Source organism: Plasmodium vivax, chromosome 5 (assembly GCF_000002415.2).
Source record: "Plasmodium vivax chromosome 5, whole genome shotgun sequence".
Classification (NCBI taxonomy): domain Eukaryota; phylum Apicomplexa; class Aconoidasida; order Haemosporida; family Plasmodiidae; genus Plasmodium; species Plasmodium vivax.
In genome coordinates, this window is record NC_009910.1 from 627,821 (window position 1) to 749,661 (window position 121,841).

Here is a 121,841-nt window from a genome sequence, read left to right on the forward strand (position 1 = left end):
GTCCAGAAGGCGAAAATGAATGAACATCATAATGTAGGAAAAGGGCCAAGCATTTTCCCCACGTGCCTACTTATGCAATCTGAAGGGGCATAAAATAATACGCGTGCACAGGTTAAGGCACCCCTGTGGATGGCTCACGCATGTACGTACGCGCGGTGACTTGGCAAATTTGCCTGCACACGGAAAGAAAAAAAACGCAACCTCGGTAGGTACATCTGTAGGTGCAGGTAGGCACATGTAGGTGCTGGTACGCGCATGTAGGCACGGGTAGGCCCAGGTATGTGCACATGGGGGCAGGTAGGCACATGTAGGCAGCTGCCCACGACCCTTTCGCGCGGAGCTTCCACCGGCACACGGTCATGGCACAGCGCGGCGCCCCCAAACCGGCGTGCATATCTGCCGCGTCTGTGCATGTCCGGCGTCCTCACGAGGCTGCCCACGTTGGCTTTCTTCCCCCGGGCGTTAAACTCACTTCCAGCTGGGTTGCGTTGCATTTGAACCGAGTTGGCGTTAAAGCTAACGTTAAAGCGAACGTTAAAGTTAAGTTGAATTTGCCTCCCCCACCCCCCTGTGTGTTTTTTTTTTTTTTTTTTTCCCAATCCGTACAGGTATATGGTTACGCTTGTGCACGCATACACTTCCTCCCCCCACGAGCATTTCAATTTTTTTTAAAAATTAAACTGCATAGTACAGTTAATGACCCCTCGTGTGAATATTAAAAGGAAATTTCCTTCCCATCCCTATCATTTTGTTTCCCTTTTATTTTCCCCTTTCTTCCTCCCTTTATTTTTTCCCCTTTTTTTCCATTTTCCACACAACTTCCACATTTTAAATCCTCACTTGGAACTTCCGAACGGGAAAAAACAAACACAGGAATTAGCAACTGTAACGACGAAGCAGATGGTAAAAAAATGACATAAAACGACAAACCCGTATGTGAGTCACTTCGCCAGTGTTGCTCACTTCCATTTATGCTTCCCCCATGCTTTGCCAAAGCTGCCTGCATCCTTCCTACATGCCCGCTGTTGCTTCCTTCCATATGAACGAAGGCGGCCAGCAGCTCCGTGGCCTACTTGATGAACGTCACCTATATATGTAGGCCCAGCTGCTTATGCGTATGGGGTACCCCTCCCTCCTGATGACCCCTCTTTGTTGTCACCCCCACGTGTAGAATTATTGTACATATATTAATTTCCCATCTACATACGCCTGTCCCCTTTCCTTGCATGTTACATTTGCCATTTAGTACTGCCCTCACCCGAACGGTGTTTCTTTCCTCCCCCCTGTTTATTTCTCGCGTTCGTCCGAGAGACACCCCTCTACGTTGCATCGCATGTCACATGAATATGTCTTCCCGCCATTCTTACTCCTCCGCGTGTGCACGAGTTAACACCCGCAACGGAACGCGCAGCATTACGTAGACATGTGTAACCGTTGCCGCCACGTTATGTTAGCATGTTTGTCACATTGTTACGGTGTTATGCTGCTACGCTGCTACATTGCTACGTTGCTTCTTTTTTTTTTTTTTTTCACCTTGCCGTTCATACGTTTCAGCTAGCCATTGTCTACGCCCGTCAGCGTTGCACTGGGCTGGAGGACAAAGAAATATTTTCCCCACACACACAAATGCAAACATAAGAATTGTGCTTGTTTTTTTTTTCCGCTTCACATTGTGTCTCCTTTACGAAGCATAACTGACGCGTCTGTTTTTTCTCACTTTGCTGTACTTCCCTACCGTTGCAACTTTTTTCACGTCAACGTATCTCGTAATGTGATAACTGCTGTGTTTGTTTATTTCCCCCTTTTATTTTTTTTTGCCTGCACGTTCAGGCAAAAGTGACCAAATATTTTTGCTCACCATTGTTTTTTTTTTTTTTTTTGTGCTGCTCCTTTGTGTTGCTTCCTTTTCTTATGGCATCTGCTCATTTGGTTCCCCTCTTTTGTTCCCCCCCCAACGCAGAGTAACAAAATGGCCGCCAAATCTCAAAAGAAAGTCTTAAAAAAGCAAAATAAAAGGAAAAAGAAGGACCCCTTAGCTCCAAAGAGAGCCTTGTCAGCCTACATGTTCTATGTCAAGGACAAGAGGCTCGAATTAATCAAAGAGAGACCAGAGCTCGCCAAAGATGTTGCGCAAGTGGGCAAGTTGGTTGGAGAGGCCTGGGGGCAGTTAAGCGCCGCCCAGAAGACTCCGTACGAAAAGAAGGCGCAGTTGGACAAAGTCAGGTACTCCAAGGAGATAGAGGAATACAGGAAGACAAAAAAGGAGTAGAAGCCGCCTGCCGGGGGCGCCTTACGTAATCATCCACGCGAAAACTCATCCACACATGTACCCACCCACACGCACATGCACCTGTTTTTACCCCGGCGCATACGTATGCAAAACGCGTACGCATGCCCCTGCACGAGGGGAAATTCTTTTTGCAGGCAGCGCGTGCATGCGAAGGGACAACTCTTTTTTTTATCATTCCTGCTACGTTGCAAGGAGGCAGCGCTGCAGTGTACTTTTCGCGTGTGCCTCTATGTGCATATGTACGGGCATATGTATGTATTATATATCTGCGCGCATGTAGCAGCTCCCCTGAGAACCGCCCAATGCACACATACACACACGCGAACAGCTCACGGGCTGGTATGTTTGTAACCCCCTCACGTACGTTCACTTGTGCGCGTGCCTCACTGCATATGTTTACGCTCGTAGTCCACGTATGTGTACACACATATGCATGACTATACTATATATGTCGACTGCTGCGTTTAGCAATTTTTTTTTTTTTCATAACTCACTATTGTAGAAATATTCGCAACTCTCTTTTTTTTTTTTTCTCTTACGAAGAATGAAAAAAAAAAAAAAGGCTAAGTCACTGGGGAGGTAGGCCACACACAAAAAAAAATTCTTAAAAAGGATCCATTATCGCGCATGTAACGCAAACATAGTCGAATTAGTTTCCATAAATTGTTCGATTTGCGCTCTTCACAATGGCAGATGGGTCAGTTGATCCATTTCGCGATGGCCCGCGGGCCGGAGAGTAATAGGCACATGCGCGTATTCCCATGTGGCGCAATAACACGCATATAAACTTTGCTGCTGTGCCGAGCTTGGCACTCGCCTAGGGGCTGACGAGGCAACGAAAAGGAGTAAAGAAGGAACGCGCAGAAAAATTATACACAAAAACCAAGCTGACAGCAAATTTTGGCACAAAATCGCCTGAACAGGACAGGTGAAAGCGGGCCATTTATCGAGCCAACAAGCTTTTTCTATAGATAAATTATGAACGAGTCATATATTTTTTTTTTTTTTTCATGATCAAAAAAGTGGCACTCACAATTCTGGCGATGCTCAAAAAAGAAGGAGAAAGGAACTGCATCTTACAGCACTCGCAAAAGGCATACCTTCGGGGGACAGTGTACGCGTACGCAGTAATTCGTTTAATAAATATGTGGCGTGCGCGCACCTAAGTCATACAGGAGCACATAACGGAAGAGTAAGCATATGCATTGGTTACGTTGGTATCCCAGTTTTTTTCGCCTGCCAAATGTGAAACCTTTTACTACGTTACAAAGGAGAGAAGGCAAAAAAAGGGGAATTCACGGGAATTCATTTTCGGTTAAAAGAGTTCGCAACGCGCTCCTTTCTGCGAAGTGGGTATGCACGTAAAAATGACAAAAAAGGGGGAAGAATCCTCGCGGAAAGTATCCTCCCTGAAAGCACCCATGCGATAATTTTTCCAGCATGGGAACAGCTTGGAGTGTGCGTCTCCCCCGCCACGAAATTGTAACCTCAGTCTGTTCACTAAACTGAGCAAACACGGAGGGTGATTTACACAGGGTGGGACAACAGAAGGGGGATCATTCCTATCAACCCCTAATAGGTATATTAATTTTTACTTTTTCTTATTTTTTTTAATTTTCCTCTCCATGTGGGTGCTTATGAACAACCTGTTTGTTTCGAAGGAGTGCACACTGGTGTTTACGCGGACATGGGGGAGACCATTCCCCTGTGTATTTAAAAATAACATCGTTCGCTGCCTCGCTAACTAAATTTGCCGCAGCACAGCTCATCCGTTCGCGCACAAGTTACAGTGGAGTTGTACGTGCACACCGGCATGAAGCTATTTACTTAAAAAAAAAAAAAAAAAAAAACATTTTTATGTGCTCCTCATGGTTGGGTAAAATCTGCGCGCTGTGTAATTCAAGAGAGGAGGGGTGCTCACCGTATGGACATGGGGCAAAATCATCCGTAAGTATTCTCACGCTGGGTGTCAATGCGCATATGCACGCAGGTAGATACACAGACACACGGGTGCCCCCCCTGAGCAAAGGGGTGTTCCCCCCATGTTGGCGTTCCTGGCACGTTTTTATTTTACATTATTTTTTCTGCGGCCGAGTTGCACATGGCGACAACGGAGTTTCGCAATCGTTAAAGATGATCACTGTGTTGGTTACTTCTTCTCTTTATTCAGCTGGGGGGGAAAAAAAAAATATATTTTACAAAAAAATATTTTATAAAAAAGATATTACCAAATAAAAGAGATGTATCAATCGGAGCATCGACGGATGGACATGCTCCAGCGCTGCGTCTTTAACGCCACCAAAAGTTATTTTACCATGTCGTTCACGCGGTAGTACATGAAGATGGCGCCCGGTTTGAGGAAGAGGTCGTAGGAGGAGTACGCGGCCTCCACGGCTAGGAAGGCCAGCAGGGCTCTTCGGATAACAGGCAGGCACACCGTTCCACAGGCGTACGACATTTTTGCAGAGTTCCGATGGGGGGGGAGGAAGTGTATTTGCTTATGAGGATGGAAGGACTGCCTCCTCGTTTGGTAAGAATAACCCTTTGCCGCAAAAAAAAAGGATAAGCACTCGTTACGCTCGTGGACGATGTGTGTGTGTGTGTGGCACTGGAGTAGCTGCTTCCTTCAATTTGAGTTCCTTTGGAGCGACGGGCATGTAACATGAAGCGTAGGAACAACTCAGTTGGGTGGAGTTCCTCCAATGAGTGGCTTATTCGGGGGTTGGTCGAGCGGGCGACGGCCTCACTGGCTCATTGGCCGATTCACAGGTCCTTCCTTATGGCGCGCGCGTGCGAAAGTTGTTGCCGCGTTGGTGGGGGAAATTGGCCATTTGGGGGAGTCGCAAATCGGATGATATGTCAACTTGTGCTCTTCCCTTTGCGCAGTTTTAACGTAGCGTAGCGTAGCATCGCTTAATTTAACATAATATAATATAACTTAATTTAATTTGATTTAATTTTTTTTTTTTTTTTTCTTCACCCACGCGGCGCCATTTTCCCGCTTTCCTCTTGCCGCTCACCGCTCACCGCTCAACAGCAGTGCCGCTTTTTTTTTTAACTACACATGGTTCCCACGGGGATAATTGGGCCTCCCAAAAAGGGTAAAAAAAAAGGGGAGCTGCAGAAATGGGTCTTGACCGCATGGTGCATCTCCACTTTGGAAAAAAAAAACCAAACAGAGCAGCAGCAATTTATGCAGAGGGTACTTGCCCCCCTCAGAATTGCTAAGCGAGTCAATTATGGAAGGGGAGGGGGAGTATCCGTTTGGCGCAGCATATCCGTGGGATGAAAATGGACTGCCCGCTTGGCAGGTTGCCAGACAGAAGAGAAGGAGCGCCCAGCATTCCCCCCCGCATTGTGCCACTCGGTGTGGAAACGTGAAAGAACTTTTGGGATGCCACTCTCGCGGCAGGAAGGATGAAAATGCAGACAGGTGTGTCCCATTTGGATGGGGAAATTTCTCCTCCGTCCATGGAGACACGTAACTCGAAAAGTGGTTCATAGAAAGGGCCGCTGAGGATGGGGTGCCCCCAAGTGCATACCGTTTTGTAAAAAAAAATTGGGGGGAGGAGGGAGGTATATTCACCCCCTGTTTGGTTAAACTGGCGTTAAAGTGGGAAAAGAAAAGAAAAAAAAAAATACATAAATACATAAAACTGACCGGGGGATCCCCACCCCGGGGAGTACGTCTGACGGATGCACATCCCCATGTGCCAAACACATGTATGCACGTGCATCGGCAAAGCTGTCTGCCCAGCTGCGCGGTGTGAAAAGTTGCATGCTCGGCGTCCCTGCGCGCGAGTGTGCGCGCACTTCCCCTGTGCAGGGGTTGCGAAATTGTTCTGCGCCGGGGTGGTCCGCCCATGCGGCTAGCGCGGTCACTGCTGGGAGCACCAACTGGCAAAAGAAAAAAAAAAAAAAAAAAGACGCAAAAGAATGTTGCAAAGGAATGACCGACGAATAGGCCAAACAGACGAACGAGGCCAACTTGGTGGACAACGCACAGACGCATTCTCCGATCGCGCATCGCCATTGCACAACTGCTCAGCCCAGGAGTGGTACAGCAGAAACGCGAAAAAAAAGAAACGAACTGGTGCGCTTAGGAAGTGGAATAAGCGAAATACTCTGCGTAGGTTGAATAAGCGAAGGAAAAAAAAAAAAAAAAAAAAAAAAAAAGTTGCCCACGTCTGTGTGCACACTCGTGTAGAGAAAAGAGGCAGCCACGATTGGTCTGGAAGTGACGAAACGGAAAATTAAGCGAGTGAACACCTCAATGCATGTACGTGCCTACGGATGTTCACACTCGAAGAAGTGTTCACCTCTGCACAGACGCAACCAGCGGTTCAGTTCGACTGACCGGTAGAGGTCCCTTCCTCATAAACGCCTGACCTGCCGCATACGCATCTTGCAAATAGGCTAAGCGGGAAGAAGCAGGCATGTGTGCACGTACACACGAGGATACATAAACACTCATACATTCACCTGCAACCACCCAATATAACACACCCACGTCTGTAAGACCTCCCCCACTCGCCGCATTTCGTAAAACCATTGCCCACAATGCTGAAGTACGTGCTACTCCTGTGCGCGACCCTCGCGTACGTCCCCGTGGAAATAGAAAGTAAGCCGCAGAATGGAGCGAGAGACGGCATAATATGAGCAGCTATACAGATAGCAACGCCTCAACATACATACCCTAAACAATGAACCCTAAACCTAAAGCCTAAATCATACACTTTAAACATAAACCATCAACCCTAACCCTAAACCACCAACCCTAACCCTAAACCACCAACCCTAACCCTAAACCACCAACCCTAACCCTAAACCATCAACCCTAACCCTAAATCATTAACCCTAAACCCTAACCGCCTATCCGCCTACCCGCCAAACCCCTTTTCAGGCAGATTCTTCGAAAATATGATCACGCCCAAGTTGCATGTCGGGCGGCACCCAATAAAGAAAAATTTAAAAAAGGGGAAGGAAAACATAAGTAAGTTGCCCCGACGAGGAATCGAAGTGGGCGGAGAGAGAGAAGCCCCCAAAGCGCTCCCTACTAATCGCGTCTCTCAGTGCGCTGCTTACCACTGAGTGGTATTCCACCTGACGCATTCCCACCTGCACATGTGCAGGTCTGGACAAGCTCGAAAAGAATATCATGAAAAATGTGGACTCCATCAACGTAATGTTCGACCCCAAGGATAAAAAATTCGTCCCGTCCAAGTCGAAGAAGGCCCACATAGTTGGTTCGTTCGAGGGGAGCCCAGCGTCGCCCGCTAGGAGCGTGACGAGCGTGGTCCTATCATAGTGCATAGCATGGCGAACGACCTGCAGATGCGCACTTCCAACCCTTCGGGGGGATCTCCTCGGGGATGTGATAGCGCCACGTTAACTCTCTCTCCCTCTCCCCCCCTTTTTTTTTTTTTTCCGCCGCTCCCCCTCGCAGGAGGCTTCAGCCAGAACACGTCCGACCCGTCAGGTACGCAGGAGGGGCAGTCCCCCGGGCAGCAAAATGGTGCCGCAAAACGGGGGAAGCAGCCAAGTGCGAACCGTACAGAGCATGTTCCTCCCCTTCCATTTGAAGCAACCCCTTTGAATTAGCACCCCCAATTGTGTCCCATCCATCCCTCCAACACCCTCTTCACACCTTCCCACTCCGTGCACGCAAACCACCACAGATGTCGAAAGGAGCAAATACGAGAAGGGTAACTCGCCGCGGGAAAGACAAAACAGCAGAGCGGAAAGGAACGCCGAGTTCGCTCCCCTCTGCAGCGCCACCACCCAAAGATGAACGTGTAACCGCTGCTAAAACCACCGCTACCTCTCCTACCCCTCCCGTGACAGCCCTCCGCTTTCTCGAAAAAATGAACAACGAGATGATCGTGTACTCCACCAAAATTACTCGAGAGCTTGATAGCCAAGAGTACAAGACGCTCAGCAACTTCAAGCGCGCCTCCGCCCTACTGAAGGAGAGCCTGGCCACCATGCACTCCCTCGACGTCATTAAGAATGACAAGACTGTGGATTTTACCAGTGAGTTGAACGTTCCTATGAAGGGGGGGCAATCAAGAAGCATTCCATCTATCGGGCAGTCCTACACCCCCCTAATTTGAGCACTCCTAAACCTGAACCCTAACCCTAAATCTGAACCCTAAACCTAACCTGTCACCGCATTAACCCCCTTGTAGAATACAACCTGGAGTGGTACGCCAAGGCATCCCTCAAGGAGAAATACGAAACTGAGAAGTGTAAGATGATAAGGGAGGAAAGAGAAAGGATCAACGGATTGGTGGCACAACGTAGCCTCTTCAAGTGGGGCGAGTCGCTCCTTTACGCGGAGAAGTGGTGCCTAACGAGTCTCTTTGCTTCGCCTATCCCCCCTGCAGACATCCACAGGCTCATGAACAAGATGTTTAAGACGGCGGGCAAGAAGAAAAAAAACGTTCAGAAGAAGAAAATAGGTACGTCCCTGATGAGCGGCTGCCTCGAATCGCGGCTCCTGCTCGGTGCACCGCCTAATCATCTAATCACCTATTCGCTCGCCCCCCCCCCCCCCGCAGATGAGAACATCGAGCAGCTGGAAAACGACCTGCTGATGCAGCGATTCGTGAGCGAGAACATTAACGGTACGAGAGAGGGGCGCCCCAGCTTGTGTTACGTGCCTCCCTTTAGATGTGTAGGAGAGGCGCACAAATGATTGTAGGCACGACGGCATGCACATCTGCGCGCAGTCGTGGAGCTGCTCCACCGCCGATGTGTTCTACCCTCCTTCACTTCACCCCCCCCGCAGTGAGCAAACTGCTGAAGGAGCACGAAGGGAAGTCCCCGAATTACATTTCCCCTATGCACTCGGATGTCTGTGGGCAGTTGGGTTAGTCACGAAGGGAGCGACCGACTGCTCTCACCTGGAGGTGCAGCCTCAACGTGGTGCCAACGCAGTTGTGCTGACACCCCCTCTCCTCCCCCTCTTTAGGAAGTACCTTCCTCAGCTTCATGTTTGAGAAGCTATATAAGAGTGCCATGAGCCACGACCTCCCCCATTTCAAGCAGTACCTGCCTCGCCTCAAGCAGAGGATTCACCAGATGATCCACAAGGGTATCCTCTACGTCTCCCCCACGTTTAGCTGAGTAGACGTGTGGGGGGGAGACCGCACGAGGGGGTGCGAAGGGGACGTTCCCCCATCGATGGCACAACACGGTGATGTCTTTTTCTCCCCCATCGATTGCACAACATAGTGATGCCTTTTTTTTACCCCACCACAGGCACGCTCATACTGCTGGAGAAGGGCCTCGACGACGCCCTGCACACCTTCAAGCTCAAGGTGGCGGAGCTCATGCAGAAAAGTAAGGCGGCAGGGGGGAGGCAGAGAGGCAGCGAGGGGAGAGCTGCTAACATGCGCCCCTGCAAATTTGCAGATTCGCCGCCACACTGATGAGCAGACTGCCCAGCGGAGAGCTCCCCCATGGAGGCCCACCCCCATGGTGTCACCTCCCTATACCCCTTTCCCCCCCCTCAGAATTCGGGTTCGTGGACATGTGCTCAAACAAGTGCATCGCCGAGACGGTCAACGCCAGCTACGACTTGGAGGAGTACCAAAATGAGTTCAAGCCGACGAACACCTCCCAGAGGCGAGCCGACAGTAAGGAGGGTGCAAGGGCAGCGAGGAGGGGGACCCCCCCCGTTGGCCCCGCGCCTGTTGGAAGTGCCCCATGGCGACCACTCATTGTGGACGCTTCGCCTCTCCACCGCTTTACCGCTTCACCGCTTCACCGCTCCCCCCCCACAGTGGTGAAGATGCTCATGTACTACTACCGGGACAAGCTGAATAACATCGAGACGACGGCGGACTTCGTGCTGATCATGCTGCTTTACCTGAATTCGGCCACCGAGCACACGGAGAAGGGCTTCATCGACGTGAGCTCCATCAGCACCAGCGACAAATTCAACCTCCTCAACACGACCATTGACAAGCGCAAGAAGGTCAGCCATCTATCCGTTAAGCGGCGTGGAAGCGGAGCGGAAGCGCGTTGAGCGGCGTTAAGCTGCGTCGAAGTGCTAATCGGCCACACCGCCATACCGCTAACCCTGTAGGTGAAGAAGAACAAGCGGAAGAGCTTCCTGAAGATCGCCCCCTTCAACTTCTTCCGGGAAGAGCCGGACGAGAGATACGGAAACGAGTCCATTTTCGCCATCGACGATATCATAAAAACGTGCTTGCTGGCGAAGAAGTCCCAGAATTTCAGCTCGCTCTACGAGACGACGAAGGAAGTGTGGAACAGCATCCAGAGCATCTACTCCGCGTCCTACGGATTCGTTGCTGGGAAGAAGCTAAAGACAAAGAGCTTCATCGCCTCCAGAATTAGGAACGTGGGCTTCGTCTTCAACTGGTTTAACTACAATGCCAAGGCCTCGCCCCACGTGAACTTCCTCGTGCACAACTTCTCGCCCCTCCTCTCAGTGAGCCTGCAGCTGAGTAAGTACAGCGGCGCGAGCGGAGTGAGCGGCGTCAGCGAAGCGAGCAGAGCGAGCGGCCTCAGCGGTGTGTCAGCGGCGTCAGTGTAGTGAGCGTGCGGGGGATACACTCGGCTGGGAGAGGCCCCCGAATGGGCTGTCCCCCCTCCACCGCTACCCCCGCTAACCACTCCACCGCTCAACCCCCCCGCAGCCTTCTTCATCAGCACCATGATCGAGCAGTACGAGGCGAGCTTCCTGAGCAACTTCTCCTCCACGCTGAAGAAGATATTCACGCTGGGGGCGAGCTCGGCGCACCCCAGGAACTACGCAGATCTGGTGAGCTTCTCCGAAACGGACTACCTCCTGAGGCATTCGAAGGCAGACAAGGCGCAGCGGATAATCACGCAGACGGTGAAGATGCTCAAAAAGAAGTTCCTGTCGCTGCCCTACACCCCCACGCTCCTGGCCCAGTACATCTCCCTCTTCCTCTCCCTGTGGGTCTTCGAAAATGAGAGGAACATAAGCTTAGAGAACCCCAACGTCACTCGGTTTAAGAAGCTCTTCTTCCTCTCCTACTTTGTGCACAGTAAGTTGGAGGCGATTAGGGGTGGTGAAAGAGAGGCGGTGAAAGAGAGGCGGTGAAAGAGAGGCGGTGAAAGAGAGGCGGTGAAAGAGGGGCGGTGAAAGAGGGGCGGTGAAAGAGAAGCCCTGCGAGGTGGTGAGAGGTCACTTCTTATTGGCTTCGCCGTGGCTGCCCGCCTGAACCGCTCTCGTCAACGCTTTTGCGCCCCCCCGCAGACTCCGGCCCAGCCGAAAAGGCAGTCGAAATTATCTACGACAGGTGCAGAGGCAAAACGGACAAGATAGTCCTGGGGTGCATACACGACTATGGGGGAGCCAAGCAAAAGAAGCTCCTCGGAATTATTAACAAACAGTGCAAGCCCACGAAGATCCCCATCCGAAAGAGGAGCATCCGAAAGGTTATTAAAACCCTCATGTCGTCGTTGACCGACCCAGTGGACATTCTGAAGATTGCCGTGGACACTGCCACTCGATGCGACCACTTCAGCCGCAGTGCCTCCATGGACAATAACAAGAAGAGCAGAAATAAAATTAACTACGACCTGTTTGTGAAATCTGAGCTCTCCTTCCGTTACATCTGCGCCGACGTCACGAGTAAGTTGGGCGCCCACCCCATGAGCGGCTCACGTACTTCTAAGAAAGCGGCCCACGTGCTTCTAAGAAAGCGGCCCACGTGGTTTTCCCCAAACCGATCGCGCGCTTCTAACAAACCGCTTCCCCCCCGCAGAGAAAGTGGTGAAGAAGATCATCCGGGACGTCTCTCGGCTGAAGAACATGAGCGAAGCCCAGGAGCTAATCGACCAGTCGCTCAACAGCGTGCAGTACCTGAAGATAAGGAACTACCGAGACAAGGAGAGCAGCACGAGCATCTTCTGCCCCTTCATGGAGGCCAACGACAAGCACATCCGCGACTTGGAGCGAAAGCAAATTTCAATCTTCGTTCACAGTAAGCGGGACGAGCGGCGCGAGCGCAGGCCAGCGGCGTGAGCGGCGGTCAGGCTGGCCTATTAGACTAACCGCCACCCCTCAGACTAACCGCCACCCATCAGACTAACCGCTACCCATCAGACTAACCTCTACCCATCACCGCTCCCCCCCCGCAGAGAATGTGGGCATCCTGAACCTGCTCAAGGGGAAGGTCGCCAACGTTTTTAAGAAGTCGATCAACATCCGGGAAGGTAGCACCTCGACGCCTGCATGCGAAGTGTGGACCTGCGTGTGTCTCTCTCCCCGGTGCAGAAGCACATCCTTCCTCACCCCCCCTCAACGCAGGCATCAAAACGGACAGCCCCATTTCGATCAAAGTTGGAAGTAATCTTTCCGGAGAGGGAGAAGGGGCGATCGCCCTGTGGAGTTGTGTGTGCGCAGGGCCGTAGCATTTTAACACTTTAACACTTCAATGTTTTTTTTTTTTTTTTTTCTTCTTTCCTTCAGTGCGAAAGTTCAACGGGTTTCTCTTCACTGGAGGTAACGTCGGAGAGGGCAGGCCGGTCGACCGTGTGCTACGGGGGGTCCTGCAGGGATTCCATCATCGATCTGTCCATCTGTCGAGCTATCGAGCCATCGCTTTGCCACATTACCGGTTCACCGCCTCACCACCTCACCGCTTAACCGCAGGATACCAGCTAAACATGGACAGCTTTGAACGTACGGACAGGAGGGCCCTGATCGGAGATGCTCCCACATGGACGAGTGCCCCGCGGGGGAAAGCAGCCGTTGTGTTAATTTCACTTCGGGGGGATGCAAACTTTGTGTGAATTCCCCTGCACATGTTCATACGTTCATTCATCCATTCATTCGTTTTTTCTTTTTTTTTTTTTTCTTTTCTTTCCATCTGTCCGCTCCCCCCCCTTGACAGAAGAGAACACACTGCACATTGGCCTGTCAAAGTCAAGTACGTTTCGCACCCCTGTGGAAGACCACCTCACGAGCACCCCCACTGGGATATAAAGAGGCATCCACATGCGGGTGGGCACCTGCTCATTTATGTGTATGCTGATGTGTGTATCTTTCTTTTCCTCCTCCTCAGGGAAGGTCTACGACGGGCGACAGTTCGTCGACGAGTTGGAGATCCTCAAGGCAGATGGTAGGGAAGCGTTTCATGAGGAGTCACTCGAAGGGGGTGGCTGGTCCACCGCGCGTAGCTTCATCCACCTGTTTGCAGATTCATCCACTTACGTGCAGCTTCACCCACCTGCTTGCTGCTTCACCCCCCCTGCAGGCGTCAAGCGGATCGAAATGAAGGGAATCGACGAGGACAACGAGAGTAACTACGCGAATATGAGAAGGAGCGCCGACACTGCCTTTAATCGCTTCTCCTTTTCCATCTGTCTGTCTGCCTGTCTGTCTTTCTGCCCTTTTTGGCTCTCCCTACACTCTCCCCTCCCCTCCTCTCTTTGTAGGGTTTTACGTCCTGCAGGATAAAACCAAAGTTCCTGAGTTTGAATACGCCATCCTTTACCCAAGCGGTGAGACTTAATCTGTGAAAGGGGGGGGGGCAGCCTCTTTGATGTGCTCTCCCCCTCCCAGCGATGAATGAGCAACAGGAAACGTATTCCCACATGTTTGCTTTGCACTTGTGGGGTTCTTTTCCCCTCCCGTATGACCCTCCCATATGGCGCTTTCTTTTTTTTCCCCCCAGCGGACATCATCATTTTTGACGGCAACAACTACGTCTCGTCCTCCGCCCTTCGGGACATGGGCCTGGAATATGAAAGTAGGGCGCTGCGCGGAGAAGCGGCTTACTGCATGGAGGTGGTGCTTCCCCCGTTTGATACCTTCCCCGTTTGCTTTCCTTCCCCATTTGCTTCCCCCCCGCAGGAATCGTCTGGGCCGGAAACACCGTGGGCTGGGTGGCCGAGTTCGCCCTGGGGACCATATCAGAAAATCCACGTAACTTTCAAAAAAAAAAAAAAAATAAAATAAAATAAATAAATAAATATTTCCACAGTGGGGACGGCCAATATGTGTACACCAACATGTGCGCAGCGGCACCTTCAAGGGAAACCACCTGGTGATGTTCACTTTGGCACATTTTTTTTTCTTTTTTTTTTTTTCTTTTTTTCCCTCTGCGCAGTCCCCATTTTCGACGGCCACGCGTGGGTGCTGCTGGACAAGTTGAGCGTCAAGAGCATTTTAGGTGAGGAGAGGCTCAACCATGCCGCTCAACCATGCCGCTCTACGATGCCGCACAACCATACCGCGCCCACCCCCGCAGGCGAGTTCCTACCCCGGGACGTGCGCGGCAGCCTGCTCGCGAGCACCGTCAACTTCATCATCCTCAACAAGGAAGGCCGCCAAATCCTGAAGAACACCACCCGTAGGAAGCGAGGATAGAAGCGCGAGTGGAAGCGCAATTGGAGTGGGGCCTCTCCCCATGGGGCCCTGCTCACGAGAGCTCACACCTACTCACCCCTACTCATGAGAGCGAACTCGACTGCAACTATCCCAAACGTGTGTCCCTTACACAACTGTCCCCCCTCGCAGCGGTCGTGAGCCTCAAGCACGCCACCTTCACCCTGAGCGGAATATTAAACTTTGTCATCCGGGCGGAAAAGGGAAAGGGGAACGAAATCATCGTGCACACGAGGATACCCTAAGGGAGGGAAGAGGACCCCCAACCGATCAGCCGATCAGCCGACCGATCAGCAGACCAACTAACCGTGGAAGATGCACACGTGGAGGTCGGGGCCAAGGGCGGAACGGACCACCTCAAGTCGAGGGAACAGAAGTTGCGGTGAAGCACTCAGGGGGGTTCCCCCCCCACCGCAGTTGGCACTTCCAATAAATGTTTCTTCCCCGGCAGCTGCACCTGTTCTTGAGGGTGCACATGCTGCCCTCGCGTAAGTGGGTGGCGTCTATCCGAGGAGTGTTGCCATTTGGCTATCTCGTTTTTCGTTTTTCAGTTTTTTTGTTTTTTTTTGTTTTTTAATTTTTAGTTTTTTCCCCCGTCGCCGCATCCCTTTGCAACTGTGTTGTTGCGTTTGTTGCTGCGCTTTTCCTTTTCTTTTCCTTTTTTTTTTTCTTTTTTTTTTCTTTTTTTTGCGCCTTCGCGTACCTGCGTTCCCGTTAAAGTCCACCCTTTTTTTCAACTGGCACTTTTTTTTTTATAAACAGCCACGCCGTGGGGTCATTTCCTTTTGCTCTACGTCTGCGTCTGCGTCCTCCCCTGCTGAGGGGCAACACAGGGACGAGCGCGAAGTCTCGCGAATGGCAATTGGCGAAGAGGAGAAGTAGCCTCCTCAGTGAAGTCGTGAAATCAATTGGGTCATTCCATCCGTGTGGGTGGGTAGCGTAGGTGAGTAAAGTGCGGGTTTCCCCTTAACAGGTACCTCCCCATCCACGTGTAGGCAGATCGTTACACGTACATTTGTGTATTTACCTGTCTGCAAGTGGCATCACGAACGTACCTGCGTGGTTGCTCTTCCTCCGCGCATTTCCCATTGTGCCAATAGCGTGATGTTTTTTTTTTTTTTTTTTCCCTCCTGTGTGCATATATTTACCCAGTTGTATATCTTTTTTTTTTTTTTTTTTTATTTTTTTTTTTTTTTTTTTTTTTTCCGAACTGGGAATAACACTTCCATTTTGTTCATCTGTGTGGTGAGTCCATTGCGGACGTTCTGTTTTGTTTTTTTGTCTTGTGCTGCGCGGTTGCCTGGCGCACGCGAAGGGAAGGGGGAAAAAAAGGAAAATTGGAAAATTGGAAAGTGAAAAAGTGAAACAGCGGAAAAGTTGTAACCAACTCGCCTTCCGCGCATGCGCCTTTTTCGTTGTCCTGTCGTAGGGGTGTTCTGCCCGATGCGTAAGCAGAAATAGAGCGTTTTATTTTATTGTTTTTTTTTTTTTTTTTATTTTATTTTTTTTTTTTTCCACGTTTAACCACACCTTGGGAACTCCCCCCTGGTGTGCACGTGGCTGCCTCGTCTGCCCCTGTCACTCCATTTCGCAGTTCGATCGTAGCGCCGCCTACACCAGCGCCGCTTCCGTCACCACCGCTGAATCCGCTGAATCTGCTGCCCCAGATGAGCGCGAAGCCGCCCCCAGCGTTTCTCAAGAAGGGGGGGCCGCCTCTCCCCAAATCGGTGAAGCCCTTTGGCAAACCCCCCGTCAAACCGCCCTTCCTGCTGAAGCACAAGGGGAAGCCCCCAGGTACCCGCGAGTGGAGCGTCCCTGCGTGTGTAGGACACACCTTAGCGGGACCATGCCAATCTCGCTTCCCACTCACTTCCTAACATCGCTTCCCCCCCGCAGCGGCGCTCCTGAAGGGAAAGTCCGAGGAGACAGTCGACAGTGCCCCGAGTGGACGGAGTAGCCTAAGTGAACAGAATGCACCGGGCGGTGAGGACCCCCCGAAAGAGAACGCACTGGAGATAAGGAGCAAAGCAATCAAGCCGAAAATAAAAGTCCCCGAACTGAAGTTTAAGTGGAAGGAGGGGAAGGCAAAGGTGAAGCCTCCCCCCAAGGTTACCCCGCTGGGGGGGAAAGCGGCTGCACTGAGCGACGCTCAATCGGAGGAAGACTCCCCTCTGAGTGAGGCCCACTTGGTGAAGCCAGCCAAGCCAATGATGAAGCCATCCAAGCTGATGATGAAGCCGTCCAAGCCGATGATGAAGCCGGCCAAGACGATGGTGAAGCCATCCCAGCCGATCAAATCTGGCGCGCTAGAATTCGTTAAGGCACCCAAAGGGGTGAAGCCCAAAGTGAGCCTCTCAGATTTGAAGCTCAAAGGATTAGGCGAGAAGGGTAAAGCGGAAAAGGGGGAGACTGGAAGGAGCTCCATCCCTGTGGGGTTGGCTTCCCAATCAGGGGTAGAAGCAACGGGGGTGGAAGAAGCGGAGCAGACAGAGATAGGCAAAGGCGAACCGAATGATAGTGGCTCCCTCGGGGGAAGAGACGAAACGGGAAGAATCAAAAGGGTGATGCACATGAGCAAGTACATTGACAGTGGCAACGTTGTTAATCAGTTGAGAGGCCAAGGTGGGAATGCAACGCAGGTAGTGAAGGTCAAAGGCGGGGGGGGACCCACTGGTTCATCCCCCGGGGATGCTGGGAAAGGGAAGCTCCCCCCACCTTCCTTTGCAAAGTACAAGGAAAAGAAATCCAATTCGATTGCAAAAGAAGAGAACGAAGAGGTGGTGCAGAAGTGCAGCGCGTCCTTCTCGGGTGAAGTGACCAAAGGGGGAGGACGCACGCTCAAGGGGTTGCCTGCAAAGGGGTTACCTCTAAAAGGGTTGCCTTTAAAAGAATCGCCGTCAAAGGGATCCCCCCCAAAGGGGTTACCTCTAAAAGGGTTGCCTTTAAAAGGATCACCCCCAAACGGGCCACCCCCCAGCAGCACCGCGAACGCCCCCAAGGAGGGGGAACCAAACAAACCAGCAGACACACACGAGCGTACGCACGAGCGCACAGATGGCCCCCGCGTGATGGTTGGCGTGTCCGACGCAGCCGGCAAACAAACGGTGGGCCCCCTGTCGACGTCCAGAACAAGCACACTCATGCAGGACACCCATTATCTAAATGCCTTTTCCAGGCTAGACGGGAACTACGTGGGCAAGGTCACCGGGCCGGCATCACCGATTGATTGCAGCGATAAGAAGCCCCAACGTCGTGGGGGGCAGAAGGACTTGGAGCAGATGACACCGAGAGGAGGGAGGCCACCTAGTGTGTACCCCCCCTCAGCAGCGGTTGGAGAGTACCCCCACGGTGGAAACTTCCTTCCTTTCTTTAACTATAACAGTGAGGTATTTCGAGGAGGGATGGGGACTGGCTGCCCTATGTTCTTCCCTCCTGGGTGGTACTACCTCCCCATGGGCACACATGGCGACTCCGGTTGGGTGGGCCCAGCAGAAGTGGCAGCAGGTCAAGTGGACGCAGATCGGCTCACCACCTATGGGGAACAAACGGGGAGAGCAAATGAAAGGGGGAAGAAGAAGAGAGGCAGTCGAGCAGGTAACCCAACAGTGGGAGGGGGAAGAAGGCAAAGCGATACGCTTATCGCTGCTGGGCACTTGAAGCCGCTGCAGTTTAGGGAGGGAGTCGAATGGAGCAGCGAGGAGGAGAAGTACCTCAACGCAGATGTAACTATGGAGGAGGAGCGTCGAGAGAGGAAGAAGAAGGAGAGGAGGGGAAGGGGCAGGGGGGTCGGCGGCTCCATTGGGGATTCCAAGTGGTACGAAATTGAGCGTCGCCTGAACAACTGCCGGGGGGTCATCCAGGAGAGCGAGGCGGAAGGCGAAGCGGAAGACGAAGCGGAATATGAAGCAGGAGCGGGGCAGGAAGACGAGGCGAACCCTAGCTACTACACAGACTGCAGCGAGGCCGCGGACAGCTGCGGTGAGGACACGAAGTACGTCGACGGGGTGCGCAGCGAGGGCCACTACGAGGGGGATACCGACTGTGGGGAGGAAGCGGGTGGGAAGAGGAGCCTCACAAAAAACGGTCAGCGGAGGGATGACCAGCGGAGGAACGGCCGGAGGAGGACCCCCCTGGAGGAAAGCCACCCCTTTGACGACGACAGCATTTATAAGAATTACAAAGTAGGGTACCTGCGGGAGGGGCGGAAGTGGGCAAACGAGGGTCTGCGCCGGGGGGGTGGGGAGGCCCCCTTTAAGAAGACCCCCCATGAAGAGGTCCCCCGTGAGACCCCCCTTAAGAAAACGCACAGAGAACGCCTGAACCGCATCGCCCACCTGTTCCTCCCAAAAAATAAAAAGCACGAAAATGCATTTGACCTCTCCTTGAGCTTCTCCCAAATATCCGAAGGAGACAAAGACGACATAATTCGGATGCTTTTTGCATGCAGAGATTTGGAGAGGCTAATAGAAGAGCAGCACTGCGTTTTGGATATGCTGGAAAATGACTTACGAGAGGTGAATGCCTCGTTGAAAATGCCACCCTCGTGGAGTAACTTCAACCATTTTGAGGTACTCCAGGAGAGCATCCTCCAGTCGGAAGGCGGTCAAGGTGTACCACTAAATAACACTCCTTTTTTTATTAAGGGGAAAGTGGCCTTGATTCCCAAAAATTTGGACTCCTTCTTCGACAAGGCGGCGGTGGCGGCGACGAAGGCGAACGCGGCGAAAGCGGCGAACGCAGCCAACGCGGCCAATGTGGCGGGCGCCCCCCCTTCCGGTGCCTACTCGCAGCCCGAGGGCCCCCCCTCCAACAGCAAGTACATGCCCAAGTTCGCCAAGGCCAAGGTGAAGCCGAAGGTGTCGCTGCTGCTGAAGAGGGGCGCGTGAGGCGCGCGGCTGGTTGGCAGCGTTGTGCAGCGCGCTCAACTGTTTTTGCGGGGCGGAAAGAAATTGGCCCCGCCAGTTCGTTCGTTTGTTACATTCATGTTCGTTCGTTTGCTACTTTCATGTTTGTCTTTCGCTTTATTGTTGCTGGTCCCGCTTGGGGCCGAACGGGGGAGTCCACTCAGCCCCTGGAAAAAAAAGAAAAAAAAAAAAAAAAAAAAAAGAACTCCAAATGTTCAAAACGGTAAAAGGAAGTGAAGCACCCGAATGTGTGCAGCGGGGTGGTAAGACAGTTTCTCCATTTGGGAGAAGAGGGGGAGGGGGCACATGGGTATGCCTTCTCGAGGGGGCAGAAGTGTACCATCTCGTGAAGGCGGAGGGGTACCTTCAGGAGGGAGCTCTCCCAAGTGATCTACCCTGTGTAGGTGCAGACGGGCTTGCTACTATACTTCGACGGGACCACCTCTTCGCTCCTCATCCGGGGGGCCACTTCATCTGCCGCTTGGCCAGGATGTGCAGGTGCAGGTAGTACACGGACTGGCAGGCCTCGGGCCCGTTGTTGACGACCAGGCGGAAGTCGCCCAGGTTGTTTTTCTTCACAATTTCGGAGACCTTCCAGGGGGGTAGGCGGTGCGTCGGTAGGTGTGGGTAATAGGTGGGCAATAAGTGGGAGGGGAGGCCACACAGGGAGGCCACACAGAGGGGTTATACAGAGGGACCTCGTGGGTGGCTGCGCGCTGCCTTACCGCCCACATCATGTGGCCCAGGATCTCCTTGTGCCTCTCCTCCGCCTTGCTGAGCCTCGTCAGCCCATCTCTCATTTTGGGGATCACGAGGATGTGCACGGGTGCCTGCGGGTTGATGTCGTTAAAGGCGAGGACCTGCGGGGGGGAAGCGGTGGAGGGGGAGGATCGGCGAAGCAGCGATGATGGGGACGTCGCTTCTGCGTCTGCTGTGCAAGGCGGGGGTGGGGGAGGGTACCTTGTCGTCTTCGTACACGAGGTCAACCTTCACTTCCTTCCTCGCGATTTTTCCTGCAGGGAAGGTGGGTCAATTGACGCGACTTGGTCGTTCAGTTGACGCGGCGTGGTGGCTCAGATGACGCGGCTTGGTCGTTCAGTTCACCCGCGTGGTGGCTGCGCATTCCCGTCGCCCCCGCCGACTTACCAAAAATTGAGTCTCCGTTTTCGTCCTTCCCCGCGGCCGCAAGGGCTTTCTCTTCCTCGTCCGCCATTTTGCCCAGTCGTCTGTTTATGGCTCGTCTGCAGGGGGGCACGCGTGAGGAGCGCCACATGTGAGGGGTGCCACATGTGAAGTGTGCCGTTTGTGAGGGTCCTATTGCGTCAGACGGTGCTGACGTGAGACGCGGAGTGGTGCTGCCGACAGGGGAGCCCCCCATCAGTGGCAAGTCCCCCGCTTTGTAATGCAGTCACAGAGGGGGGCCAGTGGCACGTTGAGCCGGCTTGGCCTCTCTCATGGCGGGCCTTACGTGAGGTACTTGTTGCTGTAGGCTATCTTGGTGAAACAGTTAAAGGCGAAATTTCGAAAGCCACATCTGATGGCTCCACCGGAGGGGTTCATAAAGAGCAGGGGAACTGCGCGGGGTGGGCAGAGGAAAGGGGATGTGATAAACGGCAGAGGAAACGGGATGGGTTCCCCGGCTTAGGTTTCCGGCTGGCCTCCCCCTCTCTCCAGCTCGCAGCAAAACGAAAAGGGGGTCCTTACTGAGGCATGAAAGCAGCGGCGGGAAGTACATGTAGCTGCGGGGGGTGGTGTGCGCTGGGGGGTGCTACGCGTTTGGGAGGGTGCTACTCTTTTGCGGGGTACTACACCTTTGGGGGATCACTGCCTGTCAGTTGCTGGGCAGTCACTACATTGGGAGCTTCTCCTCACCCTTGCGCAGTTGCGAAGTTGTGCATTTTATTTTTTTTATTTTTATTTATTTTTTTCTTTTTTACCATTTCATTTGCGGCTCTTCTTTGTTGCTCCTCGGAGGATTTCCCCCACCGGGTAGAGCACCGCATGAGCGCACCGCGTGAGAGCACTCGTGAGCGCCTCGCGCGGGGAGAGGGTCGCTCGAAGGACTCCCCACTGGGTGCCACTGCTCTACGTTAGCAAATACAGGGGGGGGGGGGGGGGGAAGCCACTCCTCATCGAAACACACTAGTGGTTACCCCTCTTCTTTTGCCCATCAACTCACCTGCTCGTTTTTTTCCCCGTTGTGGGTGCGACCGGAAGGACAGCGGGGGAGTTGGCTTAACGTTGGGGGTGGTGTTCACTGCACGGAGGGTGGCGCGATCGCCCCCCTTTCGATGGCAACATTAACGAAGCGAACTTTTCGATGACAAGACTAACCGCTTAACCGTTTCCTCTTTTGCCGCTCCCTTTTCCCCAAATGGCAGCAGCGACGGGAAGGGCGGCCGAGCAGGCGAGTCGGACGCCACGCCTGAAGCGCGCCCTCTGTGTTAAGTACTTAACCTTTTTAAGCCACATAAAAAGAATTAACGTGAAGAGGCCCTGGAACAGGCACTACTGCTGCGTATTTCGGACGGAAGGACCAGAGGTGGTAACCATGAGGGGGTTGATAGGAAGCATTGTAGCTCCCCATAGAGGGAGGCACCCCCGAAATAAAGACTCGCTACTCTCTACGCTGCTAAGCCATATGCTCTCCAAGCCAGTGAGAATCGCCTCCTTGGATTTGGATGGCACGTTGATCAACCCCACAGGAGAGAAGCACCCCAACAGTATCCTAATAAACTCGGAAGCAATGCAAAGCATCATCGCCATAACAAAAATGCGTCAGTATCAGGTGGTTATTTTTTCCAATCAGACGAGTGTCTCTTCCCCTGTGTGTGACGCTGCTCATGTGGAGCGGAACAAGCTGCCGCCCCTCTTCACTAAGGTGCGTCGGTTAACAGACGCGCTCAGGTACTTTTACGCGCTTTGTGGGGGGCACATAGGGGGGAGGAACAAATTGGGGAGGAAGGATAAACTGGGGAGGCGGCTGCATGCAGGTGGGAACCCTCCGATCGAGAGACCACATGGGAGGGCCCCCCCCCGTGACACCCCAAATGGCACTACCCACAGAAGCAACTGCGGCGTGAGCGCCTTCTTTGCCGTGGGAAAAGGAAACATAGAAGCGTTAGACCCCTATCCGAAGCCCAGCGAGGGGCAGTACTGCCTGTTCATCTGCCTGGAGGGGATCAAATATGCCCTCATGCTAATGAGTTATTTTGCAAAAGAGAGCAGGACCCTCCTCGAGGGGGAACTAATCATGCAGAAGGGGAAACCTTTGGGGGAGTTCCTCCGCCTCGTGGTCGACATGTGCGAAATTCCCTTTTTGCACACCCTGGTGAAGCGGCTCCGGAGGGGTCCATTTCACCTGAACAAGGTCAGGCTGCTTGTGCTGGATGTGTACCTAAACGCCCTGTTGCGGAAAATGGAGTTCTACGTTCGCTTTGGAAGGGAGCACCCGGGGTATGCGGCGCACGTGCAGTTCTTTTTGAGCGACGCGGGTTGGGGTGGCTCTCTTGGCGGTGCTGGCGAAGGTGGCCATGCTGACCGCTCTGACCTCGCTGGGGTGCCGCCCCCACCGGAGCTGCTGCGCGACGAGCTCTTTCTGGCGCACCTCGTCCGCTGCCTGGCGTGCAAAAACGAAGTGATGAAGCGGCTTGCGACCACCTTCTCCAGGGCGCTCTTCAATTCAGAGCAGAGCTTCTACGCAGGGGACAACGTCGGCCGGGACTTTGACCATTCGGACGTGGATTTGCAGGTAGGGTCCAGCGGCGCCATAAGCAGTTGGCATTTGGCAGTTGGAGGTTGGAGGTTGGGAAGTTTGGCACGCGTCAGCAGTTTGAGTAGCTTCCTCGCTTCTTCACCTTCTAACCTTTTCACCCTCTCGCTTTATCGCCCACACCCGTGCAGCCACACGTACACTTATATGTGCTCCCATGCATGCACCCATGCGCGTCCCCTTCTCCCCCCCTTCATCTGCCCTCTTAGTTTGCCGCGCGCGCTGGGATGAGACTCCTGGATGATGGCCAGGTGCGCCAGTTGGGTGACCCCCAAAAGGGAAGCGAATGGTTGGGACGTTTCCGCTTCCCTTCCGCGTGCACGTCCAATTGCACGTCCAATTGCACGTCCAATTGCACATCTGATTGCACATCTGATTGCACATCTGATTGCACATCTGATTGCACATCTGATTGCACATCCGATTGTTAATTTTTTTTTTTTTTTTTTTTTTTTTTTTTTTGTAATGCACCAAACTTCACCTTGTGGAAAAAGCAGTTTCACCTGCAACGCTGAACCGGTGGCTTTATCCCCGGCGGAGAAAGGCACCTGTTCCACGTATGCGTAGCGGACACGGGGTGCATACCTCCCCCAACAGTGTTGAGGGGGGAAGGCGGCTTGCCAAAAGGAAGACGGGTGCTTCCCCTTTGGCGCAGAGGAACGGAATGCCCTTCGAGTTGGTGTCACTCTACTGTAAAAGAGTGTGGCTTGCTGTCCTGGTGACTCCTCCCCTTTGCCGCTTCCCCCCTTTGCCGCTTCCCCCCTTTGCCGCTTCCCCCCTTTGCCGCTTCTCCCCCACCGTGCATGCGCCCTCGACACGTGGGACCCAGCTGAGCATCCCACATCTGCATGCATATGAGAGTAACAACTTGGGAGAGCCCCGTAAAGAAACGAAGTAGCGAGATAGCCAGAGGGCACGACTTCCCACCTGCATGCATACACCCTTGCGGAGTTACAAACGTACCTGGTGGAGAGCACCACGTGGGTGTCGATTACACGTGTACGCTCCGGTTGCAGTGGCTCTCTCTTCGGGAGGTGATCGATATGGAGGTCCGTCGGCACTTATGAAGGGAAGAAGCAAACGAGGGGTGAAGCCCCATTCTGCTCAACCGGTTAGCCAATCCGACGGGCTACCCACCTGCACAGCTGATTCCATTTCGTTGGAGAGGTATCTCAAGTGCACTCTCCTTGCGAAAAAAAAAAAAATAAATATCCGTTTGAGTAACTAGCAACTTGCGTGAGCTTTCCCTTTTCGACGCTGGAGGGGGGAGAGGTACCGAGGAGCAAACCTCCCTGCATGTGTGCGCTCCGACTGGACCTTTGCCCGCACGAGGTCCCACGCCTCCTTTTAATTTTCCCCAAACGGGAAATGGTTCTGGCCCTCGTGCGGGTGCTTCGCAGGGGGCCATCCCATGGATGCCAGTTGTGCATGCGAATGTAAGTGAAAATGAAAATGCAAATGTAAGTGAAAATGTAAATGAAAATGCAAATGCAAATATAAATGCATATGTAAATTTAAATGTTTTTTTTTTTTTTTTTTTTTTTTTTTTGCACACCTTGCTATCTTCTCCCCCGCCTCCGTTACTTTAACGGGGCAAAAAAAAAAAAATAAAATGAAATGAAGGCGCCTCGGGGAATGCACCCCGAGAATGCCCCCCTTAATGCACCCGATAGTGCACCCCTATATATTGCACTAACGCTCACGGTGCAAGTCGAAAAGAGGCCGAGTTGATCTTATGTATGTGTGAGTGGCCCTTCCGGGTGGGTACTCTCCCTGTGTGTATGCCCCCAGCTCGAGAGGGTAGATCGATCTGGTATGCGCTTGGCGGGAGGGGGGGGAGAAAAGGAAGCAGAAGTTTCTTCCGCGTGAGGTGTAAACTCTCCCCTTTGTTGGCCTCTTTATCGGCCCCTTTCTACCCACTTCCCCTCCCTCCCTGTGGAGGCCTGCTCCTTTATCGTTTGATGGAAGCCCCCGAGCTGACGCCCTCTTGGCATGTGCACCACTTAGAAGGGGTTCACTCGCTGCTCGACCGGCCGGCTAGTCAGCCCGTCGACCCGACAAGCATCCTCCCCATTCTGCTTCCCTCCCCCCCAGCATAATCACAACCCACTTGCGTTTTAAGACTACCCCTGTGTGGACACCCCCCATTCGAGAGCGAATCGCGTGTGTGTGCTTTTGCATGTGTGCATCTGAACGTCCATGCTATTTTCTCCCCCCCTTGGGATTCGCTCCTCGAGGGCGTTGCGAAGTCGTGCTGTTCGCAAGAGAGAGAGTGAGTCTACCTGTGGGTGACCCTCCAGGGTTCATCTGCTCGGCGTGCGTTTTTTTTTCCCCCCGCGCTTCGGCCAACCGGGGATGGTCTCTAACGCCTCCTTCGCAAAGGCTGATTACTTGCGAAGCTGGTTGGGCCGTCAGCAGGGGGGGGGTAGCCGGGTAGGTCGATGGGCAGCTCACTCAGCAGGTCGATGGGCAGCTCACTCAGCAGGTCGATGGGCAGACCGATGGGCAGACCGATGAGCAGACCGATGGGCAGACCGATGGGCAGACCGATGGGCAGACCGATGGGCAGACCGATGAGCGAACCACCCAGCGAACCACCCAGCGAACCACCCAGCGAACCACCCAGCGAACCACCCAGCACGCTTCTCAACCACACCCACTTCTTTACACACATAGATGCATCAACTTGGCAAAAAAAAAAAAAAAAATTAACCAAGTTACCCCGCGAGGCATAGTAGTATGGCCTTGGCAAAAGAACCACCCGTCGTGTGCCTAATTTCGCTGCGACTATAAAAATAATTAAGTGAAAGTGCAGAGCTGCATGACATCGTGGTGTACCTGCACCGGCGCTCCTGCCAGTGCTCACATAAATATGGCGAGGCTTTCTTTTTTATAAAATTATTTTTTCGCTTGCTTCACCTTTTCATTTGCTTTTCCTTTTCACTTGCTTTACCTTTTCTTTTTTTTTAACGTGTCTCCCCCCTGGGGGCACATCTGAGATGCGCCCTCCCTCCGTCTATTGTTCTCTCCTGCCTCGTGGAACAATTGCATGCATGCAGGGAGGGGGGTGAAAAGCAGTGTGCCCATTCGTCGCGGGGCATGACGTTGTCTCGCCTGCGGGGTGACTCCACCAGTTGCTGCGAAGCCACCTCCTCGCTGCTGCAAAGCCATCTCATCGCTGCTACAAACCACCTCCTCACTGCTACCCCTTCCGTTTAGCACACGTGCATGCCCCACTTCACCATTGCGTATGATCATCTGGAAGCCCCTTCCCCTTTGCAGCTAGCCTCAAAAAAAAAAAAAAAAAAAACACATGCACATACGGTTATACGTATGCTTCTACGTATGATCACCCTTATGCCTGGGTAGTGGTCCCACATATAACGTTCGGCGAACTCGCCTTGAGGTGACTCCCCTCGAAGGAGTTGCCACGCCGGCATTGCGTAGTGTGCCTACGAGTGCATGCTACCCCTTCGCACCCACATAAACGGAAGAGAATAAACAGAGCAGCGACGTGGAGGCGCCTTTCCTGCGGGTGCCACCTCCCGTTGAGTCGTCTGCCCGCCCTTCCGTTTGTTCGCTCACTTTGGGGAAGGGCTCCTCCACGATGATGCAGCTTCCAGTGGAGAAGAGCTCGCGCGAGGGGGACGACAGCGGCGGTGGAAGCGATAGCAACCATTGTTGCGATGCCGCAGACGAAGTGAGACGAAGAGTCGTCCACACGGTGGGAAGCGAAAGAGGAAAGGATCACGCAGATGTGAGGGGAAGCGGACCCATGGGGCCTTTGTATCCCCCAGGTGGAGCGAACGGGCAAAAGGCTGACGATATGGGGAAAGACGTGAAAGTGTACGTGGGCAGCAGGGCGGTGGAGACGAAAGAGGAAGTTGCAGAACCGTCACGTGGAAGAAACGCAGCTGAAGAACCGTCACGTGGAACCAACCCGGGAAGCGTCTTCTCACCCGGGGAGGAGGACCTCCTGCTGAGTCTGCTCAAGATGAAGGACCTAGTCGCAGAGCAAATGTTACGGAGGCGAAGTGCAAAGTGGCGGGTGGACCAGATGAAGCAAGCGAAGAGCTATTTGGAGCAAAAGCTGAAGGAGAGCAGCAGAGGGGACTCCACAGGAATGCTCCCATGTGCCTCAGAGTACAATGGGTATTCCCAATTACTGAATTTAGGGTTAACGTTTATGCAGGTGAACGTAGTAAATGGGGTGATGGTACACACCTTCAAATGTTTGGAGCATGCTGAGTGCCTCGGGGAGGCATATGTGCTGAAAGGGGAGAAACTAGTAGACAGCGAAATATTTATTAAGGGTCGTCTCTGCATAGGAAAGAGGGAAGCCATGTTTCCAAGAAGCTATTGCGGGGCCCAACGGTACCGATGGATTTTCTTCGATGACTGCTACAGTGTGCGGTCTGGAAGGAACCGAGCCATTGCCATGGGATACAAATATTTCAACAGCAGCAAGAGTGCAAAGAGGTATGTTCGCAACTTCATCTGCAGCATGAAGGAGAGGTGCGCCAGTCGACTGAGGGTGGTCAACTACAGGGGCACGAAGAGCACGTGGATCGAGCTTAACTCTATTTACCATGAAAGGGGCTGCCTCTTTTACAGGCCATGGGAGTGGGGTAATGGCAGCCTGGATAGGGGTAATGGCAGCCATTCGGCCGTTAGGGGAGCAAACAAAACGGTCTTGATTGGCAGTCAGGTCACTCCCACCAATAGGGGAGTTTCCAGTCGGGAGAGCTCCCCCCAAGCAGACTTACCAATTAACGATTCACTCTTAAACGCAACGTGCAACTGGGGAGGCGACGAAGGTGTGGTGGCTCACCTTGCTGGTCAGGTTCATCACAGGGGAGCTGCCCCTCGGAACGGTGTCCTGGCAATGCCTCCCAGTTTGGGTCTCCACAGGGGAGGTCTTCCAAACGGAAAGGATGCACTTGAGGAGGTTCCCCTCAAAAGGGGCAACCATCAAGGGGGAGAAGAAGCCCTAGGGGAGCATGACCCAAGTGGCACTACGGGGAGGCATCGCATCGACGTTGCAGTGGACACCGCGAAGATGCTATCCCCCTCAAAGGGGAACAACCCAGAGGAAGACCCCTCCATGTGTGCGGCCGCCTCCCAGGGAGAGGTGAACCCCAGCGGGGGTAAACGCGCGAGCAGTGGCGCCGCCAAGGAGAGACAACGCAGTGCGGGCGTAAAGGGGCGGGAAAAAAAAATGAAAACTGCAGTGCAGGGGGGGCGAGAAGAGGGAGAAGCGGGGGAAGGGGTAGAAGCGGCAGAAACGGTAGAAGCGGTAGAAGCGGTCTTAACGAACAGACGGGGCAGAAGTAACCCCTTAAAACCGCGAACCGGAGCGAGCCCCCACCTGGCATATCCCGCGCAGCAGAGCCGGAGTGGAAACAACGCGCACACCCATGGAGCGGCCACTGTGCGTAGAAGAAGCGCGTGTGCAATTGCAGCGAATGGGTTAAGGGGGGAGGAGCCCCCGCAGTTGTCCCCCGCTCAACGTGTGAGACAGAACAGGACCAAGCGGGAACTGGCGGGTGTGGATGCCACCCATTTATTTGGTAATCGTGTTCACCACCCCATCGACCCTTCCAATGGAGGAAAAAGCGTTTGTGTGAAAACGATGGAGGTCTCCTCTCAACCCCCCCAGCTGGAGAAGCCACCCCCCTCTGTAAGGCACCAACCGGATGAAGTGAACGCCACACATGATGGAGACCCCCCCAATGGAGAGCAACGCAGCAAACGCAACTACGTTGATGCGATTTATAGAAAGGATGTGACTCACCAAATGGAGGTGGGTTCACTTAGCGAAGGGGAGAAAAGCAATACGCCCCCCTGCAGCTGTAGGGTAAATCCAGAGGAGGAGGAGCAACACACTGGTGGGAGCAAAATGGAGAGTAACTACTCAAATGATGATGGCAGTGAAGGAAGAGGGAACATCATTCCCCCAGATGAGGAGAGCCTATCAAATGGCATTAAAGAAAAACAGGGAGACCAGCTCATGGAGACGCTTTACCCTAATGAGGAAGAAAAAGCAGATGAGTCCCCCGAGAGCGATAGACAATGTGTGTCTCCCCCTCACTTGGTGAAATGCGAAAGGAGGTACTCATCCGAGGGGGGAATCGGAATGGGCCACAGAAGTGTGGACAGCGGTGTGGGCAGCGGTGTAGACAGCAGTGTAGACAGCAGTGGGGACTTCTCCATCCTGCACAATGAATCCATCAACGAGGTCCAGTGCGATCCGCATGAACAGAACAGCAGCCAGGCAAACCGTGCGAACAGTGCCAACGACGGAAATGCGCAGAAGCTGGGGGGCAACAGCTCCGAAGCGGAAACGGAAAGTGGGAACTGTTCGACGTGCTGCCAAAGTGAGGAGGGGGAGAAACTCCAAAAGGGCTAGACCGGGCCGCGGGGGACGCGCCTCTCTTCCGCCGCGTCGGCGATTCCCCAGATAGAGAGATTTGCCAAGTGAGCTGCACCCCTACCAACACATGCAAGCAGAACGCCGGTGGGGCGGATGTTACGACGCTTTAACACAGCACACCTTTAAATTGCAGCAATGGAAACGAGGAAGCAAATCACAATACCCCCAACATGATGAATAACATTTGCGTGGGAAATAGCTACCCGCTCGGTTACCCCCCACTGCAGCGACCAATTGAACAGCTTACGAAAGAAAAATAATTCATTTGACATACTTATGCATTTTTTAAGTGTAGAAAAGTCCATGCCTCGGAGGAACAGCGGATGGAAAGACCATCCCCCGAATGTATATCGATGTGGAGGTGACACCCACATGTGTAGCTTCACAGGCAGTCATTTCCCCAATGAGGGAACACGTTCGCCAATCGCAAAAAGGGGGAGCCCTTTTAACATAACGCAGCCCCTTCGCACAATGATGAAAGCAACGGGAGGTGCCGCTACTACAATGACTGTGCCGACCGGTGAGAATGGCCCGTGTGTCACGAAGCGAAACAGCGTGGGGGTGACCTACGTCCTGAATTAGCAGATCGCAGCGTTGCCTCAGCTAGCCATTTTGCAGTGAAGAGAGGAGAAAAAGAAGAAAAAAAGGGAAAAATCATGAACAGGAGGTAAACAGCGAAGAAAAAGAAGAAAATTGCCTGAACAGGGGGTAAAAAAAAAAAAAAAACCCTAATAGGGTATAAAAAAAAAAAAAAAAAAAAACACCTAAATAGGGTATAATACAAAAAAATCACCTGAACAGGACATAAAAAATAAAAAATCACCTGAACAGGAAAAAAAAAAAAAAAAAAATATTCACCTACATGTACCCACCTAAACACACACATCACATACATGCCCACAATTCGTGTAAACTGATTGTTACACGACAACCGTGCTGCAACCCACATGCGCGAGCTCACGTGTGAGTAGCGATTTCGCCTCGCTTAACCACACAAATGAATTTTCCCCAGCTTGCATTCACAGCGCATAGGTTGGTGGGGATAATTAAAACCCTGATTTATTGTTAGACGCGCGAGTAGTGCTTCTTTCCGCTTGCGTCTGCGCAATCGATGGTGGTGTCTACATGTGCGTTCAACGACGCTCACGGTAATTCAGCAGTTGCTTTGTTTTTCCTAGCATAGCGTAGCGTAGTGTTGTTTTTTTATTTTATTTATTTTTTTTTTTTTTCCACTTTCCCAAATGAGTGTTGTAGAAAGGCCTAACTAAGCATGCCTGATGTTTGTGACATAGCCGCCTTTCGCACGACTCTCCCCATGGCCACGTTGCTTTTCAACACCCGTACTTCTTCTCCCCCCCACGCGTGATAACCAGTTCGCTCCTATGCAGGGCTTACTGATTTATGTCCCTCATAAGGCCTTTCTGGTCACTGCACGATTATGTTGTCTGCACAGGGGGGTATGGGGCGCCTTGAATGTAAGCATCCACCGCTTTGTTAACACGTTTCACCCCAACGTAGTTGGACGCGGTGACATTAAAGCAGCTGCATGCGCATGCTACACTTGTGTTGGACTTTGGTAAGTGGTTGGGGGAGAAAGCCCTGCCATTCCTTTTCTTTCAAATCAGTGGTGTTTTTTTTTTTTTTTTTTTTTTTTTTTTTTTTTTTTTCCATCCACTGAGCAAAACTTACGAGCGCAACGCTAACGTAAACGCATTTGGAATTAAAATGAGAAGAGGTACCCGGTCATCAGTGTGCGTCTCCCCTGCGCATGTGCAAAGTTGTAACGTCGCTCTCCCGTAGGTGGTCTGTCAGCAGTTGGCGGGTTCCAAAAGGAGCTTTTCACAAATTGCAGACGTTGCACCCTTTGCAGCCGCTCCAACCGGGGTTGTGCTGACTCGTTCAGGTCCTTTTTGTTTCGCGCAAGGGGAGCATCGCCATAGGCTGCGCATGGGCGGCACATTTACCGCCCCTTCACCGGTGTGCGTTCCCGTACACCTGGGTGATGGGCCACACGCATGATACTAAGCAGCGCTCCTCTGAACACACTTGGGGGATTCCCCCCCCTCGCTAAGGTGTCTCACCATTTTCGTAGCACTTCCCCGCCACGTGGATCACCACTTCGCGTAAAATATATTCACCGCGTATGTTTTGCAATTTTTTTTTTTATTTTTTTCCCATCGTGTTGTGTGTTTTGTTTCTCGCCAACTTGTGGTGGCACTGAACGGATTGACAAAGTTACCCATGGGGGGGCAAGTTCGTGATCGAGTTCGGGTGGGCGCGCAGACTGGGAGCTGCTTCGACAGACCTTTCGCTTTTCTTTTTCACAACGGAGTGTGTCCCATTTGAGAGGCATGCAAGAACAAACCTGGGCAATATTCTTTGCCGTTTCCGTCCGTCCCACCTGCGTGAATGCCTGTTTGACGCGGCACACCTGGGGAAGGCATATACATATGCGTATTCATATGCATATGCATAGGCAGATATGCGCGTACGCAAAAGCTGCTGCGTCGTTATGTTCGCCGTGGAGCTTGAAGCGCATCCACCACGCTCAGGGGGAAGCAGCCAAGTCAGTCACGCCGTTAGTCTCACAGGTTGGGATTCGGCATGGCAAGGAGAAGGCGAAAGGAAAGCGAAAGCGAAAGGAAAGTGAAACGGAATTTTGCTATCTTGTCATTTTATTACTTGTTTGCTTTCCCATTTTCTTATTTTCATTTTCATATTTTTTTTTTTTTTTTTTTTTTTTGCCGCATGCAGGGGGCCGCTGCGCGCAATATTTTTTTCGCATGTGCGTTTTGGCCTCACCGCTTGAGGTTTGCCTTCCCTTTTGCGTTAAATTGGCACCTCAGTTTGCTTCTTGCTGCTGCATAATTTAATTTGAGCTTCCGTTGGGACTTAACCTTTTGTGGGATTTTGTTTTCAGCAAAGCGCAGCCCTTTGTAGGTTTTTTTTTTTTTTTTTTTTTTTTTTTTGTGAGTCATTTTTCCATCCGAGCATGCGACTTCAGCGAGTGAAGTGACGTCGTGTTGCCTTTTTTTCGCATGTCGTTCTGCCTCTTTCTCGTTCGCCGTGCTTCCCCCATCACGCGTTGCACGTCCCACCTGCCCCCAGACCTGCGTGAGGATGCCACTGTGGTGAATAAGAAGAAAAGGAGCATTACGCATTTCGCTTTTTCTTTTTTTTGGAAAAGGCAGCACAGTCAGGAGGGTAGCAGCAGGTGAGCGGAACGGTGAGCGGAACGGTGAGCGGAACGGGTGAGCGGAACGGTGAGCGGAACGGGTGAGCGGAACGGGTGAGCGGAGGTGGCACCTGGAGGAGACACCCCAAGACGCCCCTCCACGCCGCTCCTTCGCGTAAACGGTAAACGCGAACTGCTGAGGAAAGGCAGCTGTCGGCACTTCTCCCCTTGAGAGGAGCACCAGCGGAGGAGTGAGCCAAGTCGAGTGGGAACCCCTCATGTGGTGAAGCGGCGAAACGGTGAAATGATGTTTGGGGGGAGATCCTTTTTTGTGGCGGTTAAAGGGTTTCCCTCTTAGCTACGCAGCGCAGCGGCACGGCTGGTCGCACGTGTGCAGGTTAGAGGAAGCCCGCCCCGTCACCCCACACAAACACCGAGAGATATAACCGAAGAGAGGAAGAAGAGGGCGACCCCCCCTAACGTGACCACCCCTGACGGACCCCCCCTTGTGAGCAAAATGAAGAGGAGCCTCTTTAGGGTGAGGTGCGCAGCAAGGATGTACGCTCGCGGGGGAGAGGCGAAAGGGGGGAAGGCGAACGATGGGAAGGCGAACGATGGGGGTTCTCCCGTGGGAGGTACTGCTTTGGGAGGTACTCCCGTGAGAAGCACCCCCGTGAGAAGCACTGCTGGCCATGAGGTGTTCCCCCCCCCTAGCGAAGGCAACTCGTGCAGCGCCCCCCCGACACGGGGGCGGGGGATAGCGTCCCCACCCATGGGGAGCGTCACCCCCAATTCGATTTGGTTACAGCAGGTGAGAAGGTACCAAAGCGGGAAGATCAAAGGGAATGAAGTTCCCCCCCCGAGTGGCATGACAGAAAGGGGAAAGGGAGGACAGAAGAGAAGGTCAGCTCCTATGAGAAGGTCAGCTCCTATGAGAAGGTCCACCCCCACGAGAAGGTCCTTTGTGTACCCCCCCATTGGAAGCCACCCCCCCCAGATGAATGAAATGCTGGCCGTGCTGGAGAAGTACCATAGAGACGTGTCCTTCATCAAGTACCTCTTTTTGGCTAACTGCGTAGTCGTGGCGATTCTACTGATGGGTTCTGTGCATCTACTGTGGGGTGATTCCACGAATAAGCTCATTTTGCAAAAATTTGAGAAGCTCCTTGCAGAGGTGAGGAACTCGTCGAAGGTGCAAACAACCATCAAGGGGATGCTAAAGGATCTGTTCCAAGGCGCCGTGCAAGATGAGGAGAACAAAAGGGCCACCCAGGAGTTCTTCTTAAACATCCTACAGAACTCGAAGAGTCCATTGGGGAGTGTATTTACAGACGTTTTGCAAACGGAGCATGTGAGGAACAGTCTGAAGGATACCCTTTTGGATGTCTCTACTTACCTGTGTAACAACGAACAGGTGCAAATGAAAGTGTATCACCTCCTGTCGGAGGCCATCCACCTCCCCATCGCAGTCAACACGTCGAAGAAGTGGCTAAACGATCTACTCAAATCCGATAGCGTAACGAATAACGTCCGGGAGGTTTTACGGGATGAAATTTTTAAAAACGAGGAGGTCCTCAACGACTCCGTTGCGTTCGTGCAGAATGCTCTCCTGAGTGCCATTAGAGATAAGAAGACAAAGGAGATGAGCAAATTGTTTTTCGCCTCCGTCCTTTCTAACCCCGAGATTCAACAGCAGATTTCGGGGAACCTCTGGAAAATCATAAAGTTGGCTGTTTCCCCCAAGTGGATGACTTACGAGGGGGACGAGTTGCACTTGGAGGTGGAGAGCCAGTCGCCTTCCGCGCGGGGGGGGGCCCGCGGGGAAGATCCCCTCCTGGACGCGGGCAGGGCCCACGTGGGAACGATCAGCTGCGATGTGTGCGAAGTTAGCGATGTGCGCCACGTAGGGGGCCACCTGGGGGAGGGTCCTCCGGAGAGGGGGGAGCTGCTGCCCCTGGGGAGGAACAGGGGAGGCGCGGACGAAGAGGAGCGAGTCGTTAGCGAAAGGGGGGCAGCAGCGGACGAAGAGGAGCGAGTCGCAAACCAAACGGGAGACGCCGCAAACGAAAGTGCCGAAACCGCAAACCAAATGAGACGCGTGATTACCCTCTTCGAGCGCGCAGACACGAATGACGAGCACGCCGACGTGACTGCGTGTGAGCAGACGTACGTCGGGCAGCCATTCCAAATTGCCAAGGGAGGGAGCTTCCCACATGTGGGCGTGGAACACCTGGGGGAGCTACGAAGCTTCCTCCTTCCTCCCCACCCAAGTGGGAACATCTCCCCCCCCCTGAAGGTCATCCCGATGAGTAAATTTAGAAGCCTTAGGGAAGGAGCAGGCCACTTGACAAGTTTGCGGAGAGATCACGGTGCGAGCGGTTCCAGCGGTGCTAACGGGAGTAGTGGGGCCACCCCCCCAGGGACGGCGTCGCACAGTAGTGATGTGCCCAACGCCGCGCCGCTGAACTGCGCTCCGCTGAACTCCGCGCCGCTTAACCCCGCTTGCGGAATGAGGGAGCAAATGAAGTTCTTCCTGCTGGACGCGTACAGGTTCTACGCGCAAAAGTATTATTTTTACTACTACTACGTGGAGCGGGTCAAGGCGGTCCTGCAGAAGGCGCTGGGGGTGAAGTTCTTCTGAGGCTTTGGGGGGGGCTGCCACGCCCTGCTTCTCTGTGCCGCTTCTACACCTTTGCAATGGCGGGAGGAGCTACTTGCCCACGCAGAAGGTCTCCAGAATCTCGTTGAGTATTCGCGCCTGGCTGAACCCGCCAATGATGGCGTTGAGGGCCGCAACCGCCAGCCGTAGCTCCTCCGCGATGATGTCAAACGTTAGGAGGTGGCGGTGCCGCTTTATAAAGAGCAGGTGCTTCAGTGCCCGCCGCAGGTGGGTCTTGTGCCTCTCGAACGGGAGGAACGCGGGGGGGCGGTCTCCCCCGCCAACCCCGTTAACCGCGCCGCTTTTCCCGCCGCTAACCGCGCCACACCGCATCGCCTCGTTGAGGCCCCGCAACAGCGCGCCCACGTTGCGCCCCTCCTTGGAGGAAACGAAAAAAATGGTCCGCCAGACGTTTCGGTGGATCCTTCGCAACCGATGAGTCTTCAACTTCCTCTTTAGAATCTCCTTAATGTTCCTCCTCACCTCTGTGCGGCTCTCACGAATGGCTAAGTCGCACTTATTCACGCAGATGATGAGTTGGGGCAAGGGGGTTGTCTTCTCTCCCCCGGAGGATTCCCTCTCCCCCAATTGGCTGCTCAAAATGGAAAGGGCAAGCTTCAACTCGTCTGCGTACTTCCTCACGTTGAGGACGATCAGCACGCAGGCACTTTTAAGAAGGTGCTTGAGGGTTTTCCTTACCCCCATGCGTTCGAGTGCCCTATGTGGAAGGTGCTTGAGGGGTTTCTTCACCCCCATGCGTTCGAGTGCCCTATGCGGGTTGCTCTCTCCAGTGGGGGAGCCCCCTTTAGAGTCATCCCTACGTAGGAGCTGCTCCTCCCTGAGGACCCTCGCGCTAACCCCTGCTGAATCGCAGAAATTGTATGGCCGCCCCTCAACGGTCACCCCCTTCTGCACGACGTCTATGGTGCTGCCCTGAATCCTCGTCACGATGGAGACGTCACTACGACAGATGCGATTCATGAGGGTGCTCTTTCCAGAATTGACTTGCCCGAAGAGGAGGACATCCAGGGGGGTACTTAAATCTTCTACATTTGGCTGCCTTAATATTTTTCTAATGCTTCCTATTGCGTTGCTCAGGTGGCGCTGGATAAATCGATTGATGGAGCTTCTCTCCTCATCGGATGACAAGTGCTCATCCTCCAGATCAATTTTCACCTGTGTGTACAGCAGCAGCTTCTTCATATCGTTTCGCAGCGTTGCGTATATTTTCTTTGCTTTTCCATTTAAATAATTTAATGCAATTTTTTTTTGCTCCTTCTTCGAGCACCAAAGTAACTCCTTCAGCCCCTCCACTTGAAGCAAATTCATCTTCCCATTTTGGAAGGCCCTTCTGGTGAATTCCCCCCTCCTGCTTGGCCTTATTTTGCTAAAAAAGGCATCATTTCTTGTGTTTACTAATTTGTTCCAAATTTCTTCTGAACATGTGCAGGTGAAATTGTCATTTTTACCAATTTGGCTTAAGAAGTACTTCTCCTTTTCACTTTTTAATATATTGGCGAAAAGGCTATTTAACTTTTCTATCTCCTCCATAATTTCGTTCACAATTAGGGGAGATCCATGGCAGTAGATCTCAACGACATCCTCTCCTGTATACGATTTGGGACTTTTAAAAAATGAGTAGACTACCTGGTCGATCTGTTCGTGGCAGTTATTGTAGATTCCTCCGGAGCACATCTTCCTTTCTTCGAGGTCCCTCCTCAGTTGCATCACCTCCTCCAGGGTGTACTCCGTCTTTCTCTTCATGGCGCGGCCGTCCGGGGGGGGCTCACCATTTGGTTGGTTGTCCCGTTTACGTTTCGCCTCGCCACCCCGATTACTTTTCGCGCCGCTACCCTTATGACTGCCCGTTTCGCCACCCCTCTCACTGCTCGCCTCGCCGCTAACCCCCCCGTGCAGCAGCACCTCCAGCACGACCCTGCTCAGGGGGCCCGACATGCGCACCACCGCTATCGCGCTCACGCCCCCGCCCGAGCTCAGCGCGTAGATCGTGTCTCCCTCGCCCAGCACCCTCGCAAGGTACTCCCCCCGCGGGGAGGGCAGCGCGGTGGCCGCGGTAGCCGCGGTAGCGGCATTGGCGGCGTTAGCGGTAGTGGCGGTGTCAGCCGTATTGAAGTTACTCACCGCGAAGCCTCCTCCCTTGCTGCTCCCACAACTCCTCCCCCTACGCAGCGCATTCCTTTGGCAAAAGGAACCACTCCGGGGGATGAAGCAAAGGGGCGCTTCCCCTCTGCGGGTGCTTCTCTTCAAACTTGTGCAGGGGCTGACAAGGTGAGTCACAACAATGAACCCTATCAGTTTGGAGAAAGTTACATACATGGGGAGTGTCACTCGTCCGGCGAGAAGGTCCCCTCACCCAACGAGCACACCTTCACTAGTGTACTCACGTGCCGATTCATCAAAAGGTTGTCACTCCTGTGTACCTCCGCAGAGGGGGTTAAAATGGGCCACCCCAGGGGAGAAAAAAAAAAAAAAAAAAAAAAAAATATGACCGTTCAGGTGAAAGCTGTTCCAAATGGCGACAAAAAAAAAAAAAAAAAAAAAAACCGCGGGGCTGCCGCTGAGCGGTCAAATGGCGAACGCGCATTTTGGGAGCACTTCCCCATGACTTGACTTCCCCACCGACTCGGCTTCTCGACCAACTTCTCCACTAACTGCTCACTCCACGTCGAGGAGGAAGACGAAGCTGGGCGCGCCGCCCGCCTGCACATTCAAGTAGTCGCGCTCGCGCAGCTCGCCCCTGTCCAGGAGCTGCGCGAAGGTGGCGCTGAGCCTCCGCTCGTAGCCCCTCCCCACAAGGCACCCTGCCGCGAAGAACAAAATGGCGGACTCGGTGGAAACGCTGATGCGGTCAACGCCGTAGTCCCTCCGAATGCATCTAACAAGCTGACCGAACGTATCGCTTCGCTTAAAAGTAATATGAATCCGTTTCCTACTACATATGATGCACTGTGGGTTCTTAAACATCTTGTAATGTAGAAGGTAGAACCCCTTTTCCCCCACATAGAGGACGTCGCTGTGATGGTGTGTGCGGGGGGACACCTCTTGTAGCTCTCCTCTACCCATTTGCGAAGCAACGGTGTGCATTTCGGTGGTCATTATAGAAGATGTAACCATCAACGTGCTGATTGTTGTGGGGATGGTGTTCTGCACAATCTGTCTCGTCACGTGATAGTCCTCGTGGTCGATCCGATATTGGGTAGCTCTCTTTTTGGCTTCCTCGTGAATCCACAGCACGTGGGTCCTGTCGCTTACGTTGGGTTTTTTCCCCCTGAGTTGCTCGAATGCCACGTGCATGGAGTGAAGGACGCAGTGGGTGAAGTTCGTTGGCCGTCCCGCGATGGAGCACACGGGTAGGGGCACGCCGTCACCGTCTACGTCGCCCTCGCGCTGCCCCCCTGGCTGCTCTCCCCCTGTGGCGTAGTTCCCCAAGGTGCACTGCACACAGGCGAAGTGGCTGCACCGGTCCACGACCTTTACGCTCCCCCGAAGACCCTCCACTCCCCCATCGATGTAAATGACATCCCTCCTCAAAGTGAAAACCAAATTATTTAGGAACATCCGACTGCTTATGTTGTCTAGGCACCCCATTATGTAATCGAAGCTTTCAAAAAAATGAATGTCAAATGATTCCACGTCTTTCACAAAGGAAGTGATGCTCATGTGGGGGTACCTCTCCTTTACCTTCTCCTCAATCACCACTGCTTTGCTTCTTCCAATGTCCTCATGAGAGAAAAAGAACTGCCTGCTTATGTTGCTCAGCTCAACTGTGTCGTGGTCCACGAGGGTAATGTCTTTTACATTTTGGTAGATGAGATTTTTCACAACTTCGTTCCCCAGCCCCCCGCAGCCGACCACGAGCACTTTCGCCGCGCCCATGTGGGGGACTCCCCAGCAGAGGGGGGATTTGCGTGGAGGCGTCTCGAAATGGGAAAATGGGTAAGATGGGTGAAAATGCGCAAAATGGTCACTTTTTTTTCTTCTTTTTTTGGGGGGAACTACCTGGACTGCTCTTCACCGCAGGCCGAGGGAGCGCTTCCCCTCCGGCTACCCCCTCTTGGGAAGAGTCAACGGTGTGCACCTCACCCCTTTGAGGACTGACCCCGCTGTACCGTTTAGGCACTTCGGTGTGGAAGCGGGGTGTGCTGCTGACCCGAGGCCATCACAAATATGAGGCCTGGAGAACCGCCCCTCCATGCGCGCACCGTAATGTGTCATCACCGCAAAGGTGGGGAGTTCTCTTTGGCGACGAGGCGGCTTCCACCGCACTCCACCTGCAGCGGCGTATATGATGGTAATCAAAATGGTGGAAGTTGGGGGGATGGTGTGCCCTTCCGCCGGAGTGGTCAGCAAAAGGCGCCCCCCGATGGAGAGTCAAACGTGCGTCAGTGGTAGATGGGAATTTTTTTTTTTTTTTTTTTCTGCCATTCATGGGCTTGCCCCGATACACTTGCCGCTTCTTTACCGCTCCCTCCCCAGTTGGAAGTGCTTCCCCCATGTGCAGGTCGAACGAGCGGCTGCTTTAAGGTGTAAGTCCCATTCGCCTCCCCTCCTCTTCGCCTTCCCGCGGGCGCTAACGCGTAGGACAAATTTTCACCCCTTCATAGAGCGGCTGATGGGGTGGCTCTGTCCGGCGGTTCGAGCTGCTACACAGTTCGCATCAAGGTGAGTCCCCGAGTGGGAAAAAAAATAAAATAAATATGTAAAGTAAAAAAACAAAACGATCACTGGAACTAACCATGGGACGGTCACCCAAATGGGCGCGCGTACCATCTTGGAAGGGGAGAAACGCACGTGAGGTGCACATCTCTCCTGCGTAGAGTGGTCGCAGTGGGGAGGCTTCCTCAACGGAGGAGACCCTCACTCGCTCATTCACTCGCTCGCTCCCCCCGCATCTATAATGGCGCATATCTGCGCGAAGGTCTCTTCGATGGACCCATTCCCGTCCACACTCCGGTAGACCGTCGGAAAAAGGGAAACGATTTTCTCCTGACTCTGTTCATATAAATGAAACCTCTTCAGAAAGGTAGCCTCGTCATCATCGGCTCTTCTGGCCAACCTGGCAAGGACTTCGTCCGTTACATTTTTAAATGCATCCCCTTGAGAGGATAGCAGCAGTTCCTCTTCTGGAGTTAGTTGCACCCCTTTCTTCTTTTTCATGATGACTTCCACCCCCTTGGCGTTGTAATTCATATGGGTGAGTGGGTCGGCCATTCTGTTACTAACTCGACTCATTAAGGTCTCCTTCTTCACCTGTATGTGAATGAAACTTGCAACTTGGGTGCCATTCTTTGCAAAGAGAAGTGCCTGTTCGTATGACCTTGGGAAGCCATTAACTAAAATGCCTGCACAGGGTTCCTCTCCATTTATATATTTTTCCAAACGGTGCATAAACACTTTTATAACAGTGTCGTCCGACACTAGCGACCCATCGTTCATACACTTTTTTATTCTTTCAATCGATTCGTTATCTTCACTTGGACGGGTACCCCCTCCTGTCTCCTCACTCTCCAAAATGTACTCCTTCAACAGCGCGCTGATGGTGATTACTGCAAAGTGGTACTTCTCTGCGACGAGCGTGCACTGGGTGTCTTTGCCCGACCCCGCCGCGCCGCTCAGGATGAAAATCGGGGGTTCCTTCTGCTTCGCCATTTGGGGGTTCAGCGACGAGGTGGGGCGTAGTGCGCATATGCCTATGCCTATGCGTATGTGTGTGTATGCCTATGCGTATCTGCGTATGTGTGCTCGCGTGGGTGTCCTTTCTGCTTCTACACTGCGTTGCCCTCGTGCGAGTTTCACGCGCCGCGAGAATCGCATGCTCGAAAGAGGCGCGCTTCTCAATTTGTTTTACTCCCGTGAGGGTGGCCCGCGTAATGTGCTATGCTCTGCTTTGCTTTATTTGGGGGTATTTTTTTCCCTTTTTTTTTGCCACTTTTTCGCCGCGCGGTGCGTGTATAAAACGGAGCGGCCGCCATCCAGTGTGCCTTTCGATGCCCCTTCGTTACGCCCTCCCCGCTCATTCGTTTTTTTTTTTTTTCCCCTCCCCCCATTTCTTCTCCTTTTACGGTTTGCTATTCCGCTTTGTAATGTGCATTTTTGGGGAAGGGTTGACCAGCTATTCCTCCCTTCGTGGAAGGCCAAAAAGGGGTGTAACTTGGGGGGATAGTAAGACGCGCATGGGGAAGGCAAGAAGGCCTGGCGCACACAGCTACGCGGTTTTTTGTAGACCCAGCGGCGTTCAAAGTGACCCTTTCCGAGAAGTGCATCACAAGCAGGAGGTACAACCGATTTATGATTACTATTTTTTGTTTTTTTTATACAATTGGATATGCTCCTGTTGGGAGACTTTTCACCCATTTAGCTAGCCATTTTTTTTTTTTTTTTTTTCCACTTTATTTTCCCTTGTTAGGGAACTTTTTACCTGACCAGGCAAGGTCATTTTGACGTCTTTTTTTTTTTTTTTACATCCCTTTCGCTTTCACACGTTTGATTTTTTTTTTAGTAAAATCTGTGACATTTACACAAAAGGTGGTCTTATGGTGGGTCGAAAAGGGACAGGCCATAGAAGGGGCGTCAGTCAACAAGGCTTTCCATCGTTGCATACCCGTTTTGACGAAAGCGTCACCGAGTGGTGTTCCCCCTTTGACGACGGCTTACACTGTTAAGTCTACTTGTGAGGTGTCTGCAAAGGGAAAAAAAGGCTCAACTGTCACCCCCCCTTGAGGTGCAAAATGTGTGTAAAAAAAAAAAAAAAAAAATGTAAAAACAGATCAACCCGGTTAGGGAAGATTCCCCTACGTACGTATCCCTCACCAATGGGCGCAAAACGGCTTATCTGTATCTGCACCATTGCGAGGTGGAAAAAAGGGCGAAAAAAAAAATGTACAATTCTGCACCTTCCTTAATTTGTCTGTTTTCTTCTTTTTTGCAAAAGACCCGCTGCGCATAGCAGGTGTACAGTCGGTAGAGTTTAAGCGCAGCCCTGCGGTGTATGCGGGCGGCGTCACGGTTGTTCTATTATTTTTTTTATTATTTTTTTTTTTTGTGGCGAGGATCAGTGAACGTACACCGCTACTGCTCGAGCGGAAGAAACGCGAGCAAGCGAAATAAAGCAGACATAAAGTGCGCAAATTGCTAAAAATGCCAAGAGCGCGACGCTGCAAACGGGTTTGTAAAAATAATTGCCTTCTCTTTCCAAACAAACAGGAATGCATTTTTGTTGTTGCGTTTTAGCAGTGCATCGGCGTGTCCCCCACAACAGCGAGACATTAAAGCATCTCGGCGGCGATTCGCTCGCAGAACTTTTTCCAAGCAGACGAAACGGTGATTGACGCTTTAGCTTTTCCTTCCCGTCCAACTCTGCGGCGTTGTCTTCCCTTGTGTGTGAGAGTGCCTGTGCGGTTGCATTTCAAATTGGATTTGTTCCCCTCCACGTGTGTTCCTCCATACCTTTTTTTTGTTCCCCTCCACGTGCGAACATAGATGCACCGCCCCTCACGAGAGCGATTCACATTTTTGTCCGTTCAAAAGAACAGCGCCTCTCCCAAAAATTCCCTTCCGAGAAGTGTCCCCACACAAGCGCACTTTTCACCTTGCCTGTTCATAATTTTTTCCCCTTTTTGGGATTTTTTTTTTTTTTTTTTTTTTTTCCTGGTTTGTTCAAAAATGGCTACCTTACCGTCGAGCAAGTCAACCAGCAAGGTTGCCGCGACGACCGAAATGGAGGAGGAAGTCACAAAAGAGCATCAGTTCCAGGAAATCGTAAAGAGGAAAATGTCGCTTATGTGCTGTGGGGGCGCGGCGTGGCACACTCTGTCCAGCTTTGCCCTCCTCTTTTCTGCCCCATTTTACTCCCCCTTTGTCCTCCTCTTTTTCTGCCGCATTTTACTCCCCCTTTAGGAAAAGCTGCAAGACCTGGGCATCAACGCAGCAGACATAAACAAGTTGAAGGGCAGCGGCTACTGCACGATACTCTCCCTGATCCAGACGACGAAGAAGGAGCTGTGCAACGTCAAGGGAATTTCGGAAGCAAAGGTAGAAAAAATTCTGGAGGTGGCATCCAAAATAGAAAACTGCTCCGGCTTCATAACAGCTCATCAGTTGGTTCATAAGAGAAGCAAAGTTTTGAAGATCACAACGGGGAGCTCCACGCTAGACAAAACATTGGGAGGAGGGATAGAGAGCATGTCCATCACGGAGCTGTTTGGGGAAAACCGCTGCGGGAAAACGCAGATCTGTCACACGCTGGCGGTCTCGGCTCAGTTGCCCAGGAGTGTGGGCGGGGGCAACGGCAAGGTACGCCCAGGGGTGCACCACTGTCCTTCCGTTGAACGAGCGTCCTCCCGTTGTGCGTGCGTCCCCCTTTGTGGGATTACCCTCCCTTTGTTGGATTACCCCCCTCCGCAGGTATGCTACATCGACACCGAAGGCACCTTCAGGCCAGAAAAAATCTGCAAAATAGCCGAACGTTACGGAATCGATGGAGAAGATGTGCTGGACAACATCTTATACGCGAGGGCATTCACACACGAGCATTTGTATCAGCTGCTTGCAGTGTCGGCGGCGAAGGTATGTCTGGTGAATGGCTTCTCCTTTTCCTCTGCGTGAGTGGTTGCTCAGTAGGGGTGGCCAGCAAAGAGGGAAGCGCAACTGGCAACTGGGCGGGGTTCATTTGGGGCCACCTTGGTGGATGGCCCCATTGCAAAAGTGCGCTCGAGGGGGTGAGGCGCCCTCCCACCACATCATTAGCTTTGTTATGTTATCCGCATCACCAAATTTGTTACGTTTTGTTATGTTATGTTATGTTTATTTTTTTTTTTTTTTTTTGCATCTCCCCTTTGCCGCCAACCCCGAAGATGTGCGAAGAGCCCTTCGCTCTGCTCGTGGTGGACTCCATCATCTCCCTCTTCCGAGTTGACTTCAGCGGACGAGGTAGCTTCGCGGAGGAGCAGTGGAGCGGCTCGCCGGGGTGCCCTTGCGTGTCCCCCTCAGCACGCTCAGTTGCATAACGCCTCTCCGTTGATATGTCTCCCCCGAACGACGTCTCCCCGAATGACGTCTCCCCGAACGACTTCTCCCCCCCCCTCAGGCGAACTCTCCGAGCGGCAGCAGAAGCTCAACAAGACCATGTCCATCCTGAGCAAGCTGGGCGAGCAATTCAACATCGCCGTTTTGATAACCAACCAGGTGATGTCCGATCCGGGGGCTACGATGACTTTCATTGCCAACCCGATGAAGCCAGGTTCGCTCGACGGAGGCGCCAGCGCCGGTTGGCGGTACACCCGTTGGCGGTACACCCGTTGGCGGTACACCCGTTGGCGGCACATCCGTTGGCGGTTCATCCGTTGGCGGCTCATCCTGCCGTTCATCTTGCCACTCATTTCGCGCTAATTTCACTCCCCCCCGCGGGCCAGTCGGCGGGCACGTCATCGGCCACGCCTCCACCACCAGGCTGTCGCTGAGAAAGGGCAAAGGAGACCAGCGGGTGTGCAAAGTCTACGACGCCCCCAACCTTCCCGAAGTGGACTGCATCTTCCAGCTGTAAGGGGGAGGGCGCGCGCAAAAGGGGGAGCGGCGGGCGCGGCAAAAGGGATGAGCAATCGATCAGCAAAGATGAGCAATCGATCAGCAAAGATGAGCAAACGATGAACAAACGATGACCAAACGATGTGTTGCGCCACGCGTGGGCATCCGCCTGTCCTCCCCGTCCGCGGCCCCCTACCCGATTTATTTTACCTTACTTTGTTTTGTTTTGTTTCGTTTTATTATTTTATTTTTTTTTTTTTTCCGTTCAGGTCGGACGGCGGCGTGATCGACGCAACTGACTGAGCAAGTGTGCGCTGTTGGGCGGTAGGAAAAAATGGAAAAAAAAAGGCTACGCAAAGCATAGCAGAGCAACGCGGCGAAACGCTACGCGGAAGCAGAGCACAGATTGGCCGCACGCCGGGGGTCCACCGCCGACAGGTGAGCCCCCATCAAGGGGTCCAACTTAGGACGTCTCTATCAGCTTCTCTGGAAAAAAAAAAAAAAAAAAAAAAAAATAAATAAATAAAAAAGCTGTGCAATGTGTGTGCCACATGGGGAGAGGCCCCTCAGCATCGTCGCGGGGGGAAGCGCCCACAAATGGGGACTCCACTTTTTTCTTTCCTTTCTTTCCTTTCTTCCCCCTTGTTCAAACGAATGAATTACTAATTTTTTTTGCAAAGGCGTCGCTCTCCAAGCGGTCCGCGTAGAAGGGGTTGCACACTGCGTCCACGTAGATTTGGTGTAGCTTTAGGAAAATCTGGGAGGGGGGGGTGCGCCATAAATGTGTTTGGCGGAAGGGCACGTGGAGATGCTGTGTAGAAATGCCCCGCCGGGACGCTCGCTTCTATCACTCACCGACTTGAGCATATCATCGGTGTATTTATTTTTGCTGTCGTCTAAGGTGAGGATGATTTTGAGGCCGATGGCCTTGACGACGTAGGCGTAGTTTTTATAGGCGCTGAAGAGGGAGAGGTTAACTCCGATGCATCCGACGTAGGGCTCGGTCTTCTTCTCGCTCGACTGGGCTGTGCAGGGGGTGGGGGAAAGGGTGCAAGCGGTTTGAGGGGAGCGGCGACATGTGCCACTTCTGCAAAGGTGCACGTGGTTTGAGGGGAGCGGCGACATGTGCTCTCTTCTGCAAAGGTGCACGTGGTTTGAGGGGAGCGGCGACATGTGCTCTCTTCTGCAAAGGTGCACGCGCAGCTGGAAGTGGGCCCACTTGCAGGGACTTCCCCCTTTTCCCCCTACTGAGCTTCTTCAAATTGTCGAGGGCAGCAAAAACGGAGAAGCGAGAACTCAGCTCGTCGCTCTTCTCCGTTGAGTAGAAAAATAAAATGTCGTCGTCCTCCCCCAGGTAGCAAAGACTCTTTATGGCCATTTTGTCCCTTCAGGATGRAAAAAAAAAAAAAAAAAAAAAAAAAAAAAAAAGAGGAAAGGAGGGGGGACGCTTCAGACGGGTGGAATGACGTCGATTCGTAGAGTCACCTCTGAGTTGGCAGCAGAGGTGTGGCGGGCAACTCACGTATTGTTCATTCGCTTTCTGGGGATGGCACTGCAGGGGAAGCAACCATGTGGACGTGCATGCGTATATGGGAGGAAAAGCATCCGCTGGGCTACATTCACGCGAAGAGCGGGGGGGAAGCAGATAAGAGCCCCTACGCTGTGGAGGAAACCCTGGGGAAGTTCCACCCTTTTAGCGGCGAGGAATACACACGGGGGAAAGAAGCAAAAAAAAAAAAAAAAAAAATAAAATAAAAAAATAATAAAATAATAAAAGTCGCTACGGAGTGGAAGAATATGTTTAGTTGCTCTCCATCTGGTTTGTAACTCCGCACGAGTTGCCAAGCTTCTTTTTTTTTTTTTTCTCGCGGTCGCCTCCACATGATGGGCACCCGTCGACTGTTCATCGAGCGAGGAAGAGGGAAAAAAAAAAAAAAAGCATCCCATTTTTTTTCTTTCCAAAAGGAGGAAGTTGACTTGTTCTGCAGCAGTGCATCTCTCCTTCTCACCCCTTACATGCCGTAGAGGGGAAAAAAGAGAAAAAAAAAAGGCAGCTCGGAAGGAACCCCAGCAAAGGCCCCTGCGTGTGGTGTGACGAATTGTAGAGCGGAAGGGAGAAGAGTTACATAGCCACAGAGCGGTAGAGCGGTAGAGCGGCACAGCGGCACAGCGGCAGAGCCATCGTAGAGCCGCGATCGCGAGCCGCGCGGAGGGTCGCCCATCGCCGGCCTTATGCGGAGCAGCGCGCGACGTGGCGGGAGAGGCGGCGGTCGTTGCTCTTCCCCTGTGTAGAATGCAACCAGCGCGTGCCGAGGGGCGCAGCTACATGCGCGTGCAGCCCCACTGGCACCTGCGCCCTCCCCGGCAAAACGGCAGAGCGGTGTAGCGGCAGAGCGGCAAACGGTGTAGCGTTGTAGCGGTGTGGCGGAGGACAAAATGCGCCGAGCGAGGGAGGGAACCGCCTGCCTGCTCCTCTTCCTGATTGGCAGCCTTTTCATTTGGGGGGAACGCAGTGGCAAGCGCGTGAGCTCCTTTTCGGGGGCGTCCCCCCTGGGGGGGAGGCGCGCCCTCTTCCTCGGCGGGCCCCTGCAGAGGGAGGACCGGGGGAGGGGGAGCGGCGCCCAGCGCAGCAGACAGCCCCTCGAGGGGGCGCCGAAAGCGCGCTTCCAGGAGGAGAGGGCGGTGGGCAGCCGGCGGGGCGCCGCGAGTGGCAGGCTGTTCTACAGCGTGGGGGGGCCCCCCGGGGGGGGAAACAGTGAGAGGCAAAGTGTGCACCCTGATGAGCGGAGAGGAGTGCACCCCCCTCCGCGGCGAGGGGATCGTCTAGCTGCGCGAGTGGCGCCCCTCCGCATGAGCGACGAGGAGTACACTATCAACTCGGACGACTACACGGAGAAGGCCTGGGAGGCGATAAGCACGCTGAACAAAATAGGGGAGAAATACGAATCTGCGTATGTCGAAGCGGAGATGCTTCTGCTCGCTCTGCTGAAGGACGGACCGGAGGGACTGGCTCAGAGGATCCTAAAGGAGAGTGGCATAGACACAGAGCTGCTAATACAAGAGGTAGATGAGTACCTGAAGAAGCAACCGAAAATGCCGAGCGGGTTTGGAGAGCAAAAAATTTTAGGAAGAACATTACAAGCAGTACTAGGAACAAGCAAGAGGTTGAAAAAGGAGTTTCACGATGAGTATATATCTATAGAGCATCTCCTCTTGGGGATCGTTGCAGAGGATTCTAAATTCACTCGACCGTGGCTTCTAAAATATAATGTTAATTATGAGAAGGTGAAGAAGGCTACGGAGAGGGTTCGTGGGAAGAAGAAGGTAACTTCCAAAACGCCAGAGATGACTTACCAAGCGTTGGAAAAATACAGCCGAGATCTCACTGCCTTGGCAAGAGCAGGGAAGCTAGATCCTGTTATTGGGAGAGACACAGAAATTAGGAGAGCCATCCAGATCTTGTCCCGAAGAACAAAGAACAATCCCATTCTTTTGGGAGACCCTGGGGTTGGAAAGACGGCCATCGTCGAAGGATTGGCCATCAAAATTGTCCAGGGGGATGTGCCAGATTCGTTAAAGGGGCGCAAGTTAGTATCTCTAGATCTGTCCTCTCTCATCGCGGGAGCGAAGTACAGAGGAGATTTTGAAGAGAGACTGAAATCCATTTTGAAAGAAGTGCAAGACGCAGAAGGACAAGTCGTCATGTTTATCGATGAGATTCACACTGTAGTCGGGGCAGGTGCAGTGGCTGAAGGGGCACTAGATGCAGGGAACATCCTCAAACCTATGCTCGCAAGAGGAGAGCTCAGATGCATCGGGGCAACGACTGTAAGTGAGTATAGGCAGTTTATAGAGAAGGACAAAGCCCTGGAGAGGAGGTTCCAACAAATACTAGTGGAACAACCAAGTGTTGATGAAACGATTAGCATTTTAAGAGGACTGAAGGAACGATACGAGGTGCACCACGGGGTGCGTATCTTAGATTCTGCACTCATCCAAGCAGCTGTCCTATCGGATCGCTACATCAGTTATAGGTTTCTCCCAGATAAGGCCATAGACCTAATCGACGAGGCAGCCTCCAATTTGAAGATCCAGCTGTCCAGCAAGCCCATTCAGCTGGACCACATCGAGAAGCAGCTCGTCCAGTTGGAGATGGAGAAGATCTCCATCCTGGGGGATAGTCCGCTGGGGGGGGGGGCCAAGCACACCAATCCGCTTAACACACCGCTGAACGCCGCCCCCCCAGAGGAGCCACCCGTGGACTACTCGCAAAGCCCCAACTTTTTAAAAAAGAAAATCAACGAGAAGGAGATCGCCCGGCTGAAGATGATCGACCACCTCATGAGCCAGCTGAGGAAGGAGCAGAGGAGCATCCTGGAGTCCTGGTCGTCCGAAAAGAGCTACGTAGACAACATCCGAGCTGTGAAGGAACGAATTGATGTGGTCAAAATAGAAATAGAAAAAGCGGAGAGGTACTTTGACCTTAATAGAGCTGCTGAGCTCAGATTTGAGACCCTACCGGATCTAGAGAAGCAGCTGAAAAAGGCAGAAGACAACTACCTAAATGACATTCCAGAAAGGAATAGAATGCTCAAGGATGAAGTGACTAGCGAGGATATTATGCACATCATAAGTCTCTCCACGGGCATTCGATTGAATAAGCTCCAGAAATCAGAGAAGGAGAAGATCCTAAATTTAGACAAAGAACTGCATAAGAAGATCGTCGGGCAGGATGATGCCGTACGGATTGTTTCCAAAGCGGTGCAGAGGTCTAGAGTGGGCATGAATGACCCCAAGAGGCCGATAGCTTCGCTGATGTTCCTCGGCCCTACAGGAGTTGGGAAGACAGAACTCTCAAAAGTACTTGCGGACGTCCTGTTTGACACCCCAGATGCTGTGATCCACTTTGACATGTCCGAGTACATGGAGAAGCACTCCATCAGCAAACTCATTGGAGCGGCCCCGGGCTACGTTGGCTACGAACAGGGGGGACTCCTAACAGACGCCGTGAGGAAGAAGCCCTACTCTATTATCCTCTTCGATGAAATTGAAAAGGCACACCCAGATGTGTATAACCTACTCCTCCGTGTAATTGAAGAAGGGAAGCTCTCAGACACAAAGGGAAACCTTGCAAACTTTAGAAACACCATCATCATCTTCACCTCCAATTTGGGAAGCCAAAGCATCCTCGATCTTGCCAATGACCCAAACAAAAAGGAGAAAATAAAACAGCAGGTGATGAAATCCGTAAGGGAAACCTTCAGACCAGAGTTCTATAACCGAATAGATGATCACGTCATCTTTGATAGTCTCTCCAAAAAAGAACTGAAGCAAATAGCAAACATTGAAATTGAGAAGGTCGCCAATAGGCTGATAGACAAGAATTTTAAGATCTCCATTGATGATGCTGTTTTTTCCTACATCGTCGATAAGGCCTACGACCCTGCCTTCGGCGCCAGGCCACTCAAGAGGGTCATACAGTCCGAAATCGAGACGGAGATCGCCGTCCGCATTCTGAACGAGACCTTCGTGGAGAACGACACCATCCGGGTGACGCTCAGGGACGGCGCGCTGCACTTCGCCAAGGGGTAGAGCGGCGCGGCAGATGGGCAGTTGGGCAGTTGGTGAGATGGGCAGCTGGACGAGTTCCCCCAGTTAGCCCATAAACATGCGCTTCTTCCCATAAACATGCTCTCCCCTGCGGCACCCACTTGTTTGTTCCCCCCTGTTTATCACCTGTACGACTAACCCCTTCCCCTTTGACCCCCTACTCGTTAACGCTTCTTTTTTTTTAATTACCCCTCGAGAAAACATTAAACATCTGTTTAGCAAAACTGCCCAACGCGACGAAAGGGATGCGCGTGCGTGTCTCCTTTCCCCGTTAGTCTCTTTACATTTGCGAAAAGGTAAAAAAAAGAGGAAGTGCAAGTGGAGGAGGAAGCGGCGGTCTCCGTGTGACCCCTCCACTGTGCCACTGCCTGGACGGGTTCCACGCGTACGTCCATGCGCCGACGAGAAGGCTCACCGGTGCGGAAAAAAGGAAAAAAAAAAAAAGCAGGAGCAACCATTCGGGTGAGTCTAACTCATACACACACAAAAAAAAAAAAAAAAAAAAAAAGAAATCCACTTCGGTGTCTCAACTTGGCAATCGTGCAACCTCCATTCGGGTGGACGCAGATGGTTCTTCCTGTCTTCCCCTGGGAAGCGGTTTACGCGCTTATTCGCCTTGACGTGCTAGCTGTGGTGGTCGAATTGGCTTCTTCTTTTCTTTTCTTTTCTTTTCTTTTCTTTTCTTTTTTTTTTTTTTTTTCCCATCTGGCTCCTACGCATCATGTATTTCTACCTTGTGCATGTAGGAGAACTGTTTGCACTCCATTTTTATCTCGAGGATTCCTGTGGGGGTGAGCGATGGGGTTGAGCGATGGGGTTGAGCGATGGGGTTTAGGGTTAGGGTTAGGGTTAAGGATTAGGGTTAGGGTTAAGGATTAGGGTTAGGGTTTAGATTTAGGGTTTAGATTTAGGGTTAGGGTTAGGGTTAAGATTTAGGGTTAGGGTTAAGATTTAGGGTTGGGGTTATGATTTAGGGTTATGGTTATGATTTAGGTTTAGGGTTCAGGGTTCAGGGTTTAGGGTTAGGGTTAAGATTTAGGGTTAAGGTTATGGATTAGGGTTAGGGTTATTATTTTGGGTTAGGGTTAATTTTTAGGGTTAGCTTTATGGTTAATTTATCGCAATGGTGTTACAGACGGGCTTCTTGTGGCATGCAGCCCATTTCCCCCCGCTAATCGCTCACCGTTCTTGTAGACGGCCTGCGCCGTGTCGTCGAGGATGTTGTGCGGGAGCTTGAAGATCCGTTTGAAGTAACCCACTTCTCGCTCCTTCGCATGCAAGATTAAGTTATCCCCGTAGGTCTCGAACAGCTCCGTCTGGGACCTGGGCCCCGACACAGTGAGCATTCCCTCTCCGATTTCGACGTCGATGTCTTCAATTTTAAACCCCGGAATGTCGAGCACCAGGATGGCTTGGCACTTCTCAGAGTCGTACATGATGTCGACCTTGGGTCGGAAGGTGATTTGCTTTTTTAGGTTTTTGTCTGGCTCTATTTCGAGGATGGTGTTCGGGCTGACCAGCGTGTTCTTCTTCTTGGGGATCGAGGGCTTCTCCTTCTGTGAGGATGGGCGATTTGAGTGACGTTAGCGATGTACACCGTGTTGGCGGTGCGCACCGTGCTGGAGATGCACCCCGTGGTGGCAAACTTACGATGTCCATCCGGTGGTCTGGCACCAACTTCACTTCCCCCTTGTCGGAGCAGCCGGCACACAAGCAATTCATCGTGGCGAAGTGCGGGCAGGTACGGCAGAGGAACGGGCAAAAAAAGAAACGAAAAAAAAATAAAAGAGCGAACAAGCAAGGGGACAACAAATGAGCAAGTAAACAGACAGCAGAGTGGCGGAGCGAGCGAGGGGGTGACTGCAACGACAAAGGCGCGTCCTCCGAAGGATCCCCTTTCGTTCTTCTTTGTTTGTTTCGCTCTTCTTAACGCGATTAGCAGTTGCAAAAGGGTGGCATTCACCTGATGGAGGCACAGTCAACGGGGGGAAATTAAAAATAGACAAACAGGGCGGTCAGAAAAATGTCGCGTAACAAGGGGATGTGTTTGGGGGGGGTTAACTGGTGAGTTAAATGGTTTAAAAGGGGGCCAAATGGGAAACAAAGGAAAAAAAAGAAAAAAAAAAAGAAAAAAAGACCCAAAAAGATAAAAAAGGAAAAACAAAGAAGAAAAAGATAAAAAAGACAAAAAAGAAATGAAACAAAGCAAAACGAAATAAAAAGAAAACACCGTTGCGCAAGCGGTTAAGGGACAACCAAGTGTGCAGTTTAGTCGCACAGCAGAGCTGAACGTTCCCGTCTATCCAATTCTGCGTGCCACTCAGACGGAAAGGCACTACGCAGGAATGAGCAGAAGCTGCAGAGGGGTGAAAGACGCAGTCGGGCGGCAACAGGCGGGGGCTTAAAAAAAGGCAAAAAAAATGGGAACAAATGGGAACGTAAAAAATCACAAGTGGGAACGTAAAAAAACACAACAGGTGGAAACTTAAAAAAACGCAACAAGTGGAAACTTAAAAAAACACAACAGGTGGAAACTTAAAAACAGCAGAAAGAGGGACAGAAACTGGTAGGAAGGAAACACGTGCAGAAAACTAAGTTGCTACAGAAACAAATTTATGAAAACGTTTTTCAGGCCTCTTCCTTTTTCAAGCTTAACAAAAAAAAAAAAAAAAATCCTGCGCCAAATTGAAACGCAAACATGCCGCTGCAACTGCTGTAAATGCTGTTGTTTTTTTTTTTTTTATGAGCTGTTCATATTTTTTTTTTTTTTCCGCTATTTGTTCATATATTTTTTTTTTTTCCGCTATTTGTTCATATATTTTTTTTTTCCTGCTATTTGTTCATACTTTTTTTTTCCCCTTTAGCAACTTTTAAAAATTCTATGAAGTAACGAGCGACGGGACAGCAAACGATGTGTGTGCACAAATGCTATGCCAGCAAGTGGACGGGGTGGGATACTCACCGAGCAGCCATATTGGGGCACACCCGTTTAAGTTATCGAACAGGGGTGTAAAGAAGAAAAATACCTGCAGAGGGGTAAAATGGATTTATTTGCAGTGGGGCCAAATGGGCTTACTTCCGCGTGCATCCTTTTGGACGGATGCGGGAACATTCCTACAACTGCGTGTGCACGTAGCCACAAAGCGGCCGCTTGAACAAAACCACCGCTCCCTTAACACGGGGAGTTCCTACAAGCTCGTTGCGCGTAACCCTATCAGAACGTGGAGCATGTAATTTTTTTTGCCTGCACGTAATGGCTAGCAGTGTAGAACTGCCCGAACGGCAATACTTTTTTTCCAGGTAGCTACAAATTTGGAGGTAGGAAAAGGTGTTTTACCACCTTGCCTGGTCATAATTTTTTTTTTTTTTTTTTTTTTAAGAGGAATGCAAATCAAATAAGTTAGCTAGCAGGGGTTCCTTCCTGCTGTACTTAAAAAAACGAAAGGCCCATAAATATCTCGTGTCTACACAGTTGCAGAGGATGCGCTCGCAGAAATGCACTAGCAGAAATGCGCTTAGAATTGACGCTCTGTTGAATTACGTCCTTTCACTTGCGGCCAAAAAAAAAAGAAGCAAACTGGTGATTTAGAGGCGCATAGGCATATGCCAAATGGGGGAAAGGTCAGTCTACACATGGCACATAGTTGTGTAAAAAAAAAAAAAAAAATCCTACGAATTGCAGTACTTTTATGCCCGTGGCACTGAGTTCATTCTGTGAAAAATAGCCCCTTCGCATGTGATGGCATGAAGGAAGATACTACCCATATGTGCGTTTCTTCCTCTTTGATCTTTCCAAATGTGGAGGTACTACTTCTTCCCGAGCCACTGAAGGGGAGGTGTGTGTGAGGGGGGAAATAAAAAGTATTTTCAGTGGGCGTAATCCAGACGGTGGCACCAAAATGGCCGCTACGGATGCGTGCTAATTGTTAAAAGCACCAAGTACGCGACTAGCATTTCTTTTCTTTTCTTTCCTTTTTTTTTTATTTTTTTTCTTTTTTTCTCTCCTTGCGCACCGCCAGGAAGTCCTCCAAGTCGAGCGCGCCGTCTTTGTTAAAGTCCATGGCGTTGAACAGCCTCCGTGAGTCCGTGTGCGTGACGCACGTGAACTCCTTGTCTTTGAGCATCTGCATGAGCTTGGTCAGGGGGATGACCTGTTTGTTCTCTTCCTTTTCGGTGACTGCGTGGGGGGGGAAAAGTGGTGCAAGAAAAGATGAGCAGCGGATTAGACGCTCCAGTTTGCCGCTCTGCAATTGCGCTCCGAATTAGCCGCTCCCTATTGCCGCGCTGCAATTGCGCTCCTTATCGCCGCTCCCCCCTTACTGGCGTACTTCTGGAACTCCAGCTCGATGTCGATCTTGCTAAACCCCTGGAAGAAGTTCTTAAAGTGCTGCGTGTCGATGTCGGTGACGGCCTGAATGAACTCCCCGAAGTCGATGAGGTTGTTCTGGTCCATGTCGTAATTCTGGAACAAATTATATTTTTCCAAGCTCCAATCACTTTTCTGCAAATCTGCATGCGAAATGAAATTATCGTTGTCTCGGTCCATTTTGTTGAAAGCTTCTCTCCAGATGGTCAGGTCCTTGTCGTCGTATTCGTTTAGAATTGGGAACTGCTCTCTCCACTCGTTGATTTTTGAGTCGTGTATTTTCTTTTTCGTGCTTTCGGCCCAGTACCTCGTTAGGTGCCGTTTCTCCACTGGGAAGCAGCCCCTACCGGGGAAGCAACCTCTACCGAGGAAGCAACCGCTGCCGAGGAAGCAACCACTGCTGGGGGGGGCTACCACGCGGGCGTCCCCCTTCGCATAGCCATTCCCATAGCCCTCCGTATAGCCCTTCCCACACCCCTTCGTGTACCCCTTCACCCAGGAGGAGAAGTTCCCCCCTCTGGAGAGGCCCCCTAAAACGYTACGCCACGCCGCTCCCCCACACGTCTGTGCGCGTAGCACCCTCTGTAGACCACTCTGCATGGTCCACCGTGGAGGCTCTCTCTTTCAAGGGGAGGGGGAAATACACTGGTGAGGGATACAGGGGGAGGTGGGGAATATTTGTATCACGCCAGGGATGGGAGGAAGGCTTCCCCCCTTGCGTTTCTCAGCGGGAAGGACGTGTGGAAGGCAGAGTACCCTGGGATACTTCCAATTCTTTTGAGGGGGTGCGTCCGTTCGGGGGCATTCCTCCTGGGTGTTCTTTCCTTTTCAATCACGTTAACCGTTTGGTGGTTCCACTTCTCCACACCTGCCAGCAGTCGATCGGTGGAATGGGCGAAAGGAAGGGGAGAAAAGGGGGGGGAAAAAAGGAGGAAAAGCGAGGAAAAAAAAAGGGAAAACACGTGGAAAAAACATAACTCCCTTGGAGAAACCCATTTGCATCTCCCGCGCAGATAACCCTGCAGGATGGTCATTTTTTTTTTCCCGTTTTGTTTACCCCCCCTGGGGCGTTACCGGCTTGGCGTTACCTCCGTTTCACTTGCGCTGCTCTGAGCTACTACCCCCGCGCGTGGCTTGGCAAAAAAAAAAAAAAAAAAAAAAAAAAAGGCAGCCCCGCTTTCGACTGATTAGCACTTTTGGGGAAGGAAAAGAGGAGAGGTGTAAATTGAAGAAGGAAGGGAGGAGGCATTTTTCCCGTGGCGCTTCCCAAATTCCTGGGTGTGTAGCTTTCATCGTGTTGCGGCCGTGGCTAAGTTCGTTCGTGCGCTTTGCCGCCATCGCGCCATCGCGCGGGGGTACAACGGGTCAGGCGGAGTGACCGGTCACCTCCCCCCATTTGAGCAGATACACACATGTGTGTAGAGACAATGGAGGAGTCCTTCACATAGAGGGGTACCCCCGTTTGGCGCAGCCACGGGGATTCACCCATAACCCACGGTCGCTACCCCATCAGAATTACACAACATAAAAAGGGAGCAATATTCGGAGGCGAAATGACAACGTCGCGGAGGTAGCTATGACTGTTGTGCATTTTTTTTTTTTTTTTTTCCTTTTCCCCCTTTTGCTACCCAACTTGCATATACACACAAATGTAAATGCGAACGGTGGCGACTTGGCCGATGAGCCTTCTGCGCTGAGAATACGCACGTGTCTCCTCACAACATCCCCGTGACTACACACCGCTTTGAGGGGATCCTCTTCGCCATCTCCCCGATCGGTTTAACCCACCAAACAGTCATACACATGTATTGCTCGTTAAGGTAAAATGAAAAGAAAAGATTGGTGTGTCTTTCGCGTTGTTCTCCCGGGGGGGGGGGGGGGAGGAGGAGGAGGAGTGAGAGGACTCCTCCAAGGGTATTCACCATGAGGAGAAGACAAACTGTGTAAGCGGACGGAGTGAAAGTTAACACATATGTGTTCAGTTACGTGTCAAAGGCCCTGGCCATACGCCCCTATGTGTGCGCGGAGGATCCGCTCTCTTATCTTCTCCCTTTTGGGGGGGAAAAAATAAATTTGCGAGAAAGACGAGGAGGCGAAAAAAAAAAAAAAAGGACCCCGCGTCGTTGACAGAAATGCCTTTTTTTTCTCTCTGCTAAATGTGCGCACATCTATGGGCTGACATGCGGGTTGTTTTTTTTTTTTTTTTTTTTTGGGGAAAGGGCCTGCATCCCGTGAGGGAGAAGATCCTCAAAGGCCCCGCTGTGGAGTTTGCCCCGTCCGTCTGCCCGCCTACCCGCCTACTCTATCCGCCTGCCCTCTCCGCCTGCCCTCTCCGCCTGCCCTCTCCGCCTGCCCTCTCCGCCTGCCCTCTCCGCCTGCCCTCTCCGCCTGCCCTCTCCGCCTGCCCTCTCCGCCTGCCCTCTCCGCCTGCCCTCTCCGCTTCCCTTACCCCCCTTCGCGAAAGACGCGCACTCATGGGGGGAGCGGGCCTGCGGGCGGCTGTCCTTTTCCTTCTTCTTCACCTGGGCGCGTCGCGCACGACTGGCGATGGGGAGCCGCCGGGCGGACCCAACACCTACTCCCTCCAGTTTAACAATGTCAAAAGGAGAAAAAAAAAAAAAAAAAAAAAGAGGCAGCACAAACGAGCAGATGAGACGAACAAATGAGACGACAAGACGGACGGGCAAAGCAACCCGTTGTTGTGCAGTGTCGTCTGCCTCTCCGCCGCGTCACCCTTCGCCTACCACTTCACGGCGGCTCTCGCTTCTCCCCCCTCCACGCCACAGAAGCAAAGATACGTAGTTCGCAGGGACGCGGGATCACCCTACAAAAGCTTCTTCCTTTACGTGGAGGAGGTCCACAAGACGTCCGTCGTCTACCCCCTGAGATACGTCAACGTGAGTTCGGCGTGGCATGGCAATCGCGCAGAGGGTCCACCAGAGGGGTGCGACGTTCACCAGCGCCGCTACCCGCCATGCTATCCACCACGCTAACCGCTATCCAAGCTAAGCAAGCTAACTGTGTAACCGCCCCCCCCCTGAAGGACCCCCCGAGCAAACACTCCGCACAAATTGTCACTTACACGCGGAGGGAAACAAAGGGGAAGAATTTAAAGCAATTTTGCGAAGAGAAGAAAAATCTCCACCAGAATTTGGAGAGTGGGGAGGTCTGCTTCTGCTGCCACTGCAGCCCCCACCCCGTCTTCCCTCTCTACTCGAGTTTGAAGTACCGGAGGCAGAAGGTCCTCTGCCGCAGGCGGGGTAGGCGCTCCACGGAGCGGTGATGGCGGAGCGGTGACTGCGGAGCAGCGGTGACGGCGTAGTGACAGCGAAGCAGTGATAACACTTAGTAGTTTCCTGTCTGTCTACCCCCGTTCCTTCTCCTCCCTCTTCCCCTTCCCTTCCCCTCCACTTCCTTTCCTTTCCTTTTCCTCTTCCCCCCCCTCAGTGACGGACGGGGAGGAGGCAGTCGTCCTTACCCTGAAGTGCCTAAAGAAAAGCAAAAGAAAGTACCACGCCTTTTTCGTGCAAAGGGGGTCGAGCTCCTTCCTCATTAACATTACCCTACAAGAATTTAGTGAGTGAATCAAATGGGAAATGTCCTTTCCCGGGATGATCACCCATGGTTTGTCGCTGCTACCTCCCCGCCCATGTCCCTTCTCCTTTCTCTCTGCAGATCTGTATGATGAGTTTTTCCTAAGGCGAAATGTGAGGCAGCACATGGGGGGGCAACTCTTGGGGAGCCCCTAACTAGCGCGGTGCAAAAAAAAACTACACGCCCCCTCCCCCCTGCACAGGACAAGTCCGCGCTGGAGAGAAGGACCTACCTGCTGGACCCCTCGAACAGTGAAATTGATGACGGTGCGGAGAGGGCAGAGCCACGTGGAGAGCCAAGTGGCCAGCGCAGTCGGGCGAAAGAGGGACGCCCCCGCGTCGCGCCACCGCAAAACAAGCCAACTTCTTCCCCCCCCCATTTAGAGGTATTCAATGTGAGACTGAAGTTCCTCGCGGAGAGGACGCACCGGGTAAGAAGCCCCCGGGTGAGAGGCCCCCCCGGTACGAAGCCCCCTGGGTGAGAGGCCCCCCGGGGGTGCTAACCAAAGCAGAGGCAGACGTGCCCCACACGCTTTCTCAAACGGACAGACAAAACGGAACCTCTTCATCGCAGGGAGATTCCATTGAGGGGGACTACCTCTTCCTCGATTCGGACGTGTTTAAAAGAAGGGTAAAAAAAATAAAAATAAATGGCATCCTCCACGAATGGGCGGACATGTTCAGTTGATACCCCGTAATGTTAGCGCTCGTCACCACGTGGCTTTGTCTCCCGCCTCTCACCCTCAACGTGGTTGCTCCATTTGCAGGTGGTGTTGGATGACTCCTTCGCAGGTTTATCTCTCTCACTGTCGCGCTCTTTATCTTTTTTTTTTTTTTTTTTTTTTTTTTGTGTGTGTCCCTTGAACGTTGCTTCATAGGGGGTAGACTCGCTTGACCGGGTGCCCCCGCATGCGTAATTTCGTCGACGCGGTGCTCACACCTCTTCACCGCTTCTACGCTACCTCTCCACCGCGCAGACGAGGAGGTGCTGGAGAACGGACTCATCGTGAGCGCGGACCACGTGGACGAGAAGGGCGCCGAATGTAACAAAATCACGGAGTACCCAAGGGTGTGGGAGGAGAGAAGGGGCTTCTGCCAGAATGGGAAGAGCCACTGCCTCAAGGGGCAGCTCGCCCACTTTGCCAGCTTGGAGGGGAAGCTAGACGGGAAGAAGCGGCTGCGCCATAATTACTCCTTTTTCATGAGGAGGAAGGCCCGCTTGGGGGGGGAGGCAATCCGCTCAAGTGAGGAGAGCCACGCGAGTGAGGAGAACCGCTCAACTGAGGCAAACCGCGCAACTGCCGCCAACCGCTCAACTGCTGCCACCCCCCCGCGGGACCTCGAGGGGGACTACCACCTGGGCCTGCAAAAGCGCGCGCACAACTTTGCGGTGATAAGTTCCCACGCCGGGGAGGGCCTACAGATAACACACGAGGAAGACCTCCACGGAGAGTCCGTCTCCCTGGTGCACCTCCTGAGCAACTGCTACGACTTTAACAATGAAGTAGACCCATCCTGCTCGGTTTACATAAGCATATGGAATGCAGAGGGGGTAGAGAAGGACGTGAGTGTCTCGATTGAGTGCTCGAAGAGGATCGTGGCCGATGAGAGTACCCTCAGGAGGAGAGTCGCGTTGGCGCAGAAGGGGGAGAGCAGCGTGGTGATCACGTTTAAGCCAATCGCGGATTTGCTAGTCACCCCCTGCAGGGTGGTGGTGCAGCGCCAGGAGCGCCCCGCGGAGCTGCGCCCGCAGAAGGGGAACATCCGGGGGGAAACGCCGCCGAACAAAGCGAACCAGCCGCATGAGCCGAACGAGCAGTACTTCGCGTTTTCCCTCGGGAGCCACTCTGAAACGGAGGAAGCGCCAGGGAAAACGCCAGGGAGAGTCATTTGGGACAGCCCCCTCCAGTTTGATGAGGTCCCTGGGGATGTTATAGAGTTGCACAAAAGAAGGCTCCAGCTGCTGGAAGAGGAAGACGACGGTGCTGCTGGCAGAGGAGGGGGAGCCCTGCGGGAATACACAAGGAGAATGGCAAATTACTTTATGGGATGTCAAACAGGAGTGCAAGTGTTTCTCCTCCTCCTCTGTATCATCCTAGTGGTCATCTTCATCATCCCTAGCGTGCACCCACTTAATGGGTTCCTCCTCAAAAGGAAGTGGTTCTACACGTTGAAGAAGATCCGAATCCTAGCCATTTGGAAGGTGCAGGACGTGTGTCTCTTTCTCTTTAGGAGAGTGAAAGGAACCATTAAGATGCTCAAGTTTATCCTTGTGAAGGTGTGCAGGGGGAGACGTAAGCGGAGGAACGAGCGGGGCCTCATCGGAGAGGCCTACCTGCATAAACAGACCCGCAGGAGAAAGAGGGACGAAAAAAGGAGAAAGAAAAAGATAAAGGGGGAGAAGCTGAAGAGGGAGCAGGAGGAGCTGCGGAGACGGAGGCACAGACGGTTGAGGCTCCACGAGGAGCAGTGTAGGGGGGGGCGAAGACATAGGGACCGCCACGGGAGGGGCCACTCCAAGGGGGGGGATTCTTCCAAAGCAGCGTCTGCCTCTTCCGCTGCGGCGTCTGTCTCTTCTTCCACATCGTCCGCCTCTTCCGCCGCAGAACGGGGGAGGAAAAAGGAGAGAGCACGGCATGCAAGCAGAAGGGGCGAAGGGGGGAAGACACACAGGGAAGGTACTCCCCCCAGTGGAGATCAGGAGAGGCATCACCGCGCGGGTGGAAAGGCAGCCACGAGTCGCTCCCCAAAGGGGGTTGCGGAGTGAAACGTGAGAAAGGTGTGCCTATATGGTGAGGCAGGCGAGGTAGACGTGGCGGATGGGGCAGGTTATTCCTCCTGGGACTCTGCCACTGGGGGGGGAATAGCTCGACCACCACCACGCAGCCCACGTATGGTTCCTTTTTTCTGTTGCCCCCCCCATCTGCTGAGCATCTACACGGAGCGACACCCGTGTGAAGCGACCCAGTAGGAACGTTCGCCAGTGAATACGTCGCACACGTATGTACATGTACATGCACGCACGTGTGCTCACCTTTGCGTGGGGGGAGCTGCCCCTCTGCCCTTCCCCCGTTGGAAAAAACGAAACGCGAGGGAACTCCCCCTGCGGTCGACTCGATCGGCTAGCATTAGCGTTAATCAAATTGGTAAAGTGACTCCCTCATAATCTGCGAAGCGGCTCCCTCATAATCTGCCGCCATGCGGGGAGGAAAAAACTCCCGGCGTTGGAAATAGCCGGCGACACGGTGACACTACACACAGGCAAGGGGCGGAAGGAGGGTGGCCAAACTTGCGCAAAAAAAAAAAAAAAAAAAAAAAATAAATAAATAAATAAAAAAAAAAATACACCCACAGGTGCACCCCACGGTGGGAATAACCGTTCAGTTGATTGGGCCCCTCTGGTGAGAACGGCTCTCTGACGGGGTGGAAAAAAAGGAAAAAAAAAAAAACACACATGTATATTTATATGTATATTTATATGTATATGTACATGCATATTTATATGTACATGTACATGCATATATTTACACAGCATACACGCGCGTGCGCCTGAGGACATCGCCATGGTAAACGCCTCGAACGCGGAAAGGTCCCATTTTCACGCCCAGGCGAAGCTGCGCGTGGCCCTCCCCTCGTGCGGAGGATAGCGGCGGTTGGCCGAGATTTGCAAAGGGTCACAGAGGTTTGGTTTGCGAAGATTCGTGCAGACTGTTGCATCGCAACGTTGTCTCCACCGCGTTGCTCGCCCCTTCCTTGCCGCTCGCCACTTCCTTGCTGCTTCCTCCCACCGAGGCAACATGGGCGGGTACTTCTCCAAGGACCTGGAGGAGTGCCTGCGCAACGAGAAGAGGAACCTCAACAGGTCAATCAGGGAGCTGGAGCGGGAGATATTTAAGCTCACCAACGAGCAGAGCAAAATAGAAAAGAACATAAAGATAAATGCCAAGCGGAATGGAGACACCTCCACGGTGAGGACACTTGCAAGGGACTACATCAGCATTAAGAAGACCATCGCAAAATACAATAAACTCAAATCGCATTTATTTTCTATGAAGGTCAAATTGCAGAGTGTTAAGTCGTCGGAACAACTTGGGCGAAGCCTCACAGAAATAAATAGAGTCATTAAGAGAGTAAATGGCTACATAAAACTAACCTCCTTAAATAAATCCATTAATGACTTTCATAAAGAAAACAACGAGGTGTCCTTGAAGGAGGATATGCTCGACGACTTGTTCGAGGCGTTTGATTATGATTCCCAAATGGTTGCGGAGGAAGAAGAGCTCGTTACCAAGGTGCTTGAAGGCATGGGCATCCAAATGAATGCCAAGCTAGAAGACATCCCCTCTCCTGGGGAACTTCCCAAGACGCAGGTGGACCACCTGGGGGTCTCAGATTTGGAGGCACGCATCAACAACCTCCGCCTAGGGAAGTCATAAGGGGGGGGGGGGGGGAGACCCCCCTTTGTGGTAGAGTAATTTAGTGGAAGTTACTCATGAGCGATGCGCAGATATGCGTGTGTCTTTTTTTTTCACCTCGGCAGAGGGTCCCGCTTGGTACTTCCTCATCACCCAACTGCTCATCATCAAATTTGCATTATAAAGTTTCTCATCCCAACTGCTGGGCGCGGACTCATCACCGCTACGCCGAGTGCTTTCCCCTGTTCGCCACCTCCAGGTGGTGCCTTTTCACGTGCTTGACGATCTCTCCAACGACGTCCTCCACGGGCGGCAGGGCTCCTATTCCTTCGAAGGGGGGGAGGAAAACATGGCACGTAAAAAGGGGAAGGAAAACGCGGCACAGTGAGCAAATGCACTTTGGGCAACCGAACGGACGCCGCAACTGCCCTCACCGTAGTCTCCGCAGGCGAGGAGCTTCTCCACGGGCTCCACCACCTGCACGCCCCAGGAGGTTATCCGCTTCAGCTGCTCCCGCGTGATGGGGTGCTTATACATGTGCGTGTTCATGCAGGGGAAGACCACCAGGGGCTTGCTAAAGTCCCAGCACCGGCAGATGCAGGTCTGTGGGGGGGGAGAAGTCAGCGGTTAAGCGGTTAAGCGGTTAAGCGGTTATGCGGCTATTTGGCTGACGCCGCTACACATCGCCGCTCGCACCCACCAGCAGGTTGGGGCAGGCCCCCGAGGCCACGGACGCCAGGGTGTTGGCGTCCATCGGACAGATGACGAACAGGTCGGCCCACTTCCTCAGCTCGACATGCAAAATCGCGTCGCCCATGTTCTCCCAAGCCCACTCGTCTCCATCCAAAAGAACTTTCTCTCCAAAGTCCTGCTGCTTCAAAAAGGCATTGTAGGCCAGGGTGGTCGCCACGTATTTGATTTCCACTTGCAGGTTGCTCTCTGCGCACCTCTCCTTCAGCCGCTCTTTCACTTCGCCAAGTTTGATGGCGGCGATGCTGGCGCTGACGCCGATGAGCAGGTTCATTGGGGGGCGCGGCGGTGCAGCGGTTGGGCGGTGAGTTGGTTACGTTGGGTGGCGCGGCGGTTAAGTTGGGGGGCGGTTCTCTCTCGCCACTCTCCCTCTCCTGCTCCGTACTGTTCTGTCCCTCTGCACGGGGCGTGCCCATATGCACCACCCCCTTTGGTCGTTACGGCGAAGTGGTGAAGCCACGTGAGGGGGCCTACTGAGAGAGCCCACTTGAGAGGATCCACTTGAGAGGATCCACTTGAGAGGGGCCACGTGAGAGGACCTACTGAGAGACCCCATCTGGAACGTTATCCCCGCAACAGAACGGAGGAATGGTGTGGCGGCTTCCCGGCTAGGCTTGCTCAATCGTCCGTGCCTACGTAAATGGCTAATCGTGTTGGTGGTGGGGTCTGTGTTCCCTTTAACTTGCGTGGGCCACCCCGAGATGTGAACATTGCCCCCTGTTGGATGAAGCGGAATGGGAGAGTGATAGAGTGAGGGTGAGGGAGAGAGGGCCCCGACTTGGCAACTCAGCTGAAGGGGGAAGGAAAAAAAAAAAAAAAAAAAAAAAAAGTAAAGAGAAAAGAGAAAAGAAGATTTCTCCTTATTCTTACGTTTAGGGACATTTTTTTTTTTTTCTTTTTTTTTTTTTTTTTTTCTTACCACGCAAGGCTATGTCCTTATGAGCATGTTGGGCGCCCCTTCGTGCGATCGCGGAGTACCGACGTGGTGGTTCTCTGCGAATTTCCCTCGGACGAAATAAATCTGAGGCGGCTCTCCAACCAGCAGGTATACATAGGCAATTCTTTTTTTCATTTCATTTTATTTTATTTTTTTTTCCGTTGCGTTAGGGGCCTCCCCGGTTGGCCATCCCGTGGGGTTGCTTTCCCGGCAAGGTTGCGGGCAGGTCGAGGGGGCAGCGAAGGAGCAGCGAAGAAGCAGCGAAGGAACGGCGAAGGAGCAGTGCAGGAGCAACGAAGGAACAACGAAGGAACAGCGAAGGAACAGCGAAGGAACAGCGAAGGAACACCGTTTTACCTCGCGCCTCTTCGGCCAGGCAGACGCAACCGGGGAGCTGCCTCAAGAGGTGAGGAAGTGACTAAGCGGTGAGCCTTTCCCCTCACGTTTCTCTTCCCTTCCTCTTCCTTTCCTCTTTCTTCCCCCTCCCCTTCCTCTTCCTCCCCTCCACACCACCTCCTCAAAATGGATGGCGAGCTGGACGTGGACGAAGAGGCGTACGACATGCTGTTCAGCCCGGTGACGCCGTGGCCCTGCCTGTCGCTGGACTTCGTGCTGAGCAGGCCGGGTGGGGGCCAGCCCCCGGTAGGGGAGGCCAAGAAGAAGGGGCGCGACAAGGGGGGGCGCTTCCCCCTGGCGTACCCGCTGCAGATCACCTGCGTGGCGGGGAGCCAAGCGGCCACGGGGAGCCAAAACGAGATCTACCTCCTCCGGTGGGACAACCTGAACAGGCTAGGGGGCGGCGAGGAGAGCGGCGAGGAGAGCAGCGAGGAGAGCGGCAATAGCGGCCAGAGTGACGATGGCAACCACCTCGGCGGTCATGGGGAGAAGAAGCAAACGGGAGCGCCCCCGCCCCGCTTAGCTCGCAAGAAAGAACACGTCGTGTGCAAAGCCATCAAGCACCCGCACGGAGGACTCAACAGAATAAAGACGTGCAAAAAAATAAACTCTCTCATCGCCACCTGGTGCGAAGACGGCAATGTGTATGTATATGAGATGTCAGAAGAGATAAGGCACCTAGATGAGAGACCCTACCATGAGGAGCTCGTGAAGAAGCCCCTGCACGTGTTTGAGGGGCACACCACAGAAGGATTCAGTTTGGACTGGAACCCCGTCCATGCGGCCAAGCTGCTAAGTGGAGACAACGAAGGGAACTTATTTCTGTGGCTGCCGGATAATGAGGTGAAGTGGACTTACGAACGGTTGAGCATCGAGAGTGGCACTCAACAGAAAGGAGACAGAAGTGATGGGAAGGCAAAAGGAAGAAAGAAACACACCATAGAGGATGTCCAGTGGAGCAAAGGAGGAAACGGGTTCGGCCACGTGTTCGCCATGTGCTCCTCTGACAGAAGTGTAAGCATAATAGATACACGAGATTTAAAAAAGGATAATCAAAAAAGAGAGGGAAGGAACGGCACGCACCTACACATAGCAGATGCTCATGCGGCCGATGTTAATGTGCTGTCCTGGAATGAAAACGTTCCCTTTTTGATTGCATCTGGGGGGGATGACTCCATTGTAAAAATATGGGACATAAGGAACGCTTCCAATCCGGTAGCTGAATTAAAGTTTCATAAGCAACCCATTTCGGCTGTCTCCTGGGATCACAGTGATACCTACGTGGTGCTCGCGGCCAGTTTGGATAATTCGATTTCCATTTGGGACCTCTCCGTGGAGACTGAGTCGTTAGAGTTTGGCTTGACCAAGCACCCCGACCAGCTCCTCTTCGAGCACCTCAACCAGAAGTTCATCACGGACGCCAAGTTCCACCCCCTCCACCCGGGCCTCGTCGTCTCCACCTCCAGCAACAAATTTAACATCTTCAAGCCCTGCAATGTGTAGCAGGGGGGAGGCGGCGAGGTGGCGAAGCGGCGAGGTGGCGAAGCGGCGAAGCAGCTAAGCGGCGTAACCGATTTGGGGGTCCTCAGAGGGCCATCAGTAAGCCATCAGATTGCCCTACCGTTTGAGCTATCATTTAGACTATCTTCTAACCCTACCGTTTGAACCAACCTTTTGTACCATACGTTGGGACCCATGTTATTAACCCTACATTTGAACCCATTCTATTAGCAATACGTTTGAACCCATTCTATTAACAATACGTTTGAACCCATTCTATTAACAATACGTTTGAACCCATTCTATTAACAATACGTTTGAACCCATTCTATTAACAGTACGTTTGAACCCATTCTATTAACAATACGTTTGAACCCATTCTATTAACAATACGTTTGAACCCATTCTATTAACAGTACGTTTGAACCCATTCTATTAACAATACGTTTGAACCCTACTTTTTGAACCCTACTTTTTGAACCCTACTTTTTGAACCCTATTTTTTAAACCATGAACCATAAACATGAACCCTGAACCCTAAACCCTAAACTTGAACCCTAACCATAACCCTAAACACTAAACCCTAACCCTAAATCCTGAACCCTACTTTTGAACCACATTTTGAGCCCACCTTTTACCTTAACGTTGAGTCCACTTTTCGATCCGCCTCCACCGCATGCATGTTTAGGGGCACACCAGACAGGTTCGCACGATGCACAGTTGAGAGAAGCCACGCGAAAGCAAGTGGCCAGTTGGGGGGGGAAGCAAAAGGGTCACGCGGGGGGGAAAATTTGTGTGGCGGCACGAGGGAGCAGCGCGGGTGCAGTGGGGAAGTGAAGAAGTGAGGAAGTCTAAGCAGCCTAGGCTCTCCCGGCGCTCCTCGCCGCTTTCACCGCTTCCACCACTCCCGCCGCTCATCCTCAGTGCGTGCGCACCCGCGCGATGGCCTTGAAGGCCGCGTCGAGGACCTCGCTGATGGTGGGGTGCGAGTGCACCATGTGCGCCAAGTCCACGGCGGAGAGCTTCAAGTTCAAAGCCAGCACGCCCTCGTGAATCAAAATGGACGCGTAGCTCCCCACGATGAACATCCCCAGGATTTCCTTGCTGTCCTTTAGAAAAACAATTTTCACCATACCAGTCGTATGATCCACTGTGTTGTATTTCCCCCTGTTATAGGAATTATTTTTGGAGAGACTGGGAAAGCTCACATCGCTATGCTCACAGAGCACTTTCGAATTCGCCTTGTAGAAGGAGGTCTCTACGCCGACGTTCTCTGGGGGGTGTAACTGCTTGGCTTCCTTTTCCGTCAGCCCCACGAAAGCCAATTCAGGGGTGGTATAGCACACGGAGGGGATGTTCCTATAGATGATGGGTTTACTGGCCCAGTCGCTGTGGGAACCATTCGAGGGGTCACTCTTAAGTGCCTCTCCCCCCTTGGCTTCTATCCAATCGACCACCTTCAGTGCTTGGTGAGACGCCGTGTGTGCCAGCATCTGCCGCCCATTGGCATCTCCTATGCAAAAAATGTGATTATACACCCCCTGGTCTTCTCTCTGCACCCTTAGATGTTCATCCACCTGCACGTATCCTCTCTTGGTTCTGATTTTTAATTTTTCGAGTCCCATGTTATTCGTGTTTGGTTTCCTCCCGGTGGCGACTAGGCAGCTGTCCACATGTGTTTCCCTAATTTGGTTTGCAGCATAACCTGGGGTGTCTCCCTCCCCTTCGCTTCTCTCTCTATGCCCGATGGTGACCGGCTGACCGCCCCCCCCCGCACGCACGTACTCAATGCGCGTGTTCAGGTGCACACGCATCGGCTTAGACTTAATAAATACGCGCTCGAAGTAGTTGGCCACATCTGCATCCAGCAGGGGTAACAGCTGAGGAGAGTAATCGAAGGAGATCAGTTCAGACCCCAAGGCGGTGTAAATGTCAGAAAATTCAATTCCTATTATCCCCATGCCGATTATCCCCATATAGTTTTGCAGCCCCTCCAATTTCACCGCTTCATCACTCGTAAAAACGGTCCGTCCATCTACCTCTATGTTGTCTGGGATGTTTGGGGTAGACCCTGTGGCGATGACTATATTTTTCACTTTGAATTCCTTCCCACTTTTCTCCCCCTTGATAATGTTTTTGTCGATTATATGACCACGTTCATAAATTACCTGAACATGTTCAGAATTTTTGCAAAATTTTTTATTTTTTAATCCATTTTCAATTCCTCCCTTCAATTTGTTAATCACTCTTTGTGTGTACTCCTTTAACTTTGCAATGTCCAGATGAACAGTGTCAGCTAGCATCTGGTTTCTTTCAACCGGATCGCTCTTCCCATTTTTGCCAAAAGCATCCGTGTAAATGCCGTATGTATACAGCTTGGCTAGATTCTTTAACTCTCTGTACTTCCCCGTGGCGTATAGCAGTGACTTGCTCGGGATGCACCCAACGTTAACGCAGGTACCTCCGATGCTGTCTTGGTCTCCTGTGAAAATGATAACTTTTAACCCTCTCTCCATTGCGTTAATTGCTGCAGCGTGTCCCCCGACTCCGCACCCGAGGATGCCAACGTCGTATTCTTCTGCGCTCACGCTCATCGCCTGCCCCTTCGCAGCTCCCCTCACTCTGAGGGATTGGCCCCGGCTGGTTCGCCCACCCCATGTGAGGGCCGAGCTGTCCATGCTGTTGACTATGTTGCTGCCAATATCGCCGCCAATACCGCCGCCAATACTGCTACTACACCTGATAAACGCGCTGCTCGTCCTTTTCCCGCTTGGGGCGGGGTCCCCCTTCGCGTGCAACAGATGCAGTGCGTGGCCACCCCCCGTTCGCTTCGCTGAGCCATTCTGAGTGACCAGCAGGAGGAGGCAGCCCAGCCATATGACCGTGCCGGCGCCCATTTGGTGCGGTGGTCAAGAGGTGAAGAGGTGAAGAAGCGGAGAGGTGGGGCAGCGAAGCAGCGAAACGACGAAGCGACGAACCGTTGTGCCTACCAGTCAAATGGGCCAGGCGAACATAACGCAGATGCCCCACCGTGGCGAAGAGGACTCCACACACGGGGGTTCCACGCTTTAGCATGCACGTTGTGTTGCAACGGGGACGTGGTCCAACGAATAAAAAAAAAAAAAAAAAAAATACCCTATAAATGCAATGTTGGTAGAATAGCCCCACGAAAGGTGTAAGCGGATGCTCTCTTTAACAATTTGACTGAATGATCAGAAGTAGGAGTGGCGGTGGTGGAAATGGGGGAACGTCCTCGGGGGGAGGAGAATACACTCGGGAGGTGCACTCCACGACGCTTCCCGTTGTACTTTTTTTTTTTATTTTATTTTATTATTTTTTTAAATCAAAAAAAGCGCGTCGTGAACGAACAGGGGGACCACCGACCGAGCAGAAACGATGGCCACTTGGCAGTGCAACCCGCACCAAAGCAGCTCCTTCTGCAGTTCCATTTGCAGTTCCCTTTGCAGTTCCCTTTTACTGCTCCCCTTATCCTTTTTCTTCCCCTCTCGGGTGAATTTTCCCAAGGGGATACGCCCTGACATCTCCCTTAACAACGTTGTGCTTAACTCCGGTGGGGTGCCCCCCTATTGGGACCATTTCGAAGCGAACCACAGGCATAGGCTGCTCTGCCACGGGCTGACCTGAAACAGCAAGGAGCAAAGGGGGGAGGGGGACCCACCGCCGCGTGCACCAGCGTGTGCACCGCCTGCCTGGTTGCAGCATGACTAAGTACAACTCACATGTTGCCGCCCACCTGGTTACCACCCACAGGTTGCCGCCCACCTGGTTACCACCCACATGTTACCCTCCACCTGATTATCACCCACATGATCACTTCCCCCTTGTAAAAAAAAAAAAAAAAAAAATACACCCCAGGGACACACTCCCCAATGCGGGCGCGCAACTAGCCCGGAGTGGACACGACCATGTTCATGCGGTGGGATGCACAGGGTGACATATGCCCCTTGTCTGTTTGGGTGCATCTCGAATGGAGAGAAGAAGGGGGTTGTTTTTACTCCCCGTATTCACTTACGTCCCGGACGTATTTTTTTCCCCCCCCTCCTCCGCTTCTCCTGTGTGCGCAAAGGGGGGAGCGTCTGGCAGGGAAACATTGATGAGCGCTTTACCCAACCAGTTGGGCAACGAAAGAAAAAAAAAAAAAAAAAAAAAAACGAAAAAAAGGAATAAACGGGAAAGAAGGAAACGAAGCGTAAGATGACATATCGCCCAACTCGATCGCCATCTTTTGAATGCATTACTGTATTTATTCCTCTTTTTTTTTTTTTTTTTTTTTTTTTTTTTTTCCTTCCCCTTTTCCGTTTGACCATCTGGGCAGGCGGCGCAATTTACCAGAGGCACCCGAGGGGCCCTCGTTCCTTGCCAGCTCAGCGATACCCTCGCGTGGCCCATGGGTCAGTGGTGCTTGTGTGTTGTCCCCAGGTGACCGTTACTTTACTACGTCCCGTTTGTCCTTAACTTTTTTTTTTGTTGTTTGCTTTAGTCGGCTGATGAGCATAAGTACGTGGCGATACCTCTGGCGACGTACGCGCATGGCGTCTCTCCCCCTACCTAATTAATTGGTATCGCCTCGATTGGGAAAACCCCTTCTTTAATATAAAACTGCTCTTTTTCCCACTTGTTCGTGTATAATCCCTCTGCTCCGTCATGCACCGTCGCTGCGCCCCTGTGCGTGTCGACCCGTTTGCTGTGCATGCCCACAGGAAAAGCAACAGCGCGACAGAATCGCGTAGGAGGGCCCAACACCGGAGCGACAGAAACGCTATTGTGAGGTTGCCAAAAGAGGCCTACATCCCACCCGTGGAGAAGCGCCAAAGGAGAGCTCCCCTAGGACGAGGAGCAGCGTCACTTACTTAAACATGCCACGCATGAAAAAGCAAATGCTTAACCATGTACTCGAGGAGCTACTTATGTGAAGGCGATGAGTGGGGGGTGGAGGGTGAAGGACTACCGTTTGAGATCTCAGGAGGGGGAACGAAAGGAAATAAATTGGCACATGAAGTTGGTAATGATGGCAGAATTGGAGGTGACGAAGTGAATGGCGGAGACTTCTTTTGCCATCTTTTGGAAGGTGCCCATGGGGGGAAGGCGCCACAGTTGGGCAGCACTGGAAATGCATCATCTGGGGGTGAAGCCAGCTTGGTAAGAGCCCTCAGCAAGCAGAACCTTCCGCGGGGGGACGACCACCACGCGAGGCGTCACGTTGCTGTGCGGCACGGCTCTATGCTGGGTGGCTCTATGCTGGGTACCTCTATGCAGAGCCCCTCCATGAGGGGCGCCCCCGAGCGGAACTCCCCGGGCAGCTCCCTCTGGTTCGACTCGAACGAGAGTGTCCCATCGCAGGGGGGGAGAAAAGCAAAAGAGAAACAAAAAGGGGAACGTATTACCCAAGCAGTGGAGCACCCAACGGATGTGCTAAGCAAAGACCTCGGGCAGCGACTGAATCAAGTGAAAGCCAAAATGAATTCCTCATTCGGCTTATGGGAGAGTAGCAACCCCTTGGGTCACCCCCAGGGAGGGGCGCAGCAGCTGCAGGAGGAGGAGGAGGAGGAGAAGAAGAAGAAGGAGGACCTCCTGCAAAGAAGGAAGACCAATCTGTATAACTATAAGTTTAGCGCGGAAGGAGATTTTTCCAGTGAGGCCGATCGGCGTAGAGACTGGGGGGAGCTCAACGAGGATGTCGGTTGGGGCCAGTCCAACCAGTGTGGCGAATTCAATTCCGGCGGCGGCGCGCGCAGTGGGGGAGGAGCAGCCCCGCGTGGCAGTCACCCCCCGGTGGGGAAGCACACCGATGAGGCCTTCCACACCGATGCGGCTTTACACAACCTGGACGTGTGCCGCTCGAACGAAATGAATGGAGGGTATGGGGAACCGAGCGAGGGGAGCGAACCTCCCAGTGGGGCAGTCAGAGCAAACAAGCAGAGCTCCCATGCATGTATTAAACAGAAGCTGACGAAGGAGGTTACCCCCAGTGGAGGGAGGAGCCTCTCAAGTGTCCACAGAATCCAAGGAAAGAAGACTCCCTCCAGTGGCACTCTACATCATAGCAACATGAGCAGCTACCAAAGTGGAAGCGCGAGAGGATCCGTAAGCTCAGTGAGGAGTCACCTGACGGACCACCCCAAAGAGGAAGAGGCAAACAAAACGCACTCAAAAAAAGAAGGTGGCAATGTTAGGGGTGCAAATCGATTGATGCGCCTTCAAACCACCGCCTTGTCGGAGCGATCGGGGAGGCCGAACACGCGAAGTAGCGTCACCATGAGCAGTGGTAGTAACGGGAGCGGCAGTAGCGGGGGCAGCGGGAGCAGCGGCATCGCCAATCGCAAGCACACCACCACCGCTACCCGCAAGCACACCACCACCGCTACCCGCAAGAACGCTGCCACCGCCAACCGCGACAGCGGCAAGCTCGTATCTTCGTCGGATGAGGGGGGGCGCCTGCTCGACGCCGCGGCGGCCAGCGAGGAGAGCAAATTCTTTCACGAGATTAAGGCGTACCTCAGCTATAAGAGCGGGGTGGACGAGGAGGAGGCGGAGGAGGAAGCGGTTAGCGCGGATGGCGCGGTTGACGTGGATGACACTGCTAGCCCTGCTAAGGCCGCTAACAAAGGTGACGCATCTGCGGGAGTGGAAACCCAGTGGAGGCGCGCCGAAGACATGGCCAAACGGAGGAGCGCCTCGAAGAAGAAGCAGCCCGCCAGGAAGCCATCGCCAGTCGAGGGGGAGGCAGTGCCCCACGGGGATAGCTATCGCAGCAGCGGCGATGGAATGTCGAAGTTGAGCGCAGGGGAGAGGCACACAGAGTTGACCCTTCACCAGCGGAGTGGAGGTGGAAAGAGCGTCCCTCAAAAGGTGGGAAAGGAGTGTCAGCGGGGGAGGGGAGAAGAAGGTGGGCACGTTGCAACGCAGCATAGTGAAGTGAGTACAGGGGGGGAACAGCCCCCCAAGGGATACACAAAGTTAGCCTCTAGACGGGGACGAATCGATGGCGCCGTGGGGATGAACGACCTTTCGGCGGAGACGAAAAAGACGCTGCAGTTTGGGGATTATTTAGACAGCAACGGGAGGGAACCCAGTGGGGGTCACCTCCTCCCCCACCATGAGGGGGGGAACACCTCCCCTTTGATTGGCCTTTCATTGGCGGAGGAGGCGAACCGAGCTGAATGGACGGGGGTAGCTCCAAGGGCCCACGCCAGGGAGGGGGACGAGCACTCCTGGGAGAAGGGCGGTGAGAGGGCTGATGAGAAGTTCTGCGAAAGGTTAGACGAGACCCCCCGCGGGGTTAGCGCGAATGACCACCCCCCCGCCGCACAGCTGGACGGAAAAAGCCACGGTGGCCGCCCCTCCCCCGAAGGGAACGTAATCAAAAGGGGGAGCGCAACGAGGGAGGCGGTGGCGGAAGAGAGGAGAGACGGCAACGCCCCTAACATCCTCGACGCAGAACCGATGGAGCGACCCCCCCCTCCTGCCGCTGAACGGGGGAACAACGAAGGGGGGGACAGCGGGCCGCGGATCAGGTTCCCCTTTCCACAGCGGGGAAAAAGATTTAAAGACATTTTCATTTCGCTCATTAAGAGGGGCGACGCGGGGAGGAGCCCAGAGGGGGGGAGAAGCCCAGATGAAGGGACAATCCCAGAGGAGGGGATAACCCCAGAGGAGGGATCCAACGGACAAGTGCTGCCCACACACGCGAACGCAAAGCAGGCAAGCCGAGTGGAAGAAGCGGAAGAAGCGGAGGAAGGAGAGGAGGGGGGGGAAAACAAACAGACGAAAGTGTCCCAAGAAACGAGCGAACTCTCCTTCGAATCGAACTCAAGCAGCAGAAAAAAACCCAACACATTATATAACAACTTCCTAGAGAGTCTGAAGCATCCCTCGTGTAGACACGTGATTGACAAGGTAAGGACGTTCATCCAGAGGTTCCCCAAAGATCTCAGCAGAGAGGTGGCAGCCAGCAAAATACATCGCTTCATAGATGAGACGCAGCCGGTTCTTCTGAACTGTCACATCTACAGAAAGGTAAACGTGTATCAAGCAAATGTAATCGTTGAGGGATATGAGAAATTCCTTTTGCAGAAGCTCCACCCCTATGTTTATAGAATGGAGCCAAAGGATAAGGACGAGGATGAAAAGATATACACCAAAATAAACTGCCTGCAGTGGGTTGAGTTGAAGCACTTGGAGATTGCGGAGGGCATTCAGCTGGAGCGACTGAAGCAGGCACAGGCCGAACTCCTGCGCATACAGAAGATGAGGGCCCCAAACGATAAGCTCATCATGGTGCTGAATTGCTGCCGCATCGTCACGTCTGCCGTGTACGCGGCGAAGAAGAGCTCCAGGCGCAAGCGGCATAGAGCGCACAAGCGGAGCGACTCAGTCGGTGCCCCGGAAAACGCCGAGACGACGGTTGGGAGTGGCGCGGAAGGTGAGGCGGGCGTGGCGGAAGGTGGAGCGGTCGTGGCGGAAGGTGGAGCGGATGCTTTGGAAGTTAAACCGGCCCATTTGGAAGGTGGAGCGGCCGCTTCGGCAGCTAAACTGGCCGCTTCGGACGGGGACGCGTCCGAAACCGAGCGGGACGACGACGAGCTGCTGCCGTGCGCGGACGAAGTGCTCCCCGTGCTCATCTACGTCATCATCAAGACGAACCCCCCGGAACTCATCTCGAACATCGCCTACATCCAAAGCTTTAGGCACCCGAACCACTTCGTTTCTGAAGAAGCCTACTCCTTCACGCAGTTTTGCAGTGGCGTAGAATTCATTAAGGAATTGGGAAAGTCTACGTTTTTAAACATCCCCGAAGAGGAATACAAAGAAAGGGTGTCCCAGGCTGAGCAATTTTACCTGAACGAAGTTAAAGAGAGCAATAAGAAGCTGCAGGAGGCGGCTGGCAAGCTGACCGACTTCATCAAACTCTCCAATGAGAAGAAACTCTGTGTGAATGTTATTAGCAAAATAGAGGGGTTACAGCTGCGCTTCGAGGGGGAGGACAACTTCAACGCGCTGACCGTTTCGAATTTGGCCGCCATCTTCGAGGAGTACAAGCTGCTCGTGCGGCTCAAGAATGAGATTCTGCGGGACATGCAGGAGCACGAGCAGGCGCTCAGCGCGGGGTGAGCGGGGTAAGCGGTGGAAGCGGTGCAAATGACGCGGGGAACGCGTTGCAGAGCTGTCTACGCACCACGTCAGCCGTACGCAGCCATTTCGTCGTTTCACCAATTTGGTAACTGATCGCCCGTTTTTTTTCACACGCTTCTTTTTCTTCATCTTCTTCGTCTTCTTTTTTTTTTTTTTTTTTTTTCCGTTTTTTTTTTGTGTACTCGTGTGCCCACCCTCGATGACGCCCAACTTGTTGCCACCCCGCAACCTGCCTTAAATGCCCTACCCCCGAGTGGCTGAAGCGCGTAGGGGAGTTCGTAGTCGCGCCACATATAAAACAGCCTGATCGCACACGCGCTGTGTTACCTGCGCGGGGAGAAGCGCCGACGAAATGGGGACGGCACAGGTAAGGTGATACTGACTGGTTAGTAGGTACCATGCCCAACGAGAGCTTCTTCACAAGTTATTCGGCGCTGTAATGGAATGGGCTGCCAATAAACGTGTGTATGTAAGGGGGGGAAAGAGAAAACCCATCGAATGGAGGCAAGCGGGAGATGACGACGACCTCCCGTAAGGTGGTCTTCCTCCATCACACGAGTGGGAATATGGGAATGCAAAACAACAGATATGCATGACTTCCACATAGGTCGGTTTCTTCGCAAAGGTAGACCATTTGGGAACGTTCCCCCGTCCAAGCAGCGCCGTCAACAATTTTTCTGCCAAGCAGAGGCGTTAAAAAGGGGCCTGTTGTGCTCCGTACCCATGTGTGGAAGGCCCCACCGCGGTTTGCTGCACCGGTTTGCGGCAGCGCTTCGCCATTGTAGCTGCCACGAAAGGAGTTGCAAAGTGCCCCCTCTGTGAAAAAAATATTCCTAAATTGGGCCAAGTTTGATATCGTCCCATTTTGGCTGTTTTTTTTTTTCACCTGCACAGGTCAGCAAAAAAAAAAAAAAAAAAAAAAAAAAAAAAAAGAAACAGCCATTCTCTTACATACAACCTCTTCCATACATACAGCTCCTTTCATACACATAGCCGCTTTCAAACTGGCACAACCCCCTGCCTATCGCGCATCCTGAGGACTTCACCATTTCAGGGTGGCCCCTTGGCCTATTTCCCAAGGACCGCTGCATGCTGAACCGCACTCTCACCATGTCACGGCGAAGCACCGCCCCCGGTGAAGCTCCTTTTTCCCGCCTGAACGGTAGGAAGTTTTAGCGGAAAGGGAGGGAGCAAAGGAGGGGAAAAGAAGTCATGTAAAGAAAAACCAATTAACGAAAAGGCAAACACGACCAACTGGCGAGAAAAGCGAAATGCGGCAGTGAAACCGTTGGGGGGAATTCCAACCGAGGCGCGGCAGGCAGTAGAACAGGAAGCGCAATCGGGATAAGAAGCCGGCGCAGACGCGAGCGAAGACGCACATGTACACTTTCACGTGCGCTTTCACGTATTCATGCACGGGTGTGTGGGGGCAGGCAGCTCTGCGGCACGAAGCCGAGCATTTCAGGGAAGCCCCCAACCCTCACGACCAAGCTAACCTGTTAGAGAGCGCCTTAAAATGGTTGGGAAGGGGCACTGCTGGAGCGCCGCTACATGCCTGTGCTGCCTCGTTCTAGTGTCCATATGCAGTGGCGTCAAACTGAGCAGGTACCAGTGTGATAGGGCCCCGAGGAGAAGTTGCCTCCTGGACGTATCGGCCGGCGGGATGCCGCGCAGGCTACGCAAGGGGGAGGGCGGGCCAATCAAGGGGTGCAGCAAAGCAGATGAGTTGAGCAACGCATATGAGTGCAGTAAAGCAGATAAGTTTAGCAGCACAGATAAGTTCAGCAGCGCAGGTGGGGCCCCCCCCCCCGACCGGTGGAACATCCTAGTCAGCTGCTACGACCAGTGGGACGCCTTCCGCAAGCGCTTCCTCCTGACGGTGGGCGAAAAGCAGTGTGTGCGGGACGTTAAGAAGCAGATCGAAGGGGCCCACGGAATCCCCGTGTCCTTGCAGCAAATTCTGTACCAAGGAAAAAAGCTAAATGATGACGTGGTGATAAAACAACTAGCCAAAGGAATAAAAATTAATCTTTTAAATGTAACCCTCGTGACGATGCTGCCGCATATCTTTCCCTCGAGTGAAAACAACTCAGCCAATGAATGGGAAAAAAAAAAAAAAAAAAAAAAAAAAAAAAAACAGCTAAAACAAAAAATCAAATATTTTAGCTACCTGGTTCTCCTCGAGGAATATAAAAACCTGCTAAACCATTTGGACCAAAACAATTACGTCGTTTCTGAGGAGGACATCGCTCACTCGTTCAATGCATTTTGCAAAAAGTTTCCCCAAATGGTACACTCCAAGGGGGTAAGCTTGGACAAGATAAAGGAAGAAATAGAGGAGCTGCGCCACGTAGATAGAAAAAAGCTGCTGCTTCGTTTGGGCGTGGACTTTCCTCTAATGAGTAATCTGCTGGTCCACAGACTCAAGGAGCTTATCAGCCTGTATTACCTAGGCGATGTAAAATCTGTGGTTAAATTTTCCCTGTTTTTTTTTATCCTTTATAAATACGCCAACTATCCCCCTCGTGTGAAGCGGCTCTTCCTCTTCCTGTCCGTTTGCTTCCTCTTGGCTCCGTGCAAGGCGGTGTACATGCTCCTCCACTTTTCCTTTTTTTTCGTTCCCCGGGGGGTGCTTTTTCCGGGTGAGCGGCGGAGCGGCGTAGCTGCGTAGCGGTGGAGTCTGTCATGAGCGGCGTAGCGGTGGAGTCTGCCATGAACGGCTGAGTTGCACCGCTCCTTCGCTGCTTCACCACACCGCTACATCGACACACCGCTGCTTGGCCACACCGAGCTAATGCGTGCCTCCCCCTTCCGCTCCCCCCCGCAGGCCTCACGAACATCCTGTCCGCCTCCTACCAGCAGATCCTCCTGTGTCAGTAGCGAGGGCGCAAGGAGTGGAAGAACAAACATAGCAGCGGAAGAAGTAGCGAACGGGGCAGAAATATAGTGGAGAACATAGCCTCGAACGAAGGAGGGGCAGACTCATTTCAGCCCGTCCCCCATTCGGCATCCATCACCTTGGGCGTTTCAGCGGCCCAACCTTCACGCTAAAGCTGGCGCATGTACGCTGAGGGAACCCCGCACGGGAAAAACAACAAATGGGAAGGGAGGAACTTGGAAAGTTGCTCCATCCGTTTTTACCACGCTGGGAAGTTGTTCCTATGTTAATATTTTTTTTTTTTTTTTTTTTTTTTTCTTCTCCTCCCCGCATGATCGCATATACACAATGAACAGCTAAAGCCGTACGTTTGTTTTTCGGCCCCTCGTGTCAGTGTCAACTTGGTCAAAGGTATAGGCGTCGGTTTTTTCACCCGTTCGCCATCAAGTGATGTTTCCCCCCTTGGGAGTTTTCCAAAAAGGGGCGACGTCAACGCACGTGTTTTATGGCTACACGGTTTGGGTTTACCCCTTCACGTTTTTAATTTGCCCTGTTGGTGGGGTGCGTCAGGTTAGTTTAACCAGTCCGCTTGGCGCGCCAAGGGGGCGATGCGAACCGCCTGAACGCAATCCCCGCGACATCGTGAGGAAAAGAGTTTCCCAAAAAATCCCCTGCCCCGTTGCCGAGAGGTGACTGCGTAGCGCGGCGGTAAGAAGGGGCGACCCCGCGTTGTTCACCGGGTGCCCATTTGGCTATTCCGTTCTTTCGCCGTTCCTTTGCCGTTCCTTTGCCACTCCATTTGCCGCTTCCTCCCCGATTGGGAATTCTTTTTTTTTTTCCAACAAAACGAGCGCCGCTTATCAACGCAATTTAGCTAACTGTTCAACCATTTGGCCCTACCATGTGGTGAAAAAAAAAAAAAAATAAATAAATAAATTGCTCAGAGGAAAACAAAGCAAAAGTAACTTGGCGAAGGGAACTTTACCATCCGCAAGAGATAAATCCCTTTGGGCAGTCACACGTAATTACCCCTTTGAGGTTAAGCATATGCATACGAATGCGTTTGTATATGCGTAGGAAAAAGCTGCTTGCCGTAAGAGAGACTTCTAACCCCTCTGCTGCTGCGTCAGCAACGCCAAGATGATACAAACAGGTAGCCACGCCGTCCCTAGATGGGTAGTTCCCACCGCGTGGCACCGCGTGGCACCGCGTGCCAAGTGAAGTGGCCTAATCGGGGAGAGAGAGACTAACGAACGGGGATGGAGAGGTTGACGCGATGAGAGGATCCCATGATAGCGCAGTTGCATGGGAATCCCCCCCCCGGTTGATCTTTTTTGCCTTTTTTTAAACCTTCCATGTGCTACGTATCACCTACCGCTTGCTCTTCCCCCCCCCCCGCAGAGAGGAAAAACTGGGTGGACATCGACGTAGAAGATGAAGAGTCGCAGAATGAAAATGAAAACAGTAAGTTCAGGGGATGTAAAAAAAAAAAAAAAAAAAAAAAAAAAAAAAAATGTGCACATGACGGTTTAGTGGCTTTCCCTTTGTAGTGACTACTCAACCTTCCAATGATTACTCCCCTGTTTGTTTCTTTTTTCTTCTTTCCTCCCCCCCCCTTTTTAGAAAAAAAATGGGAAGACATAGACGCAGATGACGATCTGGAGAGCAACAAAAAGTTGTCCTATTTCACCAACTACGAAAATGGGATCAAAGTGGTCACCAAGTATTCGGAGAACCTGAAGAAGCAGACGGTGAAGGTGGGGCCTGTGCTGCGCTAAATGATTGTTGCGTAGGCTAAGCAGCTTGCCCAGTGTGCTCTACCATTTGCTTCCTTCCTCCTACCCAGTGTGCTCCACCATTTGCACCCTTCCTCCTACCCCTTCCCCCCCTCCGGCAGGTCACCAAGAAAATAAAAGAAGTGGTCATCAAGAAAAAACTCAACAAGGAAATCAACAACAGGCTGAACTTGAAGAACTTCAACATCGACACGGTAAGGAGTGGAGCGGAATTGGAGCGGAGCGGAATGCGAAGCGGAGTGGAATGCGAAGCGGAGTGGAATGCGAAGCGGAGTGGAGTGAAGCGGAGTGGAGTGAAGCGCGGACTAGCCATTCCATCGCTCCCTCAACCGCCCTTTAACCCTCCTTTAACCGCTCTCTCAACCGCTTGTTTAACCGCAGTGCAGCTCCGTGATAGTGGAGCCGACGGACGTGGTGAACATCGAAGTGCCCAAGAACAACCTCCTGGACTTCCTCAAGGGGACGGAATACGACTACCTCTTCACCGAGCAGGCCGACAAGACTGCCAAGGACTTGAAGAACAGATTCAAAATATTTAAGGATGAGGATGTGGAGGTGCGCGCGGACGAGGTGGTCACACACGCGGTGGTCACACACGCGGTGGTCACACGGGAGAGGTGGTGCACCCCATCCGTTCACTTCTCCCTTCCGTTAACTTCTCCCCTCCGTTCACTTCTCCCTTCCGTTAACTTCTCCCCTCCGTTCACTTCTCAACCCCTTCCACTTCTCCACCCCCCTGCAGGAAGTCAAGCCGGAGGACCCCAACAAACTGGCCGCCAAGAGAGACATGCTGTTCTATCGATCACACGTAGGTGTCTTCTTCCCATGTGGTGACCCCCCTGTGTTGCATCCACCCATCTGTTTACCTACATACGTACGTACGTACATACGTACATGCATATATACCTACCGATTTATTTATTTTTTTTTTTCCCCCCCCGAAGGACACCCAAAACAAGGAGTGCACCGTGCGCGTGACGAACCTCAGCGAAGACGTCAACGAAAGCGAGCTGTCCAACCTCTTTGGAAGAGTTGGCCAAATTTCGAGGATGTTCCTGGCCAAGCACAAGTAGGGGGAAGCCAGCGCGGAAGCGAAGCTGAAGCGGGCGTGGATATGCACACACACATGCTCATACGGATACGCATATGCATACACATGCTCATACGCATATGCACACGTATATGCATGCTAATTCACCTTGCCAATTTCGCCTTTTTTTTCTCCCCAGGGAAACGCAAAACTCGAAGGGATTCGCCTTCATCACTTATTCCAATAGGGAAGAAGCGAAGAGGGCCATCGAGAAGTTGAATAGGCACGGGTTTGAAAACCTGTTGCTCAGCGTAAGTGGAAATGGAAGGAGCGAGGGCAGTCAGCACGCAGTCGCGGCGAGTGCAATCTGCACAATCGGTGTGTTGACTGCACTCGCCGCGCTCGCCGCGCTCACCGCACTCACCGCACTCACCGCGACTGGTGTGCTTGTTGCCGCCTCCTTCCAATCGGATGCCGCTGATCATTTTTTTTTTTTTTTTTGCGCAGGTGGAATGGGCCAAGCCGTCCAACCGATGAGGAGACGACTCCCCGCGCTGTAGTTTTGTGGGCAGTATTAGCGGCACTTTCATGGGCAGTTTTACCGAGCAGCTTCGTCGGCAGTATTACGCTGCCGCTCCCTTCTCTGCTTCGTTTTTTTTTTTTCTACTTTAAAAGATCAACGCAGTTTAACTTGTACTGACTGTTATTTTCAATTAAATTGTAGTTCACGCCGAGGCAGTACCTGTGGGGGGAGGCGGTGAGTGGAGAGCGGTGAGTGGAGAGCGGTGAGTGGAGAGCCGCGGACGGGTGAGCACTTAACGAATGAACTGGCTAACCCTCTCCCGCGCGCTTACCACTCGAGGAGGTAAATCTCCTCCGGGCTGACCACCCGGAAGCGCCGCTTCAAGTCCTCCCAGTAGGCCCTCAAGTCGCTGAAGCTGTTCCCGTACTGCATGTTGTGGATGGCCACCAGCAGGTCCACGAAGTTGTTGTCTGGAGGGGGGGAAGTGAAGAGGAAGGGGAAGATGAGAAAAGAAAACAAAAGAGAGAGAAAGAGAAAAAAATGCCTGACCATAGGGAGGAAACCCTACCGTAATAATCGTAGAGATAGACGATCCTCCTCTTGGGTGTTTGGAACATACCGCTGAAGTAGGCGCCCACCCCCCAGTCGCTGGCCTTCCTCTGCGGTGGCTGTTCCTCCCCAGTGGGGGTTCCCTTAAAGTATTTCTTTGCTCCTTTGAACGCGGCCGAGATGATTTCCGATGCTTTGGTGGTGACCTCACTGGCTGGGGTGTCCTCCTTCGTCTGCTCTGGGTTTGGCGTAGGGGCGCTTCCCTCGCTGAGGATCCTCCCCGCATCGGCTTCTTTCCTCCCCACATCTGCCTCTTTCCTCCCCGCGTCTGGCTCCTGCCTTACCGCGTCCGCCCGCTTATCTCCTTCCAAAGAATTCAAATAGGAAGTCATGTAGCAAATTTTGTTCTTCGCTTCGCTCTTCTTCATGAAGGAGGCGACTTCTGCGTAGAGCTGCGTAGGGGAGTGATGGGTGAGGGGTAAGCTGCTCCGCGAAAGTGAAGCCACAGTGTGGTAAGGTAGCTCTCCTCCCACTAGGCGGCGCCGTGCTAACTCAACTCTCCCCCATGTGGCTCCCTGTTAACTCAACTCTCCCCCATGTGGCTCCCTGTTAACTCAACTCTCCCCTATGTGGCTCCCTGTTAACTCAACTCTCCCCTATGTGGCTCCCTGTTAACTCTCCTCTGTGTGACTCACCCTGGCCTCGGGGACGCTATACGGGTTGGTAACAAAGGAGTAGTTAACTTCGCTGAGGATGAAGTCCTTCTGCCGGATGTCCGCGTCGGTCGTCTTGAGGTAAAAGGGTCGGTACAAGTCCAGTATGTTCCTCTCGCACTTCATCTTATTGTTGTGCTTTGCAAAGGAGAGGATCTGCATGGGGTGGTCGTCTAGGTCCTTTATTTTCTCGAGGGGGTCCTTCCCTGCGTTTTCCTGGTTGTGCCTCTCCAGCTCCTCGTTCATGCTGTTCCTCAGGGCCTCCTTCCGCACCTTGTGCGTTAAGACGTCGAAGGGGAATTTCCCTAAGAGGGGAAGGAAAGCGGCGAAGCGGTGAAGCAAATTGTATGCTGAAGCGGTGTGGTGTGGCGAAGCGGTGTGGTGGGACAACCAAGTAAAGGGCCCCTACGATGCGCACCCGCGTTGCTACTCCGCGTCGCTACTCCGCTCCTCTTCGCCGCCGCTTCACTCGCCACTCCTCAACCCACCCGTGAAGACGTAATGCCTGGCGCCGCTGACACTGGGGAGGAAGCGGACCTGGCTCTCGTACTTATAGTTGAACAAGTCCAGGTGGCCGCACAGGTGGCTGTTGCCAAAATAATTCTTGAAAATGTAAAAAAAGGCAAAATAGGAAGTGGTGCAGAACAAAATGAAGACAAAGAGAGCCTTCAGGAATTCCCCAATGGCATACCGCTTGTTCATTTTTAACTCGCTCAGCGAATTGCTGCTTGAGTCGTCCGTCAGCGTCTGCGTGAAAAACTGGCTGCTAAACAACTTCTTCAGGTTCTTCCGGTCGATTTTAATCGTCCGTATGTTTGCGTCGCCCTTGCAGGTTTGGTTAGCAGTGGTGTTAGCGGCTGGCTGGTTAGCGGCTGGCTGATTCGCAGCTGGCTGGTTAGCGGCTGACTGATTCGCAGCTGGCTGCTCCCCCTCCGGGGCCACCTCCTCCTCAAAGTTAAATTCGTTGTCCAGACTCCTATACACATTCTTCACTTCCCCCCTGGAGCCCCTCTTATTCTTCCCATCCGATATTTCGAAGTTTTCCATTTTCTGCAGAAAAGGAGAGTCGTCTATTTTTTTTTCTGCCATTGGGGGGGGGAGGGGCTGCGTCAAAGGGGGAGAGACAAAATGTGGGAAAAGATGGGCGGAGGTGAAGCGGAGAGACAAAATTTGGGAAAAGATGGGCGAAGGTGAAGCGGTCCTTCCGGGGGGGGTAACTCAAGGGTTGTTCTCAGCACCCTCTGGGGAAGCCCCTTTGGAAAAAAAAGAAAAAAAAAAAAAAAAAAAAAAATAATAATAATATAAGAAAATAAATAAAATAAATAATAAACGAAATAAGATCGCTAAAAAGGTTTTCCCTTCAATCTGCTCTCAACTGTGTGCAGGTCAAGCGGCTGCGAGTTGACAATCTGTTTTGCTCCTCCCCTGGGTGTGTTCATTTCAGGGGGGCTTCCCTTCCGGGTGTGCTCCTCCCGCCGAGGCTTCGGGGTTCATTCCGCCCGGTTCTGCTCGGTTTTGCCATGACCACCCCGAGTGGTGCATCTAAACTGCGGGGCAAGACAATCCGGGGAGGGCGAAAAAAGGGACTCCGCCCAACTCCCAAGAGGTGGCACAAAGGAGTTCATCGCATCAGGGGGGGAGGAGAAAAGCCTTCCTAAATCAACTTAAATTTGGCTTCAAAAAAAAAACACTTCTCCCTCTTTTAGTGGCTGGAAAAATGCTGCTAATCTAATTGGGGGAGGAAAAAAAAAAAAGGAGGACAACTCTGAGGCGTCATGTATACACCCCCGTGTGTACGTGCGCATTGCCATGGGTGCTCTGTGCTGGTCGGAAAGGGAAAACCCAAGTGTGAAGCGCTTTGGGGGAAGGCCCAGCAGAATGGGCAATATTAAGGGGGGCAATAAATGCGGTCAATTTGGAAGGCGGCACATTGCCTATTCGGAGTTCGCAAAAAAGGGGAGGCCTTACAGGCACACTTTGGAAAAAAAAAAAAAAAAAAGAAAAAAAAAAGAAAATATAGAAAAAAAAGAAAAGAAAGAAAATAAAGAAAATAACAGTTTAAGTGAACCCCTATTTTTTTGTTTTTTTTTTCTTTCCCACTTGGTAGAGCAGAGTTGAGTTCCCTTTCGCGAGCTGCTCTTTTCCACCCTGTCGGCATATCTACAGGGGGATCCCACCTTGACGCGATTGCACAGGTGAGCGATTTAGCGGTGATCGGTTACATAGCGCAGCTTAGCGGTAACGTTGGCGGAAGAAGCATACGGCCTCCCCACCACGAGCAGCTTCTCTACGACGCGAACCAACCATGGCGGGGAACGACGGACAGGTGCGGGCCCTGGGGAAGGCAGAAATCGATGAGCTCATTGGCAACTCCCTCAAATCCGGGGACACGGAGGGGCACCCCTACTTTTTGCAACAGAACAATATATATTGGGAAACGGGCCACCGCACGTACATCCCCTTTTTCCACTTCCTCATTCACAAATACACCAACAAGATAGTGGACGACCAGGTGGGCCCCGCGCGGCGCGCCGCAGCGCAGCGAAGCTAAGTGAAGCGAAGCGCAGGATACACCGCTTCACATGATACACCGCCGCTTCGCCGCTTCACCGCTTCACCGCAGATCCGGAAGTTCACCAAGAGCGTGCGGAGCGTGCACCACACCCCCTTCGTGTTTCACAAGGATGGCTACTTCAGAAACTACTACGCAGACCCGGACGTCAACATGGTTTTCCATTTAAAGAAGAGCCCCAATTTTGTCTTTAACTCCACGGGCACGCTAAACTCCTACAGCCTGCTCGAGGGCAACTGCTCGTATGACAAACCTACGCACATTTTCAACCAAGTGGTTATGAGTGCCTTTAAAATGGATTTGAAGAACGTCCTGGAGGGTGCAGGGCAGGGGGAGGGCGGTTGAGCGGAGAGAAGGCGCTGTGCGGGGGGAAGACGACTGAGCCCCGTAAGGGCAGAGAACCGTCACAGGGGGAGGCGTATCCCCTCCCCTTTGGCGAACAACAATTGAATTTGCTCCTTTTAGAAAGGACGCAACCCCTTCCTCTTCCTCCCCCTACACACCCAAAGGTGGCACAGCGCACACTACTGCGACACCCATATACATAGTAGTTTTTTTTTTTTTTTTTTTTTTTTTTTTTTTTTCCAACTTTCCCGTTCGCCCCTTTGCGTTAACAACTGACTGGCCACTCCCCACCGAGTGGCGTTTCCCTCTTATGGGCGTTGCCCCTGTGGTGTAATTTTTGCGTAAAGTGAGATCCGCGTTGGGAGAGGCGGCGCCCCGCTCTGTCACTGCAAACGTCACTGCAATGGTCGCAGCAAACGTCGCTGCAGTGGTAACACCAAACGCTACACTAAGGGGGAGGCCCTTGAGCGTGCCGCCACCCCTCTGCCACTGGTGTGCGCCGCTCCCCGCGCGCGGTGCCCTAGCGGAGGTGTCGCAAACTCATTTACAGGAGCAATTTTTCAAGCGCCCCGCAGGCACGGCACAGCACGGCACCGCACTTGGCAGGGAAAAGCGCGCGTGCGAAGGAGCGAACGAAGGAGTGAAGAAGTGAAAAACGAACGAAGGAGCGAAAAGGTGAAGAAACGAACAAACGAGCACACTCACCTGACCATCTTGTGACCATCTTGTGACCATCTGCTGACCACCTCCCGACGAGCGCCCCGCGCAACTAACAGAAGGCACTTCCAGTAAGAAGCAGCACTGCTGGGAAGAAGCATCCCTGCCAGCAAGCGCACACAAGTCAGCCCCCCCCAGTAGCGGCTTCTCCTTTTGCTGCTTCTCCTTTTGCGGCCCCCCCGCTGAGCCACGATGCGGGGCTACAACCTGGTGAGCAAACTAAACCTCGGGAAGAGCCTCGGGAAGAGCCTGCGGGCTAATCTGCAGACGAATCTGCAGGCGAATCTGCAGGCGAGGCGAACCTTCAGCGAAGGCGCGAGCGCAGAAAAGGGGAAACACACAAAGGAGGGAAAGGCCAAGTACATCCTCTGCACAGCAGTCACATCCGTCGCGCTCTCAGTCGCCCTGACCTATGCCTACGAAAATTATGTGCTCTACAGATGGAATCATAAATATGATTACTCGTACAATCCGCATATGAAAGTCATTGAGACTAAGTTGAAAGAGAAAAAGGAAGGGAAGAGAGAAAAAAAACACGTAGCAAAAAATATAATCCTTGTGAGACATGGGCAGTATGTAAGGAAAAACAAAAGTGATGAAAGTGCAAAGAAGCTGACCAAGGAGGGTTGCAAGCAAGCAGAACTGACGGGGAAAAAGCTAAAGGAAATTTTAAATGAAAAAAAAATTAGTGTAATATATCATTCCGATTTAATTAGAGCAAAAGAAACGGCAGAAATTATTAGCAAATATTTTCCGAACGCTAAATTGGTTAATGACCCTAACTTGAATGAAGGTACTCCTTATATGCCTGACCCGATTCCTAGGAGCTCCAAATTTGATAGCAATAGAATCCGTGTAGACAGTAAAAGAATTAATAAAGCGTATGAGAGTTACTTTTACCAGCCGCCTGGGGAGGAAGATGAGTACCAGTTGGTAATTTGCCATGGGAATGTCATTCGGTATTTCCTGTGTAGGGCTCTGCAGCTTCCTTTGTTTGCTTGGCTGCGCTTCTCCAGCTACAACTGCGGGATTACTTGGCTCGTTTTGGACGACGAGGGCTCCGTCGTCCTCCGCGAGTTCGGCTCCGTTGCGCACCTCCCCTTCGACAGCGTCACCTACTTTTGAGGCGGCGCGGTAGCGGCGGAGCGAAGCGGCGGAGGTGGCACCGGAGGTGGTACCGAAGGTAGCACGGACATGTCAGCGGAAGCGGCACCGAAGGTAGCACGGACGTGTCAGCAGAAGCGGCACCGGAGGTAGCACGGACATGTCAGCGGAAGCGGCACCGAAGGTAGCACGGACGTGTCAGCAGAAGCGGCACCGGAGGTAGCACGGACATGTCAGCGGAAGCGGCACCGAAGGTAGCACGGACGTGTCAGCAGAAGCGGCACCGGAGGTAGCACGCGGGACAAGCGCTTCCTGCCCCCCATGTTCACACCCCACGGAAGGGGCTCCCTTTTTTTGTGCCCCTTCCCCATGTGCTGGGCGCAACTGATCGAAGAAGAAAACACCGCTAGGCGGGCGTGCCCACGTGCATTCCACGCAAAAGCAAACTTCCCCGTGAAAATGAAATAGATTTACAATGGCAGTTAGTTTGGAGGGAGGTGGCACCTCCGTGCGGGAAGACGCGCAAAAAAAAGAGGCTTGAGTGGGCGGCCAAGTGGGGTCGAAGTGGTCCAAGTGGGGTCGAAGTGGTCCAAGTGGGGTCGAAGTGGTCCAAGTGGGGTCGAAGTGGTCCAAGTGGGGTCGAAGTGGTCCAAGTGGGGTCGAAGTGGCCGCCTCTCCAAATGGCCGCCTCTCCAAATGGCCGCCTCTCCAAATGGCCGCCCTTCTCCTATACGTTGTAAAACTCGTAATCGCGGAGCTGCTTCCTCACATGGGTGCGGTAGCCCTGCTCGAAGTCGTTGGCCGTGATGATGTACCTGTTCTTGCGAATGGCCTGCATGCCGGCCTCCTGCGCAATGGCGGCAATGTCGGCGGCGCTTATCTTATCGGTGCGCACCACGAAGTTCTCAATGTTAACATCGCTGCTGACATTCATCTTGCTAATGATGGTTTGGAAAATGAGTCTCTTTTGTTTCCTATCGGGGAGAGGAAACTCAATTTTTCTGTCTAATCTCCCTGGTCTCAACAGAGCAGGATCTAAGGTATCTGCCCTGTTAGTTGCCATGATGACTTTCACATTGGTAGATTTATCAAAGCCATCCATTTGATTTAATAATTCTAGGAGGATTCTCTGCACCTCTCTGTCTGCCCCTGTTTGTGCATCAAATCTCTTCGTCGCTATTGCATCTACTTCATCTATAAAAATAATAGACGGGGAGTTTTCTCTGGCTAGTCTGAATACATCTCTAACCATTCTGGGACCTTCTCCTAAATATTTCTGCACAAATTCGGAACCCACAACCCCAATGAAGGTAACTTGTGTCTCATTCGCTACCGCCTTAACAAGCATCGTCTTCCCAGTACCTGGGGGGCCATATATTAAAATCCCCATGGGGGGTTCAATCCCAATTTTTTCATATAATTCTGGGCTTTTTAGAGGCAATTCTACGGCTTCTCTCATTTCCTGCTTCTGCGTATCTAGTCCTCCCAAATCTGTGTACTTTACATTTGGTCTCTCACTCACTTGTAGGAGCTGTATGCTGCTGTCCGATTCGGACGGCAGGATATTAACGATCGAATGGCTGTGTCTATGCAACGCCACGCTAACTGATGGCTTCAAGTCCTCCTTATTCAGAGTGGAAAGAATCCTCACGTAGTAGTTTGAGCCCGCCGTGCTACTCACGATCCCGTAGTTGCTGTCAATGATGTCCAGGAACTGCCCGATGATCAGCGGCACGCTCTGTATGCGCTTTATTTCGTTCTTCGACCGGATCAGCTCCCTCTTCAGGTTTTTGTGCTCCTCCTTGATGTACTCCTCCTGGGGGGGGAGCGTGGACGGGATGATGAAGCAGATATGCAATGACGAAGCAGATATGCTGTGGTAAAGCAACTATGGGGAGCGGCGCGGATTGCGGATGTTTCACGCGCACCCCCAACGGTGCAGACCGCCGGGTAGGGACACCCCCCTCGAGGGGCGTTCGCCCAGTGGGCGCTTGCACCCACCTGTATGTTCAGCACGTCAATCTGCTTCTTCAAAATTTTCAACTTAATGTAGTAGTCCTCCTCCTTCAGGTACTTGCTAATGTTATCCATTCTTCTCTTTTTTTTTTTTTTTTTTAACCGTTTGCGTTTCTCTTGGCTACTTGGTCGAGCGCTTCTTTCGGGACATCCTTTCCGGGGGGGGAGCCGCAGCAACGCAGCAAAGGGGTGCTTCGCCAAAGGGTGCTTCGTCAACGGCTGCTTCGTCAACGGCTGCTTCGTCAACGGCCGCTTCGCCAAAGCCTGCTTCTTCTTTTTTTTTTTTTGTTCTCCTGTGGCAGTCCTTCTGAAGAGTTCCCCAGAAGGGCGTCAAATCGAAATGGTGAAAAAGAGAGAAAAAAAAAAAACCAAAAGAGAATTAACAGCGAATTAAAAGCGAACTAAACGTTAACAATTCAGCAAAGGCGTGGCAATGTGTGCCCCGTTCGCGGCGCGTTCCGTTTGGCTGGCGGGAAAAGGGAAGGAATAAAGCGGCAAAGGGGGAAGCGGCAAAGGGGGAAGCGGCAAAGGGGGAAGCGGCAAAGGGGGAAGCGGCAAAGGGGGGAAGCGGTGAAGGGGAAAGCGGCGAAGTGAGGAGTGCCAAGTGCAAAGAACAATATGACACGTGCCAAGTGAGAAGCGCCAAGAGCGAAACAAATCCCCGCGCCCCCGCCGCACTCGCCCATCTCATGTACACTCTGTGCATACAAAAACGCGCCAGGGGCCAACCGTTCTCGGCCGCGCGAAATTTCACCAGCAAGGGGAAAAAATGAAAAAGAAGAGGAGGACCTTTCTGTTTACACCTCACCAGTTTTGCAGTCCGGCCATTCGCCGCTTCATTTTTGCAGTTCGGCCATTTGCCGCTTCACCCGACCGACGGCACATCCGCTTACGGAGAGTACGCGCGAACGCAGTTGCCTGGTGCTACCGCAGAGTGCGCATATATATGCACATATATGTATGCCTACACTTGTGACGCATTCGCGAGGTTGCTACGTTTCTGCAACTTTCCGGCAACTTTCCCGCTACCTTCCTGCAACTTTCACCGTGGCACACGCGAAAGGACAGGCGGAACTGCCCGAGGCGGTGCTGCTCCCCCCGCCCCCCAGTTTTGTCATCAGGACTAACACCCACGCGGAAGCGCAGAATTGTTTCCTCGCCACTGGCGATCACTTACCCTTTCGGAGCAAATCTGATTAACGAATTTTAAAAAAAGTTTTTAGGGAAACGTGAAAAGGAGGAGGGAACGCATTGTGGAGTTTTCTTTTCTTCTTTTCTTCTTACACGATGGGGAGTGAATCATAAAATGCATATTAAAAAAAAAAAAAAAAAAATCAATACATTAATACGTTAACACGTTAATACGTTAATACATTAATACGTTATTTTATTATTATTTATTTTTTTTTTTTTGGTGGTCCTGCTCCCCCCCCCCCCCCCCATACACATGTATTTCCCCGCGCGACCTGATGTAGCCCCCCCTGAGGGAGAAAAACCCAGTGTGTTGCTTCCACACAACGGAGAGGGTGAATAAGATCCTCTTGCGAGGAAGTGGAGCGATGGAGGGTGATCTCCCCTCCCGCATTATCACGCCATGTCGGCCACACAAGAGCCGCTCTTCAAATGGTTGATGACGTAGTTGTATGCCTCCTCAATGCAGTCCGTAAGGAAAATGGAATCTAGATCCTCTTGAGAAATAAGCCCATAGTCAGCTAGCTTCTTAAAATTGAGAATGCTAGACCAAAAGTCTTTTCCAAAAAGAATGATGGGCACATTCCTCTTAAACTTCTTACACTGCTTCAGGGTGAGGATCTCCATCAGCTCATCTAAAGTTCCGAACCCCCCTGGGAGGATTATAAAAGCTAGGGATAAATAAACTAGCCAAAATTTTCTAGTAAAAAAATAATGAAATTTGAAAGATAAATTCTGATCTACATATTGATTGGCTCCTTTTTCAAATGGCAGAGAAACCATAAAGCCTAGGGATCTCCCATTGGCTTCTCTGCTCCCTTTATTTGCTGCCTCCATAAAACCAGGACCCCCCCCAGTACAAATCGCAACGGTGAAATTGTTTGGATTTTTCTCCCCTTTCTTATTTGGCAAAAAGCTATGTACCTTTGGCAAATGGGTCGAAATGTTATTCACTGCCTTTTGCCCTTCCTCCGTCCCAAAAAATAAAGTCAGCCGTTTGGAAAGCTCATATATTTTTACGTAATAATCTGTGGTCCATTTTAATTTGTGTAATTTTTCTAAGTCTTTTTTTACCCTTTCATATTCGGCCACCTCCATAGCTGTTAATGGTATGCTCTTTGTTATTAGGTCATTCAATTTGGAGAGTTTTTTTTCCAATTTTTTTTTTCTTGATTGGTATTTTTCATTACTTAACGATCTGGAGGAGCCAAAAACGACCACTGTGAAAAATATTCCTTCATCTCGTAGTGCGTCTTGGACTCCCACAAATTCGGATACTATTCGAACCAGCCTGGCACCCTTCCCGTTGATAAAATTGCTTTTGTTGTAGATCTCTTTCACTTCCACTTGGCCGTCGTCACTTTCTTCTGTATCGCTTTTTAAAATTTGACCCTCTTCTTTCATTTCCTCCTCCTCTTGCGGCGTTTCTGCCGTCCCCACGGGTCCCGGAGCCCCCAGGGGGTCCATTCCCCCCACTGTGCCCATAGCCTCAATCGTTTGCATTTTGCCCTCAGCTTCGCCCGCTACAGCGTCTGCAATTTCGTCTGCTATTGCGTCTGCTATTGCGTCTGCTATTGCGTCTGCTATTGTGTCTGCTATTTTGCCGTGCTGCTTTATTTTTTCCCCCTCTTTGGCATCTTTTCGCTAATTTTTCACTCAAAATTGAGCTCCCCCCAGGTGTGGTAAAAAAATTGTGGGAAACGACGGTGTTCGCGGCGCGAGGTGCTCGACGTGTGCTACGCGTATGTAGCGTGTAGATGCAGTATGCTCCTACACTTGTGTGTTTTTTTTTTTTTTTTTCCCCCTTTGTTCCAAATTTTAACTCCTTTCTCGTGTGAACTACTCCCCCGGGGTGAGAAAAAAAAAAATGCTCGTCGAAGGGGAATACCGCTTGGGTAACATTAAACTCATTCACGCATGCGCACAAACGTACGAACGGAATGTAAAATGATCACCAGATGCTCAAAAATTTTGAGGTGGAAAATGTCAATTTGTTTAGTTCAACTGCTATATAAATGCATGCAACAGCGTGGCACAATTTTAAAAAAAATAGAATACAGTTATGTGACAACTCTGTGGTGGTATTTTTTTTTTTTTCTTTTTTCCTTTTTCCAACTTTTTTACCTGAAAAATTTCCCTTGTAAGAAAAGCAGTATGCGTAATGTGATATGCACCTGTGTGTTGTCGCGTACAAATACGCACCTTTTCGCCTGAATGTTCCTGTTTTGCGAAAAAAAAAAAAAAAAAATACGTAAACGCAGTAAAGGGGCAAAAGTACGCATAAGTGCGCGAAAGTACGCAAAGGTATGCAAAGGTATGCAGAAGTATGCAAAGGTACGCAAAACTATGCAAAGGTATGCAAAGGTACGCAAAACTATGCAAAGGTATGCAAAGGTACGCAAAACTATGCAAAGGTACGCAAAACTATGCAAAGGTATGCAAAGGTACGCAAAACTATGCAAAGGTACGCAAAACTATGCAAAGGTATGCAAAACTATGCAAAGTTACGCAAAAGTACGCAAAGTACGCATAAACACGCACGGCTGCGCGTGACTGCGCGAAAATGCGCAAAACTGCATGACCTGTTCAGGCGAATATGTTACCTTTAAAATGAATTTACCAACTGGCTGTTCATTTTGGCTGTTTTCTTTTCTTGGCCGCTGAGAATTTACGTTCATTTTGCGGTTTCTCCCCTGTTCGTGTGAACGCCATTTTTATGGGCATTTTTTTGTGAATTTTTTTGTTAGTTTTTTTGTGATTTTTTTTCCCTATTTTTCTGCACACGGATTGAGAGAATACACATTTAGGGGGAATGATACAAATTGGGCAGTAGCTGCCACCTTTTTGCTTTAACAAATGTGCAGCTTGACTAGCTAGTTTGCTTCCTGGTTAACCGGTTGACTGAATGGCCCGTCAACTGGTTACCCCAAGGGCTGCCACAACTGCCTAGCCAGTCCTTTTTTTCGTTGCTGTCGTTGTTGTTTCGCTTCTGCGGCAGTCTGCAAAGCGGTGTATTTTATATTTTTTTTTTTTTTTTTTTTTTTGCTTCCCTTTGGCATGCCTCAAATGTGCGTACCTGTCCGCACCGCACTGCATCACGACACACTCCCTCACAATGAGTGCATGGGCACATTTACACGTCGCTGCTTTCTGGTGAAGATTCCCCCGGGTGGAACCCCTCACTAGGTGTAGTAATGTATGAAAAAAAAGGGGGAAACAGAACAAATCGCGAAAATTAACTTCTAAGCTTCTCCATGCGCAGGAGTTATGCTCCCCTTTATAGGAACAGAATTGGAGCAGCGCGGAGAGAACTCACCCCCTGTGGCATAACGGTGGAATGTTTTCCCCGTCTTTGCTTATATACGTTGTGCTAGATAGAAGGAACAGCTTAAAATTATATCTCTTCATGTGATCGCGTCTGGGCGTAGGTGCGCCATTCGACGACGCTAAGAAGGGGCACGCAAATTGAAACGCCTCATTTGTGAAAGCGCAGAGGGGGGGACAACCGCACAGGTGGTGCATGGGTGGTTTATCTGTGTGGTGATCTACGTGCCCAACCCTCCTGATTAAGTTTTTTCTTTTTTTTCTCTTTTTTCTTTTTTTTCTCTTTTTTCTTTTTTTTTCCCCAAATAAGCCGCCCCCCAGGCGCGATGCAAAATGTGAATGTCTGCGTGGGAGACGATAGAGGCCACTCTTCATTAAGCGGATAAAAGGAGGGCTACATACGTGTAAATATATATAAAGAGGGGAGTTACCATTTGCAGGGGAAGGTGTGTACCCCTGTATCGCCCCCCTCCCCCGCAGGTACACACCTACAATCACCCAGGATAATGTTCTTGAAAGAGGCGGGCGGCAGACGTTTATCCCTCGCACCGCTGTTGTGTTTGCTTTTAACGGTATGTCTGCTTAACCCCTGTGGAGGGAAACACTCCAGGGGGATTTACACCCCCGGTGCAGCAAAGGTGCCGCTTGAGTTGACCGCTCCCCCCCCACGGGGAATAGCAAAGTGGGGAGGAAGCGCAGGAGGGGGGGGAAGAAGATGGAGAAGAGGGAGGCGGCATGTCGATTGGTACCCCCACTTTCTAAGCAACGCAAATATAGGGGAGAAAAAAAAGGGGAGGTCCATTCGGATAAACAGCAGAAAGTGTAGTGGGTACCGAAATACCAGAGAGGGGAAAAACGAAATGATAAGAAAAATAAAAAGAATTTTAAAAGTAACAAAACTGCTAATACAGTTAAACAGTTTCAAGTTAACTCCAAACATGAGGATGGATTTGTTGATAAATCTGCCCAGACCACATGTACGTGTTCATATGGTAAAGAACACTTTAATGAAGCTAGCTGTGGAGAACACTCCTTTTGAAGCCATCGTGCCCCACCTCAAGGAGAGCAACACTTATATGTTTATTATGAATGAGAATTACATAGCCTTTACTCTGTATGGAAATAAGGCATTCAGTTCTATGTACAAGGAATACAAAATGAACAATTTTATAAAGGTGTCTGTTTATGAGAATACGATTTTGAGCAAAAGTGAAACGGAAAATTTGGTTAATTTAAGAACACACGGATTTTACTTTGGGCAAGTGGTGAGCAAGCTCGTCCGGCTGATTGGGGACATCCCGCGCTCCATCATGCAGGTCCCCGCGTCCATCGCGCGCGGCATTTATTTGCACGCGCAGAGGGGCGCGCGCGAGGGGCAGTGACTGCCGTGCGAAGCGGCCGTGCGGAGCCGCCACACAAAGCCGCTATACGAAGCTGCCATGCAAATTCGCTACACAACGGTGCGCTTCACCCTGCGTGCCTTTTTCCGCGCTGTGGAAGACCTTCACTCATGGACTACAACTTCTGGCGTGGGACACGAACACAATCAACGGGGTGCCCGCAGCTTTGCTGCCCTTCTACATATACAGCGCGTACGGTTGTGCACACGGTGGGGGGGAAGGCGGAGGATGGAGGCGGACGGGTGGCAGAGACGCACAGGTGGCAGAGACGCACAGGTGGCAGAGACGCACAGGTGGTGGCGGCATACGGATGGGCGTGGACACCCATGTGGCCATCTTGAACGCCGCGCGCGAGGGAAATTCCGCCAAAAAAAATCCGCTCAGATCCTCTTGTACAAGTGGATGTACGCCGTGTCCTTGCCCTTGTTCGCGTCGCACAGGCCAATCTTGTTGTCGTTGTATACGTACCACCTGGGGAAAACAAAAAAAAAAAAAAAAAAAAAAAAAAAAATATACATATATGTATATATATGTATATACATTTACATAATAAATTATCTTCCGCTCCACGTTCAGCTGACTCCTCTCAGCGCGGGGCCCTACTGAGAACCGTCCTTTATGTAGCAGATGTAGTGGCCCGAGTTGGCGTTGCTTCCCATGTGCACGATGGACGCGACGAGTTCGTAGTTGGCTGCGGGGAGGAGGGGCGGTGCAAATGGTCAGGGGGGTGGTGCAGATGGTCAGGGGGGGAAGGCTGAGGTGTGGAATGATTACGCGTGTGGAATGCTCGCAGGTGTGGGTCGCTCAAAGGGGGACCCCTTATCGAACCGCTGCTCGGCCGCTGCTCGGCCGCTGCTCGACCGCTTCTCAGATGGCCTACCCAAGCCGTCCTCGCACTTGTTCCGGTTGACGATCGCGGCGCACTTGCTCTCCGTGAGGGCGTCCAGATTGGAAAAGATGTAGTCAATCGACTTCTGCAAGTCGTTTTTGTTTATGAGGAGGGAGGCCATGGCCACGTTTTTGTTGACGCCCATGCTGACGATGGAATTTAAGTTTTCCGAATTGACGTCCGTCCCCTGGCTGATTTCTTGAAGGTCCAGCTCCACCGAGTCTTCCCCGTAGATGTACGAAATGCAGTTGTTCACATTTTTCACTTTGACCTTTTTGATGGCCTCCAACACTTTTTCCTTTTCAAACCCGAGGTCTAGCAGGGAGTCCAAGAGATCCTTATGCTGTTGCATGATGTGCTCTTCGTTGCTTTTCCCGGAATGGGAAGCACCAGTGGAGTTCTTCCCTTGTCCTTCCGCATACCCACTGGAGTTATCCCCCCCAGGGGTACTCTTCTCCGATCGCATGAACTCCAAATTGATGTATTCATCTGTCTGCACGGGGATGTTTATCTTCTTAGCGCTCCAATTCTCATCTGCGTAGAATCTTTTAATGTGAATAAAGAGGTACGGAGGGAAGCTCTTAAATTTGATATCCTTTTGAGCCAAGATTTTCCTTTTTTTCTCCTCACTGTAGTACTCCTCAATGTGATCCTTTTTTATAAAATGGTTGAGACAGTCTAGCAGCGTCACTTGCGGGGGGGACGCAGGTGAACTCTCTGCTTCTAAACTTTTCAAAAGGGCACTATCAAGGGGGATGTCCAGGGAGAGGATGTTGTTGTGGAAGGAGCTCTTGCTCAGGTTATACTCATCGCTCACAATGGTTTGGTCCATTTCGAAGGTGAAGAGGTTGAAAATGGATTTCTCACTTTTCTGCTGCTCCTCCCCGTCGCTAACTCCGCCGCTACCTCCGCTTCCATTGTTGCTCTTCTTAAATTTGTCCTCCTTTTCGGGCGCCCCCCCCTGCTCGACGCTCTCCAGCTGGTCGATTTTCCTCTTATTGGAGTTGCTCCCGTTTAGCAGCCTCTGAAAAATGACATTTTCATTTTCAATCAGCTCATTCAGGAGGTAAGTTAAAAACTCGAAGATGTCCTGCTGGTTGTTGTTGCAGAAGGGGTTCCCCTTTTGATTTAAACACGTTCGAAACATTGACGGGTTGATGCTCACACAGTCCTCTTCGTCCACATCGCTGTCGTAGGTTACTTCCACATTTCTCTCCTGACATTCTTCTTTAAATTTTTTTATATAATTTTTTTTCTTGCTAATGTAATCTCCTTTATAAATCATGCAGCACAGTTTGGCATACTGAATGAACAAATCATGGTGCGTCTTCGTTTTAGGGTTTAGGGTTAGGAGGAAGTCGAATTGGTTGCCTATATACCTGTAGCTGACCTCTTTGATGGAGAGGAACACTTGCAAGGCGCAATTCATGTAGCATGTATTTCCTAAATTGAGGAACCCAACCTTTCCCTCTTTACATACCAGCTGTGTATCCCTATCCAGTATAGACGAAAAATTTATATTTTGATTTTCTTTTATTTCTTTCTCCAAGGTTGTAACTTCCGTTTTGTTCAAACTGGTTATGTTAATTCCTAGGTTCTTCAGATGCACATCTATGTAGGGATCTATTACACTATCATTTTCATCATCTGCGTAGGAGAACACATCTGCTTCTCCCTCCTTGGTGATGGTTCCTAGTTTAACAACCAGGGGGTACTTCTTTCCACTGTCGTAGAAATGCTTTAATGCTGCTCCTTCTTCATTGTTGAGGCAGCCCCCTCCGTAATTGAATATTTTCCTCCCGCACCCAATGTACCCATCGGATAGGTTCAGCCATATGTTTTTCTTCGCTTTGCAGACGGCACACTCGAGGTTTTCATTTTTGATGGTAATGTTCGGTAGCTGCACAAGGTCCTTTGCGTATTTGCTCTCCTTTATTTCGTTCACCCACTTGTTGGGGCTCTCCTTCTTCAGCTCATTCTTGTGACTGATTATGCTCTGGCAAATGCTTTTTACTCGCTCGTCTTCCACCTCGTCTAGGTTGATATACAGGTTGGCCTCCACATCATACAGGGCATACTCGCAGTGGTACTCATACACCCTGGTTTCCTTGAAGCCTCCTTCCACGTTCAGCGTCAGGTTTTTTATTTCGCTTTTTTCTATCTTGTCCAGCAGTTTTTTTTTCTTCTTCACATTCAGGTAGAACCTCCCTGCGTGGCTGCTACCTGCGTGGCTGCTGCCTGCGTGGCTGCTACCTGCGTGGCTGCCCGGGCCCTCGCCGCCGCCCTGCTGCGCGCGGCTGTAGTTGTACTTGAGGCACTTGAGGCTGAAGCTCTCGAAGGAAACCAGGTCCACGAACACGCCCTCGTCGAAGATGTCCTTGAGGCCGCTAAGGGGGGGAAGCGGTGGGCAGAGAGGTGGTCACACGGATGGGCAAAGAGGTGGGCAAAGAAATGGGCAAACGGATGTCAAATGCACCCCCTTGCGCACGCGCATACTCCGCGCATACTCCATGCATGCGCTACACATGCGCCACACATGCGCCACACATGCACACAGCGCGGCTTACGTCACGCTGCACTCGTCCAAGTAGATCACGTCATCCTTCGACGGCTCGCGGATGCTCGCCGAAATGGAGGCCACAACGCTTTTAATGTCCGCCATGCTTATTCTCCTCGCAGTTGGCGTATCCTCCGGGGGCGCGGAAAAAAGGAAAAAAAAAAAAAAAAAAAAAAAGAAGAAAAAGAAGAAAAAGAAGAAAAAGAAGAAAAAGAAGAAAAAGAAGAAAAAGAAGAAAAAGAAGAAGAAGGAGTGTTCCTTTTCTGGGGCAAAGGGCAACTCGCGCGGCACACTTCCCTTAACGCTATCGTTTCGATGGCACTCTGCTTTTGGCTATCCGTTTCGACTGCAGAATGTTTGGAATGTTTTTCCTTTTTCTTCCCGAGCGGAGGTGTTCTTTCCTCACACGTTTAGCTTTGCGTACCAAGTGGGAAAAATGAAGGGAATGGGATGAGGGGAATGAGTTGAAGTGAATAGGTTAAAGTGTATGGGTTGAGGGGAATGGGTTAAAGTGTATGGGTTGAGGGGAATGGGTTAAAGTGTATGGGTTGAGGGGAATGAGTTGAAGGGTATAAGTTGAGGGTATAAGTTGAGGGTATAAGTTGAAGGGTATAAGTTGAAGGGTATAAGTTGAAGGGTATAAGTTGAAGGAAATGAGTTGAAGTGGAATGAAAGAAATGGAATTAAAGGGGAAAAAAAGGTGAGCTATAAAAAGATGGCTATAAAAAGATGGCTATAAAAAGATGGCTATAAAAAGTTGGCTATAAAAAGTTGGCTATAACATGCTGGCAACAAAATGTGGGCAACAAAATTTTGGCAACAAAAGGTGGGCTACAAAATGTGAGAAAGCAATTCTTGCACACTGGCAGTATAACAGTAAGTTGGTCGCCTGCGATGGCACCCCGCCGCGCTACCGCGTTACTGCAACACCTGCGGGCCGATCGCGCACATACGTGGCGTACCTGCCGCATGTGGTCGAAATTGTGCCTTTGCCCCTTTTAAGTTGAAAAAGCAAGTGGACATGCACCAGGGGAAAAAATTAGGAAAAAGAGGAGACCCACCTTAAGTGTTCGCAAATGAAGAAAGGGGCACATAAAAGGTAGCTAACAAACGTGCATGTGAAATGTACATACGTACGCGTACGCCCAAGTGGACGTGGAAAAAGAAAAGAAAAAAAAAAAAGAGAGAGAGAGGGGGAAGGAGCTCTTCTGCCTAGTCCTAAGGAATGCTTTAATTTTCTATAGCGTTCTTCTCCTCCTGAAAGGGTAAAATAATTAAAGTGGATTTTGCGTACACCGCGTAGGGCAGTGCGTTTATATGGCGTTCCCGTTTGTGTACATTCGGGGCGCGCGTGCTTCTCTTTCTTAATGGCTTCATTTGGCAAAGGGGGGCCGACGTGCCAAGTGCGCAGTTCGTTTTGCCAACGTATCGCAGTGGCGTTTTTTGTTCTTTTTTGTTATTTATTCTTTTTTTTTTCTTTTTTTGTTCTTTTTTTTTCCCCTTTTTATGCGCGCGCTTTAATTATTTTTTCGCTTGTCGTGGCTCGGCAGTACCGTGCTGATTATTTCGTAGGCCTCCTTCTTCGTCCCCCTGGCGATGTAACTTTCGCGGTCTACTATCCTGACGATGTACATATTTTCGCAGTACTCCAGGAGCTCCTTCCTAAAAGAAGAAAGAGGAAGCGGGCGTGTTGGGCGAAGGCGCAATTCCTTCGGTGTGTTTAGCGGCGCGGTTCGCCCGACGTTCGCAGGAGTGGTTCGTAGGAGCGGCTCGCATGAGTCGTTCGTAGGAGCGGTTCGTTTTCCCATTTTTCTGAGTGCCCTGCTGTCCCACCTGAAGGTCGTGATTATGAACTGGGTTCCTCTCTGGGCCAGCTCCCGCAGGCTGTCGCAAAAAGGAATAAATAAAAATAAAACAAATGAGTAGCTAAGCAAAGCACAGGTGCAAACGCTGCCATAATGGCAACCCTTGCGGGGGGCACTGTTTCCCCTTGCGCACGCGAAGGAAAAGCGGAGCTGCCCTTTCTCCGTTGGACCGTACAGGAGTGAGAGGTTGTCCCGGTGAATTGTATCCAGGGCCGCGTCAATTTCGTCGAAAAAGAAAAAGGAAAAGTTGTCGATTTTGTTCAGGCAGAGAAAGAGGCAAATGGCCACGATGCTGCGCTCTCCTCCTGAGGGGGGGTCAAAAAATGGGGGAAACGTTAACTGATGGTTGGCATGCAGCTATCTTCGAAATGCACACCGCAGATAGGCGGACGATCCCCCATGCGCTGCAGTTTTGTCTCCTTACCAGACAACTCCTGAATTGTGTAACTCATTTTTTCATCCTCGTTCGAGGTGATGTTGATCGAGATGCCCGTGATTTTGTCAACGTAGGCTATCAGGGGGGGGGGGGAGGTGCATACAAATGGGCAGGTAATAAAATGGGCAGGTAATAAAATGGGCAGGTAATAAAATGGGCAGGTAATAAAATGGGCAGGTAATAAAATGGGCAGGTAATAAAATGGGCAGGTAATAAAATGGGCAGGTAATAAAATTGACAGGTAATAAAATGGGCAGGTAATAAAATTGACAGGTAATAAAATTGACAGGTGCATGCGCGTGGAAAGTACACACATTTGTGGGGCACCCAGTCTGCTCACCTTCATCGTCTATCATCTTCTTCCGCGCCCTTTTCTCGCTCGCCTCCCTCAGGGTATCCTTGTACTCCTTTTCGCTCATTTTTTTAAGCACCTGCGAAGGGGGCACCATTCGAATGCACATGTAACCATTCCGCATCCCATTTGGTGCGTTAAGCAGCGGGACGTTTCCACATGGAGGTGTCAAAATAGGTGTTCTCATTTTTGTGTCTCCTACCAGGGTAGCCTTCCGATTCTTAAAAAGGAGTGAGAAATACTCGGAGAAATATTTACTGATTTTTAAGTACGTAGCCTCCAACGCTTCGTCCTTCTTCTTCCCAATGTGCTGTGAGGGGAAAAAAAAAAAAAAAAAAAAAAAAAATGAAAAAAAAAGTGAAAAAGGGGAACGTACACAGTTTATATACGTACAAGTGGGACCGCATCCTGGACAAAGAAGCAAAGCAGTGGAGAATGGGAGAAAAAAAAACAGTACCTGTATCATGTCCTTAATGTTTTTATATGACGTGCCTATCTCCTCGTTCCTCTTCTTCAGCTCATTAAAATCGCCTACGTGAAAAGCAAAATTAAGCAGAATGGCGTGTAAAATCGTGGTAAAGGCGAAAGGGAAGATCTACGCAAAATGCCCCACAGAAAAAAGGGACGGGACTGCCAGGGGAACGACGTCAAATGGACAGTCGCTCTGCACACTCATCTATGCCAAACGGCAATTTTGGCAAACACCCCCATGTGTGGTAAAAACGTACTCATTAACATGTTCAGTCTGTCTCCCGCCTTTTCATTCACATTGGAGTATTTCTTCAGTTCCTGCGAGGGGGTGAACAGAGAAGGGAAGAAAGAGTGAGAGTGCTCGCAAGGAGATAATTGCAAAAATGCAAAGAAGCAACACAGCTGCGTTGCACACGAGAGCTGACATGAAAGTGGCAAAACGCATGCGCGCCATCGCCCCCCTTTTTTACCAGCGTTATGGATTTAAGCTTCGCAGACAACTCCTGCTTATCGTAATTTTTATATTCATTTGGGTCTTTCACACCTTGCGGCAAAATTATTTTTTTTTTTCGTATGTTTTCTTCCTTTCCTCTGCAAAGTGGGGAAGTGGGAAAGCGTGTAAGTGTGTAAGTTAAAGATGTATGCCGTTTTTTTTCCTCTTCATTTCGCGCAATGAAACGCCCTGCGAGAGTAACACACACGAATGCCTCTCCCCCGCGCGCAACAAATTTTACTCCAAAATGCGAAGCTCCTCATTTATCTGATTCATCTGATGGCACAGGTCCAAAATTCTCTTCTTGTGCTTCTTCTCGTTTATGTAGATTTTGTCCAAGCTGGACTTCACGCTTTCCATGTCTTTCTGCGAAGGGGGCAAAAAAGGACAGTACAGATGATGGCAAAAGGGATGGCAAACGGATGGCAAACAGGTGGCGAAAAATAAAACGTCGCGGCTGGGCCAATTCGGTTCATATCTTGGTAGCCCCTCTCTTGCCGCTTACGCTGATCTGTTTTATCTTCTGTTCGTAGAGCATCTTTTCCTTTTCGATCTGAAAGAAGAAGTGAAGTGTGCCAAAGTAGCATGCGGTGAAGTGTGTTGGAAGGGGATGCGAGTCCGTCACAAATGGGGGGGCGCATGCAGCTATGTACAGCGAAGCGATGCGAAGGGCTCATCTGTTATGTGAGGCGATTCCCCCGCTCCCTTTTTTTCGCCACCTTTTCGATGTTGTTCTTCTTCTCCCTGAGCTCTTTGGTGTACTCGTCGATGTCGACGTCTTCGTACTCTTCCATGTAGATGTTGGAGTCATTCTGCATGCAGGGGGGGAAATGAGCACGTTGGGGAAGCACCCCTAAGTAGGCGCGCCTCGTTGAGCGGCCCGCCAATTTGTGAAATTACCCTTATGCGCTGTTACGCGTTTGCGTTTTTGCTCTTTTGCGCCTTTTCCCTTTTGTGACTCACCTCGCTCCTCTTCTGGTACAGAAGCTCCAGCTTGTTCTTAAAATCGTCGTACTCGTTGGTAACCTTGTTGAGTTCCTCCCTGAGCTTTTTGACTTGCTCATTCAGGGCGTTGATATCTACGGAGCCTTTCGGCGACTCGTCCGGATTCACATTACTATTTCGCAGCTGCAGTATCTGCACCTTGAGTTTGTCTTTATAATCCTCCAGATGCTCCCTCTTCTCCTTAATCTGTTTTATTTTTTCGCTAGCTATCCGTACGTTTTCTTCATTTGCGTGAATGCTATTCGTAATTGAGTTTAGGGTCGTTAGACACCCATTTTTCTGGGCTGCCGCGTTGGACTTCTTATCATAAATGATTCGCAGCTCCTCGTCTATTTTCTCGATGCCGTTGGTCATTTCTTCGATGGCGCTCTTCTCCTTCTTCTCCTTTTCCTTCAGCTCTTTCAGCTTATTGTAAATGGTGTAAACGCCGTACTTCTTTTTGCTGTACCCGCCGTACATAAACCCCTGCTTGGTCATCTGCGGAGGGGGTGACGAGATAGCAGGAGGATGAGCAGGAAGAGTGGGGAACGTGGGAAGACCTGGCAAGCAAGCATACATACACGCACGCACACACATGCGTACGGCAACAGCGAGAGGCCGCTTCCCCCCTTACGTAGTCCCCGTCGATGTTGACGCAGTTGTAGTTCTCCTCCAGGTAGTTCTGGCAGCACTCCAGGGACTTCACGATGACCGTTTTAAATAAAATGCTCTTTAAAAACTCATATATCTTGGTGTTGTAATTTACGCAGTTTATGAGGGGCACCATATTTTTGTCGTTCGGGTACGTGAAGTCGCTATACTTTCTTATGTTCAACAAGGGAACGATGGTCAATTTTCCGAAGAAGAAATCCTTAAACTCAAATTCCTTTTTTTTTTTTTCTTCTCTTTTTTTTTCTATAAATTCGACTATTTTTTTCGCCGTCTTCATGTCTTCGACGATCAGCGTGAAGTAGTGGTTTTCCAGGACGGTGTCCACGGCCTTCACGTACGTCTTCTCCACCTGCGGGGGGGGAATCGCCATATGCATTCGTATGAGGGTATATGCATTCGTATAAGCTCATACGCATCCGTATAAGCTCATATGCATCCCTATCAGCGCATATTCATCCGCGTGAACGCGCCTTCTGCTCCCCCTTCTTTACGTTTATGTTGTCTATGAGGAAGCCCAAAACGTTTTCCTTGTGTATGCTGGAGTCCTCCAGGATCAGCTGCACCATCTTGACTATTTCTTTGTTCGAGCTCTTTACCATTTCTTCGTACTTGTCTGAGCAGCGGCGGATGGGAGGGGGGGCACATGTGTACGTGCATAGCTATCCGTGCAGCTACCTTCGTGTGTAACTTCCTGCGTGGGTAGCTACCCATCTGCACACGCTGGCACGTCGCTGCGTGTACTCTCCCTCACCATTCACTTCAATCAGTTGGCTCTTAACAACATTCAGGTTTGCCGTTCCCTCGGAGATTTTCTGTTGGAACTGCCTCTTGTGCTCGACGCAGATCTCCGATTTCTGTAAACAGTTGAGCAAAAGTTCCGGACGGGTGGGGAAAGAAATGCACATAAGAAATGGGGGAGAAACCACAAAGGTATGCTATGTGTTGCCCCAATTTTTTTCCAATCAGTAGGCTTACACTGTTCAGTTGACTTATCTCATCGGCGCACTTCTCCGATAGCGTCTTGTTTTCCTGAACACTGTTTTTTAGAAGTTTGGACTCCTCTTCCAGTTCTTGCAAGTATTTCTCGTTTTTTATCGCCTAGGGGTGAGGCAGGGGTGGAGCAGGGGTGGAGCAGGGGTGAAGCATATACTGGAGGGGGAGGGGCTCTTTTTCTTTTCTTTTCTTTTCTTTTTTTTTTCCTTTTTTTTTCCTTTTTTTTCCCACTTCCCGGCAGCATTTGTGCCACCTTTTGAGCCATTTCCCCCGTTACCTCCTTCTCCAGGGCGGACAACTCCGTGTTGATGTCGCCTATCATCTTCTCGATTTTTTTCACATTATGGGAGTAGTTCCCGTCCTTGGGGTTCTTTGTCTGGTTCATGGAGAGCAACTAGGAGAAGAGGGGGAAAGGGGGGTGCCGTCATTCGGTGGTTCACTCTGCGTCAGTGCGTACAAATATATAGTATATATATATATATATATGTGTGTGTGTGCTTGTGCGCCCGCAGCCCGCGCTGACGCACGCGTGTACAAGCTCAGGTACCATGTTGATCTCGCTGTGCTTGTCCTCTATCTCCCTCTCCTTCAAATTGATGACGCTCTTGAGGCTCTGGAGCTTCTCATTAACGCGCAAAATGAAATCGTTAATCTGGTTGAGGTTTTCAATTTTGCTTTTATTTTTGGACTCCTTCAGTTTTTTCTCCTTCCTTTTTTCGTCAATCAAAATTTCGAGGTGGATGATATTTCTTTTGTTTTGTATTTCTTCGGACACCGATTTGTCTAGCTCATTTTGATAGGAAACAATTTCCAATTTCATTTTGTTCAGCTGTTCTGTGTACTCCGATTTGGTGTTGTTGCTTACGCTTAAGTTATTGTCCTCATCCTGCGTTTTATTCTTCAATTCTTGCAACTTAGATTTCAGCGTTTGCGTCTCTTTATAAACATTTTTGTAATTTATTTCGTTCAAATGATATTCCAGATGAACCTTTTCTTTTTCCAATTTTTTATAGGCTAAAAAATGTTCAAACTCTGCTTGTAGACTTTCCAATTTTGCATTCATTTCTTGAAACTCCTTTTCGATGGTTCCTTTTTTGGCATCACATTCTTTGAGCATTGATAGGGCGTCTTTTTTTTTCTCTTCAAATATTTTCGCGCCCAGGATACTCTTTAAGTAATTTAAAATTTCTTCATCTTTCATGTTACTTAATTTGATAATCTGTCCTTGCTTAATTATGTTATACAGATTGTTAACACATAATCCGCAACTTTCTAGTAATTCTACGTATTGATTTTTACTAATATTTTTTTCATTCACGTAGATTTCGCACTTCATATTTTCCATCACTTTTTTTATTTTAATTTCGTTTTCTTTAAACATGCTAAAATACTTTTCCGAGTTGTCAAAAATGATTTCTACGTAGCAGCTCCTCACTGCACTTCCTATCCCTTCGTGTAAAAAGACCTGTTTGTACTCGCACATGTCGCTCAGTATGAACTCGATGGCTAGCAGGATGTTGCTCTTCCCGGACCCATTAAACCCCACTGCGAGGGAAAAAAAAAGGGAAAACATGTGCGGGGTGGGGGTGAAAAGGGGCCTCACATATCTGCATCTGCATCTGCCTCTGCCTCTACACATGTGTACATCTCTACACATGTGTGCCTCGTGGCTCGTGCTCGGCCGCCCCACCCGGCTGGCAGAACGAACAAAGTGAAGCCGCGCAAAATGGTAGTAGCAGCGGCGGGGCCGACATACCTATGCAGTTAATCCCCTTGGTGAAATCAATGGTCGTTTCATTTTTGTAGGTCCGGAACCCTTTAAGTTTTATCTGTTTTATGTACATGGTTGCATATCTGGGGGGCGTACCAAAAACTTCACCTTTGTCTTGTTCCCCACCTTGGCGTCAGCGAAAAGGGGGGCCACGCGGGGAGGGGTGTTTATGCGTGTCCTCCTCGTTTAGAAAAACATTCATGAAAAGAGCAAACTCGCTAAAACAGAGCAGGGGGAGGAGAAGCAGCGCAAAGCAGAAAATGCGCAGCTGCAAAGTTCATGATCGAAAAAGGCATGGGCAAAAAATACACAAATGCACAAATGCACAAATGGAAATGTGGAAAAAAATACCACTCGCGCGATTTTTACTATTTCCTAATTTTTCACCCTTTTCGTTTATCAAAACAAAGATGTAATGCGTTTTGCGCGTTTTTATTTGACCCAAAATATGCTCGCCTCACTCCCCTTTGAACATTTTTTTATACATGTATTTTTGTATATATAAAAAAAAAAAAAAGGCCCTTTGTGAGGGAAGGGAAAGGACGTGTATATTACCGAATACGCTTTGCAAGGATATGATCCGGATGGTGATATTTGCCCCTTACGCTTCTGACGCTACATTGGGTGCCCCTTTTTTACGACCCCATTTTAGTCATACGCCTACTCTACTGTGCACCTTATCCTTTGTTGCACTTTTCGCAGTTTAGGGTTACGTTTAAAGGAACCTAAATGGTTATGTTAAAGGAGTAAAGGCTTTGCCTTCGTTTTTTTTTCTTCTTTGCGAAGTCTGAACTTTTTTTTTTTTTTTTTTTTTTTGGCGCATAGTATACATACACATACACATCGCACCTGTGTTTGTTTTCAAACAAATGCTTTAAGTTGAATGGGGTAAAGTTAAAAACAAACGAAAAAATGTAAATTTTGTGCAAGAATAATTGTGACTACAAATTGGCAAAGAGGCACACATAAGGGGCGATGTGTGAAAGTATGAAATGGAAGAAAGCACAAAAAAAAAGTAACAAGTAAAGCAAAATATAATAGGGTAAAATATGCTGCGCAAACAGTCCAGCGAAACGGCAAAGTGGCAAAGCTGTAAACATGTAACTTCCCCAATTTCCATTAAAACTGCCTTTCCGCTTTACACTTCTTCAAATCGCTTCGCACATCAGCTGCCAATTTTTCTAAATCACCAAACTGCTTATTCTTTTCAAAATTGATTAGCTCCCTGTGTAGGCTGTCAATGGACTGATACAAATCTTTGTATTTCCCTTTTTTTTTCAAAATTAGTAAAATGCCTTCAAAGAAGTTTAAGGGAACTCGTTTTATGTCAAATGAGTTTAGCACAGCGTCCAAGACATTCAGGGCTACTTTAGCGTTTTCTACGAATGTGAGGCATAAAAGGGGGTGAAAGTGGGGTGGGGGCAGTTAAAAAGTTGTTCCATCTGTGGGAAGTGCTACACGTGAGGGTGTCACGGACATGAGCATAATAAAGAAACGGGCACAGTTGCAATTGCAGTAGTCGCAGGTATGCGCATGCGGCATCCGCTTCCAACTCCACGTACCCTCGAAAAACGCTGCCTTCATGACAGTGTAATACAGCTCGAAGTTTACTGTCCCCCCGGATGGGGAAAATGATTCGAACTCTTTGAATATTAAATCGTTCTGAAAAGGGAGAGGGGAAAGGGGGCATAATAGCAGCGCAGGGTAGGCGTAGTATCAACACAGGGGAGGCACAACTCCTTTTTTTGCGAAATTTCTCTACCATTTTTCTCTCGAAGTACAGGGAAAAAACGTCTATCAGCGTTTCTGTGCTCACGGGAATGTCACACTGAAAAAAAGGGGCGGGATGGAAACAGGCAATCTTTTGCAAATGGCACCATCGGGGATGAGTAGACAGAATATGCTGTGTGCACATAGCACTATGCCAGACCGTACAGGGAGGCATCACCTTCGTAGCAGATAATTGGCGAGCACAGCCATTTTTTATTTGTTCGTACCTTCCTCGACAAGTCCAACAGAGTTATAACGTTGCCCACTTTCTTTTTATTTAAATCAAAATATAGGCACATGTGGATAAAATTTTCGTACTTCTTTAAAAGTTTGCATACAGCAGGACCATTTAGGATGTCTTTAAAGTATGCCTTGTCCATGACCCTCAACATGCTAATATATTCGTGAAAGTTCACTTCTTTTGTGCCGCCACCCGCGGGGTGCTCACCTGGTAATGCAGCGATATCCGCAGCAGTAGTGCCTGTGTTGGTAGCGGCAGTGCCCTCTTTAACGCTTCGCCTCCCTTCGAGGAAAAATATAATGGTTAAAGCAGCTAACGCGCTGTCGTAAACCCAAGTGAGCTTTTCATAAACGTTAAGAAAGTCTCTCGAGTTTAAATATATTATATTGTTGTAGGTGAAAAATATATCCCTCAGCGTGGTGACCAACGAATCTGCGTTTTTGCTATTTACGTGGACTCTCAGCTTGTTGAATAAAAAATCTTTCAAGGAATCTTCGCTGATGCTGTCTGAACCAATTGTATATTTTAGCTTCACAAATACATTAGCAACGTTACTATATGTGGTAGAAGGAGGAGCGCACTCTTCAGTGGTCCCTTTCTGTTCACTGTAATTTTTTTCAATCACGTCCCTATATAAGTAGTTTCTTCCTTTCACATGAACATTCACATTTTGCGTAACTTTATTGCTGTTGCTTTTTTGCTTATCATACAGATCCTTCTCCATCGTTTCGTCACACAAAATTAAATTGTTCTTCAAAAGTAGAAATATGGACATTACATTTTTGCAGTTCACCGCCGGGGAAAGAATCACATTTTTATTAAAATCAGTTGAATCGAAATGCGGTTCGGCTGAAATGATTTCTTTCAAATTGTGAGCATTTTTCAAATGATTTACAGACAAGGATACGGTACGTAATATAAAGTGGGGCACATAAGAATAGACGTCATCGCTATTTGCTTTAATTGCTTCATAATTGTTGGACAGAAAAAAGTTTAAGATGTTTTTTTTCAAAAAAATAGAATATTTTAAATCCTTTTTTGTGTATCTTGTCACATAATAATTTAAAAATAGTAAAAGGAAGAAAAATATATTTACAGTTATTCTGTAGTTCTCTTTGTAAAAAAACAGGTTTATGGCCTCGAAAAAAATGTTCAGTATGTTATTCACGTTGGTCAATTCACTTTCTACTATGTCGTCCGAACCATAATCCATAAAAATATACTCCGTGATGAAATTGCTTAGGATAAACAAGCTCATGTCATATTTATCTTTCTTCGCAATTTCGTACATCTCATTATATAAATTAAAATCCTCATCCGAATGGATCCCTTGGAAAATGTAATAAGACAGCTTGTTCTTTCTTAGATTTACTATGTCGTTGTAAATTTCGACGTTTTTCTCAAAAGGGCACTTCAAGTCCTTCGCTGCGCTTGCGTCTTCGTTTACACATCCTAGTGAAGATCCCTCCGCTGCGCCTTCGCCCACCGGCTTTGCCCCTTCCTGCGCGATTTCCCTCTCAGATTCACAATTCACGTTGTTGAAAAATCTGATCAATATCACGTACGTTTTGTACGTTTTAATATATGAATACTTCAGCAGAAGGAAATATAACTTTTTTATATTAATAAAGCTTTTGAATTTTATGAAATATTTGAAAAGTTCATTAAAGTTAAAAATGTCGATCATTAATTTCATGTCACATTTTTTTTTTAAGTAATCGCACATATGCTTGTACAGCATCGTTTTCGTCAGCACAAAATAGCAGTCTTTAGAAAAATATAAATTTAAGTACGATTTACTAATTAGTTGTAATTCATTCAGCACGTGCCCTTTGTCTATGTCACAATTCTTAAAACTGTGTATCAAATTTTTTGCATTTAAATATTTTATTGGAATATTCTTCAATTTCATCTTTTTGTAAACCTTGTACACTCGATCATATTTATGGTTGCTCAAAAAGGACTGAATAAACAAACTATACGTTTTGTTATTTACATATAAATTATCTCTTTTTTCTAAGCGTTCAATTTTGTCATACGCTTTGTTTTTCAGCAGACGCAGCAGATATTTGTTAAACTTGTCTTTCATGCTGTTCGAATCGTTTGCAGTTGCGTCTTTATTTTGTACACTCTGAGCCTCTGATTCGTTATTTTGTTCAGTCACCGGATCGCCGTCGCGTTTGGCAATTTCTTCCTTACTGTCGCCCTCCTTCAAAACTATGCTATTCGTGTATAACTGCTCCCCGACAGTTTTGCTCTCATTATAATTGCTGCTAATCTTTTTATTCACGCGATTCTTTTCATCCTCCGCACTTTTAATCGATTCGCTAATATCTAGGAGTAATTTAGACATGTCACCAGAAGTTACTTCCTGCGCATAGTCATCTACAACTGCATTAAAAATTTTCTTCACAGCACTTAAACTTTTATCATCAAGTGCGTTAAAATTGTTTTTATATAAACTTAAAAGCAAGACTATATTAGAATAATCTCGTACTGGGTATAAACTATCTAGCAACACAGAAAATAAATAATTAACAATTTGCAGCAAGCGACCGTCCTTCTTTCGGTCCTTTATAGAATTCTTAAAATTTAATAAAATAATAGTGCAAAAATAGTGATCACTGAAAAAAAAGAAAACATAAAATAATAAAACTTTTATGAAGACATTGTCATATAGTTCTTTAAATAGTACATGCTTGCGCCCATTGACTAACGACTCCTCTTCATCATTCAATATAGCGTCTTTTCCTTCCTTCTCATCGCTTGGGCCCTTATTTAAGCTTTCATTATGCACCTCGTTCTTCCTTTCCACAATAGTGCTACCACCTTTTTTGCTATTTGCAATAACCCCTTTAATATATTCACATTCGTTTTTTTCTTTCTCAAAAATGGTGTTAAGTATATGGCTCTTGTACTCACTATAATTTAAGGCATCATCATATTTCGCAACATTTTCCTTTAGATTCTCCAAGTTTATTTGATTATGAATTAATAGCATTACGTAGTAAAAACGAGCTTTGCTTAAATTATAAGAATACAGGGCAAAAATGCTTATAAAGAAGAAATGGGGATTTATTATGTACTCATAATGATGAATTAAATCTGGGTTGTCTCGCATCAGCAAATTCAACGCTGAAAATATTTCTGTTAGGAAATGAAATACATAGTTGTTATTTAAAACCGCGTTGGTGCTTAGCACAGAAAAGAAACTTTTAATATTCATTTTTATTGCATCGTTCTTTTTTATATCTTTTATGAGATCGTGCATATTTACAAATTCATTTTTCATCCTGTCACATATGTGCGTGTCATGTAGATAATTCTGGGAGTGCTTTATGATTGTATTCATTATATTTCCGATTTCATTTTTAATAAAACTAAAAGAGACATAGTTATCTTTGCAACATTTTAGTAAAAGAGAATATCTTTCTAAATGCTTAAAAAATTCATCTGTATTCATGTTATCAATTGCAATGGACCCAAAGGAAAGAAACAACGATTTTATTTTTTCAGAGTTGAAGGTGTTGTCTGCATTATTTCTCTTTTCATCAATGGACGCAAATGCTCTTTTATACTCTGCATACAAAAATTTTGTTAAGTGTGTAACATCTTTACTGTTCATATCGTCTATCACTACTTCATTCCACACATCTGGACTTGACGCAAAACTAGAGGTGAATCTATCTAGGTTCTTGTTATTGGCACTATCATTTTCACGTCTGCTAGAGAAGGGACTATTTGTAACGAACTTTTCTATATTTTCATACACATTGCTTTTATCGACGTTTGACCTTTTTAAGGATTTTCCATGGGCAGAACAGGATTTTTCTAATCTAAGGATTGCCCTTTTATTGCTGCCCTTTTGTGCGCATGACGTAAATTTTTGGTTATTAAGAAAAAAAGGTGTAGTTTTTAATTGGAAGCACGATGTAATATCATGTTGTGCTATGAACAACAAAAGGGAAAATAAAATTAGAAGGAAAGCATGTTTCATGTTATGTCATTTTGTCTCTTCAAAATAAGGTACTCTCAAAATAAGCCTTTTCCTTTTTTTTATTTTTTGTGTGTTCTGTGCCCTGTATATAATTCCGACAAACGTATGTAGGTACGTACGCAAGTATATGTATCTGTACCCATAAATGAAAGTTAATTTCACTTAATAATTTCATATTGATGTTAAAAAAAAATGATAAAGCACATATATAAAAATATTTTTTAATACTGTATATAAATAAACTCACAAAAGAAAGTTCGCATTTTTAACAAAATTGTGCGAAAGGAAAGATCCAAAAAAATGTAGAAAAAATATGCGTACGAAAAAAAAAAAAAACATCAACCGTTATAAACAAAAATATAAAATTCCTTAAAATAAAATAGAAAAAGAAATTTTAGTTGTACGTTTTTGTTATAAAATAGCAATGTTTTTATCATTTCACTTTCCTTTGAAAAGGTAGAGGAATTAATATTTTTTAATTGATTCATCAGTTTTACAGAACGAAAATTGTACGCAATGAAATGTGCGATGCTTTAGTAAATTACGATTTTGTGCTGTTGCTGATTCTGAATGGTGGATTTGTGTTTCTTACCATTTTGACACATAAATGAAATGCATATCGAAAGAGCTAACAAAATGTTGCAACAAGGGTGTCATTATTAAATAGTAGTAAAAAACGAAAAAAAACATAAAAATTATTTAATAAATTGGTATAATTTCTCAGAGGTTACATCCTTAAAGAGGTCAAAATAGATATATAGAAGCGTAGTTTCTACAAATGTGTAAATGTTTTTTTGGCTAATAAAGCGTAACTTTTCTCATTTCTTCATTATTTTCTACAAAGATACAAAAGCTAGCAAAGTGTATAAATTATAATGGAACGTGTTAGGATAATAGCGCACAACAACTAGATTTAAAATGTGTTGTACTATTTGACAGTTTTACAATATTGTTCTCCACTCACACACTACTACCTGGCATGCCTGCCATGTCTGCCATAAAGAAATGATTTTTTCTAGGTCTATGTTTTTTTTTGAAATTATGTAAAAATTTCTCATGTCATATATAGAAAGCAAATGGGAGGATCCAAACTTATCTATGAGCTTATTTTTATATTTATAAAAATGCATATGCATATTTAAGAAAAAGACTGGTCATTTTTTACGTATATACAAGGCTAGGCTACATATGCTTTAAAGTAAAATGTACGTTTGATTATAAACGTGTGCTTTATTTTTCCGCCTATTTAATCTGCAGTTACATGATGCATTGAAGGTCATTAACACTTCTAAAGGCAAAATAAAATGAAAAAAGATGCTCATAAGATAAAAAAGGATGAATATGCTTTTGCCTACATATCATAAAAAATGGCGGGATAACGAATAAGTTGTAAATAGATTGTCCCGTCAGTTGCCATTTACTAAAACTAATGTTATCTTAGAAAAGAACAATAGATTATTAAAATCGTGAACAAGGGGAAATGCAAAATAAACATTTGCTTTCCTTTATGAAATATAAGAGCAGTTTTGCCTTTTTTTTATAAAATATTTAAAAGTTTTGAGATGTCTTTTATGTGAAAACACGAAAACAAATGAATTAACAAATTATATGGATAACCGAAATATTTTTAGCTTCCGATTGTACGTCTTTTTATGCTTGTAATGATGTCGTAAATTGAGTTAACGCTTACTATTTTACATAAGTACATATACTAAAGTTTTCTTTTACGTTTCTTCATGTTTGTATTCATGTGTAAAGATGAAATACACACTTGGTTAATGCATTTTGTTCGTTGCAAAAAAAAAAACATGTAGAAAAACAATAAATTAAGTTTTCATGTGAAAATTATATGTTACACAAAAATTAGAAATAAAGCATTGTAGTTTAATTTAAGGTGTTGTCAAATTGGGGTTTCCAGTATCAGAGCTGTGCATATCGTAAATGAGGTATTTGGACACCGAATGCCACACAAAGCTAAATTATTAGTATGACTTGATAAAAGCCAAAAGTTTAAAATTTGTAATTTGGAAAATATCCATCCATTATGGTTAAGAACATTAAAAATTAGCATTATGTATTTTCAAAAAAATAACATATTCGAAAGGATATAGATATAGAACACGCATATTCTTCATTTCATCATATATAATTATGTTCCAAACATGTAAGCACAAAAAATTTTCTGTGAGGTTTTTCTTTTATGAATTGTCTATTCGTATTCCAGTGGTATAAGGGATTTCCTTAAATGAAAAATTATAAGTTAAAATACCCAATTTGTTTATGATGACACTAAGGACATTGACACTGCGCAATGAATTTGATGTGTAATCAAATATAAATTCTGTTATGACATGTTCACTTCATATAACCGTTAAAACAAAAGACATGGCTCCATAAAAGGAATAATCGTATTATTATAATAACATTTATTATATGTATGAAGTTGACGTATGTTAATGTAAATCTAAGTTCAACTATATATATATTAAATAATGTATTTCATTAATTTATTTACTATGTAAAAGATATGAAGTATTCCAGAAGTTTTCTTAAACATGTACATTTTCAAACATATTTTGTTCATTATTTTAATAGTGGAATGGTTAATAATTAAAAAATGATTTATACAATTAATTATTGCACTATAAACATGTCGAAAATTTTATAATCGTTAAAGACTTTTAATATAATAATTAAAGGCAAGAGGCAAAAAAAAAAAATTTAAACAAATAAATATGTATATACGACATGTTACGAATTAAAAATGTATAATATAATTTTATACAAATAATTAATATTAATATTAATATAATAGACAAATTAATTAAATTAAATATATAATTAATTGAATTAAATTAATATATTTTAATAATAACTGTCTAATAAATTAAAATAATAATTGAAGCTCCATAAATTAATTTAATAAAAAAAATATATATAAATTATTATATAAATAAGATTAAAATAATAAATAAATAAATAATAATATAATATATTAAATAAATAAAATTAAAATAATAATAAAATATATTAAATTAATAAAATAAATAAATATAAAAATTAGAATATTTAATTAAATAAATTAATAAATTAAATATATTAAATTAATAAAGTGAATAAATATAATAATATAAAAATAAAAATATTTAATTATTAAATAAATTAATAAAATAAATATATTAAATAAAAATAATATATATATTTATTAATTAACAAATATATTATTGTTAATAAAATAAATAAAAAAAATAATAAATATATTAAATAATAATTAAATTAAGTCATAATATAAATTAAATTGATAAAATTAACAAAATAAATATTAATAATAAAAATAATATTATATAAAAAAAAATATATACCATATTATTATTAATAATTTCTTTAATATATTTAAATATAAAAATATATTATAATAATTTATAATTAAAATAAATATATAAATTTATTATTAAAATATTTATTTAATTAAATAAATAAATTATATTAAAATATTTATTTAATTAAATAAATAAATTATTATTAAAATATAATTAAAAATATATTATAAATTAATATGTACATAAAATTTTAAAGTTAAATATATAATTATATTGAAATATAATTAATATGTATATAATAATATATACAATAAATAAATTAATATATATAATAAATGAATTAATTTAATATACAGTTATATTAATGCATTAAATAAATTAATAAATAAATATTTTAATTAATATATTAATAAATAATAATTTATATAATATTAATAAAATAATATTATTTATTATTTAATTAAATAAATAATTTAAAATAATAATTTATATTTTTAAGTTATAACAAATATATTTATTAAAATAAAATAATAATATATATTTATTGTTATTTAATTAATAAATATATTTTATTTATATATATTATCAAAATAAATAATAATATTATTAATATTTTAAATTATGTATATAAAAACAATTAAATAAAAATATAATTTAATAAATATAAATAAATAATAATTAAAATAAATTAATGTGTATATATTTATTAAATATAAATTTAATAATTAATTATTTTAATTAAATAAAATTAAAAAATAATATATTAATAAATACATAATATAATAATTAACTAATTATTGTATAAATTAATTTAATATTAAATAAATAATTAAAAAAAGTTATATATATATATAATATTAAGAAAATACACAAATTAAAACATTAAAATAATTAAATTAAATTAATATAATATATATTTTTTATGTATAATTAATTAATTATATATTTTTATTTAATTAATTATTTAATAATTATTTTTACAAATTAAATTAATAATAATATTAAAATGAATATTATATATATAAATAAATTAATTTATATTAAAATAAAAATAAATAATTCAACTATTAATTAATAATATTATAATTAATAAATTATTAAACCAAAATTAACATTTTATAATTAATAATATTAATTGATTAATTAAATAATATATTTTTATTATTTATTTAATAATAATAATTTTAATAAATAATATAATAATTAATTTTAATAAATAAATTATATTTATTGGAAATTAAATAATATATTAATTTTAATAATATAAATAATAATTAACTTTAATAATTTAATTAATTTTTGTAAATTAAATTAAATAAATTTTTAATAAATCATTTGTTATATTATTATTTAGCTAATTATATTAATATTAATAATTTATTGAATAAATAAGAATTAAATAATTTATTTTTTAATTAAATAATATTATTAAATAATTAATTTAAAATAAATATATTTTATATTATAATAAATTAATGTGATAATAAAAATTAAATATATTAATTATTTATAATTAATTTAATTTATTTATTATATAAAATATAATATAAATAATACTTATATTATAAAAAGATTTTAAGCATATAAACATATTTATTTGTTTTATTTCATTAAATCATATATAATTAAATTCTTTTTTCCTTTAATTTATTTTAATTAAGCTATTATTTTAATTTAATTATATTTAATTAGTTTTATTTATTAAAATAGTAATCACACATTTTTTAGCATATTACTTCATATAACTCTTTAAGAAGTTACATTTTGTTTATTAGATTTTGTAAAGTGAAATATCGATCATTTATGAGACTAAATGCTGACTTTTATACTTTTTTTTTCATTATTTAATTACCTTTATAACTGTAATATAATAATATTTTATGTATAATTGCTTTTATACCCTGTTCGTAACTCCAATGAGAAGCATAAAAGAATTAAGTTAAATTTATACTATATAATAGGTTCATACTCGTTATGTATCTAGTGTGTAATAAGCAATAAAGTTTATTTTTATTTGAAAAATTCTGTCTAGGCATATAGTTTCATGTTTATTTCCATGTCAAATGTCCCATATTAATTTAATGGGAGAATGGACATTTTGATACAGCATTTTAAAGCTCTTTTATGTGATACCAATTTTTCAATATAAATAACTGATGAGAATGTGAAATAGATGTAAAAGGAAAAAAACGAATAATTTGAAGACATAATTTGCTATTGCTTTCTATACAAAATATATATTTAGTAAAATTGTTACTTAAAGAAAGACGTTTTGCACTATACAAATATTTAGACACATTCATATAACAGGGATTACCCCTAACACAAAGAGTTGCGCGCTAAAGTTCTCATATTTATGCTTTTGTATAGTCTCATATAAAACTTATCTTACCTTATGTGACCCTTCAACTAATAACAAAACATAACTATAATAAGAAAAAATTAATACACCTTCTATTTTTAAATTTGCATATATTAAGAATTAACATGTTTTTTGTAGGAAGTTAAAATACGTTTTTCTTTGTTCATATAGAAGATAAGCCCCCCCTTTCTTTTAAAAATATTTTCCATCGTGAAATGATCTTCAAATATAACGTAAACAGCGTTAAACTAAACAGTAAAAATGGACATACGAACATAAAAGATACATTCATTCCTATGAGGCGAACTCAATTAAGTTACACCCCCTGCTATTTAGCAAAATCCTTATTCACCTATTCAGACTCAGTTGTGGCTCAAATTTTGTAAGCATCATATGAGTATATTTACTTTTAAACATATGAATTCTTAAAAAAAAAGTAAAAATGTTCTTAAAAAAAGAAAGAAACTATTAAAGTGATAAGATGCATAAACGCACAAGAACAGCATGAGTAAAAAAATTGTCTACATGTATTACACTTTTAACTGGCAGCTGCAAATTATCAAACAGCAATTGCACAGAGACCAATGACTAATAGTTAAGAGATGGATTGTCTGTGTTAAAATTCTTTGGATTCATATTTTTTATTCATTTCCTATTTTGACTTATGTTAAAAAAGTGAATGTAGAATTAAAAAAAATTATAGAATTCATTTGCCACGTTCTCTGAGCATTAGAGGAAGTCTTTGAAATTAGTCCAACTGAAAATTTTCTTGGAGCATTAATCAAAGTTTATTGTTGCCTTTTGCTTAAATTATAATGTTAATACATGCTTGTTCAGGACCGAGATCCAATGTTTGCTCTAAAGAATAATATATATTCTATAAAATCCATTTACGTAAAATATTGTCTATTTAATTCACATTAACTTTTGTTACGTTATACCATTGCATGAATAGCTGTTGAAGTCTTGAAAATTTTATATTTAGTGTTCCACCTTAATAAGATCTCGATAAATATCTTTTGTATAAAATTGCAATGCTTATCACAGGTAGAGTTAGAAAAGCATGTAGCACAGTGTATATATAACAATTTCCCTTCTTTGAAAGATATTGTTATATTTCCCCAACAAGAAAAAACAAAAGAGCAAGACACTAGAACTCTCCTGCTAAGTACATTTTTGCTGTTCATTAAGAACGTAAACTTTTAGGTTATTGGGTGTGCAGAAAAATTTATGGGGTAAAATTTAAACGAAATAACCTATTATAATTAGGAAAATACAATATACAATTTATTGCTAATATAACAACTAGAAATATAAATTGAATAAATGTCATTTTCGCTTATTTGCAAAGTTTAAAGACACATTTATGTGCTCCCATGATTAAGAATATTTGTCTTATTCTTTCATTTTTCACGGCATTTAGGGAATGAGCTGATTACTATCTGTTTACAATGCTGAAGTATAAACGGCAAATAGGTGATATAACTTTATTTCGTCTTTTAATAATGCATTTATTTGCCTTAAGACCCCCACACTATTGCTAACTTATTAATCCCTGTTAAAAATGTACCTTTTCATTTAATTTTGTGATTAATAAAATTTTACCCAATCACTTTTTAGAAAATATAATATCTCAATGAATGGAGAGTTAAAAAAGAAAATTTACAAGTTATATCACGTATATCAAATGGCAACATCGTATATTCTATATAACAGAATATACATATAGGATTTTTAAATGGAAACGAACCTATGGAGACAAATTTGTCACGTGAGTCTCCCCATATAATTACATTTTAAAAACGTGCCATAATAAAAAATTTTTATGCGTATGTAAAAAATGAGAAAGCGAAGGATAATAAAAATAATCAGAAACATAATTTAAATCCTATTTTGATTATACAAAATGAACATTTTCACTTCCTAAAGATTAACATGTTTCAGAAGTTTATTTGATGCTATCAAAACTAGAATAAGCATTTCCAATTTTTTAAAAAGACCATACTGATATGTTGATATAGAACAAAAATTACAATGTTATTCTTATTATTAGTTTGAGAAATTTGTACTATGAGGAAATAAAGATAAATGTGAAGTACGTAGCATTTTATGTATAAACATCATTAAAAGAAACAAACAAACGCACATGTAAATATATCATAAAATTGGATTTTCAATACGCATATGTGCCAATTTTGTGAAGACGGATTCATCTTAATAAATATAATTTAAAAAAAAACTATGTTAAAACAAGCGTATATTGGACGTCTATTTTCATTTGTTGAATAGATGTTATTTGGTTCCTATGGCTTGATTCACAATTCTAAAAAGGAGGAAAATAAAAAAGTATACCTACTAATACATTCAACATATTTAACTAATTTTGTAGAATATAATCTTTTTTACATTTATTTACCTCTAGGAATATTTTTCATCAGTTTAGTCCAAAAAACAGTTATATACAAATTAAGGTGTGAAAAGAGGCGCTTTTCCCTGCTTTATTTCTTCATTTCACTCTTTCAATACCCTAAGTTGTTAAATAAAGACATTCAGTTGTGCTTAAATGAAATGTTACAACTATATTGTACGTAAAACAAACATGTGAATATATATATAATGGATT

The 121,841-nt window shown here is 48.7% G+C and overlaps 31 protein-coding genes across 31 annotated transcripts, besides 34 other annotated features; 15 read left to right on the forward strand and 16 right to left on the reverse strand.

Annotated features, from left to right (window-relative positions):
• The first annotated feature begins 273 nt into the window (after nt 1-273).
• Nucleotides 274-294: a microsatellite.
• Nucleotides 295-504: 210 nt separating this feature from the next.
• On the forward strand, nt 505-2,836 carry PVX_089520 (high mobility group protein, putative). The gene is made up of 2 exons (XM_001614943.1): nt 505-903; nt 1,961-2,836. The coding sequence occupies exons 1-2, from the start codon at nt 697-699 to the stop codon at nt 2,267-2,269; spliced, it is 516 nt and encodes a 171-aa protein (XP_001614993.1). The 5' UTR covers nt 505-696; the 3' UTR covers nt 2,270-2,836.
• Nucleotides 1,839-1,865: a microsatellite.
• A 1,249-nt stretch (nt 2,837-4,085) lies between the features above and the next one.
• Nucleotides 4,086-4,158: a microsatellite.
• A 281-nt stretch (nt 4,159-4,439) lies between these two features.
• PVX_089525 (hypothetical protein, conserved) lies at nt 4,440-4,748 on the reverse strand (the record flags this gene model as incomplete). Its single annotated transcript, XM_001614944.1, has 2 exons — nt 4,440-4,460; nt 4,605-4,748. The coding sequence occupies 2 exons, from the start codon at nt 4,746-4,748 to the stop codon at nt 4,440-4,442; spliced, it is 165 nt and encodes a 54-aa protein (XP_001614994.1).
• Nucleotides 4,749-6,551: 1,803 nt separating this feature from the next.
• Nucleotides 6,552-6,640: a microsatellite.
• Nucleotides 6,641-6,850: 210 nt separating this feature from the next.
• Nucleotides 6,851-14,926, forward strand: PVX_089530 (hypothetical protein, conserved; the record flags this gene model as incomplete). Its single annotated transcript, XM_001614945.1, has 31 exons — nt 6,851-6,911; nt 7,194-7,283; nt 7,423-7,536; nt 7,737-7,769; nt 7,969-7,995; nt 8,135-8,323; nt 8,479-8,538; nt 8,677-8,751; nt 8,851-8,916; nt 9,081-9,161; nt 9,264-9,386; nt 9,554-9,634; nt 9,808-9,930; nt 10,078-10,271; nt 10,383-10,764; nt 10,957-11,331; nt 11,544-11,921; nt 12,055-12,273; nt 12,431-12,505; nt 12,600-12,638; nt 12,762-12,794; nt 12,945-12,974; nt 13,186-13,221; nt 13,357-13,413; nt 13,549-13,593; nt 13,730-13,795; nt 13,969-14,043; nt 14,148-14,219; nt 14,404-14,466; nt 14,545-14,646; nt 14,814-14,926. 31 exons carry the CDS (start codon nt 6,851-6,853, stop codon nt 14,924-14,926), a joined length of 3,477 nt encoding a protein of 1,158 aa, XP_001614995.1.
• Nucleotides 7,852-7,899: a microsatellite.
• Nucleotides 12,617-12,678: a microsatellite.
• A 1,422-nt stretch (nt 14,927-16,348) lies between the features above and the next one.
• On the forward strand, nt 16,349-19,567 carry PVX_089535 (hypothetical protein, conserved; the record flags this gene model as incomplete). Its single annotated transcript, XM_001614946.1, has 2 exons — nt 16,349-16,475; nt 16,578-19,567. The coding sequence occupies 2 exons, from the start codon at nt 16,349-16,351 to the stop codon at nt 19,565-19,567; spliced, it is 3,117 nt and encodes a 1,038-aa protein (XP_001614996.1).
• Nucleotides 16,487-16,525: a microsatellite.
• Nucleotides 19,568-20,020: 453 nt separating the features above from the next.
• On the reverse strand, nt 20,021-21,481 carry PVX_089540 (protein kinase C inhibitor, putative). The gene is made up of 6 exons (XM_001614947.1): nt 21,290-21,481; nt 21,054-21,159; nt 20,732-20,826; nt 20,546-20,598; nt 20,311-20,445; nt 20,021-20,176 (listed from the first exon to the last, which is right to left on the reverse strand). The coding sequence occupies exons 1-6, from the start codon at nt 21,318-21,320 to the stop codon at nt 20,039-20,041; spliced, it is 558 nt and encodes a 185-aa protein (XP_001614997.1). The 5' UTR covers nt 21,321-21,481; the 3' UTR covers nt 20,021-20,038.
• A 6,676-nt stretch (nt 21,482-28,157) lies between these two features.
• Nucleotides 28,158-28,188: a microsatellite.
• Nucleotides 28,189-28,989: 801 nt separating this feature from the next.
• Nucleotides 28,990-29,766, forward strand: PVX_089545 (hypothetical protein; the record flags this gene model as incomplete). The annotated part of the gene is made up of 1 exon (XM_001614948.1): nt 28,990-29,766. The coding sequence occupies one exon, from the start codon at nt 28,990-28,992 to the stop codon at nt 29,764-29,766; it is 777 nt and encodes a 258-aa protein (XP_001614998.1).
• A 67-nt stretch (nt 29,767-29,833) lies between these two features.
• Nucleotides 29,834-30,001: a microsatellite.
• A 2,673-nt stretch (nt 30,002-32,674) lies between these two features.
• Nucleotides 32,675-32,722: a microsatellite.
• A 233-nt stretch (nt 32,723-32,955) lies between these two features.
• Nucleotides 32,956-32,976: a microsatellite.
• Nucleotides 32,977-33,833: 857 nt separating this feature from the next.
• PVX_089550 (hypothetical protein, conserved) lies at nt 33,834-35,606 on the forward strand (the record flags this gene model as incomplete). Its single annotated transcript, XM_001614949.1, has 1 exon — nt 33,834-35,606. One exon carries the CDS (start codon nt 33,834-33,836, stop codon nt 35,604-35,606), a length of 1,773 nt encoding a protein of 590 aa, XP_001614999.1.
• Nucleotides 34,449-34,470: a microsatellite.
• Nucleotides 34,572-34,675: a microsatellite.
• A 69-nt stretch (nt 35,607-35,675) lies between the features above and the next one.
• On the reverse strand, nt 35,676-37,961 carry PVX_089555 (tRNA modification GTPase trmE, putative; the record flags this gene model as incomplete). Its single annotated transcript, XM_001614950.1, has 1 exon — nt 35,676-37,961. The coding sequence occupies one exon, from the start codon at nt 37,959-37,961 to the stop codon at nt 35,676-35,678; it is 2,286 nt and encodes a 761-aa protein (XP_001615000.1).
• A 297-nt stretch (nt 37,962-38,258) lies between these two features.
• Nucleotides 38,259-38,351: a microsatellite.
• PVX_089560 (ubiquitin-activating enzyme E1C, putative) lies at nt 38,301-39,521 on the reverse strand (the record flags this gene model as incomplete). Its single annotated transcript, XM_001614951.1, has 1 exon — nt 38,301-39,521. The coding sequence occupies one exon, from the start codon at nt 39,519-39,521 to the stop codon at nt 38,301-38,303; it is 1,221 nt and encodes a 406-aa protein (XP_001615001.1).
• Nucleotides 39,522-39,787: 266 nt separating this feature from the next.
• Nucleotides 39,788-39,852: a microsatellite.
• Nucleotides 39,853-40,265: 413 nt separating this feature from the next.
• On the reverse strand, nt 40,266-41,594 carry PVX_089565 (adenylate kinase, putative). Its single transcript, XM_001614952.1, has one exon. The coding sequence runs from the start codon at nt 41,292-41,294 to the stop codon at nt 40,515-40,517; it is 780 nt and encodes a 259-aa protein (XP_001615002.1). The 5' UTR covers nt 41,295-41,594; the 3' UTR covers nt 40,266-40,514.
• Nucleotides 40,357-40,389: a microsatellite.
• Nucleotides 41,595-42,822: 1,228 nt separating the features above from the next.
• Nucleotides 42,823-42,846: a microsatellite.
• A 461-nt stretch (nt 42,847-43,307) lies between these two features.
• PVX_089570 (meiotic recombination protein DMC1-like protein, putative) lies at nt 43,308-45,654 on the forward strand (the record flags this gene model as incomplete). The annotated part of the gene is made up of 7 exons (XM_001614953.1): nt 43,308-43,403; nt 43,542-43,937; nt 44,049-44,210; nt 44,498-44,573; nt 44,731-44,883; nt 45,056-45,182; nt 45,437-45,654. 7 exons carry the CDS (start codon nt 43,308-43,310, stop codon nt 45,468-45,470), a joined length of 1,044 nt encoding a protein of 347 aa, XP_001615003.1. The 3' UTR covers nt 45,471-45,654.
• Nucleotides 44,627-44,648: a microsatellite.
• PVX_089575 (hypothetical protein, conserved) lies at nt 45,631-46,545 on the reverse strand (the record flags this gene model as incomplete). Its single annotated transcript, XM_001614954.1, has 4 exons — nt 45,631-45,653; nt 45,831-45,924; nt 46,023-46,192; nt 46,416-46,545. 4 exons carry the CDS (start codon nt 46,543-46,545, stop codon nt 45,631-45,633), a joined length of 417 nt encoding a protein of 138 aa, XP_001615004.1.
• Nucleotides 45,698-45,720: a microsatellite.
• Nucleotides 46,500-46,522: a microsatellite.
• Nucleotides 46,523-46,553: a microsatellite.
• A 1,464-nt stretch (nt 46,554-48,017) lies between these two features.
• Nucleotides 48,018-51,262, forward strand: PVX_089580 (chaperone clpB 1, putative; the record flags this gene model as incomplete). The annotated part of the gene is made up of 1 exon (XM_001614955.1): nt 48,018-51,262. The coding sequence occupies one exon, from the start codon at nt 48,018-48,020 to the stop codon at nt 50,757-50,759; it is 2,742 nt and encodes a 913-aa protein (XP_001615005.1). The 3' UTR covers nt 50,760-51,262.
• Nucleotides 48,333-48,407: a microsatellite.
• Nucleotides 48,595-48,614: a microsatellite.
• A 227-nt stretch (nt 51,263-51,489) lies between the features above and the next one.
• PVX_089585 (heat shock protein, putative) lies at nt 51,490-52,499 on the reverse strand (the record flags this gene model as incomplete). Its single annotated transcript, XM_001614956.1, has 3 exons — nt 51,490-51,560; nt 51,961-52,333; nt 52,428-52,499. The coding sequence occupies 3 exons, from the start codon at nt 52,497-52,499 to the stop codon at nt 51,490-51,492; spliced, it is 516 nt and encodes a 171-aa protein (XP_001615006.1).
• Nucleotides 52,500-52,736: 237 nt separating this feature from the next.
• Nucleotides 52,737-52,793: a microsatellite.
• A 1,071-nt stretch (nt 52,794-53,864) lies between these two features.
• Nucleotides 53,865-53,907: a microsatellite.
• Nucleotides 53,908-54,156: 249 nt separating this feature from the next.
• Nucleotides 54,157-55,743, reverse strand: PVX_089590 (hypothetical protein, conserved; the record flags this gene model as incomplete). Its single annotated transcript, XM_001614957.1, has 3 exons — nt 54,157-54,602; nt 54,791-54,954; nt 55,098-55,743. 3 exons carry the CDS (start codon nt 55,741-55,743, stop codon nt 54,585-54,587), a joined length of 828 nt encoding a protein of 275 aa, XP_001615007.1. The 3' UTR covers nt 54,157-54,584.
• Nucleotides 54,555-54,574: a microsatellite.
• Nucleotides 55,744-55,796: 53 nt separating the features above from the next.
• Nucleotides 55,797-55,887: a microsatellite.
• An 89-nt stretch (nt 55,888-55,976) lies between these two features.
• Nucleotides 55,977-55,996: a microsatellite.
• Nucleotides 55,997-56,968: 972 nt separating this feature from the next.
• Nucleotides 56,969-61,515, forward strand: PVX_089592 (hypothetical protein, conserved; the record flags this gene model as incomplete). The annotated part of the gene is made up of 10 exons (XM_001614958.1): nt 56,969-57,037; nt 57,930-58,040; nt 58,187-58,301; nt 58,591-58,719; nt 58,819-58,850; nt 58,940-59,003; nt 59,121-59,167; nt 59,311-59,367; nt 59,504-59,528; nt 59,714-61,515. 10 exons carry the CDS (start codon nt 56,969-56,971, stop codon nt 61,501-61,503), a joined length of 2,439 nt encoding a protein of 812 aa, XP_001615008.1. The 3' UTR covers nt 61,504-61,515.
• Nucleotides 57,101-57,254: a microsatellite.
• A 1,018-nt stretch (nt 61,516-62,533) lies between the features above and the next one.
• On the forward strand, nt 62,534-63,172 carry PVX_089595 (hypothetical protein, conserved; the record flags this gene model as incomplete). Its single annotated transcript, XM_001614959.1, has 1 exon — nt 62,534-63,172. One exon carries the CDS (start codon nt 62,534-62,536, stop codon nt 63,170-63,172), a length of 639 nt encoding a protein of 212 aa, XP_001615009.1.
• A 202-nt stretch (nt 63,173-63,374) lies between these two features.
• On the reverse strand, nt 63,375-64,175 carry PVX_089600 (hypothetical protein, conserved; the record flags this gene model as incomplete). Its single annotated transcript, XM_001614960.1, has 3 exons — nt 63,375-63,478; nt 63,586-63,754; nt 63,852-64,175. 3 exons carry the CDS (start codon nt 64,173-64,175, stop codon nt 63,375-63,377), a joined length of 597 nt encoding a protein of 198 aa, XP_001615010.1.
• Nucleotides 63,498-63,520: a microsatellite.
• A 1,185-nt stretch (nt 64,176-65,360) lies between the features above and the next one.
• PVX_089605 (WD domain, G-beta repeat domain containing protein) lies at nt 65,361-66,737 on the forward strand (the record flags this gene model as incomplete). The annotated part of the gene is made up of 1 exon (XM_001614961.1): nt 65,361-66,737. One exon carries the CDS (start codon nt 65,361-65,363, stop codon nt 66,735-66,737), a length of 1,377 nt encoding a protein of 458 aa, XP_001615011.1.
• A 917-nt stretch (nt 66,738-67,654) lies between these two features.
• On the reverse strand, nt 67,655-69,631 carry PVX_089610 (dihydrolipoamide dehydrogenase, putative; the record flags this gene model as incomplete). Its single annotated transcript, XM_001614962.1, has 1 exon — nt 67,655-69,631. The coding sequence occupies one exon, from the start codon at nt 69,629-69,631 to the stop codon at nt 67,655-67,657; it is 1,977 nt and encodes a 658-aa protein (XP_001615012.1).
• Nucleotides 69,632-70,995: 1,364 nt separating this feature from the next.
• Nucleotides 70,996-71,037: a microsatellite.
• A 605-nt stretch (nt 71,038-71,642) lies between these two features.
• On the forward strand, nt 71,643-75,866 carry PVX_089615 (hypothetical protein, conserved; the record flags this gene model as incomplete). Its single annotated transcript, XM_001614963.1, has 1 exon — nt 71,643-75,866. The coding sequence occupies one exon, from the start codon at nt 71,643-71,645 to the stop codon at nt 75,864-75,866; it is 4,224 nt and encodes a 1,407-aa protein (XP_001615013.1).
• Nucleotides 75,867-77,403: 1,537 nt separating this feature from the next.
• On the forward strand, nt 77,404-79,055 carry PVX_089620 (hypothetical protein, conserved; the record flags this gene model as incomplete). The annotated part of the gene is made up of 2 exons (XM_001614964.1): nt 77,404-78,529; nt 78,715-79,055. 2 exons carry the CDS (start codon nt 77,404-77,406, stop codon nt 78,765-78,767), a joined length of 1,179 nt encoding a protein of 392 aa, XP_001615014.1. The 3' UTR covers nt 78,768-79,055.
• Nucleotides 79,056-79,566: 511 nt separating this feature from the next.
• On the forward strand, nt 79,567-82,128 carry PVX_089625 (eukaryotic translation initiation factor 3 subunit 4, putative; the record flags this gene model as incomplete). The annotated part of the gene is made up of 9 exons (XM_001614965.1): nt 79,567-79,918; nt 80,167-80,229; nt 80,389-80,522; nt 80,663-80,755; nt 80,943-81,116; nt 81,304-81,369; nt 81,506-81,630; nt 81,791-81,902; nt 82,099-82,128. Exons 1-9 carry the CDS (start codon nt 79,906-79,908, stop codon nt 82,126-82,128), a joined length of 810 nt encoding a protein of 269 aa, XP_001615015.1. The 5' UTR covers nt 79,567-79,905.
• Nucleotides 82,129-82,254: 126 nt separating this feature from the next.
• Nucleotides 82,255-84,423, reverse strand: PVX_089630 (hypothetical protein, conserved; the record flags this gene model as incomplete). The annotated part of the gene is made up of 5 exons (XM_001614966.1): nt 82,255-82,333; nt 82,446-82,584; nt 82,683-83,115; nt 83,359-83,681; nt 83,865-84,423. The coding sequence occupies 5 exons, from the start codon at nt 84,421-84,423 to the stop codon at nt 82,255-82,257; spliced, it is 1,533 nt and encodes a 510-aa protein (XP_001615016.1).
• Nucleotides 84,424-86,928: 2,505 nt separating this feature from the next.
• Nucleotides 86,929-88,135, forward strand: PVX_089635 (phosphoglycerate mutase, putative; the record flags this gene model as incomplete). The annotated part of the gene is made up of 1 exon (XM_001614967.1): nt 86,929-88,135. The coding sequence occupies exon 1, from the start codon at nt 87,203-87,205 to the stop codon at nt 88,133-88,135; it is 933 nt and encodes a 310-aa protein (XP_001615017.1). The 5' UTR covers nt 86,929-87,202.
• Nucleotides 88,136-88,841: 706 nt separating this feature from the next.
• PVX_089640 (26S protease regulatory subunit 6B homolog, putative) lies at nt 88,842-90,374 on the reverse strand (the record flags this gene model as incomplete). The annotated part of the gene is made up of 2 exons (XM_001614968.1): nt 90,116-90,374; nt 88,842-89,930 (listed from the first exon to the last, which is right to left on the reverse strand). Exons 1-2 carry the CDS (start codon nt 90,203-90,205, stop codon nt 88,842-88,844), a joined length of 1,179 nt encoding a protein of 392 aa, XP_001615018.1. The 5' UTR covers nt 90,206-90,374.
• Nucleotides 90,375-91,514: 1,140 nt separating this feature from the next.
• Nucleotides 91,515-91,538: a microsatellite.
• A 179-nt stretch (nt 91,539-91,717) lies between these two features.
• On the reverse strand, nt 91,718-94,289 carry PVX_089645 (hypothetical protein, conserved; the record flags this gene model as incomplete). The annotated part of the gene is made up of 2 exons (XM_001614969.1): nt 93,925-94,289; nt 91,718-93,541 (listed from the first exon to the last, which is right to left on the reverse strand). The coding sequence occupies exon 2, from the start codon at nt 92,822-92,824 to the stop codon at nt 91,718-91,720; it is 1,107 nt and encodes a 368-aa protein (XP_001615019.1). The 5' UTR covers nt 92,825-93,541; nt 93,925-94,289.
• Nucleotides 94,290-95,505: 1,216 nt separating this feature from the next.
• PVX_089650 (ribosomal protein l10, putative) lies at nt 95,506-96,194 on the forward strand (the record flags this gene model as incomplete). The annotated part of the gene is made up of 1 exon (XM_001614970.1): nt 95,506-96,194. One exon carries the CDS (start codon nt 95,506-95,508, stop codon nt 96,025-96,027), a length of 522 nt encoding a protein of 173 aa, XP_001615020.1. The 3' UTR covers nt 96,028-96,194.
• Nucleotides 96,195-96,425: 231 nt separating this feature from the next.
• PVX_089655 (ubiquitin carboxyl-terminal hydrolase a, putative) lies at nt 96,426-99,596 on the reverse strand (the record flags this gene model as incomplete). Its single annotated transcript, XM_001614971.1, has 4 exons — nt 96,426-96,516; nt 96,649-96,736; nt 96,926-99,321; nt 99,502-99,596. The coding sequence occupies 4 exons, from the start codon at nt 99,594-99,596 to the stop codon at nt 96,426-96,428; spliced, it is 2,670 nt and encodes an 889-aa protein (XP_001615021.1).
• Nucleotides 99,589-99,611: a microsatellite.
• Nucleotides 99,612-101,008: 1,397 nt separating this feature from the next.
• Nucleotides 101,009-108,001, reverse strand: PVX_089660 (chromosome associated protein, putative; the record flags this gene model as incomplete). Its single annotated transcript, XM_001614972.1, has 20 exons — nt 107,514-108,001; nt 106,305-107,302; nt 106,035-106,151; nt 105,740-105,862; nt 105,516-105,618; nt 105,256-105,377; nt 104,727-105,113; nt 104,072-104,590; nt 103,828-103,920; nt 103,614-103,661; nt 103,350-103,474; nt 103,086-103,206; nt 102,873-102,933; nt 102,602-102,675; nt 102,347-102,454; nt 102,133-102,223; nt 101,781-101,867; nt 101,532-101,661; nt 101,325-101,375; nt 101,009-101,153 (listed from the first exon to the last, which is right to left on the reverse strand). The coding sequence occupies exons 1-20, from the start codon at nt 107,599-107,601 to the stop codon at nt 101,009-101,011; spliced, it is 3,591 nt and encodes a 1,196-aa protein (XP_001615022.1). The 5' UTR covers nt 107,602-108,001.
• A 646-nt stretch (nt 108,002-108,647) lies between these two features.
• PVX_089665 (hypothetical protein, conserved) lies at nt 108,648-113,536 on the reverse strand (the record flags this gene model as incomplete). Its single annotated transcript, XM_001614973.1, has 4 exons — nt 108,648-108,907; nt 109,091-109,190; nt 109,291-109,356; nt 109,526-113,536. 4 exons carry the CDS (start codon nt 113,534-113,536, stop codon nt 108,648-108,650), a joined length of 4,437 nt encoding a protein of 1,478 aa, XP_001615023.1.
• Nucleotides 111,947-112,007: a microsatellite.
• Nucleotides 113,537-121,841: the final 8,305 nt, after the last annotated feature.

Coding starts and splice junctions, on each gene's coding strand:
- PVX_089520 (XM_001614943.1), top strand. CDS start 697: ATGACCCCTCGTGTGAATATTAAAAGGAAATTTCCTTCCCATCCCTAT. Junction 904..1,960: donor CTGTAACGACGAAGCAGATG/GTAAAAAAATGA, acceptor CCCCCAACGCAG/AGTAACAAAATGGCCGCCAA.
- PVX_089540 (XM_001614947.1), bottom strand. CDS start 21,320: ATGTACTTCCCGCCGCTGCTTTCATGCCTCA. Junction 20,446..20,545: donor TCGTGTACGAAGACGACAAG/GTACCCTCCCCC, acceptor TCCCCCCCGCAG/GTCCTCGCCTTTAACGACAT. Junction 20,177..20,310: donor TGGGCCACATGATGTGGGCG/GTAAGGCAGCGC, acceptor CCCCCCTGGAAG/GTCTCCGAAATTGTGAAGAA.
- PVX_089565 (XM_001614952.1), bottom strand. CDS start 41,294: ATGGCGAAGCAGAAGGAACCCCCGATTTTCATCCTGAGCGGCGCGGCG.